This window comes from Xyrauchen texanus, chromosome 16 (assembly GCF_025860055.1).
Source record: "Xyrauchen texanus isolate HMW12.3.18 chromosome 16, RBS_HiC_50CHRs, whole genome shotgun sequence".
Taxonomy (NCBI): domain Eukaryota; kingdom Metazoa; phylum Chordata; class Actinopteri; order Cypriniformes; family Catostomidae; genus Xyrauchen; species Xyrauchen texanus.
Genome location: NC_068291.1, coordinates 21004000 through 21148178, shown reverse-complemented (window position 1 = coordinate 21148178; position 144179 = coordinate 21004000). Strand labels below are relative to the sequence as shown.

At 38.3% G+C, this 144179-nt stretch overlaps 4 protein-coding genes across 6 annotated transcripts in view; 1 reads left to right on the top strand and 3 right to left on the bottom strand.

Moving 5' to 3' along the window:
- The window catches only part of LOC127656564 (visual system homeobox 2-like), a 7408-nt gene extending 5782 nt beyond the window's left edge, over positions 1 to 1626 (bottom strand). For both annotated transcript variants that reach the window (XM_052144945.1, XM_052144947.1), the window contains exons 1-2: positions 1164 to 1626; positions 699 to 780 (exon numbers count right to left, since the gene is read on the bottom strand). In XM_052144945.1, coding sequence (XP_052000905.1) covers positions 699 to 780; positions 1164 to 1575 — 494 coding nt within the window. In that variant the 5' untranslated portion in view covers positions 1576 to 1626. The remainder of the gene's footprint in view (positions 1 to 698; positions 781 to 1163) is intronic.
- Positions 1627 to 11309: 9683 nt separating this feature from the next.
- LOC127656568 (protein lin-52 homolog) lies at positions 11310 to 32518 on the bottom strand. Its single transcript, XM_052144952.1, has 6 exons — positions 32499 to 32518; positions 31820 to 31894; positions 30146 to 30183; positions 29996 to 30062; positions 29669 to 29752; positions 11310 to 11652 (listed from the first exon to the last, which is right to left on the bottom strand). Exons 1-6 carry the CDS (start codon positions 32515 to 32517, stop codon positions 11597 to 11599), a joined length of 339 nt encoding a protein of 112 aa, XP_052000912.1. The 5' UTR covers position 32518; the 3' UTR covers positions 11310 to 11596.
- Positions 32519 to 56755: 24237 nt separating this feature from the next.
- LOC127656559 (rho GTPase-activating protein 5-like) lies at positions 56756 to 130806 on the top strand. The gene is made up of 7 exons (XM_052144940.1): positions 56756 to 56978; positions 67263 to 71140; positions 72246 to 72399; positions 121902 to 121979; positions 124389 to 124520; positions 126192 to 126297; positions 128712 to 130806. The coding sequence occupies exons 2-7, from the start codon at positions 67433 to 67435 to the stop codon at positions 129025 to 129027; spliced, it is 4494 nt and encodes a 1497-aa protein (XP_052000900.1). The 5' UTR covers positions 56756 to 56978; positions 67263 to 67432; the 3' UTR covers positions 129028 to 130806.
- A 3643-nt stretch (positions 130807 to 134449) lies between these two features.
- The window catches only part of LOC127656563 (BRISC complex subunit Abraxas 2-like), a 13497-nt gene continuing 3767 nt past the window's right edge, over positions 134450 to 144179 (bottom strand). The window contains exons 3-9 of one of the 2 annotated variants that reach the window (XM_052144943.1): positions 143533 to 143569; positions 143326 to 143392; positions 142132 to 142322; positions 141148 to 141270; positions 140525 to 140609; positions 138695 to 138812; positions 134450 to 138596 (exon numbers count right to left, since the gene is read on the bottom strand). In XM_052144943.1, the coding sequence (XP_052000903.1) occupies positions 138145 to 138596; positions 138695 to 138812; positions 140525 to 140609; positions 141148 to 141270; positions 142132 to 142322; positions 143326 to 143392; positions 143533 to 143569 (1073 nt within the window). In that variant the 3' untranslated portion in view covers positions 134450 to 138144. The remainder of the gene's footprint in view (positions 138597 to 138694; positions 138813 to 140524; positions 140610 to 141147; positions 141271 to 142131; positions 142323 to 143325; positions 143393 to 143532; positions 143570 to 144179) is intronic. The other variant, XM_052144944.1, reaches the window with a different exon arrangement.

Below are 144179 nucleotides of genomic sequence, written 5' to 3'. Positions count from 1 at the left end.
GTAATTCAATAAGTATCCCACTTAAATCACGGGGACAATCCGCAAATACAAAATAAAATGTGGCCAGCAGGGAATTATTTTCAAGTTAATATACATTTTATACACATTGCTTTTTAACGAGGACTTAATTTCATGTGTTAAGAATTAGCCATAAAAGACATTTAGCCTAATGCATTTCTCTAATCTTCCTAAATGTAATTGAACCAAAAACAAAAGGCTCCCTAATATTATAATTCTGAATTCAAAGTAAATTATTAGCCATTTATTAGTCATTTATTAGCTATTATTTTATTGGGTTATTATTATTATTAGAATAACAAATTGATCTCAATTAACACAACTTTACAAGAACTTAACTTATAGAAAAACAAACAACACGGTAACCTTCAACCTGCACCAAAAAAAGTGAGAGAGACCTTAGATATCGTGCATCATATATATAGCCGTCCTTTCCAAAAAAATATTTCTTAATAAAATATATATATTTTTCCCCCCCAGTAGTGTCCAAATTAGGCCCTACCCATAATTGCCGATCGATCGAGACAATATTTTCTAAAAGAGGAAGCATTTTACATATTGCTTTATGTCAGCTGTCAAATTTTCTGGGAACATGGGCAAAACAATCCACTATTAATATTATTATTCAGGTTATTATGATAAATCATGCGAGTCACTTCTATTATCCTAACATTGTTTACCTGTGTCGTCTCTTTTTTCGCTTCTTGCTCTGGCTCAGTGAAGACTTTGATAATTTCCTTTCACTTGAGACGTCCTCTGAATCTGTAATGGAAACACATGTTTAAAATGTGAAATCTAAAACAGTACTGCGATCATTTGCCGTTTACTTTTAAAAACACCACATTGATTTATTCATGATGATAATATAGCCTCTTTGGATTTAGCCTAATGTTTATGATAAATAATACGGGCAACAGTTTAGAGGCTTTAAACGTGTATTTCAACAAACAACAGTAATAATATGGATTATAGGCTAAGGATAATATAATATTTAAACCATTAGGCCTGTTGTCATTATTGTTATTGCTGAAATCACCAATTAACGGAATGACAGTCAACAAACCCCTATTCAACAATATGGAACTGAACCTTTGCCAGTTATAACGGCACACCTCAGGGCCTGAACGTGAATTTTGCAGGCCTACCTGAACTAGCAGACTGGGTCGCTTCGAGTGGTCCCACTGTCCTGTTGAGCGGCTGCAAGTGGACGTTTTGTGCGTCTGACAGCATCTCCAGAAACGCTGGCTGGCTGTAAAACGATGGAATACCTCCAGGACCAATTAATCCCATCCCGACCCCAACTCCAGCCGGGCCGAGCATCGACCTGGTGGCTAGTAGGTGCGCGCCGGCAGGGAACGAGCCCAGTGGGTTCCGTGGAGCAGAGGACGGCTCTTTATTTAGTCCCAAAATCTCCTGGATGCCAAAACCCGTGCATTTGGGCGGATGTGTGCTGCTCTTTGACAGATGTTGATTGTTATTTCCCCCATTCTCAGCGGCACAAACTGATTTTGATTTGTTCAAACTTTCCGACAACACGGCCCCATCCTTTCCTGTCATGGTGCCTTTGAGACTATTCCCTTCTTCAGATACAAGTCGGTCCCTTGTGCACAGGCAAGGCATCCAACGCGCAATACTCATGATCCCTCTAGAAATTCTCCTTTTATCCAACAGGTCCATCCCAACAAGGCTCAAAATTCAGCAGCCAATCAGATTCGAGTAAGCGATTTAGAATTCCAGAGGATCAAGAATGCTGCACCCCTATATTATGCACCGTATAATTTAATCATATATTCTGTTTGCAATTATTCTGTGTTATTCCAACATTTAACCAAAATTAGTTAATAAAAACGCAAATTTCTAAATGAAAATAAAACAAATAATTATAATAATTAATTTCACTCTAATGTAGGCTACTGATAGTAGCCGTATAATAATAACAACAATAATAATAAACACCCATAAATAGAGAGTATCAAACATAAAGGTGAACTGTTTATATATAGGCCTATATTTTTCTTTTTTTCGCCTATCTCTATTTCTAGACGTTATAGGCCTATTAGAAATGTCATTATTTGCGATTGGAAAGTCAACGTATTTGTAATTTAGCGGAGAGATGACAAAATAAAGAGCTTTCACAGAGAAATCAGTGAAATAGAGAATGGCACCGGCACAATTGTAATGTCAGATACCATTGAGAATAATTATACACTGGCATATAGCGCAGACACGAAAGACTTGTCGTCAACAATAACAAAATATGTAGGCTAGTGGATTGTAGGCTGCCATGGGCATTGAAAAAAAATATTTTGCGGCAATAACGCTATACCAAACTAAATAGAAAAAACAGTCAGATTTGTCTAATGTCACACAGACTGAAACGGAACGTTCCTATAATTATATTGTAGGCTTTATTATATTATGTTGGCAGAATTACAAAAACAGTAGAATTTGATATGGTCCCCGTTTTAATTCTGCTAATTTAATTATAGCCCTAATCGAATATGTCCAATTTCGACAGATTTGTAAGCTAGTTGCGTATTTAAGGGTTCAACAAAGAGCCAATGATGTTCATATCAGGCCACAAACCCTGTGAGGATTAACAGTTCATATCAATCGCCCCAAATGTCGGGTTCACTTCCCATTGCCAAAGACCTTTTAAAATCTCTTTAAAAACGAAACGCTTTAAAACGGTTGAGATTAGGCTATAGGTAGCCAGCTTGAATAAAAAGGACAAGATCAATATGACGAACGCATGCACGCACATGAAAACAATGGTTAGATTATCATTATTTAGCCATAAATGTAACAGTATTGTTATAAAGACATATAATAAATTGACAACATGATTTGACCGAATTTGAATATCTAATTGATACTGAATTAATTTGGGCCAGTTGGAAGTAGGGAGTAAGCAGGAATGAGCGTTCAAAGGAAAATTCCAGGTTCGTTACAAGTTAAGGTAAATCGACAGCATTTATGGCATACCACACAAATTAATTTTGACTTGCCCCTTCTTTTCTAAAAAATAAGCAAAAAGCTGGTTACAGTGAGGCACTTAATGGAAGTGAATGGGGCCAATCAGTAAACGTTAAAATACTCACTGTTATAAAAGTATAGCTGCAAGACATAAACAAAACGTGTGTTTACATGATTTTAGTGTGATCAAATTGCTTATGAACCTTTTTTGTGTAGTTATGGCCAATTTTACATCTTTGTTGCCATGACGATCAACAAACCCTAAAAGGACTGTAAATGCTATGCTCCCCATTGACTTCCATTGTAAGTGCCTCACTGTAACTTTAAAGAAAAGGAGGGATGAGTCGAAATTATTTTAAATGATGCCACAAATCCTGTTGATTGAGTTGAATTGGTATTGAACCCGAAATATTCCTTTAAGAATATTCAAAGAGCTTATCTTTGTTCAAATAAATGCCCCATACTATTCCAGTTAATTTAGACCTAAAATTCAATTAGTTCGTTTTGAATCATCCTTTCTGTGTCCTTTCATTTGGTCTTAATGCCTGCAAAACTGGTTATTGCGGAATAATAAAGACTTGGCAATGCGTAAAATTTTGTACATAAAGTTGTGCACATACTCGCTTAAACAGACAGCAAAATATAGCTTATTCTAATTACATACACGTTTCTTTAATACATCGAGGTCTAATCAGCTATTACTAAATTACAGTGGGATTTGATTCATTTGCAGATCATTTGTGGCACAATTTGGGCATCTGGACAGATAATTACTGAGAGATAATTTATGGAAATGAGCAGCGAGCCGATGATGGAGATCGAGATAACAGAGATAACTTATTTATGCCATGTGCTGATGCATAAATAAACGTCATGATTCATACGACACGTGCAGCAGAACGCCAGACGCGTGGCTACGACACAAACACGAGCGAGTGCTCCCACGAGACAGCACCTGAGAGGTTGCGTTTCTGGCTAATTAATAGTTAGACCTCGTGACGCTGGAGATGCCTAATAGTAACCCTGCGTAAAGCCCCACATTTTACTAATAAAGGTGTACTGTAATCCTGTTTGAATTGCGGGAGTTTATCAGCTTAAAAACACAGAAAAGCCTTGTGATTTGCAGCCTTATGGGACATTATTCAATTACCACTCCATGCTAATTCTTAGTTGGCCTGGCTCCATGGCAATTACATGAGATGATCATCATAACTGGCAGCCATACAAAACTAAAGTTTAATCACAAATTAGAACTATCACAAACAAATGATCTGCAAATGTATACATCAAAATGCACGTATTATTTAAGTGCAAGAAAATGAAACTTTGCTCATAAGGCTCCATATTCAAACACTGCATCAAACCATTAAACTCTGCATCACTGATGAAGAGGGAGCACAATATTACAGCTGCAATTATAGGGGCACCAGTTGAAACTAATTAGAAGCATTAAGTGTAAATTTCATTAAGGGTAATGAAGAAATCAATGTTATCAAGATATGCTAATGACACATCACCCAGTCTAGATAAAACCATCTCTTCACCAGGCGCGCGCTCTCTCTCTCTCTCTCTCTCTCTCTAAGCAGCCTGTCAATTACAAACTGCTTCCTGCCCTCTCTTAGACACCACTTCTGCTGTTATCTGTGCTGGGCTTTGTTGTTTATTGTGAGTGGGGAAAAAACCCACTCTCCCTCTATGGCTTTTAATAATCTATCTACATATGAAAATGACTGCATCCTGATTTACATGCATAAGAAGACAATCTAATAAGGCTCTAGATTAAGGAAAGATTTAGTTCAGTCATTCGTGTAGATTGGGTGGCCTATCAAAGACTGGAAGATCTGATGGTGGCAGATTAAAAGGCAAACAGCTGTTGCAACATTAGTTTATCCCCCTTCTCAGTTTGAATTTGCTCTCTCTCATCAGGGTGCACATGCAAGGACTATGCCTATGTTTAAGTGGAATCTGCTATCTCCCGTGCACAAACAAAAAGCATTAGTCAAATAGTCAAATAGATGGATGGCAAATTATCGGATTTCCTTGACATCTACATGGAATATGGGACCTGTGTACTTTTTCAAAGTTGATCAAATTAGAGTTTGGCCAAAGTTTTAACAATTACGGGATAGTGGGATGCACACAAATAAAAGCCTCTCTTATATTGAAATGCTTTACAGCTATTTGTCTTTGTGGGTAGGAGAAGAACTTTCACAGCTGGAAGGTCACAACAAGGTAATGAGCTTTGGGATGGGGCTAGGAACATATCATTAGCCCATCCCCTATACAGATTGCTAGTGTTTGATCTTCTCATGCCAGGCAATCTAAATGAAGAATCATTTGTCATAATTCTGTATTTCCAGTGTATTGGAAGTGATGAATGGTTTTTAGAGAACATTGCAATTTGTTTTTGTACACTCACAATGCTTAACATACAGAGTTATGATGAGAAAAATCAGCTCTAAAAAGAGTAGTAAAACCCCCTCTTTTTGTTCCTGTCTTCTGTGGAACACTTAAAAAAAAAAGATAGCTTGTAGAATGTCCAGGCTGCTTTTTTCAACACAATGAAAGTGAATGGGGATTAGGAGCGGTAAATAAATCATAAAAAAAAAGAGAGTCTATTAATTTCATGAGCTATCTACCAAGTCTTCTGAAGTCGTAAGATAGTTGTGTGCGAGGAACAGACAACAAAAGGAAAGTTATGTAACGGATAATGTACAGTTTAAAAATATTGATTTTTGATTTGAAATTGGCATTTTGCAGGAGGATATGTCCAAGTTTCCTTTTCCCCGAACACCATCTCGATTTTGCGTCAAAGTTGTGATCTGACCTTTTGACTTTTCACTATCCCACTTATTACAAAACTACTTGGCAAATTCAGTGGAAAGAAAAAGAATGTGAACCCTTTGGAATTATGTATAAATTGGTCTTAAAAACTGGTTTGATCTTCATCTAAGTTACAATAATGAACAAGCACAATCTGTTTTAAATAATAACAAATTACCGTATTGTTCTTGTACATACTGCATACATCATTCGCACATTTACATTGCAGGTTGGAAAAAGTATGTGAACCCTAATAACGTCACCTACATAGACTAATAATGTCAACAAAAGCTAATTAGAGTCAGGAGTTGGCAAACCTGGAATCCAATTAATGAAATGAGATTGGAGGTGTGGGTTAGAGCTACAGTACTGTGCAAATGTTTTAGGAACTTGTGAAAAATGTAGCATAGTGAGGATGTCTTCAAAAATAATGACATAAATAGTTTTAATTTATCACTTAAATGTCATACAAAGTCCAGTAAACATAAAAAGCTTAATCATTATTTGGTGTGACCACCTTTGCCTTTAAAACAGCACCAATTCTCCTAGGTACACCTGGACACAGTTTATCCTTGGTTGTTGGCAGGTAGGATGTTACAGGCTTCTTGGAGAATTCACCACAGTTTGTATATCTATTTAGGCTGTCTCAATTGTGTCTGTCTCTTTATGTATACCCTAGAGTGACAGCTAAAGACTTGACGGAATCATTGGAACTGGTTAACATTCCACAAAGGAAGCCGCTGCTTTCCAACAAAAACATTTCTGCATGCCTGAAGTTTGCCGAAGACCACCTTGACACTCCATAACACTACTGGAAAAATATTGTGTGGACTGATGAAACTAAGACTGAATTGTTTGGGAAGAACACACAGCACTACGTATGGGATAAAAAGGGCACAGCGTACCTACATGAAATCATCACCCCAACAGTGAAGTATGGTGGAGGAAGCATCTTGATTTAGGGCCTGGACCGCTTGCCATCAGAGGGGAAAAATTAATTCCCAAGTTTATCAACATATCATACAGGATAATATCAGGGTGGCTGTGCACCAACTGAAGCTCAGTAGAAGTTGGGTGATGCAGCAAAACACTGACACTAAACATCAAGGTAAATCTATTACAGAATTGCTTAAAAAAGAAATAATACGAAAATTCACCTTTTGGAGTGACTCAGTCAGAGCCCAGACCTTAACACAATAGAGATGCTGTGGAATGACATAAAGAGAGCCATTCACACCAGACACCCTAAGAATATGGCTGAGCTGAAACAGTTCTGTAAGGAACAATGGTCCAAAAATCGAATCGTTGTAAAGGTCTAAACTGCAGCTACTAGAACTGCTTGGTTGAGGTTATTGCTACCAAAGCAGGATTGACCCAACCCAGTCTCATGAAAATGTTTACATATTTTACGAGTTGGCTATTTTGTATATTTTCATACGAGTTCGTTCATATGAATTTGTACCATTTCATCACATGCAAATGCCTGGATGTCTAATGCGGAAGTAAGCATGAGTTTTGTGTTAAAGACAGGTTTATTAATATAATGCCCTTTTCCAAACCCTAACCAATCAGTAGTGTGTCATCATGATAGGAAACTGTTGTGTGTGACACAAGCAAGTAATTGATGTGTATTAGATGGAAGCTATGTCCAGTGACGCCGTTGGCTGCAGTGAAATTTGTATGAATATATATGAGTGCAGTCGTTCGATATCACACGAATTAGCCAAATTTAGAAAAGTCGTATGAATTCTTATGATTTCATTGTGTAGCATTGACCAGTTATTTAATCCAAGGGTTTACTTACTTTTCCACAGCACTGTGAATGTTTAATGGGATGTGTTCAGTAGAGACATGGTAGATTATAATTATTTGTGTTGTAAACTGCGACGAAACAGGGGTTCTTGCCAATGATTCGCCACGTAAAAGTCAGTTTGCAAATATTTTGTTATAGTAACATTCATTCTATGAGACAAGATTGGTTTGAAACTATGCAATCGCAAATGAGATCTGTGAGCTACAGCAGGGGGGAAGATTTTCTTGTTGTATGGCTCACACCAAAGACTTGGAATTTTTGGGACTCAACAGCCCCAGAAGCCATTAACTTTCTTTATATGGACTAGAACAGTGTCAACATACTGCTAAAGTTCTCCTTCCATGGAAGAAAGAAAATCAAACAGGTTGGTTAACAACATGAGGCTGGAGTAAATGATGACAGAATTTTTCATTTTTGGGTGAACTGTTCCATTAAGGAGTTTTTTCTCTGCAAGTACAACACATTCTGAAAAGTTAAGAATACTTTGTTGAATTACACATTGAATTAGGCAATTTTAAATAAAAATCCTGTATAAGGATTTACAATAAGGACTTTCAGTGTAGATACAGAGGACAGCAGTCTGATACAGCAAAAACCTCACAAAAAAAATTAAACCGTAGAGAGTTCTTTATCCTCATGAAATGCCAAGGGTGTGATGACCCACTGATGCAGAGCGAGTTTGCTAGCTCCAGTTTTCTCATGGAGCTCCCACAATAGTGTGTTTGGAAGCTGCCTGCCGGCATTGCTTAATTAGGCGAGGAGTTGATTCATTTGTACTAATTGACAGCTAATTAAAGGCCCTAGGGCACATTGGATTGACGTTTGTTAGGGAGCAAGGCCTGTCGAGGTCAGGCCAATGGGTTGTTTATAGCTGTGCTGGTGTTTCTCTTTTCTTCCCCCAACCTTGGAGACAGCCCCACTGTGGGGAATGACCCTCATCTTAAGGAGGATGTCTGGACAAGACCTACTTGTCAGGCAAAGACTACTGGCGGGAGCCATTATGTGAACCGCAACTTCCGTGATGTCACAGAAGTGACTGGTCCATTCTCAACACTCATTGCACATCACTACTGTCACAATGAACAGAACCAACAAGTCAACATTTTTTCAAACTTTATGAATGCTAGACTTGTTAAGAAAACAAACAATAGTAAAAAAAAATATTTACTAGTCTCCATCCTGAGCATTGTGTACTCTAAGTGCAAGCACCTGTTAAAAAACAACAAGAGGACTGAGAAACATATAACTTCATTTAAACATTCAGCCAGGGTATTAGGTTATTTTCAGTTGAAGTCAGAAGTTTACATATACTTAGGTTGAAGTCATTAAAACAAATTTAACCACTTCAGATTTAATATTAGCAAACTATAGTTTTGGCAAGTCGTTTCGGGCATCTAGTTTGCACATGGCACAAGTAATTTTTCCAAAAATTGTTTACAGACAGATAGTTTCACTTTTAATTGACTATATCACAATTACAGTGGGTCATAAGTTTACATACACTAAGTTAACTGTGCCTTTAAGCAGCTTGGAAAATTCCAGAAAATTAGGTCAAGCCTTTACATAATTAGCTAATTGGTTCTTATAGGAGGTGTACCTGTGGATGTATTTTTAGGCCTACCTTCAAACCTCTTTGCTTGACATCATGGGAAAATCGAATGAAATCAGCCAAGACATAAGAAAAAAAATTCCTCCAGAAATCTGGGAGCAATTTCAAAATGCCTGAAGGTACCACGATCATCTGTACAAAAGATAGTATGCAAGTTTAAACACCATGGGACCACGGAGCCATAATACTGCTCAAGAAGATGCTCTCTCCTAGAGATGAACGTAGTTTGGTGCAAAAAGTGCAAATCAATCCCAGAACAAAAGCAAAGGACCTTGTGAAGATGCTGGAGGTAACAGGTAGACAAGTATCTATATCCACAGTCAAACAAGTCCTATATGGACATAACCTGAAAGGTTGCTCAGCAAGGAAGAAGCCACTGCTCTAAAACTGCCATAAACTACAGTTTGCAAGTGCACATGGGGACAAATATCTTACTTTTTGGAGAAATGTCCTCTGGTCTAATGAGACAAATTAACTTTTTGGCCATAATGACCATTGTTATATTTGGAGGAAAAAGGGTGAGCTTGAAGCTAAAAAACATCACAAGGAAAGAAAATAATGTGGATATATTGAAGCAACATCTCAAGACATCAGCCAGGAAGTTAAAACTTGGTCGCTAATGGGTCTTCCAAATGGACAATGACCACAAGCATACCTCCAAAGTTGTGGCAAAATGGCTTAAGGACAACAAAGTCAAGGTATTGGAGTAGCCACCACAAAGCCTGACCTCAATCAGATTTGTGGGCTGAACTGAAAAAGCATGAGCAAGCAAGGAGGCCTACAAACCATGACTTGGTTACACCAGTTCTGTCAAAAGAAAAGGGTCAAAATTCCAGCAACTTACTGTGTGAAGTTTGTAGAAGGCTTCCCAAAATATTTGACCAAAGTTAAACAATTTAAAGGCAATGCTACCAAATACTAACAAAGTGTATGTAAACGGCGGACCCACTGGGAATGTGATGAAAGAAATAAAAGCTGAAATAAGTAATTATCTACAATTATTCTGACATTTCAGATTCAAAAAAAATAAAGTAGTGATCCTAACTGATCTAAGACATGGAATGTTTTCTATGATTAAATATCAGGAATTGTGAAAAACTGAGTTTAAATGTATTGGCTAAGGTATAAGTAAACTTCAGACTTCAATTGTACACATAGAAAGGTGGTTTGCAAAATGTTTGCATCTCCTAGCAAGTTTGTGTGCTCTTAACTCACTTCCCTTTAAACTTTAAAACTCTTTAAAACTTCTTTATTAAAAATAATAATTAAAAACTTCTGGGTCCTCCAGTGTGGGATCTGACTTGAGCAACAGATTTGCAGGGTTAGAACCTGCAGCCTACTTGGCCCTTGTGAACCAGAAAGACAATTAGGGGCTTATTAGGCACCAGGGCAAGAGGCGTACCTCTAAGAATTGGAGGGAGTAGGAGTGAACACTCGCCAACCGCAGCCGAAACCTCTATGACATCTCAAGCCGAGAACAGTCCTGGCCACTGTCTCACCTAATTATGCTCGCCAGAGCATTCTTTGTTTGCCATTCAGCATGCCTGTCTGATTCCCTTTTCTCCTGGACCATTTGGGCCAATGTCCCTGGAAGTGTGCTAATTAGAAAAGAAATGGCCCTAGTAAGAATGTCAACTCTTGTTAAAAGGGATGACAATGAGCAATATTATTTTTACGCAATGTTTTGTGCTAGGGGCCTTCAAAACTTCCAATACGCATTAAACAGAAAAAATGGCCAAGCACTGGTGTGGAGCCACTCTCATGTGAAAGCCTCTTACATGTTCAGACCAAAAGAGGGATGTTAACGGAGCCAATCTATGGAGAGGCACAGGCATGAAGTTATTGCCCTAATTAAAAGTTTTTATGCTATTTCATAAACTCTTTCATTGTTTGCTGGATGTAACTTTAGAGAGGCTTCATTGGATGGACAATGGGAACCCAAGCCTTAATAGCTGGTACCTTTTAAGAGCGACTGACTGTAATATAACAAACATATGTACAAAAATAAAAGAAGCTAAATTAGCATCCTTTTGGGGGCATGTAAACAACAAAATATCCAATTGTACTTCATTCAAACAACACTGAAAATTTATTTAACAACTTACATTGTATTAAACTGCATTAAACACTTGAGAAAAATAAATACATTATGAACATGTATTGAAAAGCACACCACTAGGCTAACCAATAATTTCTACTCAACTTCTGTTAGAACACAAAAAAAGTGTTGGAAATGTATATACAAAAATTATGTTTTTTTTTTTATGTTTTGATGTTTGTCTCGTCTTAGTTAATTCATGCTACTCTTATACTGCCTTTCTAACACCACAATCAGCTGGTAGCTGACGCCTGGGTCTTCACTTTTTGGGTCTCTCCAAGATGTTCAGGAATTTCCCTCTTGTCATTTCTCTGGCTGAAAAACAAAACAAAACACCAACAATAAAATAAATGACAATATGTTGTTTACGTATTAACGCTGCCTTCATATGCTATGGGAATCATCCTACTTCCAACTTCTAAAGTCGTAATTACAAGTACGTCAAATTAGGAATAGGAAACATGGTGGACACGAGATTCATTCTTGCATTGTTTTTGGGAACTCCTATTTCGACACCGTTATACATGACAGTCAGTAAGCTTGCTGATGATAATGGATTCTGGGTCAAATTCAAGCAATTTTCTCTGTGTAAAATATACATCAAATTGTTAGTGATTTATGTAGATGACCAGAATGGCAAATACTAACAAGGTTGCTGCATTTACTAAAGAAACCTAGATAAAGTAGTTGTTAAACATACAAATGCCCAATAGAAGAAAACTTTTCACAAGATGTATAACCAGTAGATGTTTACACACTGTTGGTTTTTATTCTCAAAACGCCATCTATATAATCTAAAGTACACTCTTGGCCTAATAAAAATGAAGGTGCATCAGCTATGACTCCTCCTTTGGTCAGACTGACACATGTACTGATGAGGTGTGTTTTTTAGGCAGCAGGGTGTGAGGGACAGGGCAAGCCACAGTGTTGGGCAGCAGCAACTGAAATAATGTGGTAGTTTGTAATTTAGATGAGCTGACCTGTGTGGAATATTAATGACATGATGGACTAAACATGATGATACCTGGATTCAGATTCAATTTAGCTTGATGCAGTCTCTGAATATTACATTTTCAAATATTCAGAGTCAAGGCTGTCCATACCTGGATTCAGATTCAATTTAGCTTGATACGGTCTCTGAATATTACATTTTCAAATATTCAGAGTCAAGGCTGTCCACACAGGGCTTTAAGAAGCTAAGAAATTATCAAATGAGTCTGGTTGAGAGTTAAAGGCGAAATATGTACCATTGACATAAAACATTTAAAATGGGCACTGCAGTCCAAATTAAAAATATTGGAGAGTTGTCTCCCACGAGCCCTCAAAGCTCATGCAGGTTGAGAACACGCAACAGGAACGAGCAAACTGACAATGGCAAGCGACAAGCCTTACACTGCAAGTTTATCAGCTAATGTATACCTTTGCAATGTTTTTATTTTTTACAAATTATAAACCAGCTTGTGTGGATTTTTATAACTCTGTCAATGTTAGCTAGATGTTTTGCTGGCTTCCATGGCTGCAGCACGCAGTGTTTGCCCGCTAACTTGTTTCAAGTATGGCAACCCGGGGTGTCGAAATACTGTTGGGAAATGGGCATTGGGTGGAATCACACAGGCCATAACACAAACAGAAATTCCGGCCTGGAACAGACATTTCAAAGTAGAATAAACTGGCTGTAGCATTGTTTTCAGAGAAGCCAGTATTTCAAATTAGCATGTTTCATAAATATCTGATACCATATTATGATAATTTTATGCTTTAGTACAGTAAATATATTACATATAGCTCCTTTAAGATGCAAAAATGTGCTAAAACTGGGTATTTTTAAGAACTTAAAACACATAGAAACAAACGTTAATGTATTGCCATCAATTGTCATCAAAATATCATGATATACAATATCAAAATCCATAGACTATAATCTACAACATAGCTGCAGTGTGCTCTGCTACCTCCAAAAATGCACAATACCTTAATACTTTTTCGCAGACTCCGGTTGCTAGGGTGGGTAGGGTCACGTTGGGTTAACCTCTCTGTGGCGAGCTGTGTGTGGATGCCGCAGAGAATAGTGTGAAGCCTCTACATTTGCCTCAATGTCTCTGCGGTAACGCGCTCAACAAGCCATGTGATAAGATGTGCGTATTGACTGTCTCAGAGACGGAGGCAACTGAGATTCTTCCTCCGCCACCAGGATTGAGTTGAGTCACTACACCATGAGGACTTGGAGCACACTGGGAATTGGGCATTCCAAATTGGGGAGAAAAGGGTAGGATTTGTGGCATAATGCTGATTACCGCAAATATTAAGACTTCTCTTTAAAAAAGGTAAGGTACTTACAATGTAAGTGTATGGGGCTAATCTGTAAAAATTAAAAAACTCAGTTTCAAAAGTATAGCCACAAGACAAAAAAAATATGCGTGTTCATAGGTGTAAAATTTAGGTAGAATGATAGGGACATGTCCCAATCAACTTTCAGAAAATCTGAAATGTCCCAACCAACATTTGGGCAATTTTAACACAGAAAATACTTCAACTTTCAGTTCAATTCAATAATTCAGTACAATTATTTATGTATAAATTAATGTCCTACCTCTTCTGAAGTGGCGCCTAAACAGTGTTGTCATGTGGCACCTGTTACTTTTCTCAGTGATGACCAGGATGCATCAAAGTAGTTTTTAAAATGTAAAAAAAAAATATTTTCTGGAGATTATGCAGCCAGATTTCCATTGGAATTTTACATCCAATCCTTGAAATTAGCAGATTTAAACAAGCACACTTTTTGTGTACAAAATATTTCCTGTCAAAAACATCCTGAGTTTTGCATGCAGATTCTGCTTTTTTGCCTCATAAGCGCCTTCTTGAGGAAGACACCTTAAAATTTGAATGATTGTGTCAGAGGTGCAGGATTTTAAGATGCTGGTATAACTCCCAATAAATGTTTTATTTTGCACACTGGAGAATCATCATAATTAGAAAATAAAATTGTCAATAAAATAAGGCATTTGTGTTAAAATAAGTAATTAATTGTAGGTTAAGCCTTCAGGAGGCCTACTTTATCCAGTTAAAAATTAAAGTACAAATACATAAGCAATATGAGCAAAGATTATGAGGGAGTGAGGGAGTTGGAAAGCAGCAAGTGGGGGGGGGGGATTCTCCTCATTATTTGTTTATTTTGTGATTATATTATTAACAATTTGTAAATTGTTCATTTACGCTTTGCTTAGATATCCATTTGTTTAATGGTGGATAATACATTTTTACAGAATGTCACTTCATGTCCCTTGGATATCATTTTCTCAGGGTAAATCTTCATGAAAAAGATAACATTTTATCTTGACCCATTAATCTTAAGTTTATTACATATCACATTTTTCCTCCTAACTATGCAGCCCTAGTGGTCAGTTCTTAATTTGTTTATTCGTTGAAAAAAGGCAAATATTTAATATGGAGTTATGTATAGTTATATAGTTGTTGCCGTAACACCGTAATGATGTAAACCCTAAAACAACCGTGAAAATGACCATTTAAACAACTGCACAGCTTAAATAATACACAACTTTTAACAAAATTTAAATGTAAGTGCATTTATAAAGTTACAAGCATCACATTTCTGCCTTTAAACCCTTTAAATTGGCCCCATTCACTTCCATTTTAAGCGCCTCACTGTTACCTCGATTTTTGCTTTTTTTTTAAAGGGGGATGAGTCGAATAATCTTAATTTGTATTGAACCCAGAATATTCCTTCAGGTAAAAAAGTGACACACACACAACTTAATCTTAAGCATCTTAATATAATGACCATAATAGGTGAAAATACAATGAACATAAGATCGAAGTATTTAAACATTACTCTGTCATCTCACCGCTAGAGATTAGTGACTTAAGCACTTTCCAGAATTATATGCGTGTCTTAATCCCAGGTTTCATGTCAATGATACAGCAGCTAACGATTTGTTAAATGGGCCACTGGTTTCTGAAGGGGTCCACAAACAGGGGGAAGAGCTTCGTCATGGCTGAACTAACAACCCCTGTATAACTCTTAGTACCCCTCTCCCAATTTCCCTCACATTTTCTGTCCAACACAATACAGGAGTCTGCCTGGCCAAGTATTCTCCCATGAGACCCCTTCACCAGAGTGCACCCCTCTGATCCACTCATTAATTAGATTTCCATTTATCCTCAATTCCCGTCAGAGCAGAAGGGAAATGATTTGCATGGAGTGAGTTAGATTAAAAAGGGGAGTGTAGAGGCTCCTGCCAGCTAGCCTCGCTCAAACAAACACACGCGTTGGTGCGGCTATCCTTATGAGGATTCTCCATAGACACAATCATTTTTATACTGTACAAACTATATATTCTATCCCCTAACCCTACACCTAAACTTAACCCTCACAAAAACCTTTCTGCATTTTTACATAAAAAGACAAATTCCTTGTATGTGTAAGCATACTTGGCAATAAAGCTGATTCTGATTCTGATAAAAACAAAAAAACAAAAAAACAAAAACAAAAATACATTGTTTAATATGCTTAAGCGATTTGAATTATGGGGACAATAGAAATGTCCACATATACCACATTTATAGCATAATACCCTTTTAATTACCAGTTTGTAACCTACAAACTGGTAATTAAACCCCCCCCCCCCCAACACACACACACACAATGTGCATGTATACGCACATAGCTAGTGCTGTCAGAGGACAGGGCAGATCAATACTGATTAGCAGGAGATAGAGATTTGTTTAGTTGATTAGAAAGGTCAATTACTAATTCTGTACTTAGTTAATCAGCAACTTGTTGCCGTTGACATCCACAATAAATGGCATATTATGGATTCCAGAACCCATATTATCTTCTTGATTTTGCATGTACACTCATTAAGATTTGATGATGATGGGATAATAGGCAAAATAACTAGACATAAACAAGCCAAAATATAAGAAAAACTGAAGTGCTATAAGAAACAGTCATTTTGGCTTATAAAAAAAAAAAAAAAGAAAAAAAAAGAGGGACAGTCAAAATGAATATTTGCGGTAATGAACATTATGCCAAATGCTTTCAATTGAGCTTAACTTGTATTGAACCTGGAATATTCTTTTAAAATATTATGCCAAGCAAATAATTTACTAACCTTACCTGCATAGTTATGTATAGTCGTTGCCGTAACACCGTAATGATGTAAACCCTAAAACAACCGTGAAAACGACCATTTCATGGTTGAGTGAGTCACATGGGCCACAATCAACTTATTCTGTTTATGATGATGATATTGTCATAATCTTAATCAGCGTAATGGTCAATTTATCATAAAAGGTAATATGATTGATCTTTCTTATTTTAAATTTATATCCCCTTTTCTCCCCAATTTGCAATGCCCAATTCCCATTACTTAGTAGGTCCTCGTGGTGGAGTGGTTACTCACCTCAATCCGGGTGTTTTAAGACAAGTCTCAGTTGCCTCCGCGTCCGAGTCAGTCAATCCACGCATTTTATCACATGACTCGTTGTGCACGACACCGCAGAGACTCCCAGCATGTGGAGGCTCATGCTACTCTCCGCGATCCACGCACAACTTACCAAGCACCCTATTGAGTGAGAGAACCACTAATCGCGACCACAAGGTTACGAGGTTACTCCATGTGACTCTACCCTCCCTAGCAACCGGGCCAATTTGGTTGCTTAGGAGACCTGGCTGGAGTCACTCAGTACACCCTGGAATCTAACTTGCGACTCCGGTTGTGGTAGTCAGTGTGAATACTCACTGAGCTACGCAGGCCCCCGCTATGAGCGATCTTGAAAAGACAGAGGCCCTTTCATTGGATAAATATGAGAAATTGTTAACCTAAATTAAGGCATGCGTTTAACGCATAAAATGTAAAATGTTCTGTTCACATTACATTTTTTCTGGTTTAATAATCCATTACTCCAGCTGTTAAACAGTCATGGATACTCTTTAAGAGGCCATTACAGCACATCTTGAGACAAGAGGGTTTATTTTAAACCCTTATAAAATAAAGAATCCCTGGACCCTAGTTTAAGCAGAATTTTCTCCTAAACCTGACTGCCCCAATTCACTTTCATTAAAAGTCAAACACACTAATCGTGTCCCTGTTGTGCATCTGAAACTGCCACTTGGCTATTACGGGGAGTAATCTTTATTTAATAGATTTAACATCCATTCTCGCTGCATAAACCTCAGGGGAGAAGAAGGACAGCCACGCGCTCGCACACAAACCCACCCTCTCGTCCCAGCGTTGGAACATACACCTGACGCTCATGTTTGTGTTCAAAATTCAATTACCTACTTATTGATACTTCACAGAGATATTTAAGATGCAGACATGGTGAGTGATTTCCCAGGGGAGCCACAGCTTCCTCTTAATGTCCCAGCCGAGAGATCTCTTCTTCTCACCCCTCCCTTCACCCACTTGACACCATGAATCATTACACACACTCACACACACACACCGCCACCTCTGCCACAGCACATCCCTGTTCAAATGGTGTCCTTATTAATAGGCAATCAGTCAAAATTCATTCATTAGAAACCCTAAAAGGTTTTACACAGGCAGTATGATTAGCTGGGAAAGAAAATCCAATGAATTTCTAATGTATTTATGGAAATAAGGTGTCATTTCCAATCTGTTGACAGAGGTGCTGGGTAGGAAAGAGAAGAGAGAGTGAGCCGGATGAATTCCCTCCACTTTTCCACTGTGCCAGGCCAAATTTAAGCCAAACTCAGGCGTATCTGTTCAGTTTTTTGCATCTTACTGAATGCCAAAGATGCCTCACCAAGCCTCACATGCCAAATGTTGAGATAAGGGTGGGAGGAGCCATGATTGGACACCCTTGCTTTTAGTACGTATGACTGTTCACTTTTGACACTTTAAAATGAGCTTAATAACATTAAGAAGGGGAGAAGAGGGGGAAAAAAGGCAAAGGAAATACAGGTAAATTGGTCATTTAAGTTGGAGGGTCACTGAAAAACATTCCAAATCCTTTCCGGACTTTCTTCCGTGGAACATAAAATGATGTTAGGCAGAATGTTAGGGGCTGACAGCCTCAGTAACCATTCAATTTAATTTCATGGAAAACTTTGTTTTGCATTGTTTAGTACAACGTACTTTAGTACATTGATAAAGTGAATCACTATCATCTGTCATAGACTTTAAAAAGACAGACTGCGATATTCATTAAAACATTTTTGTGTTCCGCAGATGAACAAATCAAAAGGGTTGACCAATATGTGGGTGATTAAATTATGACAGAATTAAAAATTTTGGGGAACTATTCCTTTAAAACAAGGATTATAGTTAGGTTCTGTTTAAGGCAATACCGCAAACATTCCCTGCTCATATCTGGAACTATATTGGCCATAAAGAAGCAGAGCAGATAGAGAGGATGGTGTGAGGGAAGGTGAAGATGAGAGGACAGGAAGACAGAGGAGAGTAAGTTAGAGGACAGCTTTCCCCTAGCTCAGCCTGTCATCTAGCAGCACTTCATAACTGCTTGCCCCTACGGTCGGGTGTCTCTGATAGATTGATGGAAGCACATTACTACAGTAGGGTAGCATCACTGCAATCATATTCAGCAACACACTCCGCTTAATAGAGAAGAGATTGATCTAGGGGTGGGGGAAGCGAACATTGGGACCATTAGCTTTGGACAGGTGTGACCTTCATACTGGATGTAAGACCAGATTGAATAGCAGAGGATTCTTGAATGTTGTCAGCCTTTCTATTCCCTATTCCAATAGATACTCAAATTTTTTACATAAGCATATTTACCCATTTTCCTCCATACACCTACACCATTTACTGTACATACTTTCTCCAAGGAGGAAGTTCCTATTTCAGTTTGTGGACAGACAACTATAAGTAAGCCATTCGTATTTCGATTTTCCTGTAAAATGTAGTCACTGTAGCGTTATCAAAACACTGGTCTGATTGTTTGAGCATCCTGATCAACCCGACATAGCAACAATGGCTCATCCAATAGCATTTTAAACTGGCTCTACACTAGCTGATTTTTCCAATGATTTTCAGGTGTTAGCTTCATTAACATAACCACTGGCCAGGTAGAGGACGACAGAGCACCCATTGGCCCCTCTCAGCGGGAGTCCCTGCTGAGTTAATGGCTTCAAGCACTAAAAAAAAACATCTGTTTAGTTTGAAAAAATCATTCTGTCACTGTGAAAAACTGACAAGATAACAAGATGATCTGAACTTTTTTTTTTTTAATCAAACTAGGCTGTATATCACAAATGCTGATTAAAAACCATAGTGATTCTGTTATTCTGCAGAAATAATGCAAAAGCAACTAATGACGGATACAAATAAAATTGACGGACATTTGACATTTTTGGTGCATCTTAAAATATAACCTTATGAAAGCCATCCGAACCATGAAGAAAATGCAACTTTGGAACAATTTTAGCCAACGCTACAAATTAAACAAGATACAGGTCTGAAACCACCCAAAATCGGTCAATTGAAATTGCAATTTTACTCATGTCCTTATTTTGTGAGCTCCACCTAACAGGGATTAGAGAGAGATAGTTATGGTAAGTAATTGTGTGTGTAACCCCTCCAAAATCGGCAAATGTGTCATACCTCTGACTGAAAAGAGCAAGATCTCAGCAAAACAGTCTGCATGTGTGACACCCTTGGCCAAAACGAGTTGTTTTGAGTCTGCCAGTGTAGAGCCAGCTTTAGGCAGGACTTTCAATTTTAGATAGGAGGAGAGTTTGGAAAACATTAACTATTTTGGCAATTCCATTTCTTGACACTAGTTGCGGAGAAATTACATAATTCAGCATTAATTTCTGTAATATGAAGTTATCACAACATCTGTCCAGAGAAACAACTAGGGGCAAGCATTTAAGTAATTTTGTAATAGAGTACTCGTAAATAAAAATAGTTACTAAAAAAGTTACAAATATTAAGTATGACCTGGGAAATATGTATTTCGTTTTATTCACAAACATTACCAAGAATGGTTTCAAAAATAATGTAACTTCACCAAACTAGGCTTTTCTTTTGAAAATAAATGAACAATATGCATTACTTAAAATGAAAAAAAAAAAAAAAGATTTAAAAGTAAAAAACATTCACACTCACTCGGAGCTTAGAAACTAATGATGACAGCCTTAGGGCAATGCATATATATCATTTCTGAGTCTACCTAAAGGCTATCACATTTATCTAATTTCATATGTTATTATTCAGAAAAACAGGTGGTGAAGTTGACTTTTTTCATAAAATGTGCTCTGCCCTGAGATTTAACGAACAATGTTCCTCATACCGCTTCACAGTTTCTTTCCACCATTAAAAGCAGATCCTCATCCATTGGTTTGCATGACTCCAACAAATTGATTTGTTGTCAGTGTAGATTAGAATTCAAAAAGAATAAAAAATATTACAGGTACTGCTAGTGCTACATTCAAACATCCATACTTCCCTGCTATACAGTATAGCGTGCCAAAAACAGAATGCCAATGGTGTAGTATGTCTGAATACTCAGTATTCAGCAAGACTATTTCCGGCGAGATTCTGAAGGTTAGATCGACTGGACAATTTACTATCCCATAATGCCTCGAAACTGAGGAGACATCACGATCAAAATGCTGGATTTATAAGAATGGCGGTTAACTGCGAGTCGGATCACTATATTCAACTTGAAGTGATATATTTACCAAGAAATTTGTTCCTTGTGTTAAATGGTCCTTGTTTAACAAAACCATTGTAGATTATTTACATGGTTGTTGTTACATCATATATTCAGGTCATGGGTCAATAGCGACGTCCCTGGATGATGTCCGTAATCTAGTCATACTCCTTGCATGGATATCTAAAGAACATGCAGTTTTACTGGCTGGGATGTGTATCCTTGATCACATACAGTACACACTGTGACACTATGTAATTTGAGAAAGGGTAGGCTTTGCTTTCAAAAGCACAGACGCCATCATATTGCCTTCTCTCAACCAACATTTCGACAACACACATCCACAGTGCCCCCCAGTGGACTCAATTGTAACTGCGAGATTTGATGAGACTCAGATGGAAAGTACAGTTTTCAGTGCTGCTCACTGTAGGCAAATGCGCAAAAAACTTTTTAGTTAGGTTTTTAATATTCGACTAGCTGTGCAGAACAAGTACTCGATTAGTACTAAATTACTTGTGCACATCCCTAGAAACCACAAAAGCCTAAAGGTTAAGGTATACTTTGTTTTTCCACACACAGTTACATCTTGCACATGGTCAAGCACTCAGTCTTTCAACATAAACTCCTTTGACCACAAGCCCATATGGACACATATGTCACAAACTTTTACTGCTTTGTGATATTTTTTTAGTATACTCAAAGGCAGGCACGAGCATACAATACACGCAGACAGTCCGTGAGTCTAAAAAACTGGGCTATATACAGAGAGTCTGTATAATGTGCTGATGACTAAATTTGCGTTACATGCACTGTGTGCAATTCGTAGCGACATGTTGAAAGAAAGTATATTTTGGCTTCAATACAAGTTAAGCTCAATCGACAGGATGTATGGAATAATGTTGATTACTACAATATATATATATATATATATATATATATATATATATATATATATATATATATATATATATATATATATATTTCACCACTGTTCAAATGCACTTTGGATCACATCATTTATATGGATATGTGTTTTCCATCTGAAAGCACTAAATATTAAATGAAACAAATGACAATAAAATGCAAAGTAATCTTTTCAGTAAACAAAAAACTTTTAGAATGTAACTGTATTCTAATTACAATTACTTAAATTGTAACTGTAGTGGATACTTATATTCAGTATTTTAAATACGTAAATCAGGTTAAATATATTCCGTTACTCCCCAACCCTGTCCGTGTGTGTTTATATATATATATATAGTATATATATATATATATATATATATATATATATATATATATATATATATAAAATAAATGTATTGACCCAATCGCTTGTTTTTGGGAAAAAAATAAGAAAAAAAAAAAAATCACGGTTACAGTCCCTACAATGAGTAATAAATAAAATACACAATGTTTAAAAAATACAGTAACAAAATGTAAACATTGTGTGTTTTAGTGTGATAAAAACGCTTCTCTTTTCTGTGTAAAGCTATATCCAATATTACAACTTTATTGTCATGATGACGTAACACTGGCAAATCCCTGATTTTATCAAACTAAAATCATAAAATAATGTTTACATTTTGTGGATATACTTCTGAATTCCAATTTTAATGTATTTGTTTATAAATGTGCGATGAGTTCAAATAAATTGTGCTAATCAATATTATTTCCGCGAATGCTGTAGATTAAGTTTAACGTTAAACTTTCCTTTCATGTTAAGGGTTAGGTGTTTCAAAATCTACTTAATTTGCTACCAATCACACAAAATACAGTTGTAATCTTGTTGGACCTACACAATATTTCCAAAATGAGCAAATTATTTGACACCCCCACAATTACTCAAGAAGAAACAAGTGTGTTACATCATCTGTAGAAGCAGCTGCAGTGGAATCATTGGTATCATCAGCCTGAGGCCTAGCTGTCCCAGAAGAGCACTCTCCTTTCAATTACCTTCAATAACAGCACTTATCAGTGTAGTGACTGGTCCTGTGGGAGTGGAGGGGCCTGATGACCATACTCAGCAGCCCACGACAGCAGAATTCATCAAAGCATGGAGCAGATGGTTACTGGTGAGGGGCTGGAGGGTTAGGCACACGTCAGGCCCTCCCACAACGACCCTGATCAGCGTCACTCAGCTAAGAGAGGAGGGGCAAATGTCCCCAAGGAGACTGGTCTGGCACATGTCACACACACAAATAAATGCACACATGCACATGATCTCACACATATTCACACATGGTGAGCCTTATTGCTTGCTGCTGCAATGCCCCCAAAAGGTTTATACACACTTATCTTCACTGCACTGCTCTGCAAAGGCAAATTGCAGTACTGTAACTATATTTCAAAATGTAAATATACGTTTCCACTTGAAAACGTATTGATTTAGCAACACTTACACCTTTCATATGCACTTATTTACATCTCTACATGTTAAGCTTAACAGAAGACCACGATTAATCAAAGCTTCATTTATCAAAACTTAACATATTTTTCAGCGAAACATATGCAGCTAATGCATCTAAAATCTCAGGCATCTATATGCTCAATTGCCAACAAAATAAATAAATAAATAAAACATAACTGTGGCTGATAACCTTGCCTTCGGGGTGAGTTTTCACTCCCTGATTGCATTATCTCCATTAACAAGAAGACTTTAATGGCCATCATGCCAAAGGTGCAGTAAATCTTTCTCCTCCGCACCCTCCCTTCTCCTAACACTACCACTCGTCAGCTCGTTTAAAGGCGCTGAAGAGAGAAAGAAACATGATGAAAAAGTAGCTGAGATTTACAAGCCTTCCCCTGACAGCTGCGAAAAGGAAGAAAATTAAACCTCACCACATTAAATGGCGCAGCGTTAACTGCTGCTCAGAGTTGCGATGATAATCATTTCTACAAAGCAATACTTCCTTTCTCCTCTGTGTAGGAGACATTACATACTAGAATGCTTATTTTAAAATGCCCTCGTAGTATTACAATGCACAATATTAAAATGACGCAAAACATCATTTTGATTTGTTAAGCTAGCTAAGTTCCCTGACACCCAAGTCAATGGATCTTACAGTGTAAATCTGCCAATATTTGTGTGTACATACAAGGATATCTCATTTAATGCTTAAAAACACCAAAACATGTTGGTGCTTCAATACTATGCAAACATTTGCTTAAAAATTGACAATACAGCTCTTTATATATTTAGGATGACTTACGAAACTCTCAATATTGATATATTCTCAATAATATTTAACAACAGGAATGCTCTGTCCTAAAACACTACCATTTAAAAGTCTGAATCGACTTGTAAAAAATGCTTGATATACATTTTATTACAAATAATGTTATCAGCATTAAGAAAAAGTTTCATTGAAAAACTAAAACCAATTTCAGAATTTCTTAATATTTGGTCTTTCCCCTTTTTCTTTAATGACAGCATGCAGTCGAGCTGGCATGAACTCCGCAGTTTTGTGCAAAACCTGATGATTCATGCCATCCCCCACATGATTGGAAAACATTCCAAAGTGCATCTTGAGTACTTCATACAAATTTAATATGCTCTTTGTTATAAGTTTGCTTATTTGATTATTCACCTAGAAATAGTGCAGAATATTTAACATTTCCCAAAACTTTATTTTAGATTTGACAAAATCTCCCATTTTCAAATGTCAAATCAAGAACTTCGAATGCGTACCCCTCAAATATTTAAACGAAATTTGACACTAAAGCCTGACACTCAGGTCCATAGTTCAACACAGTAACACAATTGTATATACAGTATATCCATTACAAGTAATAGTTCCGCTTGAAAACGCAGTGATTTTGCTACACTTTTGCATATTCAGTTACTATAGGTGAACTATAATTTCCTTATTATTATTTTCCCCAATGGTTTACAGCCATGACAAATTCTGTTTAGCATAATCCTGGATGAATGAGGCTACTTCAATCATGCTCTCCTGATGGAATTTTACAATTCAGCAGTGAACTCACACGGTGGCCTTCCTCACTCTCCTGTCTCATCACTTCATCAATTAACTTTCCACACTACAGGTTTGATCAGGGACTAAACTAACTACAACATGTGAGTGGCTATACCCAATTATATAAAAACGTATGTCAAAATGTGATACGTTAATCACACTGTTATGGTACAGGAATATGAACAGGTAAGAAAGGACATGTCCACATTAGAAAGAATATATTTAAAGGGATAGTTCGCTCAAAAATAAACATTGTCTCACCATTTACACAAGCCATCACAGATGTGTATACTTTCTTCTGCTGAACACAAGTGAAGATTATCTCAGTTCTATAGGTCCATATAATGCAAGTGAAGGTGACCATAACTTTAAAGATCCAAAAGCACATAAAGGCAGCATAAAAGTAATCCAAACATCTGGTTAAATCCATATCTTCAGAATCTTCAAAATATGACAGATGTAGGTGAGAAACAGGTCAATATTTATATACTTTTTTTAATATCAATCTCCATTTTCACATTCTTCTTTTGTTTTGGTGATTCTCTTTATTCATGCATATTACCAGCTACTGGGCAGGAAGGAGAATTTATAGTAAAATAAGGACATACGTTTTGATCTATTTCAGACCATGTGAATTACTTCTGTGCTATCTTTATGTGCTTTTTGGACTTTCAATGTTCTGGCCACCATTCACTTGCATTGTTTGGACAGACAGAACAGAGATATTCTTCTAAAAGAAACATTCAGCAGAAGAAAGAATGTCATATACATCTAGGATGGCATGAGGGTGAGTTGATTAGAGAATTTTCATTTTTGAGTGAACTATCCCTTTAATGAGAACACTTATTTTTCTAGGCACTTATAGGGCATACACAGGCAGTTTAGTCTGAATCAGAGTTTGGTTCGCATGAAAAATGTGTGATATTTTTCAAAATGGGGAGTGGACCGTGGTACAGAGCCCAAGACTACCTGTACAAGGTGGTCCGAGTTCGGTTGTAATGGAACTGTCTTGAGTGAGAATGTGACCTGAACTAGAATCCGCACTTGTTCAGGAAATAAAATAACTTGTGCCAATTTAAGCATTACAATATCATCAGTTGCACAAAAACACAAACACACAGAATGAGTGGCAGGGGAATATTGTGGGACAAAGAAGAGGCGAGGTGCCTTTTAGATACGTGCGTAAGGGAGTGTGCAATTTGAGTAGGGCTGCAAATGCATTGTTCGCAACCAGCTATCTCCTCAAAAAGGCAGTTTGCCAGTAGCACATATAGCCAGTAACTGCACATCTGCTGAATTATGGCATAGAGGCACAAGTGTCATTCACTCTGGTGCCCATAACTGCACCAAATTAATTAAAAACACAAATACAGTGACCTGTGTTGTGTTCCTCATCATGTGCTGTGTGCGTGTTTGTGATGAAGTTGTACAGAATAGCACAGAGGTTCACTTCCATTGCATAATCGCCCCCACCCCCATACAATAAAAGTGAATGTGACTAAAAGGCTGTCATTCAGCCTAACATCATCTGTGCTGCAAGCAAGTCAGAAGGTTTTGAAACAACATGAAGGTGAGTAAATTATGACAGAATTTGTATTAAAATGTCCAGAAAATAAAATAAGACAGAAAATCAATATTAATATTCCTACAGCTTTTATACTACTGAATAAAATAAATATGAGTACACTGCAGTCCTATTAAGTCACCATGAACCAGCGGAGGACAAAATGACTAGGGGCAGAGACATCCAAGGTGAATTATTACACTGCTAGAAGCCCAATTGAGAGCAAAGTCACTCATCAGCAAAGCCTCCAGTTTATGCATTTCTATTTGTAACAATGTTTAGCTAATTATGTTACACTGGTAACTCTTACAAATAATAAAATGGTGGTTAGTATTTAAATGTACACTGGTGGCCAAAAGTTTGGAATAATGTACAGATTTTGCTCTTATGGAAAGATATTGGTACTTTCATTCACCAAAGTGGCATTCAACTGATCACAAAGTATAGTCAAGACATTATTGAAGTAAAAAAAACAGCACCATCACTATTTGAAAAAAGTAATTTTTGATCAAATCTAGACAGGCCCCATTTCCAGTAGCCTTCACTCCAACACCTTATTCTTGAGTTTTTGAGTTGCCACAGTATGCAATAGACTGGCATGTCTTAAGATCAATATTAGATCAAAAAGAGCTTTCTCTAGAAACTCGTCAGTCAATAATTGTTTTGAGGAATGAAGGTTATACAATGCTGGAAACTGACAAAAAAATACCAAGGTGTACACTACAGTCTTCAAAGACAAAGGACAACTGGCTCTAACAAGGACAGAAAGAGATGTGAAAGACCAGATGTACAACTAAACAAGAGGATAAGTACATCAGAGTCTCTAGTTTGAGAAATAGACGCCTCACATGTGCTCAGCTGAAAGCTTCATTGAATTCTACTCACTCAACACCAGTTTCATGTACAGCAGTAAAGAGAAGACTCAGGGGTGCAGCCCTTATTGTAATTTTTTCATGTAATTTTTAATGTCCTATCTATACATTTTCATCAGACGAATGCCACTTTGGCGAATAAAAGTAACAATTTCTTTCCATAAGAGCAATAAAAAACTTTTGGCCGCCAGTGTATGTTGTTTTGTTATTTTAACGCAATATGTAAAAACAAAGACTTTATCAAATCAGTCAAACGTAGTTTCATCCCACAAAAATGCAGTAGATTAAAGGTGCTATAAGCGATTTATTCATAGAAAGGTATGCAAAACATTTTCCTACTCTCTTAAAGATATTAATTAAATAAGTGTCCTGAGATATCTTACCGGTCTCTGTGATAGCTCTAGACTATGTAAACAGCAAACAAAAATGTGTCCATGGACAATGACGCTTTTTACCTGTTAATAATTTTGAGAATTCTCATTGTGTTTTTGTTGCAGCGAATGATTGAGGCATTCTGCCATTTTTAAGCCATGTTGTTCATTACAGTTGTCAGTTGAGGGTGCTATTTTGCAACTGTTGTTTTAAACAATCATTTCTGGATGATGTCAGTCTCAATAAAGCTCATTTGTTATCTTTGGAATGCAGGGTTTTGGAAAGAGGGGGCGTGGCTAATTCAACGGCTCAGTCTCACCATCTGAAATAGCTTACAGCACCTTTTAGGTATGATCAACCATTGCATTTTCAGGTTACAAACTAGGAACATCTAGTTTCATTTTTGTGTTTAAACTATATTTTACCTGCTCCATAATTTGAGTCACTTTGACCCAGAAACACATTTTGAGCCTTATGCAAAGGAATAGCTTTCTAATGATATTTACATTTATTCATTAAGTAGATGTGTTTATCCAAAACAACTTACAAATGAAGCGACTTACCAAAAATACTTTTGTATCTAAAATAAAAGATGTCTCATGTGTCACATATAAATCTTAATTTTCTTATATCATTGTTTCTAATACATTAAAAAAAAAAAAAAAAAAGGACCAAAAAGCAGTCTTATGACAAATACAGTTAGGGGATGTCGCTGAACATGTCTGAGGCTGATGACATTAGGCATGCAATGAATATGAAACAAATCTTCATTGAGATGGTTGTCTTACTTTTAAATTGTGCGATATTTGTATATTTAGTTCCCATTTTCATCTTGTAAAACATTGAAACACTTGACTTTCATATAATTCCGGCAGTGGGAATAAACACTAAATGTAGGTGGCAATGGGCAACTAATCAGTTTGATTAAACTTAGAGTACATGTTCATTCGAGACATTTATTACAGGAATATTCCGGGTTTAATACAAGTGAAGCTCAGTGAACAGCATTTGTGGCATTATGTTGATTACCACGAAAATAGTTCTGACTCATCAGTCCTTTTCTTTAAAAAATAAAACAATTGAAGTTACAGTGAGGCACTTACAATAAAAGTGAATGGGGCCTATTTCTGGAGGTTTTAAAGGCAGAAATTTGAAGCTTATAATTTTATAAAAGCACTTTCATTAATTCTTCTATTAAAAATCATGTATTATTTGAGCTATAAAGTTGTTTAAATCGTTTGTTGACATTACAAAATTATGGCAACGAAGTTGGCTATAACTTTACACCGAAAAGTGTAGTAAGTGATTTTCTCACACCTAAATCATGTTAACACATGGTGTGTCTTGTGGCTATACTTTTGAAACAGTATTTTAACTTTAACGGATTGGAACCATTCACTTCCATTATAAGTGCCTCACTGTAACTAGCTTTTTTTTTTTACAGAAAAGGAGGCGCGAGACAAAATGTATTTCTGTTGTAATCAACGTTATGTCACAAAAGCTTAACTTGTATGTGTGTGTGTGTGTGTGTGTATATATATATATATATATATATATATATAAAAAATTCATTCAGTATTATGATGATAAAATGTATTTTCTTCTGAAAAGTTGAAAATTGCTATAAATTATAGATTTTTTTTTTAATAAAGTATCATGAATTTAACTGTGAAAACAGCTCGAAGAACGCTAATTTTCCAGACTAAATGTAAAATATCTTAATGTGCTAGTTAAATTTTTCCTTAGTGTAATATCGCCATCTAGTGGGGGAAAGGACAGGCGTCACAAAGTCCATATAAACAATAATCAAAATAAATGGTGCACTGATGCAACACTTGTTTCCCTAACAAGTTTCTAAGAAATCTAAAATTACTCACACTCATCCAAGCCCAACTGATACGCCAGATTCTGCAGACCCTTCACCTTCTCCATCAGATTTGCTGTGGTCAAACTCCCCAATTCTAATACAAAAACAGAGGCTTTATTGCAGGATGTCATCACAAATAATCAAAACACCTAACTTTTAGAAAAATCCACATTGCACTGTTGAGATGTATCTAATCAAATTTAAGCCCTTAAATACAAGCAAGCATTAGTAAGAATAACGTGGATCCATAACAGGGATTTCAAAACAATAAAATTAAAAATTTTACCTCAAGAGAGTCAATATGTATTTGTTTGAATACATCAAAAATGCACCAGACCTTTCAACATCTCAATATCTTCTGACTCAAGCTCAGCCATCCATTTGGGTGGAGAATATGTGATGGGCTGGAAAAAACACAAAAAGGTATACATGATGTCTTCATTCATTCTTTGAGAAATACATTGCTTTAACTTTGTATTTTACTCACATTTTTGAAGGATGCAGCAAATTCTGAGACACCCGGTACTGTTAAAATATCATAAGGGGCATGGTTTCAGGAGAGTATTGCATAGAATTTTACAAATGATATGCCTAAGTACTGCTAAAGCTATTTGACAAATAAAAATATATAATAAATCTCTTCAGCTTTTGTAACATACTAATCTATCTTATGAGTTTAGTATATCTACAGTTGAAGTCAGAAGTTTACATAAACCTCAGCCAAATGCATTTAGTTAGGATCACTACTTTTTTCAAGAATGTAAAACATCAGAATAATAGTAGAGAGAATTATTTATTTCAGCTTACCGGTATATTTAATTCATCACATTCCCAGTGGATCAGAAGTTTACACACACTTTGTTAGTATTTGGTAGCATTGCCTTTAAGTTGTTTAACTTGGTTCAAACATTTTGGGTAGCCTTCCACAACTTGCTGAAATAAGGGGCCCATTCCTCCAGACAGAACTGGTGTAACAGAGTCAGGTTTGTAGGCCTCCTTGCTCAGACATGCCTTTTCAGTTCTGCCCACAGATTTTCTATCAGATTGAGGTCAGGGCTTTGCGACTCAAATACTTTGACCTTGTTGTCTTTAAACCATTTAGCACCCCACAACATGATGCTGCCACCCCATTCTTCACGGTTGGGATGGTGTTCTTCAGCTTGCGAGCCTCATCCTTTTTCCTCCAGACATAACGATGGACATTATGGCCAAAAAGTTAAAAAAAAAAAATGAATCAGACCAGAGGAAATGTCTCCAAAAAGTAAGATTTTTGTCCCAATGCGCATGTGCAAACTGTAGTCTGGCTTTTTTTATGGTGGTTTTGGATCAGTAGCATATTCCTTGCTGAGCAGCTGGTTATGATGATATAGGACTTGTTTTATTGTGGATATAGATATCTGCATCTTCACAAGGTCCTTTGCTGTTGTTCTGGGATTGATTTGCACTTTTTCGCACCAAACTACGTTCATCTCTAGGAGACAGAATGTGTCTCCTTCTCAAGCGGTATGATGGCTGCGTGATCCCATGTCGTTTATAGTTTAGTGCTATTGTTTGTACAGATGCACGTGGTACCTTCAGGCATTTTTTAAATTGCACCCAAGTATGAACCAGACTTGTGGAGGTCCACAATTTTCTTTTCTGAGGATTTCTTTAGATTTTCCCATGATTCCAAGCAGAGGCACTGGGTTTCAAGGTAAAATACATCCACAGGTACACCTCCAATTGACTCCAATTAGCCAATCAGAAGCTAATTTCCTAAAGGATTGACATCATTTTCTGGAATTTTCCAGGCTGCTTAAAGGCACAGTTCACTTGGTGTATGTAAACTTTTGACCCACTGTAATTGTGATATAGTCAATTATAAGTGAAACAATCTGTCTGGAAACAATTGTTGGAAAAATTGTTATTGGTGTTAGGCACTAAGTAGATGTCCTAAATGACTTGCCAAAACTATAGCTTGCTAATGCGAAATCTGTTGATTGGTAAAACATTTTTTTTAATTTAATGAGTTAAATGAATAAACAACCTAAGTGTATGTAATCTTCTGATTTCAACTGTATATAACCTCACATGCAAACATCTCTGAATGTGAAACCTTATAAAATATTGCTTTGGTCCAAATAAATAACATTACATACTCTAACAGCAACAGAAAACTTACACTGCTCTGGCCACAGGTCAGGTGAAGCCCGGTCAAGTTTTTCAAAACTAAGCAAAGAGGATTCAAAGTCCTCACCTAAAGAAAAGAAGGGAAAATCTCTTTAGTACAACACTGATTCTGATAAACCAAACCAGCTCATAGAAAAAAATAAACAAATCAGGCTACACTAAGCCCATAGACATTATAAAACATAATTTAATCTGAATATCAATATTAAATATAATCTTAATTAAATGCTGTTAAAAATCAAAAGAAAAGTTGAGACACGTCTTATTTGACGAGGAGTTCGTGTTATGTTTGCTCAGTTGTGTGATTTGTTGTTCTGGTCCAGCTATCTGGAAAGCAATGCTTGTCAAAGGTGAACAAAAATATATATTCCAAACACAGAAAGCACGTTATAACATAAAATATAATCTTTGTGTGCATTATTGTGGGCACCATAACATTTGTTATAATATTTATTGCAATAATTGTAGTAGCTTGACACAGCTTGCTAATGACCGACTCCAAATATTTTTAAACGCGATTGCGCCAAAAAAAAAAAAACTTTTTATATGAAATACCTCAAAGCTTTATGACGATATATTGACCAACATAACGGTTTATAAGATTTAACCCGTCAGTTCTACTATTACTATAACAACTAATGTTACCAGGGCAAAGAGGAATTAAAATTTACCTCCATTCGGAGACGCCATCTTGACAATCACACACGTGATTTATGACAGCCAATGGTTGAAGGTTCTTTTACATCTGTAGTCCCGCCTTCCTGTTGTGAGGTGCCGCGACCATTGAGAAATATTCATCACTTCTAAACAATGACAATTTTTTTTTATTGCAACATCTAAAAAAAACAAAACCAACAAGGCACCAAAATATTTCGACAAACAGTATAATTATGCAATTTATTGTTACACCGTGATTCCAAACAGAATGTGTTTACATTTTAGTACAGGCATCTCATATAAGTGTTAATCCACTCCTAAACATTCTTCATAAAAAGCAGAAAATGTGGACATAATAATAATAATAATATATATATATATATATATATATATATATATATATATATATATATATATATATATATATATATATATATATATATATATATATATATCAATGTTATTAGCACATAAAGAGCACATTTTTTTCTCAAAAATTAAAACATAAAATTAGCAGACGGTAAATAACATTCATAATCTTAAAATACATATTTATTTATTTTTTTGCTTTTCTTGTAATTGGATATTTTAGATAATTTGTTCTAAAAAAAAAAAAAAATTCCCCTCTTCTCAAATTTATATATCTCTCTTCTGTGAATTTGCAGGGGATAAAATTATAGAGTTAGAGGGTTTCTTACAATTTCATCTAGAAATGTTTTATCATTCACAATGAACAAGGGGTTTTTAATCAAACCACTCTCCTTTTAAGATTTGTTACGGTCCAAAAGGACATAAAGGCAGTCTAAAAGTAATCCATATGACTCCAGTAGTTAAATTAATATCTTCAAATGCGGTATAATAAGTGCGGGTGAGAAACGGATCAATATTTACTATCAATCTCCACTTTCACATTATTATTCTTTTATTTTTGGCGATTTGCATCCTCCTACTGGGCAGGACGGAGAATGTTAATCTGTTTCTCACCCGTCAATATACCATTATATCTTCGCATACTACTACATAATAGATAATATCTAAAATGCAAGATCTGCCATCTAATTTGGTTGAGTCTGCGCAAAAGTATTGAATAGTGAGGGTGAAAAACGTTAAAATAAGAAACATTTTGGAGAAGTCGTGTTCTTCAATGAACTGTAATCCATTAATTTGGAAAAAAAATCCATGTGTAACAAGGATACAATATACAAACACCTATGACAGTACTACACTGTATGTGCGTGTGTGTATATATATATATATATATATATATATATATATATATATATATATATATATATATATATATATATATATAGCCCATTAATACAAACAATTTTGCATCTTAAAATCTGAAAGGCACTTTATCAATTCTATCCATTTATTTCAATACCCCTCAGCTTTTAAACACTATGCAAAATACTGTAACCTTAAAATACTATTTAAAAAAGTTACAGCGATCAACATAATTTTCCCCTCAGTCATAGGGAGTGCTGGCCTGACACAGAAATTATAAAATGTGCATTCATTATCACAGTTTTGTGAAACAGGATCATCACTTATTGTTTTAAAAATAAAATTTGTACAGTTGACTCTAAAAATAAAAAAATACAATTGTCTGCATCTGCAAGTTTTTTTTTTTAGCAGCAGCAGTCCACAAATTATCCAGTATAGTCCCAAGCACTTTAAATTATGGTCTAAAACTCCCAGGATTCCATCCACGTGAGCCCAGCCATAGAGGAGGCAGGGTCGTGTGCCAATGGCCCCCTCATACCATAGGAGAGAGGGTGGAAGAGGTAAAAGCTGAAATAAGATATAGAGTGAAAATCAAGATATAACTATTTTGTAGGAAGAGTTTAAACAGAACATTACAATTTGTGACATAAATAAATATATATATATATAATTAAAAATGTAAATTAAAATAAAACAAAATCAACAATATTAAGAACATGGAGCCAGCATCCATCAGAGAAAAAATTACATTTTACATTTATTCATTAAGCAGACACTATTATCCAAAGCAATATGTAATCCATTGATACAAAGATGGAGATTTATTATAAAGATCAAAAGTAAGCATTAACAATAAAACAGCTAATTACAATAGTTAAAGCCTTTTAAGGCTTAAAGGCTCACCTGTAAAGAAACCCTAACAGGAGCATAGATTGACCTCCCCTCAAAAGATACTCCGATATGGATGGAATAAAGATCTAAATTCTGTAGTAAGATGTCCAGAGTAACACCTTAAATGAAGAAGGCAGCAAGTCATGGTCTTTACTGGGAAAACTTGTGTAGGTATATTTTACATATGCTGCACAGTGAATGGTTAATATAAAGTGTGTGTGGTCATATACAAAAAAAGCAGGATATGTATCACTTGTAACATTTTAATAAAAAATACCTACATAAAAAGTGTGCTCATCCGTTAAACGATAAAGAAAAGGTTCACTTGGTAATTAATAAAATAAATACTATTTTCTTAAGTTGCATGTATAAATGCAAAAAAGCCCAAATATTAATTTTGGCGAACTGTGGCAAAAGGGTTAATCATGTATGCCATATAAAGATAAGTGCTCATACACACTAATATATTTGTTTGAGGCTTGCTGACATATCAATTATCAACCAAAGTCTATGATAAAGGTCTAAATTGACAAGTTAGTTATAAATTGAAGGGAAAATCTAAGAAGGTGACCTTAGTTATCTGGTTTGCCTTGATACCTGTGAGCATACTGCTGAACAGCATGGCAGGAAAGTAATGGTGGTAGTAGAGTATACGACCCATGATGTAGAAAGGCAGGTAGTGTAGCAGCCAGCCAAGAAGCAAAATTCCTCCACCCGCCATTAAAGTGTGACAGTGCACTAAAAGACAAGATCAGCAGATTTAGAATATGCATGAAATATATGCTTATGAGAACTACAGTATTATTACTACCTATCACATTATTCCTTACCTAACCGTATTCCCTCCAGCTTTAACCCTCTCTGCACAGCAAAAGAGGCCACAATCACCATGACAACAAATAGACCCAGACTTAAAATGTTTAGCCACCAGATTACCTGATAGAAAAACATGATCTTTGGCATTAATAAGACAGGAGATCTAAGGGAACTGAAGGCATTTGAAAGGGAAGAAACACTTACAGGGTTGCCCAGAAGATAAACACGGTATTCAGTCTCATTTACTCCAGAGAACCTCAAACCCTAATTAGTAATGAGATGATGAGATTCAAATGTGTTTTTCTGCCAGTATCTTTATTTTGTGTAACAGATTTGATAGAACATACCTTTTTTCATAGATCAGAGGTGGATATCGGCGCTCAAGAGAGACCCCTAGTGTCGCTTCTCTGACACAACGTGGAGAGCGCGACAGAAGGGGAACATCAAATATTCGAGTTTGGGGGGCTCTTATTTTGGAATTCAACATCAGAATGTCCTGAAACATTGTAGTTCACACCTTGAGAAGGTGTCCTCTCCATATGAGGTGAAATTGGTCTGTGGAAACTAGGACTTTTATTTTTATGATTTTCTGAATGTGTAAACAAAACATCTAATATTCGAGTTTGGGGGGCTCTTATTTTGGAATTCAACATCAGAATGTCCTGAAACATTGTAGTTCACACCTTGAGAAGGTGTCCTCCCCACCTGAGGTGAAATTGGTCTGTGGAAACTAGGACTTTTATTTTTATGATTTTCTGAATGTGTAAACAAAACATCTAATATTCGAGTTTGGGGGCTCTTATTTTGGAATTCAACATCAGAATGTCCTGAAACATTGTAGTTCACACCTTGAGAAGGTGTCCTCCCCATCTGAGGTGAAATTGGTCTGTGGAAACTAGGACTTTTATTTTTATGATTTTCTGAATCTATGGACAAAAAAGGTAATATATGAGTTTTGGGGGGGTTCTTATTTTGGACTTCAATATATCATGCAGTGACAGGTTGTGAGGTGTGCTAAAATCTTTCTTTCTTTCGTTGTCTTCCTTTCTTTCTGACAGACAGACAGAATAAATGAATGCATGTGAAATTGCCTTAGCAGGAATTAACTTGTTTTAGTTCTGACGGTCATACCGCAATAACTAGTGTATACGCGCACCACGAAATATAGGTGCGGCTAGTTTGACCGCTCATTTCGAAGTGGCGGCTGGCTTGACCGCAGTAAACATGGGGAGGCTCAGTGATCTTGTAAAAGCGTGTACACACAGAGAGCAAAACCACCAAGATCAAAGTGTAAACTTGCACATGGTCATCTCTGGAGGGAGGATTAAGGTGTCCTCCTCGCTTGAGAAGCTTTTTATTTGCTCCACTAGAAGTCAGTCTATTAATATTATCATATGTGAAGGGTTTATCAGATACTCCAGAGGGGGGTTGCACAGCTTTGACTTGGAGGACGCTTTCACCCCCTTCGTTAACCATGCATGGTTTTCGATGTCTTACAGCTGATGTGTCATGTCTTTGTGTGTAATGCTCCTTCTGGCTGTCTTCCATTTATAAAAACAATGACTCCAGTCGCTGAATAACAGTCATAAAACGTTCATCCTTATAGGACATAAAGTCTTGCGGTCTATTTGCGTTGACATGACGCTCAATGCCAATTTAAGTGGCTCCTATGAAATACATTTTTGGAGGGTTCCTAGCGTTCCTCCGTCCATGATTGTTTGTGTCTCCATAACTGTTCTGGATTGTTGGTTTGCAGTATCGCCGCACTTCACTGCCATCTACTGATCAGGAGAGGGACACGCACCGTCAATCTCTCAACAACGTTTATGAAAAATAATAAAAAATAATTAACAATGTAAAAAAAAGACTAAAAATGTAAATAAAATAAATAACGTTCTGTATAAATTCTTATTAGGTTGTCATTAACCCTCCCTGCAATATTCTGGGAAGGTTAGTTTATGGTTATACAAATAAAATCTAAAAATAACCATTAAAAAACGTTATGTTCAAGTTATTTTAAGGTTATCCCGCAAAAACCTCCCTGTAAAAATAGCCATTAGAGGCTTGTCTGTATATGTTTTTTTAGGTTGTCACACAAAATCCACCCTGCAACACTTTGCGAATATTTGGTAAGCTTCCAAACATTTAAAAATGTTTTTAAAAACTATTCAAAATTAGTCCTAAATAATGTAATTCTCCAGCATTATAAGGGAAGTCAATTATGTCATTAACGCATTTAATATGCAGGTCAAACTACAAGAATCACAACACAGGAAACTCATCAAGTATAAAAACATAGACATACTTGCAAGCGTATTCCTTACATTTATTGTAATCAGTAATGGAACTATAAATGTGCACTAATAGTTTATCATGTAAAGTCCATACCTCCATATATTGTACTATTGATCAATGCTGTGAAGAAGATTCTATCAAAAATGATTGCACATAATTTTTAATACTCCATCAGATGGGTATAGGGTCCACACTCAAAAAAATATTTTAGCCTATTTTTAAGATGTATCCATTTAAATTTAATAACAAATTTCCATCTAATTGAATTGAATAGTCTTGAAGAAAATGTAATTAATAAAACTTGATAAAGATTAGGCAATTCAAATAGATGGAAATTTGTTATTAAATTGAAATGGATACATCTTAAAAATAGGCTAAAATAGTTTTTTGAGTGCATTTGTTTCCAGCTTCGGGACTTTTCTGTTCCCATAAGTTCCATGCTTGACATCTGTAGCAGTTTCACTGTTCTTGCAGGCTGAGAGTTTCTTTCGACACTGAGACACAAAGCTGGCATAGAGCTTCAGCCCTAAAGTTGGCATGGTACTGCATCCCCTTTCCATTTGGTTTTCCTCCAAGTGTGGCTTGAGGTACAATAAGAACACTTCCAGGTAATTCAAGGTCTGAAGTATATTTTCTTAAAGCTGTTTCACAATGCTTCATATTTAATGGTGTGTTTACTGAAAGAGAGAGCAAACCGGTATCAGTTACGCTTTATGCAACATGCTATGTGCAGTATTGCAAATATATTCCCTTAGCAATACTGCAAATGGGGTAGGGGAATGAGGAAGGGGGGCGATCATCAAAAAAAGGTCGAGAACCACTGATGTAGACACTGCTGGAGAATCACTCGAGCTCTCATGCTTTTATCTGTTCTCTCGGCTATAATGTGATAATGGAATTTTTGTCAAATACAAGCTATTTTCACAGTGTAAAAATGTACAACATGCATAGAATGGTTGCTGATATATATAAATGAATATGACCAAAACGGCAAGCACTAACAATTAGCTGTATATAGAACATTTTACAAAACCTGTCATTCACTACAGAAACTGTACTCTCCTCCGCCATGTTGAAAGTTTAGGACTCTTCCCATCTCGGCAACTCTGATATCATCTAGAATTCAGAGTTTCCCACTCGAACTTCCGACTTCACTGTGTCATTCATGTGCACAGAAATCGTAATTAAGATTTTTCTGAGTCTACTTGAAAGAGCAAAGGACACATTAGGAACTACAGGTGAATTCCATTTCCGAGTGTGAATCCAAACATTGTTCGTCATCAGCAGGTGATAGGGCGACGCTGCTGTCACGCATAAATGTAAACAAAATTCTGCGTTTCTGGCTGCTCCTTTGGTGGACGGCAGCGGTGAGGACTCCGCGACAGCAACACATAAAGGATGGGCAAGGAGGAGACGGGAACCAGCTGAACAGTAAACAAAGTTTAATAAGAAACTCAACGTAAAACAAACAAACAAAGACACACATGCAACGCGGCCATATGCGTCTCTCTCTCTCTCTCGAACTGGCGCCCCTGGCTCTCCTTTATTTTGCTCTCCCACTGATCAGCTGATTCAGCGCTGGCCGTGCATCATCAAGGCCCGACCACACCCTTCTCCTTATCATAAGGTCAATGTTGTTGCATCAGGGAAAGGAGGGTTGGAAAAGTCCACAAGTGCAGGTCTATTGTCTTTTTCATGTCACAATAATCTCCATTGTATTTGTTTTCTGCTTTAGTCAACTGCCGGTATTTCTGTTACACTCATTTATTGTCTTCAAGGTGAACCTTACTCTTGGATTTATGGCTAAGGATCAGCACACAGTTAACCTCGTTTTACCACTGTATCAAAGCTAAGAAAGTCATGCATCAATTAAATCTCTGATTTCTTTCTTGATATTCTTACCGCTGTTGAAATAGAGCAAATCAGTTGGTCTTCTAGATGCATATGTATATGGCCCCTCAATTCTAATGTTAATGAACCTTAAAGGCAACCCTGAACTAACAGACAGTGAGTCTTTGAGTTTTTTGGCTACATTTGCTTAGTAAACAATTATATACCGTCTCTTGCGTCATAAGAAATCTGGTCTGCTATTAATGTCTGATCCCATTTTTTCAGACAACCAAATAAAACCTCTTGTGAATTTTGGAATTCCTTGGTAAGTACATGGTTGAGTAATAGTTATATAGTGAAGGGAATTTCAGATTGGGGTCTGGGACCCCCTAGGGTTTTCGGGAAGGAAAAAGGTGTTCATAAATTTAAAAGAGTAAACAACTACACTCGAATTCAACTTGGAGTTGAATGGTTTACTTTTATGCTGTCTTTATGTGATTTTTGGGGCTTAAAAGGTCTGGTCACCATTCACATGTGTTGTATGGACCCACAGAGCTGAGATATTCTAAAAATCTTTGTTTGTGAGAAGAAAGAAAGTCACACATCTGGGATGGCATCAGGGTAAGTAAATTATGAGAGAATTTTCATATTTTGGGTGAACTATCCCTTTAAACAAAATGCAAGTAAATGATACTTTTCTGATTATAATGCAAGTAATTCTAACGGCCTAATCAGCCTTACATGCTTCAGCCTAATGAAAATTTTGAATTTATTACAAACTGATGGCAATTTTTCTTTTAAGGTGCTGTAATAGTGTCCACTTCTCAAGACATTGCTTTGCTAGATGCACACAGAGGTGCTGAGATGTTCTGAAATGTTAATGTTTGTAACAGAGTGGAGGGCAGGGCCGGGTCATGATGCTACACACCTGGCCCTAATCAGGCTAATCAAGCCTCAGAGAGGGATAAAGGCCAACTGGAGACTGCAGTGGGACAGAGGGAGAGATTTACGGTCGGCTGTCCAAGACCTTTGTGTGCTTGTCTTTTTGTTTAAGTTCCTCATTAAAATATTATTTATATTGTCTCACCTCCTCTTTTCCATTAATACCTTTACAATGTTCCTGTAAGTATTTTTTCAGTGTTGATTTGGTGACTTACATTTACTTTTATGCATTTGGCAGATGCTTTTATCCAAAACGACTTACAGTGCACTTATTACAGGGACAATCCCCCCAGAGCAACCTGGAGTTAAGCGCCTTGCTCAAGGACACAATGGTGTCCCATTGTGATAGCTCTCAATATCTGATCTATTTCAGTGATTTTACTTGCCTTTCTCAGTGAAGATTCAGTGGAGGGTTGACACCATGCTCAAGTGAAAGAAAATGTTTTGTTCTTGTAGGTGCTGGGCCTGGTTCAAAACATGACTATTTTCCAGTGCCCCAAGTGCAATCACCAAACACAGATTTTTAGCTCAGAAGGGGCTAAAAAAGCTGGCTCATACCCTTGGTGTTGAGATGCTTGGTAACTTAACACTATTCTAAAACATTTATTCACAGAGGAGTTACTTTGTTACTGATTGTTGTAGTATTTAAGTGCATTTAACTTGAAACTAAAGTCTGAAATGTAAAATGGCACAACTAAGTTGAAATGTATCTATTTATATTCGACTCAAGTGAATTTGCCACCCTGTAAGATCACTATGTTTCTCTGTTCACTCCAGGAGACATTCCTCACCATCTCAATATTAAAGAGCCATCAGACAAGGGACAACCTGTGGTTGTGTTTACCCCAGATAGTCCAGAAGTCATTTATGCCATACCCTTCTGTCTTGCTTTAATTTTCATATGATAGGTATAGTTTAAATGATAAAAGCTTACACTCAGAATATTAATAACAATCCACGATTGTGTAATTTTCTTAATTTACATGTTGATAAATTTCTAATTTGTTAATTTGTGGTAATTTCTTAATAGACGTGTAAACATTTATCTATGAATTACTGTGATGTGCTCCCTACTATGTCTTAATTGTAAAATTTCAAAGGAATATTCTGGTTCAATACAAGTTAAGCTTAATCGACATCATTTGTGGTATAATGTGGATTATCACAACAAAAATTTTAAAAAGATAAAGTCGAGGTTACAGTGAGGCACTTACATTAAAAGTGAATGGGTCAAAAATGAAATGGGTTTAAAGGCAGAAATCTGAATATAATTTTGTAAAAGCACTTACATTAATTCTTCTGTTGAAACTTGTTCATTTCATTGAGCTATAAAGTTGTTTAAATCGTAATTTTTACAGTCTTTTTAGGATAGATTGTTATTACATCATTATGGCAATGAAGATGTAAAATTGGCTATAACTTTACACAGAAAAGGTTAGTAAGTGATTTTATCACACATGAGCATTCATGTTTACACCTTGTGGCTATACTTTTGAAACAGTATTTTAACTTTAATGGATTGGCCCCATTTATTTCCATTATAAGTGGTTCAATGTAACCAGCTTTTTTCTTTTTTGGTTTTTAAAGAAAAGGAGGGACCAGTCAAAATAAATGTTTGTGGTAATCAATAATTTGTCATAAACGCTGTCGATTGAGCTTAACTTGTATTGAATCTGAACTATTTCTTCAAACTAACAAAATGTACACTTCTCTTCTTTGAAGGCTGAGGCTTACAGATGTGAGGCAGCAGCAGTGATGAGACGACTGGCAGAGCTTTCAAGTTGAATGACCTCCAGATTAAATATGTAGATTTAGTGGCCAGAGGATAGAATTAGCTAAATTCTAAATCAGCCAAGCCAACCAAGATGGTATCATCTATCTCTTAGAATATAGTAATGTATGATCTTTATTTATGTACTAATGTACTGTTTGTGCTATTTATTAGGTACATATAACAAAGTTTAATAAAATCATTTTGAATTTGAACAATTCTGAAGGGTGTGTGCTGTTACAAAAGTTACAAAAGAATAAAAATAAAAATTTACAGCTGATATGCAATGATTTTGAGACAAACCTAAGGTACTTTAATGTGGTGTGTCAGTGTATTATACTAAGCTAAGCTGTGGAAAGCAACAAATGCTGGCTCACCAGAACAGACAAAAATGTTTAGGTCAGATTCCCTGTTGCTTAAGCCTGAGCAATATCACCAGATTCATTTTAGTAGTGTGTTTACATTCTACATACACTTTCCTAAAGATAATATCTGAAGATCTGTTTTACAAATTATTTGTAGTAGTTACAGGTTTTCACCACTTGATGGCACTGCAAATGTATTCATATCACCTCCTTAGCTTTAGTTGTGTTTGATGTATTGTTAAATGAGCCAAGTTTGGTCTAACCTAACTTTTTCTCTTATGATAGTCAACACGACTGGCTTCATTTGATAAGTAGCACAATTTAATAAGGAAAAATTGGTCCCAGTGCAAAAGGCGGGACCCGGGATGAGAAAAACAGAGTCACTTCCTGCATATTTTCACAGCTCCCTTGACTCAGCTGAAACAGCCTTATTGAGTTCAGCCCCTGTGTAACACAGGCCAGACAGACCAGTCTGTGATTCATCACCGCAATGAAGCTATTTTGCTTTCTTATGGTCTCAATTGCCTGACTGTTCCCAGAAGACCAAACCCAGGGTTTCAGCTGTACATTGACCTCAGTTGAGTTTGGACAGTTACTTTTAGTGTTATTTATTTTCTCTTTGTTTTTATGATTAAGAAAGCATTATTCTGATAACGTGCCTTGTCTGATGTAATTGAGCACTGTGGTGTGACTCATTTTGGTGTAAACAGCAAATAAAAGTAATCATACAGATAAGTGAAATTCAACAAACTTTGAGAGTACTGATTCTGTATTCTCAAATAATGTCCAGAAAGATTGACTAGATTGATTTGGGCTGGGTGGTTCTGCTCATTAAAAGGATAGATCACCCAAAAGGGAAAATTATGTCATCATTTACTCATGCTGATGTCGTCACAAACCTGTATGACTTTCTTTCTTCCCCAGAACACAACAGGAGAATATTTGAAGAATGTGAAGTGGATTAAGATCAGGAGCTGTCAAGCTCCAAAAAGGACAAAAAAATCACCCTAAAAGGATGACAGAAATACAACAAATATAAATATATTACCGAAATATACACACTGATGGCCAAAATTTTGGAATAATGTTTGCTCTTATGGAAATAAATATTTACTTTTATTCACCAAAGTGGCATTCAACTTATCACAATGTATAGTCAGGACATTAATAACATGAAAAATTACTATTACAATTTGAAAATATTTTTCAAAACTTCTTAAACAACTTCAAAGATTTCTCATCAAAAAAATCCTCCACATGCATTAATGACAGCTTTGCAGATCCTTGACATTCTAGCTGTCAGTTTGTCCAGATACTCAGGTGACATTTCACCCCACACTTCCTGTAGCACTTTAGATGTGGCTGTCTTTTTGGACACTTCTCATGCACCTTACAGTCTCTTTTTCTTTGCAATTCTTCCCAACAAAAAAAAAAGGGAAGAACCCCTGAGTCTTTTCTTTACTGTTGTACATGAAACTGGTGTTGAGTGAGTAGAATTCAATGAAGCTGTCAGCTGAAGACATGTGAGGCGTCTATTTCTCAAACTAGAGACTCTGATGTACTTATCCTCTTGTTTAGTTGTACATCTGGCCTTCCACATCTCTTTCTGTCCTTGTTAGAGCCAGTTGTTCTTTGTCTTTGAAGACTGTAGTGTACACCTTGGTATTTGTTTTGTCAGTTTCCAGCATCGTATAGCCTTCATTCCTCAAAACAATGATTGACTGACGAGTTTCTAGAGAAAGCTCATTTTGACCTAATATTGATCTTAAGACATGCCAATCTATTGCATACTGTGGCAACTCAAAAACAAACACTAAGACAATGTTAAATTTCATTTAACAAACCAAATAGCTTTCAACTGGTTTGATATGATGGCAAGTGATTTTCTAGTACCAAATAAGCAATTTAGAATGATTACTCAAGGATAAGGTGTTGGAGAGATGGGTGATGGAAATGGGGCCTGTCTAGATTTGATCAAAAATAATCACTATGGTTATCACTATAATGATACTAATAAAGTGCCCTATGTGGTCTTCTGCTGTTGTAGCCCATCCTCCTTAAGGTTTGACATGTTGTGCATTCTGAGATGATATTCTGCTCACTACAATTATACAGAGTGGTCATCTGAATTACCGTAGCCTTTCTGTCAACTCAAACCAGTCTGGCCATTCTCCATTGACCTCTTTCATCAAAAAGCGTTTCCATCTGCAGAATTGCAGCTCACTGGACGTTTTTTGTTTTTGGCACCATTCTGAGTAAATTATAGAGATTGTTTTGAGTGAAAATCCCAGGAGATCAGCAGTTGCAGAAATACTCAAACCAGTACTTCTGGCACCAACAATCATGCAATGGTTGAAATCACTGAGATCCCATTTTTCCCCATTCTAATGGTTGATGTGAACATTGACTGAAGCTACTGACCTGTATCTCCATGATTTTATGAAATGTATACACGATTGGCTGATTAGATCATCGCATGCATATGTAGGTGTACTGGTGTTCCTAATTAAGTGCTCAGTGAGTGAATATTCACATAACTCATGATCTCATGAAACATGATTTTGAGTATTTTTCAGGTAATTCCCAGTTCCAAGCACAGGATTTCTACACATCCCAATGTCTTTTTAGTGCTGTCAGTGACATTATAAATGCAGACTTCACCCCATGTGTTAATACGGCATAGAGTACTCATAGCTCCTACTTCCTAAGGCTATGGAAATAAATCAATAATTAAGCTGTGCAGCCCAAGAGGACAGAGGGCAGTCTTATTTATATGTCTTCCTTGATTCATGCAGCAAAGACTGTTAATAAAGGAAGCTGGTGTACAATAAAAAAGTGATTTGAAATTAAAGTATGTAATACTAGCATATTTCATCATCTAAGAATGTCTTAAAAGGAATAGGCTCAGGAGTGGTCAGATCTGATTCATTAGATTACTATCTATTGGACCATTATAATGCCAATGACATAAATAATAATTTAATTATGGTAAACTCTTTCCTCTCATTCTTTAATATTTAGCATGTGATGAAGTCTTCATTGCGTTTTATATAGTTATTCTTTTCTGATAGACTCCTTACACGGAATGTGCTGGCCTTATGCCAGTGAATTGGCTGAAATGGTGATCTGTACATGCATAATAAAGGACATACATAATTGATTAAATTTATGTAAGGTACATGCCTTTTGGGGCCAAGGTTTTTCAAAGCGCTAGGTTATAATGTTGGCATCATGTATTATATATACATTTATATATCTTCATTAATGCTATATGTTGAGAACTGATTCCAAGAAGCATCAGATTATGTAACTTTAAGAGTAGAGTTTACATACTGTATATACAGTTTGTATATATATATATATATATATATATATATATATATATATATATATATATATATATATATATATATATTCTGATGTCTTTCTTTTATATTGTTATGTATACCTTGTCTTGTCTCACTATTGCCCTTTGTTTGTCATTTTTGTCACTTTTGTAGTTCCTTAGTTTTCACTTTTGTCACCCTTGTAGCTCCATAGTCTCCTTGTTAGCTTTCGTGTTCTCTGTTCATTGTTTTCACCTGCCCTCGTTAGTTTGCCATTGGTTTCTGTTTATTGCCCTGTCATCTTGTTTGAGTTCTGTTTGTTCATTGGTTCCCGTTTTCCCATGTCCATGTATTTTAACCCGGTTGTTTTCACTCCCCTCCGTCAATCGTTGAATGTTGTTAAGCCTGGTATGTGTTCCCTGCCCGAGTTCTCAGTTTTGTTTCATCGTGTTTAAGTTTCCTGTTTTCCCATTGTGGGTATTTCCTTTGTGTTTATTTGTTTGTTTGTTTGTTTAAATAAAGTTTAGCTGCATTTAGATCCACTCTCCTCGTCTGCCTTCGCTGCCTCCATTCGTTACATATATTTAATATTTCCACGAATTCTGCTCTTCTTCAGTATGCTCTGTCAGTTTAGCAAAAGAAACAAAATAACTGCCCATTGAAGCCTTTTCTATATTCTCATAAACATGTAATCACAAACAGAGATTTTGCAAGATCCAATAGCTTCTCCCCATTCAGTGCTTATTTATTTTTTCAGCCTACATTAAAAACAGCATTTTTGTTAAGTTTCAATGCAAAATCACTCCTAGTTTTTACTTTTGTATAAGAAATTATGACAAAAAGCACTAACGCTGCAGTTATAGGCTATGTAGGATTTCTCTGTGCTATTTACTGAGTACTTCACATGCACTGTATGTAGCCTACTGTTTTTAAAAAATAGTAAGCAAAGAGGTCCGAATTATTCCATAGTAAATGTTTGAAACAGTTGGTCACATGATTGAATGTTCATGCTCATGGTTTATGTTTAATACAGAGAATGTTGTACATTTGGCATCTTGTAAATAAGAATTTTAATTTAGCTATGTTTGGAATAACATACTACCATACTACTCCAACTATTTCTGCAGAATCTATGTAGAGTAGTATGCTAGTATACTATGCAGTATGCAAATGTATTAGGTCATCTGGTTGTACAGAAAACAACACTATATACTACCCACAGTATGATATTTTGAACATACTGTATGTTTGAAATTATCTACCACACAACTCTTACTATTTCAGCATGTATATACAGCAGAATTAGTAAAAACTGCGCTGGGTAGATTACTTCAGAGTTGCAGTCCGGCACTGATAACAAATTACATGACTAAAATTGCAATCAGTAGCGTAATATTTTAGATTCGATTATTTATAGGCAATCTAATCTGATTATTTTTGAATTATTACCTAACTCTAATTTATTTAATGTCACATACATTTGAATAGGATAATCTATACTTGTCACGATCCCCTGTTGTCTGCCCTGTGTTTATACCTTGTCATCTGTCCTGGACTACACTTCCCATAATTCCCTGGCCTCATCACTGCCAATGCACTTCATTGTTCTCACCTGTGTATCATTATACCTGTGTATTTAAGCTCTGTTGTTTGTTCAGTCTTTGTCGGTTGTTAAATGTTAATGTCTGTTCCTGAATGTGGTCTTGCCTGTGCCCTTCGTGGATGATTCTCTTGTTAATATTTTGGTTTTCCCCTCATGGATGTCTTATTTTTGTTCCCTATGTTTTTGTATATTCTGAGTTACCTTTTGTTTTCCCATTAAACGGCATGTAGATCCTCACTCCTCATCTGATTCGTAACCATACTATTTTGATTTGATGTTTCTTCCATCCATCCATCCATCTTCAACCGCTTATCCGAAGTCGGGTCGCGGGGGCAGCTGCTCCAGCAGGGGGCCCCAAACTTCCCTATCCCGAGCCACATTAACCAACTCTGACTGGGGGACCCCGAGGTGTTCCCAGGCCAGTGTGGAGATGTAATCTCTCCACCTAGTCCTGGGTCTTCCCCGAGGCCTCCTCCCAGCTGGACGTGCCTGAAACACCTCCCTAGGGAGGCGGCCAGGGGGCATCCTTACCAGATGCCCAAACCACCTCAACTGACTCCTTTCAACGCAAAGGAGCAGCGGCTCTACTCCGAGCTCCTCACGGATGACTGAGCTCCTCACCCTATCTCTAAGGGAGAAGCCCGCCACCCTTCTGAGGAAGCCCATTTCGGCCGCTTGTACTCGTGACCTAGTTCTTTCGGTCATGACCCAACCTTCATGACCATAGGTGAGGGTAGGAACAAAAATTGAAAAGCTTTGCGTTTCGGCTCAGCTCTCTTTTCGTGACAATGGTGCAATAGAGCGAGTGCAATACCGCCCCCGCTGCCCCGATTCTCCGGCCAACCTCCCGCTCCATTGTCCCCTCACTCGTGAACAAGACCCCCAGGTACTTGAACTCCTTCACTTGGGGCAAAACCTCATTCCCTACCTGGAGTACGCACTCCATCGGTTTCCTGCTGAGAACCATGGCCTCAGATTTAGAGGTGCTAATCCTCATCCCAGCTGCTTCACACTCGACTGCCAAGCGATCCAGTGAGAGCTGAAGGTCACGGACCGATGATGACATGAAGACAACATCATCTGCAAAAAGCAGCGATGAGATCCCCAGCCCACCGAACTGCACACCTTCCCCACCCCGACTACGCTCGATATCCTGTCCATGAATATCACAAACAGGATTGGTGACAAAGCGCAGCCTTGGCGGAGACCAACCCCACATGGAATGAACTCAACTTCGTGCGAGGACCCGGACACAGCTCGCTTTTGGACGTACAGGGATTGGATCAGCCCTAAGAAGGATCCCCCACCCCGTACTCCAGCAGCACCTCCCACAGTCTCTCCCGGGGACCCGGTCATACGCCTTCTCCAGATCCACAAAACACATGTAGACCGGATGGGCATACTCCCAGGCCCCTCCAGGATCCTTGCGAGAGTAAAGATCTGGTCCGTCGTTCCACGGCCAGGACGAAAACCGCATTGTTCCTCTTCAATCCGAGGTTCGACAATCGGCCAAACCCTCCTGTCCAGCACCTTGGAGTAAACTTTACCAGGGAGGCAGACAAGTGTGATACCCCTGTAGTTGGCACACACTCTCTGATCCCCCTTTTTGAAGAGGGGAACCACCACCCCGTTCTGCCACTCCTTAGGCACTGTCCCAGATTTCCACGCAATGTTGAAGAGGCGTGTCATCCATGTACTCGTGGTACTGACACCCCCTCCACATCCAAAGCTTTCAGTATTTCTGGTCGGATCTCATCAATCCCCGGGGCTTTGCCACTGCGGAGTTGTTTGACTACCTCAGTGACCTCCCCCAGGGAAATAGAATCTGATCCCCCATCATCCTCCAGCTCCGCCTCTACCATAGAGGGCGTGTTGGGATTTAGGAGTTCTTCAAAGTGTTCCTTCCACCGTCCAATAACCTCCTCGGTTGAGGTCAACAGCGTCCCATCTTTGCTGTATACAGCTTGAATGGTTCCCCGCTTCCCTCCTAAGGTGGCGGACGGTTTTCCAGAAGCACTTTGGTGCGGACCAAAAGTCCTTCTCCATGGCTTCTCCGAACTTTTCCCAGACCCACTGCTTTGCCTCCCTCACGGCCGAGGCCGCAGCCCTTCGGGCCTGTCGGTACCTTGCAACTGCCTCCGGAGACCTCCGGGACAACAAATCCCAGAAGGCCTCTTTCTTCAGTCGGACGGCTTCCCTGACCACCAGTGTCCACCACGGTGTTCGAGGGTTACCACCCCTTGCGGCACCTAAAACCTTGAGGCCGCAGCTTTCCACCGCGGCTTCGGCAATGGAAGCTTTGAACATTGCTCACTCCGGTTCAATGTCCCCAACCTCCGCAGGGATGCCTGAAAAGCTCCGCCGGAGGTGTGAGTTGAAGATCTCGCGGACAGGGACCTCCTCCAAACGTTCCCAGTTCACCCAAGACTACTCGCTTGGGCTTCCCAGGTCTGTCCAGAGTCTTTCCCCACCCCTGACCCAACTCACCACCAGATGGTGATCGGTTGACAGCTCTGCCCCTCTCTTTACCCGAGTGTCCAAAACATATGGCCTCAGATCCGACGACACGATTACAAAATCGATCATCGACCTTCGGCCTAGGGTGCTCTGGTACCACGTACACTTATGAGCATCCTTATGTTTGAACATGGTGTTTGTTATAGATAATCCATGACTAGCACAGAAGTCTAATAACAAACATCCACTTGAGTTCAGATCAGGGAGGCCGTTCCTCCCAATCACGCCTTTCCAGGTGTCCCTGTCATTTCCCACGTGTGCGTTGAAGTCACCCAGAATCACTATGGAGTCCCCAACTGGGGCCCTATTCAGGACTCCATTCAGGGTCTCCAAGAAGGCCGAATACTCTGAACTGCTGTTCGGTGCATATGCACAGACAACAGTCAGAGTTCTCCCCCCACAACCCTCTCGTCCACCGGGGTAAACTCCAACGTAGTGGCCCTCAGCCGGGGACTCGTGAGGGCCTGGCTCCAGACGGGGGCCCCGGGCTTCCTCCGGGCAGGGTAACTCCTCCTCTTGCCGTTTTATCCATGAGTCATTGTGAACCATTCTTAGTCTGGCCCCTCACCTGAGACCACTTTGCCTTGGGAGACCCTACCAGGAGCACATGGCTCCAGACTACACAACCCTCAGGATCATAAGGGCGCACAAACCTCTCCACCACGATAAGGTGCTGGTTTTTTACTCGCTATTTTCTGCCAAGATGGGAGAAAATACTGGTGTAAATTATTCTTATTTTGAAGATAAAAAAAAAAAAAGAGTCTTTCTTCCAGGGTTTAATTTTTACTTTTAAGATTCCATACTTCCAAAATTCCATACTTCCAGAATAAAAAAAATAGTAAAAGTCACTGGATATGATGTAGACATACAGTAAAGTAGTATTTCACAGCTATACATCAGTAGGGTTAAGTAACTCGCATATTATTCTTCATTTGTCTACATCATTATCAACATCATTGTCTAACTAACGTTTATCAGTGGTAGGCTGATAAAGAATTAGGGGGATTGATAAATTTAGAACAATGCACCACCATTGCATGATTAATATAAAAGTCTTTTAGCAAGTTAGTCCACTGGCGACTATCTTTGGAACGCTCTCAGGAAGATATTTCCAGTCATGAAATTGCAGCTCCTATCTACTAGAATGGGAGAACACCTAAATCTTGCTCTAAACGGTTGGCCAAGAAGATTACGATCAAAGAACATATTTCAAATCAACAGTAAAATCTGCCAACACTGGAATCATAAATTGTGCCTCTTTACCTCCGATTACAATGAAAAACACAATTTTCCCAGCTTGTATAGCTAATGCGCATGCGCATTCTTGAGTTGACCGACAAGCGAAGTCTGTATATAAAAGGTGATTGGCTCTTTTACCTGTAAGGTTGGACTCCCTATATACATCCATTGACTGTTGGGTGTCCCAATTTCTCCTATTAATTTTAATAGAAGTTGTCTGTCTCTGCAAAATAGTCTTTGTTCATATTTAATCATGTAATTCAACCAAAAATTAACTGTTATCTGATTATGAGTGTTTTAAAATGTAGTAATCGATTTTTGTAATATGATTACGTAATCCAGACTACATGAAATCCATTACTACCCAGCACTGCTAATATGATGTAGAATGCATATGTAGAAAGTAATCTGGGTGTTATGCATACAGAAAATAAAACACTATATATTACCATTTATAACAGTATGAGTGGTAGTATGTTATTCCAAATATAGCCTATATTTGGAACAGCACATTTCAATATTACTCTAAATAAGGCAGAAATAGTAAGAGTAGTATGCAAATGACAATTGCAGGTCATCCGGATATATGCATACAGAAAATAACATAGTATGCAATAGTATGAGTAGTATGCATTACGCTATTATGAACATAGCCCTTGTCTTTAGTGACCTGGAAACCCAGCCCTTCCCAGAATCACAAGCATGGATCCATAGCCATGGCATTATGTAGCTGTTTCCAGTTGCACTGCAGCATGGAGGGGAATAAGAGGAGGGAATGTATAAGGAGGCGTCGATTTGAAAGTGGTTTTGATACCCAAATCTAGCACTGGTCTGTCTCTTTTGCAATACAACTTTGAGAACAGGTCTCCATTAGCTGTATCAAAAAGGAGTAAAAGCTGTATTTCATGCTGAACCAGCAGAGTTTGAGTAGATGAGCAGGTATTTATAAAGAAATTGAGGGATACCCTTCCTGTATTGAATGTATACATAAGATCTCAGCTATTTTACACAACAGACTAGCCTTATCTTGCACAATCAGAATCTACACAAAGGGTGTGGACACCAGCGCTTCTCAGCAAGGCTTGCAGGCACAACATCTGAGGGATGTTTGAAGGAGATTTGGGGGTGGGGGGAAGGTAAATAATTCATGATGAATAAAAAAAGAGGAGTCTGGAAATGTAAAAGAGGCATAGCCTGAAAGAAAGTCACATAAGTATGTTTCATGTCCACACATTTGCACAATGATTTGTGAGCAGATTTTATAACTCCAATACTCATTAATTAATATCATTAGTTACTGCTACTCTGCATATAGACTGCATTAAAAGGTGTGGATGGAAGTTGTCAGTCATTACAGAAATGAATCCTGTTCCTGTTTTCAGAATGATCTTAAAAGCACCCTTCAAAAATTATAACAGTAATAAAAACATCCTACTTAAAACTTTGGGATCCAGAATCTACTGATGCCATCTCTTGCAGGTTTAACATGAAACAAAAATATTTGATAAACTGATTTATGAATTCATATTAAGCGGTGCTTAAAGTGGATAGTTCACCCAGAAATGTTCTGTCATCATTTACTCACCCTCCAAAGGTTTGTTGGGGGTTGTGCTGCCCGCTTCAGCCTGTCAGCGGGGGTTTGTGCTGTAGCGCGTGCTCTTAAAAGCACCTCCGCTTAAATCTCCCTTCGACCAAAAGGGCATCTTTAGATTTGTAAACGAAAGGGGCATGGGCTTGCGCTCCTGTAGCTCCCGTTTTGTGCGGGTCAGTGGATGTTAGGCTAAATGTAAAGGACTGAGTCGCCATCTTTTTTCCATTCGATTAAAGTGAATGTGACTGAGGCTCTCATTCTTCCTTACATGTCCTTTTGTATTCAGCCGATGATAGAAAGTCAAATGATGACAGAATTGTCATGTTTGGGTGAACTATCCCTTATTGAAGAGCAAATGGCAGTAAATCAGCAGATTTCAAATATACTCACTCCTTAATGTACCGCATGTCTAGTTAAAGAAGTGAACATGATTGAAACATGCTGTTAAAAGCCTACAGGGAATGTTCAATGACATCAGGGTGAGCTAGGAATTAGCATTTAGCATTTGTCTTTGGGGCTAAGATAAGAGATGCTATTTAGATAATTCTGAACTGCCGGATTATCATAAATTGAATGGCAAAATTTATTTCAGAATTCCAATTGAATCATTACTTTGGCACTCCCAAAGAGAGTTATGGTCCAGTTTGCAAGAATATATGAATGGAAATTGATGTCTTTAGAGAAAATGATGGGTGCACATGGCTAATGGCAATAACATTTGAATGTCAAATACACAATCTTGACATTGTGATGAAATTCACTCTGCAGCCTTTCAGACCATTGCACAGAAAAACAATGGAGCTCTGGATAAAAGACTTTCAATTATCAAATTTATGGTCACGGTTTCCAAAAGGCCACTCCAAAATGATGGCGTGGCACTGAAAGACTTATCAAATGCACACTTCACTTGCAAATGACTAAAGTAAGTAAAATGACCTATTTCTTTATTAAAACAGAATTTTACAGTGATTTGTGAGTATTCTTGATCTGTTATGCAGACTTCTGCTGTTAAATGCCAATTACAACAGGCCTGTAAATTATAAGCAGTACTTTTAAACAGTAGGCCTGTGAAAATGCCCGTTTCCTGTCTTGAACAATCATAACAATAATTTGAAGCAGATGTTCAGCAAAACAATGATTTCAAAATCATAGTGGTCAGTAGTGTTTGATTGACGATTTGCATTTACAAACCAAGAAAAGTGAAATTTGTGCTGTGATTCGGCCAAGGGAGGGACTTGCCGCTGACCACAGACAAACTGGCGTTGTCTTGGGAACTGATTCTCTCAAGACAATAACTTTGGTGAACAGTGTATTATTTTATAAAATACACAGAGAGTCAAAAATAAAGCTCACTCAAACACAGTTATTTCAGTCACAAGAGAGGCTGCACTGGCTGGAGCACACCTCGATGTGGGCTAACACATAAGGTGTCCCACCTTAAAGGTGTAGTTCACCCAAAAAATACTTCATTATTCACTCACCCTTGCCATCACAGATGTGTATGACTTTCTTTCTTCTACTGAATACAAATGAAGATTTTAGAAGAATATCTTAGATCTGTAGGCCCACTCAATGCAAGTGAATGGTGGCCAGAAATTTGAAGCTCCAAAAAGCACATAAAGGCAGCATAAAATGAATCCATAAGACTCCAGTGGTTAAATCCATGTCTTCAGAAGTGATATGATAAGTGTGGTGAGAAACAGGTCAATATTTAAGTCATTTTGTACTCTAAAATCTCCACCTTTACTATCACTTTCTCATTCTTCTTTTGTTTTTGGTGATTCACATTATTTGTGCATATCAACACCCACTGGGCAGGGAGGAGAATTTATGGAATGGAGTCATATTTCTTTTATGTTGCCTTTATGTGCTTTTTTGACCTTCAAAGTTCTGGCCACCATTCACTTGCATTGTATGGATGTACAGAACTGAGATATTCTTCTAAAAATCTTCATTTGTGTTCAGCAGAAGAAAGTCATACACCTCTGGGATGGCATGCAGGTGAGTAAATTATGAGATTTTTTTTTTAAGGGTGAACTATCCCTTTAATTCCTCAAAGGAATATTCCATGTTCAATACAAGTTAAGCTCAATCGACAGCATTTGTAGAATAATGTTGATTGCCACAAGAATGTATTTTGACTTGTATTTCAAAACTCTTGGTTACAGTGAGGCATTAACACTGGAAGTGAATGGGGAAAATTCGTAAACTTTAAAATACTCACTGTTGTAAGTAGTCACAAGATGTAAAATATAAGCGTGTTAACATGATTTTAGTGCGATAAAATCACTTACTAAGCTTTTGTGTGTAAAGTTATTTTAAACAACTTATTTGCCATGATGACATAAAGCTGTAAACCTTAAATTATGATTTAAATAACTCCACACCTCTAATAATAAACACAGTAGAATTGATGTGTGCTTTTATAAAATAATAAACTTCACATTTCTGCCTTTAAACCCTCCACAAATTGCCCCCATTCACTTCCATTGCCTCACTTTGACCTCGATTTTTGCTTTTTTTAAGAAAAACATTATGCCACAAATGCTGTCGATTGAGCTTAACTTGTATTAAATACAAAAAGGAATATTCCTTTAATCAGACCCCTCAAATAGTCCTGCTGGTTAGTGGCAACACAGAACATTTTACTTATAGCACAATAGCATAATTTTAAAAGCTTTTTTAATGTGGAGATATGGGATAAGACACTGGAAGAGTGTGCGGTTATTACATTTTTAGCTTATTTTGATGAATGACTGATTCAAATGTTTGGAAGGTAGAAATTAATAATCATAAATAAGGACATTATCAGTAAATATATATATATATATATATATATATATATATATATATATATATATATATATATATATATATATATATATAAAACTTACTTATATAAAAAGTAAGCAAACAAAGTTAGCATTAGTCAGAATTGTGCCTGTCAACAATAAAATCTTTAATCAATTAAACTACATGCCCAGTGAGGTCACTCAAATGGCAAACAACATACTGTAAACCTTGCCCCCATGAAAAGCTCTGGGGTCAGAATAAGTTTGTAATTTTACTTTAGACTTTGTAACAAATCGGAATAGATAACAATTGTGTAAACAGGATACGTTTCCTAATCTTTCCAGGGTATTTTCTGTTTTTACTGAAATTGCATTGAGACAGCTGAGACTACAACCAAAAAGACCAGGACAACAGAGCTTTTAATTTAGAAATAATTGTTTGAAAGAATGCAAATAAGAGATGCACAATACAATTATTTCACAACTAAAGATATACAAAATAAACAATTATAATAGGCTACCATTACTTTTAAAATCCACTGAATCTTTAAACGGTCCTATCTGGGAATAGGGATAAAAACTTAATTATTTGTAACAGCCAATTAATGAACAGAATAGGTCCAAATAAATAAGACAGCGTAAAACTGTATCAGTGGAAGAGGAAACGTTAATGCAAATAACTGCGTAAACTTCTGTTTAATATTATTGTACACATTTGACCACTCGTGCTGGTCTAGATAATTGCATATCCATGGAAGAAAAATCGTATTATCTGAAACCAATGCCTTATTACCTTATTCATCATATTCAGCAATACCACAAATAAATGTGTAATTACATTGTTAATATACACACTAGTGCATTTATAACCGTGTATTTCTTAGCATTATTTTGTGCTATAATATAAATCGCAAAGAAAGTATTGGAGTGCCCTACGTGATCCTGAAAGCCATTCGTGAGCGCGCAGCGTGCCCCCGCGGTGAGCGGAATGGAAAAGTTATTGGAGAGAGAGAGAGAGAGAGAGAGAGAGTGAGTGAGAGCCGGATCTATCCGTCGCCATTACTGACTGGAATGAGAGGGGAGGGGATGACTCTCCGATTACACGCATACCACTCTTACTGCTAGAAAATACGGAAAACAAGCACTTTCGGAGATTTCACCGATTATTCCATTCACTCACGGGTTAAAAGACAACTGGAATTTGTTGAGGGAGTTAATCAGTGTAAATTACATGGAATAGTTGGAATGCCACCTCCTGTCTGTGGTGTCGGGAGCGACCATGTTAGGTAGGGGAATGCTTACGGAGGAGTATGTGACTTTCTATCATGCTTTTTTTGTCTTTTACTTTACCTAATTTGCTCTGGTCGGTTAGTCATGTAATGCATTTCAGTGTGTAATCGATAGCTGTGTTGCTTTGTACAATTGCACTTTGTGTCACTTTCGGCTACAATGCGGTGTATCGGTGTCACACTAAACTAGCCCTGGCTAACTGGGAAGCTAGCGAGCAAAGGAAGCGTCTAATGCCTTGTATAGGGGCAAGGCCCGTGTCGATGCACACAATATAGGCTAACCCAAACTTATCTGCATCGGCGTATTATTTAACACGATATGTCTGCACGTGTGATGTGCAGTTATCAAATTATTACCATGTGAAATGCAATTCCTGAAATTGAATGCAGGCAGACCTATTGGGTTCAAGAAACCTGTCTAGGAAATTTCCTGATCAAATTTCACCCCAAATCCGCCCCTCCACCCCCACACATACTCACAAAAAAAAGAAATTATTTAGGAGACTCAACTAAGACTTTTTGCATTGTGACGCTGAAGCACGTTACTCCCAATTCTCAATTCTATAACGCATTCTGACGTTTTACTTTTACTTTCCCCGTTGTTTTCAATGATGATTCTCATTACCATAATACAGTCATTTTTTTCACTGTATTACAGTAAAACCGCTGGTGTGCTACAGTTAAATTATTTGAAAATGAAAGCCAGTACCAAGGAAGTAGTACTATGATGTATAAATACATTACAGTGTAAATCATTTATTGAAAATTAGGGGTTAACATGTGCGTCATTATGATAATGTCTGAATGGCCCAAAATAAGCTCTTAATTGTTTATTTTGATTTTGGTGTAAATTTGGACCGGGGCAAAATTCTCTCATTATTTACTCATCCTCATGCCATGCCAGGTGAATATTTTATTAGAGTATCTGTAGGTCCTTACAATGCAAGTGAATGGTGGCCAGAACTTTGAGTGTCTAAAAGCACATAAAGGCAGCATAAACGTAATCCATAAGACTCCAGTGACTAAATTCACTTCTTCAGAAGCAATTTGATAGGTGTAAGTGAGAAACAGATAAATATTTCAGTCTTTTTTGTTACTATAAATTCTCCCTGTCCAGTAGGTTGCGATTTGCACAAACAATGTGAATTGCTATAACAAAAGAAGAATGTGAAAGTGAAAATGGAGATTTGTTTTAGTAAAATTGGACTTAAATATTGATCTGTTTCTCACCTACACTTATCAAATTGTTTCTGAAGATATGGATTTAACCACTGGAGTCATACGTATTTATTTTATGTTCTTTTGGAGCTTCAAAATTTTGGTGCCCATTCACTTGCATTGTTTGGACCTTCAGAGCTGAAATCTTCTACAAATCTTCCTTTGTGTTCAGCAGTAGAAAGAAAGTCATACACATCTGGGATGAGTAAATTATGAAATAATTTTAATTATTGGGTGAACTATTCCTTTAAATAATAAATGAAAATTGTTGTAGATCTACGAGTGGTCTGGAGGAATTGAAGGGCACTTAAAGGAAAGGTTCACCCAAAAATGATAATTCTTTCATCATTTACTCACCCTTATGTCTCTCAAACTTGTGTTATGCTCTTACTTCCCCAGAACAATGGTATTTTAATCGAGATGTGATATCTGTTTGCCCATACAATGAAAGTGAATGTTGACCAAATTTTCAAACTCCAAAAAGGACAAAAATGTAGCATAAAATTAATCCATTAGACAACAGTGTTTTAATCCATGCCTTCTGCAGTTTTCCAAATGATTTGTGTGAAAACGTACCAGAATATAACAAAATAATTTTCACTGTAAATCTTCGTCAGACAACTGCGGTCTTCTTAACTATCATGATTTCAAGCTCGATTACACTTCCTGGTGCCATTTAGCACTCTGTGCATGTGTCAAGGACACAGAAGTGTAATCAAGCTTGAAATCATGATCGTGTCTAAAGACTTCATTGGCAAGATGTACAGTAAATATTGGTTACATTTTGATCTGTTCTCACCCAAAACCGATTAAATCGCTTCAAAAGACATGGAGTCTTATGGATTGCATTTATGCTGTCCTTATGTCCTTTTTAGAAGTTGCAAGTTTGGTCACCATTCACTTGCATTGTATGGACAAACAAACATCAGATCTTTATTAAAAATATCTTTGTTTATGTTCCGCAGTCTTGTCTTCGTACATTGTCTATCTTAGCTTGTCTTCCCACATTCCTCCTGCCTCCTTCATTGATCTCACCTGTATATCGTTTTGGGAGCATATCTCCACTTAATCAGTGAATGTTTGTACATGCAACCTAGGTAAGTGCTTCCATCATCTTAATGTGCACTTGCAATAGGCCTACTATCAACTGGGTAAACCTCATTATATTTTTTCAAAGTGTTTTATATTTTTTACCCTGCAGCTTGCATAAAGCATTTCTGAAAACGAAACATTGAAAACGCACTAATGATAAACAAGTGAGTGATTTTGTAAAAATAATAGACTGTACTGCATATGCAATAATTGCAAAACAAAATATTTAATTATGTGGTTAATTAGTTGAATTATTGAAAATAATATATTCAAACATTTCCCAGCGAGGTAAATTACAAGTTGTTATGCTCAAAGCTATGTATAATAAAATTACAATGACGAGCAACACTATACGTTCACATTTAACAATACACGCATTGCTAACAACTCTTAAGAAGCACTTAAAATGCATCGTTGCACGTTCGTGTGTAGTGCAGTTTTGGAAAACGTGTGTGAAAATGAAAGCACGTTCATAACTTGCCATGTAGAGAATGCTCTTAATGGGATAGTTCATCCAAAAATTTAAATTCTCATCTTTTACTCACCCTCCTGCCATCTCAAATGTGTATAACTTTCTTCAGCAGAACACAAATAAAGATTTTTAAAAGAATATCTCTGCTCTGTAGGTCCTTACAATGCAGGTGAATGGTGATAAGATCTTTGAAGCTCCAAACATCACATAAAGGAAACATTAAAGTAATCTATATGACTCCAGTGGTTAAACCTATGTCTTCAGAAATTATTTGATAAGTGTGGGTGAGAATCAGATACAAATTTAAATGTATTTTTTTTTACTCTAAATCTCCACTTTCACTTTTAACATCTGAAAGCCACATTTATATATATATATATATATATATATATATATATATATATATATATATATATATATATATACAGTGAGGAAAATAAGTATTTGAACACCCTGCTATTTTGCAAGTTCTCCCACTTAGAAATCATGGAGGGGTCTGAAATTGTCATCGTAGGTGCATGTCCACTGTGAGAGACATAATCTAAAAAAAAATCCAGAAATCACAATGTATGATTTTTTAACTATTTATTTGTATGATACAGCTGCAAATAAGTATTTGAACACCTGAGAAAATCAATGTTAATATTTGGTACAGTAGCCTTTGTTTGCAATTACAGAGGTCAAACGTTTCCTGTAGTTTTTCACCAGGTTTGCACACACTGCAGGAGGGATTTTGGCCCACTCCTCCACACAGATCTTCTCTAGATCAGTCAGGTTTCTGGGCTGTCGCTGAGAAACCCGGAGTTTGAGCTACCTCCAAAGATTCTCTATTGGGTTTAGGTCTGGAGACTGGCTAGGCCACGCCAGAACCTTGATATGCTTCTTATAGAGCCACTCCTTGGTTATCCTGGCTGTGTGCTTCGGGTCATTGTCATGTTGGAAGACCCAGCCTCGACCCATCTTCAATGCTCTAACTGAGGGAAGGAGGTTGTTCCCCAAAATCTCGCAATACATGGCCCCGGTCATCCTCTCCTTAATACAGTGCAGTCGCCCTGTCCCATGTGCAGAAAAACACCCCCAAAGCATAATGCTACCACCCCCATGCTTCACAGTAGGGATGGTGTTCTTGGGATGGTACTCATCATTCTTCTTCCTCCAAACACGGTTAGTGGAATTATGACCAAAAAGTTCTATTTTGGTCTCATCTGACCACATGACTTTCTCCCATGACTCCTCTGGATCATCCAAATGGTCATTGGCTAACTTAAGACGGGCCTTGACATGTGCTGGTTTAAGCAGGGGAACCTTCCGTGCCATGCATGATTTCAAACCATGACGTCTTAGTGTATTACCAACAGTAACCTTGGAAACGGTGGTCCCAGCTCTTTTCAGGTCATTGACCAGCTCCTCCCGTGTAGTTCTGGGCTGATTTCTCACCTTTCTTAGGATCATTGAGACCCCACGAGGTGAGATCTTGCATGGAGCCCCAGTCCGAGGGAGATTGACAGTCATGTTTAGCTTCTTCCATTTTCTAATGATTGCTCCAACAGTGGACCTTTTTTCACCAAGCTGCTTGGCAATTTCCCGTAGCCCTTTCCAGCCTTGTGGAGGTGTACAATTTTGTCTCTAGTGTCTTTGGACAGCTCTTTGGTCTTGGCCATGTTAGTAGTTGGATTCTTACTGATTGTATGGGGTGGACAGGTGTCTTTATGCAGCTAACAACCTCAAACAGGTGCATCTAATTTAGGATAATAAATGGAGTGGAGGTGGACATTTTAAAGGCAGACTAACAGGTCTTTGAGGGTCAGAATTCTAGCTGATAGACAGGTGTTCAAATACTTATTTGCAGCTGTATCATACAAATAAATAGTTAAAAAATCATATATTGTGATTTCTGGATTTTTTTTTTTTTAGATTATGTCTCTCACAGTGGACATGCACCTACGATGACAATTTCAGACCCCTCCATGATTTCCAAGTGGGAGAACTTGCAAAATAGCAGGGTGTTCAAATACTTATTTTCCTCACTGTATATATATATATATATATATATATTAATCTGTTTCATCTATGATGTCATGAGGGTGAGTAAATAGAGAATTTTTATTTTTGAGTGAACTATCCCTCCGAGAGCATAATTATCTACAAATGAGCCCAGGACATTTTCTTGACAGGTTTCACCAAGAATACGTTTCCCAATTCTTAACCAAATTCTTGCCAGGGCATGCTAGTTTGGAAAACCCCATACAGTTTGTTGACATGGTGATGACTGCATAATCGACTGGACTAGTTCTGGAAACTAGTATCTCATCATGGAGGTCCTATGAGGTCTAGTCTTTGGTGTCCAAAAACACAATCGTAATTTATATGACATAGTCAATGCCATTTAAAAGGTTGAAACTTATGTAAAGTATGAGATTCGTCAAGCTTTTACATTGTCAAAAAGCTTATAATACTCTCTCATGTAGTTATAAGTCCTTGGGCCAACTCTGATGATTAATAAAATATTTTGTTTACATTAGGCTATTTGTTAATTAGTCATTTGCCTCCTATTTTGAAACTGGCAGGAGCCGCTTAATTAACAGTACAAAGCTCATGTCAGTGATGACAAGCAGATCATGCATATTTTTATTTATATTTTACATACAAGAGCATATTCATTAATGATAGAGTGTATATGCATATATTGAATTAGCTTGTGTCACAGGATCAAGCGTCTTTACCACTTATGATGAAACTAATGCATGAGCTAGTTGAACATGTCCAATAAATCAGGTTATTGTTGTTCTTGTACGTTGAGTCATGGTATGTATTTCACTGAAACACATCACTTATACATGGATCATAGGGCTGCACAATTAATCGAAAACGAATCACGATTACGGCTTCCACGATTGTGTAATTGTGAAAACTGATGATTACAGCGTTCAATTTAAGTCTGCTCCTGTTGCGCCAATGGTTTCTATTTACAACGTGTTTTTGCAGCGGTTTAGTGTTGTAACCAATCACTAAGATGCCTGTTCAGCAATGAAACAACAATGGCCAATCAGATCCACATAGATTAATACTCCGTCCTAATGACAACTGATCCTAAACTGTTTTTAATTTCCAAAGTGCAACCACTGAGGCCACAAATGATCTAACGATGATCTTACATGAACAAGATCACCATTGAAGATCTGACAGGATTAATGGTCCCCTGTCCAGCCACTAAAGGGTTTACTGAATGCAGTAACTTGGTCGAATTAAATCAGCTGTTAATAAGTTTGAATATTGAATATGCCATATTATTTACTGTACATGGACTAATAATTTAAGGTGTAATTTAGCAATAATTCAATTTATTTCATACCATAGATATCAATTTACAATAACTTTCATTATCCTTAACTTAAACATTATTACAATATAAAATATAGTACAAAATAATGCTTAAAATATGCTTAAAAGAAACTGGAGCGCAGCTCATATCCACCATTGAAATCTGCTACTCTGAAGAACCACACGGTTGCTTACTTTATGACGTCAAGGTAATTAAACATTTGAATTGACAATAATCGCGATTCTAATATCAAGAGCAATAATCGACAATTATGATTTTTGCTGTAATCGTGCATCCCTAATGGATCACCATGAAATTGTAGTGAATGAAGGTGAATGAAATGCAGCCATGATAATGTTTCCATACTTTGTAATTTGTAGTGTTGTCACGGTACCAAAATGTCAGTAGTCGGTACCGATACCAGTGAAATTGAATGGTTCTCGATACCAATTTCGGTACCACAGCATAAATATGCTAATAATACAATTTGCTGTTGAACACACCCTAAACCTAAGCCTATTTAAAAAATTACATTTCAATGTAAATAATAAATTAAAATAAATGCATGTTTCCTTCAAGTGTTTCACAATCAAAGATGCATTACTTAAGTGTTTTTAAGTAGCACCCTACTGAAATTGCTTTTATTCTTTACCAAATCATGTTTTCTTTTTTGTTATTATTATTATTTTTCAGAACTCCATGTTTTAGTGTTTAATTTAATTTAATTAAAATCATCAGAATGGTGTCTTTTTGCCAAACGTTTATTCAACAGCAGTCTTGCTTGTGATATATTGCCTAATTATTATTATTATTATTATTAATAACTATTGTTATAATTACCATAAATATTATATTTAACTATACAGTTTTAATATATTTCTGTCACAATTTCTTCAGTTGCAGGGCTATAGCTTATATTTTGAAATGTGCTTTTAATATGACGTGTATTTTTTGCCGGAATCTTCACTTTACGTATAAACAGTTGGCGACACAGAGACTTTTAAGTCACGTCTGAAATCTCATCTTTCGTATACTGGCCTTTGAGTCTGACAAATGAATTGTAGGACACAGTTTTGTTTTTTGTGTATGTGGTCATTTATAAATGTTATGTTTTAAATTTGATTACTGTGAAGCACTTTGGTGAATTCTGTTGTTTTAAATTATATATAAATAAAGTTGAGTTGAGATTACTGCTCAAATGCTGTGATTGAATTATATAAATATATATATTACATGTGCTGCATGGTTCGCAGTAGATTAGTGCACTGCTCTGTCATCTCATACAACGTGATTGCTTCTCAATGTCTGTGAAGTTTCTAGTGGATGAGCGATCAGATTTATACATTCATTCAAATCATGTAACAATTCAAAAGTATCGTTACATCTTTTTAATATTTTAGTATCGACAGAAGTACTGGTACTTTTGACAACACTAGTATTTTGAGTAGGGTATTCAAATGCAAGTTTAAGGGCTGTCAACAGGGCTGAGGAACTACATTTTTATTTTTCACAGAAATATTATCAAAATTCGATTTTAATTTTTAATTTTAAAGACATTCAGGTTTGTAAATCAATGTCTCCTATGTCCACAAGAGGTAGCAACAAATCAATATAAACCAATTAGCAACATGTTATAGCGATTGTTTACTGCAAAGAACATATCTTGATGTTAACAAATATGCATAAAATGATAAATCTGAAAGATTTAGCCAGGTCATATGATAGAAATGCTTCAGTATACAGTTCTATGTTAAAGGTGCTTTAATGGAATGGTATACAGAAAATGTTCCTAGTCTATGAAAGAAATCACTGTAATAAGTGTCCTGAGATATCTCACTGGTCTCTGTGACAGCACTAGCCGCAGACACATTCTTTGATCAACCGCACCAGAAGAATTTGATGTGCTTTCTGCCTGTCAATCGTTTGCACTTTCTCTTGGTGTAGTAGTTAAAGCAGATCATTCAGGTTTAATGTTCATCTTTAGTGAAATATCTTTGGAGAGTTGTGTTTTGGAAAGAGAGGGCATAATTTAACAGCACAGTCTCGTAGAAGTTCCAGAATGGCAAAAATCACTTACAGCATCTTTAAACTAGTGTTGCTCAGTAGCCTATATTGGTGCTATAGTACTACCAAGGACTCAAACTTCATAAAACCAGCGGCACCACAGTGTTTTTCATTAAATACTGTTATGTATGTAGACACAACCACCAAAGACCTAAACACCTGAGGGCCGTTCACTCCGAACATGTAGGTCTTTTTTTCTAAGCATGCACTAGAAGGATGTCTTTGACCGTTGCGTCATGTCTCGCTGGTTTTTCAGGGTCTCATGAATTTATAAAAGTAAATTTAACCTTTAAAACGTGTTTTGAGAATCCCACGTTCTGTTTTATTTGTTGTACTGTCAAATTTTAGTTTCACATCCTTAGCATGTTTACTGCATTATTGAGCCTTTGTAGTAGAATTTGAGTTGTAAACATTTACTTCTGTTCTCTAAAATTTTCAGTTTTAAAAGTGCAACAAATAAGTGATGGATACATTCAGGGCTTGACATTAACTTTTTGGCTCATTGGCCACTGTGAGTAGTGATGTTGCAACAATTTTTATTTCTATTTATTTTTCTCCCCTTTTCTCCCAAATTTGGAATACCCAATTCCCAATGCGTTCTTAAGTCCTTGTGGTGGCGTAGTGACTTGCCTCAATCCGGGTGTCAGAGGATGAATCTCAGTTGCCTTCGCATCTGAGACCTTCAATTCACGCATCTTATCACGTGGCTTGTTGAACGTGTTACAGAGATGTAGCGATTATGGAGGCTTCACACTATTCTCTGCGGTATCCACGCACAACTTACCACACGCCCCACCGAGAGTGAGAACCACACATTATAGTGACCACGAGGAGGTTACCCCATGTGACTCCACCCTCCCTGGCAACCGGGCCAATTTGGTATCTTAGGAGACCTGGCTGGAGTTACTCAGCATGACCTGGATTCGAACTCGTGACTCCAGGGGTGGTAGTCAGCGTAAATAGTCACTGAGCTAACCAGGCCCCTGGCCTGTTGCGATTATTAAATAATCGTCTGATCACGGTTATTTGATCTAACCACAGTTAAATTATTGTGCACTTAAAATTCCAATCACATTTTAATCCAGAAATAAGGGAATTTTAAGCGAATATATAAATGCCATCGACCGCATTTTTGTGTCATTCAACTGAACTCCTAGCGTTACTGATTAAATTAAAATAACACTTGAAAGTGAAGCAATTAGGACAGAAATCTTTCTACAAAATATATAATATAAAATAAATGAGTTCCAAAAGCAACAGTGTAAATGTAAAATTGACCAAAACTAAAACTGACCAAAAAGAGAGACATATTTTAAGTATTTAGAAATATTAAGATATTTAAAACATAATTTTTCATGTCATTCATTAGTTTTAAAAGCCTTAAAATAAAAAGTGATAAAGATAACTGGAGACTTAACTGCATGCATTTGTTTGGCCATTTGATTTGAATGAGAATGATATGAGTTAAGCAGGACACAGGCCTAATGATTTACAGAATCTCTTGGAATATCTGAAAGCACACATGACCAGTCAGAACAGGAGTAGGACAGAACTGGAGGAAAACTTTGTCAATAAGTTGTCCATAATTCATGAAAGTCCAGACCTATACCCATTCATTAAAAATGGCACAGGACCTGCCCTTATGAAAGTTTACTTTTGTTCTCGCATGTTTAACAGTGGCTTTTGTAAGAATAATGCAGATAGTATTTCTAAAAAATGAACTATATTATTTGTTATGAGGGAAAAAAAATGCTTAGACACATTTAAAAACTTTAATTATGTCACACGATGTATATAATTTTATTTGCTTCGGCAGCCCGACATTCACAGAATTTTCAATGCTGGAAGATATCTGAAAATGTCACCCGCTAAAGTGGCTAGTTAGAGTGACAGAGCTACCCACCACTGCCTATTTCTACCTGCATTTGGTGGGTGGGCGGGTATTAATGGATACACTTCTGTCGCTTATTATTTTAGTCGACATAATGTTTGAATGTTTGTTTGTTGTGAGTGCCATTTTTCAACACATTTATCCAATGCTGTTTGCCAGAATATTAATTTTGCTGGCTTTTGGAAGCTTTATCTGATTTATTATTTCCTTTTTTTGTTGCAGGAAGGTGATAGGAGAGGAACGAGTAGTCATCAGGACAAATGATTCATATTAAAGATACAGCATCTCATTCAAAGTGAGATGGAAATGCGCCTGCACTAGCCAATGGAAGTGCATGTTTGCCTTGCTGGCATTCTTCACTTAACGTAACAAGCAATGAGAGGGGCAATATAATGGCCAAGAATAAGGAGCCCCGTCCGACATATGCTGTCAGTGTTGTTGGGCTCTCAGGCACTGAGAAAGACAAGGGGAACTGCGGCGTAGGTAAATCCTGCCTATGCAACAGATATGTACACCCTAGTGCAGACTGCTACTACTTGGAGCACACTTCTGTGTTAAGCACAATTGACTTTGGAGGGCGTGTGGTGAATAATGATCACTTCTTATACTGGGGTGAAGTGTTACATCGAGGGGACGATGGCCTCGAATGTAGAATTCAGATCATTGAACAGACTGAGTTCATTGATGACCAGACCTTCTTGCCTCATCGGAGCACAAACTTGCAGCCTTACACAAAACGGGCTGCAAATACGAAGCTTCAGTCAGCTGAAAAACTGATGTACATTTGCACAGACCAGCTTGGTTTAGAACAGGATTTTGATCAGAAACAGATGCCTGATGGCAAGCTCAATATTGATGGCTTTGTGTTGTGTATAGATGTAAGCAAAGGATGCAATAGAAAATTTGAGGACCAGATGAAATTTGTCCACAACCTTTATTCGCAAATTTCCAAGACAAAGAAAGCCATTATAATTGCTGCAACGAAATGCGACGAGTGTGTCGAGCAATACCTAAGGGAGGTCCAGACATTTGTTGCAGGTAAAAAGAATCTTATGCTTGTCGAGACATCAGCTCGAGCATCTGTTAATGTGGACCTCTGTTTCAATGCTCTGACACAGCAGATGGACAAAACTCGAGGTAAACCCAAAAACATCTCTTACTTGGAAGCTTACAAAGCCCAGAGACAATTAGTAGTTTCAGTCTCTGACAAGTTTGAAAAACTCATCATTCAAACTGTCCGAGATTATCACACAAACTGGAAAACTGTGAGCAATAAATTTAAAAACCACCCAGATTATGAAGAGTACATCAATTTAGAAGGCACCAAAAAAGCTAGAAACGCCTTATCGAAGCACACAGAACAGCTGAGACAAGAGCATATCAAAAGGCGGAGGGAGGATTATCTTACCAGTCTGCCAAAAATTCTTAATAAGTTGCTTAACAACCTGGGGGAAATAGAGACGCTGAGTTGGACAGAGGCACAGGACATTATGAAGAGGAGGCCTGAGTTTCAGTACTGTTTCATTGAGTTAGAACAAACACCGTGGTATGAGACAGACCACCTTGATAAAACCGATGACAGAAGAGTGCCCTTTGATGTCCTCAAAACTATGGAAGGAGAAAGGATTTATCAAAACCACATCCAGCATTTGAAATCTGAGAAGAGGCGGTTGGAGATGAAGGAGAAATTCAAGAAGACTCTGGAGCGAGTGCATTTCATAAGCCCTGGACAACCATGGGAAGAGGTCATGTGTTTTGTCATGGCGGATGAGGCATACAAATACATCATGGAATCAGATCGCAAAGATGTTTATAGCCGGCATCAGCAGGAAATTGTTGAAAGGGCCAAAGAGGAGTTTCAGGAAATGCTATTTGAGCATGCAGAGCTTTTCTATGACCTGGATTTGAATGCAACCCCAAGCTGTAACAAAATGAGTGAGATTCACGCTGTACTTAATGAGGAGCCTAGATACAGAGCTCTCCAGAAACTCGCAACCGACAGGGAGTCTCTTTTACTGAAACACATTGGGTTTGTTTATCACCCCACAAAAGAAACATGCCTCAGTGGCATGGCCTGTGTTGATCTGAAAGTTGAGCAAGTCCTTGCAAACAGGCTTGTTCAGCTGGATCACGGTCGCACAAATATCTACTACAATAGTGCCAACATTGATAAAGTAAACCTGTGTCTCGTAGGTAGAGAAGGTCTTGCACAGGAACTTGCGAATGAAATCAGAGCTCAGTCAACTGATGATGAATACACCCTGGATGGAAAAATCTATGAATTAGACCTTTTGCCTGTAGATGTCAATTCTGGCATGCTTCAGAACCATTCCTGGCTATCGACTTTCAAGGCCCATGGATTCTTTTGTGTCTTCAGCTCTATAGAGTCACTTAATTACATTGGTGACCGTGTAAGCCGGATCCGAGCCGAGATTGCCCAGAGCAGAAGGGATAGGTATAGCCAGCCAGTGCCATTCATTCTCATTCTAGCAAATCAGCGAGACAGTGTTTGCAAAAACATGCCTATTTTAAGGCATCAGGGCCAACAGCTTGCAAATAAGCTACAGTGTACTTTTATAGATATTCCCTCAGGCACCTTTCCACGAAAGTTTAATGAGTCTCAGATAAAACAGGCCCTCAGAGCAGTGTTAGAAGGATTGAAGCACAATTTTGATGTGATGTGCCCGATGCCCTCCATTAAGGATTTGTCCGAGACTGATTTGCGGATAGTCATGTGTGCCATGTGTGGAGATCCCTTCAGTGTGGATCTCATTCTTTCTCCTTTTCTGGATTCACATTCCTGCAGTGCCGGACAGCCAGGCAACACTTTGATCCTCGACAAAATCATTGGCGACAGCCGAAGACGTATACATGTCACAGTGCTTTCGTACCACTCCTCCATTGTAATCAGAAAGGATGAATTAGTGCATGGGTACATACTAGTTTACTCAGCAAAACGAAAGTCTTCCATGGCTATGCTTAGGGCATTCTTGGCTGAGGTCCAGGATGTCATTCCAGTTCAACTGGTGGCCATTACGGACAGCCAAGCAGACTTCTTTGAGAATGAGGCGATAAAAGAGCTCATGACTGAAGGGGAGCACATTGCTACCGAAATTACTGCTAAATTTACTGCACTCTACAGCTTGTCCCAGTATCATAGGCAGACAGAGGTTTTTACACCATTTTTCAACGAGGTTCTTGAGAAGAAGAGCAACATCGAAAGCTTCTTCATGTTTGATAACAGTAGGGACGGAACAGGCACCAGTGAAGATGTCTTTCCTCAATCTCCTCACAGTCATTCACCTGCCTACCAGTACTACCCGGACTCTGAGGAAGATGGGGAGGGACCACCACCTTACAGCCCAATAGGGGATGATGTTCAGCTGCTGCCAAACCCTAGTGAACGAAAGTACAAAACTGACCTTGAAGGAAACGAGTACCCCGTTCATAGCACACATGTTGGCGATCATGATCGTAACCACAAAGTGCCCCCCCCAGTAAAACCTAAACCCAATGTGCTGCCAAAGCCCAATGTGAAGAAGCTGGATCCTAACCTTCTGAGGACCATTGAGGCTGGAATGAAGAGCTCCAGATGGGTACGTGGTCCAATGATGGTTCACGGTGACGACCTTGAAGCATCTGACAACTATGCAGAGCCGGTGGACACTCTCAAATCAAAAGGTTTCAGTGATGATATATATGCCATACCTGAAGATGCACACAGTAGATCTGGAAAGATCCGCAACTCATTTGGTGGACTTGCTCTGCATGGCGATGAGGAGAATGGCTTTGACTCCATGTTTAAATCTCAGGGTGGTAGACGGCCTTCTAAGTACAAACATCGCTCCAAGATCCTCTTTAGCAAGACAAAAGCTTATCATAGACGTGTACATTCAGATGTTAGTGATGATGAGTCGGGGCCTGCAATGCAGAAGAAGAAGAAAGGACGGGGCAACCGAGGAAGTGAAGAGGACCCTCTTCTCTCACCAGTGGATCCTTGGAAAGGAGGAATAGACAATCCAGCCATCACATCGGACCCAGAGCAGGATGATAAGAAAATGAAGAAAAAGAAAGCACCAAAGAACAAGGAACCCAAAAAGGTTAACTACTTATTTAAAGTACTTATATACTTTGCTGATTTAGTACTTATCTAGCATTACTTGAAACTAAAATGTTAAAGTCTTGTGTATTGATTATAAAGAAGAATTTTTTAGGTTAGAGCACCTATTTTGCCCTATGTCATGCACAATGTCTGACATTCTCCAATATATTAGGGCTGCAACTAACGATTATTTTGATAATCGACTAATCTTACGATTATTTAGTTATTTTTAGTTACATTTAAATATTATGTTCAACACTCAGATCATTTATTTTCTTCTGCAGTATAGCTTCTAAAGAAAATGTATGTTGTTTTAAAGGAGTTGTAGGTATTTATATAAGTCAAAACTAAAACAAACCAAAAATGTATTTTTTTGCAGTGTATAATGGGGCAAAGACTACCCTCTCTCACCTTTCTGTTCACGTCAATCCATCTTTAACTTACAAAAAACTAACAAACTCTTTCTTATTCATAAAGCTGCGTATTGCCAGTTTTCTTCACAATAACAAACACACAGTGACTCATATATTATGATTCAATAAATCGTGAACCATCATGTTATAATCTAGCTGCAGTAAGCATGTGTGCTCGAGGGATGAGCGTCCCCCATGACAGTGTGCATTAGCCTGTTACAATTTCAGTCTCCCTCTTAGATCGGGACATTCTCATATAGGAGGCGCTGACTGCACAGAAAAATGCCATTTTTGGAGTTTATAGTTATTTACGTGACCAGCTTCCTTATTATTTGAACTTTAATAAAGATATAATGCATTAAATATAACTGCATTAAACATGTACCGCTGTTGTGTTTCCTTTAAAGACGGTCGACGCGCAAGTTTTGCTTCAGTGGAGCGGTAGCTCCGGCTCAACTTATTCAGTACTTCTGTATTTACTTATTTTGTATTTTTGTATTATTCCCTCATACTTTGCGATCTACATCACCTGGAAAGTTTGGAGTGCGTCTTGTCAAAATGTTTTTATTGTCGACGTTGTTGATTTCAGCCCTACTATATGTTACATCAGGCACAAAGAAATGTTATTGTTGATATGTCAGTATACATTGTATTTATTCTAGTGAGTAATGTGTCATCATTTCTTAACAGTCAAAATCAACAAAGACTACAAAGCCACTGTACCCACCAACACGAAGAAATTGGGAGAGCAACTATTTTGGGCAACCTCTTCAGAGCTTGGTGTCTCCTGATAGGCCTATTCCTTTGTTTATTGAAAAGTGTGTCGACTACATTGAACGTACAGGTAGGTTTCCTGGTTTCTAAACTAGAATGACTCATTTCAAGAGCAGTAACTAAAATTGCACCTGCAAATGAGTTAACACATCTTGTCAGTTTTTAAATTATTGGTTACTATGAATCTGTCTTTAGCTCAAAATCAGTTATATTTAATCTAACATTTTACAAGTTCGCCACTGACACAATTTGACTGTTAAACTAGTTTTTCATTCTTGTTGAGTGCTGATGCAGCTTATATTCTAAAGGGCAGGCAATTCTGCATGCCGTTCAAATACCATCAATAAGTAAATTAATTAAATCCATTACTCTAAGGTAAATTCTGACACAACAGGAAGTTGACAGGTAGGAAAGTAGGGTTCTCAGTCAGGTAAATTATTAAATAGATTTTTATGGCGCTGTTTATGATTTTCCCAGAATACTTTGTGTTGATAGATTGTGGTTTTTACAGTCTATAAGTGACATTTAAACATTGAGGCCTAACATATATTGTAGACACTGGATTTTAGGATATTTTAGGCCATATTTAGACTTGAACAAAGTCTGTGTAGTAGGCTTAAAGCAGGCCTTGCAACAGTGGCAATTTGTTTGATTACAACATGCCCTTCAGTAGCTTGTTTTGTAACTGATTCAGTGTTCAATGGAAACTCTGACTAACCCAGCAGTCAATAAAGCCCAGCTGACCCGTAATATAGCTTGAGGTTTTATTAGTAAGTAGGTGAAACCCACATACTGCCGTTCAGGTTGGCAACAGCAGTAGATTAGGGAAACTCATGCATGGATGACATGCAGTGATGTGGTTTCTTAGGGAAATTATAAAGCTACTGTTTGTGGTTTTTTTGGCTGTGTACTGAAAGTGGGCATAGTGTCTGTGGTGAGAGTAATAGTAGGCCAATTTACTGGTGAACTGGTTTTGCTTTCTGTTTGGGTGGGCATGTACATACTATATGAAGCCAATGTAAATCCAGTGAAATCAGTTTAATATTTAGATTTCATTCTGTTGTAGGGCTGTCACGATTATGAAATTTGGCTGATGATTAATTGTTAAACAAATAATTGCGATTATGGCGATTAATGGTCTGTTTTAGGGCTGTGACGATTAATTGTCTCGTTAAGGGCTTTCAGGATTGTCATATTTTTTAAGGTGTGTTTTTTCTGCACGTGTGCTTCATACAACTTCGTACAGTATTTTTTACATATTTACATATTTAACTAATAAATAAAAAAAATTAATTGGAATAAACTTTGATTTCCTTTTAAGGCTTTAAAAACGTATGAATGACATGAAAAATAATGTTTTAAATATCAAAATATTTCTAAAAACTTAAAAATATGTCTCTCTTTTTGGTCAACTTTAGGTTTGATACATTTTAAATTTACACTTTTTTTTTAACTTGAAAAATAAAGTACAATTTTATATATATTTTTACATATTTTTATTATATTATGCAATAGGAAAATATTTCTGTCCTAATTTCTTCACTTTCACACATTGTTTAATGCTCTGATTAAACCCACATGCCCTTGTTTGTCATAAAGCAAAACCTTTGAGGTTCTTCTTTGACACTGCGTGTCATAAACACATCGTGTATGAACCAGGAACATTCGCCATTTCACGATCATTTAAAGTGAAACCGGAGTGCTTTGCATTCACTATCAAAGTTTATACTTGTTCTTTTATATTTTTGTGGGAGTTTGGTGCAAGCCTCTGCTGAAAGCGTGCAACAGGACAGTAGCTTGTTGACCTCCCCGGTGAGGTTCAGTGACACTCAGACTCGACTAAAAGTCATACAAATGCACCGTTCAAGGCATTTATACAGTATCTTTGCTTAAAAATTTCCTTATTTGGGCATTAAAATGTTATTGGAATTTGAACGCCCAATAACCACGATCGAATAGCCGCGATCAGACTAGGGCTGGGACGACGCGTCGACGTAATCGATGACGTCGACGCAAAAAATACGTCGACGCAAAATATGCGCGTCGATTCGTCAGACCAAAACAAAGATGGCGGCGCCGGAGAGTAGAAGCAAAACGAGTGGCTCCTCAGACTACCAGAAGTGCAAGGCGGCACGCACTCGTTCATCTAAAGTGTGGGAATTCTTTAATTTAAAAGGAAAAAATTATGTGATATGTCGTCTTTGCAAAATGGAGATGGCTTTCCATTCTAGCACCACGGCAATGCACCAGCACTAGGGCTGGGATGGCGTCAACGCAAAAAATACGTCGACGCAAAAATATGCTGCGTCGAATTGTCAGACCCAAAACAAAGATGACGGCGCCGCGCCAACACGCAGTGGCTCCTCAGACTATCAGAAGTGCAAGGCGGCATGCACTCGTTCCTCTAAAGTATGGGAATTATTTAATTTAAAAGGAAAAAATTCCGTGATATGTCATCTTTGCAAAATGGAGATGGCCTTCCATTCTAGCGCCACCCGGAGCAGCCGCGAGATGACAGAGCACCGTAAGTTTTTTTCAACTCCCCACTTTGCACTCGATGTTGAGTAAGCTATAATACGTTGTCGACACCTAAAGTTTTCAGCTATAGCTATTAATAATGCGCTTATAGCTATGAATGTCGTGAAAAATACATAGAGGACACTGACAACGCTGACAGACAGGACCAAGCAGGTAACATTTAATAAAGTCTCAACTTTCAAATTTGGTCATTCAAAGAAAATTAAACCATAAATAGGCCTACTATTTTGTGGCTCTTTAATGTGTCGTGACAGATTGCCTCAGTTAAAGCTGCTCGTGAACCGATCATCTTTTCCTTGGTTAATTTATAGCATCAAATAGGCTAAACATGAATGTAGCCTACATCAGAAGGACTGTTGTTTTAACCGCGGAAAGACGTCAGTACAGTAGCCTACAATCCATTATTCAAATTCAAATCCACCGACGTTAATCTTCTCTCTCCTGACTACTTTGTCGGACAAAAATGGCGTATTATGATTGATTGATCAGATCGCCAGTCAATCAAACTCCCGGCAAATGTTTTTTTTTTTTTTACATTTTATACACCCCTACCCCCGATGAAACAGGTATTTCCGATGTTGTCACAAGTCGATTAATCGAATCGAAAGCGAATCGGACTGAAAAAATTAACCGTTAGATTAATCGATGCATCGAAAAAATAATCGCTAGATTAATCGTTTAAAAAATAATCGTTTATCCCAGCCCTAGATCAGACGGTTATTTAATAATCACGACAGGCTTATTCTGTTGTTAAGTGCACAGTTAATGTGTGGCATGTTTGATTCTGTTTGTGACACTGTTTTGTGAGTTGTACAAAGAAGCATTATCAAAAGATTTGTTTAGCTTTATCATAAGATGTTATTTGTTCTTTTTGGGTATTGTCTTATTTAATATATTATTTTTCCCATTACAATTTTTGGTATATTATCAGCATAACAAATTGAGTGAAAAGTTGAATTGAAAAACTAATGTGAATTTCAAATTTGTTTTAGAATTTCGTATGTCCATGTCTTGACAGCATTCACTCGAGCTGGAATGGACTCCACAAGTTGATGATCCATGTTATTCTAGCATGATTTGAAAATGTACATGGTCAAAAGTTAACATGGTCAGTGTTATAGATTTGCTCATTTGATTAGTAACCTAGAAGTTGTAAATATTTTGTGTTCATTTTATGTCATAATGTTTATATTTTCAAAATCCTAAAACTTTGATTTCCAGGTTTAAATAGAATTCTAGATTTTGAATATGCACTTTTGCACTTTATAGTTGCTAATTTAAGTTTTTTTGAGATCTGTGGTCTACATCATATTTTGTCTAGGGATGCACTGGTACCACTTTTTCTCTTCTGATATCGTAAATCTCAGTATTGACCGATCCTGATCCGTTACTCTGTAATATATAAAGAAACACAAACCTCTAACTACACATTATTTCAATATAAAGGTATAGCTTATTAAGAAACACTTTATTATTAACTAGTAATACTGCATAGTGTAGCAGAAAAATTAACAGTAACTCCAATCATCAAGTCTGTAGTAGAAAAGAAACCTGTTTTATTTTAGCCTTTTTTTTAACCATTCACTAACACGCTGCACATACTATTTACTTACACAGCCTTTTGTGATTCACAGAGCTATCGCACATCTTCAAGTGACTTTGAATAAAATGCATGAGTCATATGAACTGCTTTAATGGTTTTTTATGGTTCTTCTATTTTTTAAACTTGACATTAACGAACATGACTATCACACAGTATCGGATTTGGATCGTGTTGTAAACTTTTATCCTTCTAGAGAGTGGGAAACTCAGAAGGTAAGACCAGGAGACTCGGATGTATCTTCAAGCAGGATTCTTTATTGAGAAATTCGTGCTGTCAGCAGCTGCAGGGACCAACATCTAACTAAGGGAACTTTACATTGTAATTTATACATGCATTTAGAGGGCAGTGCTTAGAGATAGACACAAAGCACCCAGGTGATAACTTTAAAGCATGCAAATGATGTATACAGGCATAGGAAACCCACCCTAGACTCTAGATTGTTACCAGTCCTAATCCAATCAGCATAACTATTCAGATACAGAGATGCTAATCCAATCAGCCTAACTATTTAGACAACTGGGGCTGGGGCTCCAATAGCCATTAAAAGACAGAGGATGAGATTGTCAGTAGTCTGACTAATTTAATTTACAATAGAGAGAACAGAACTGGAAGGAAATCTCTTGCTGGAATACTCTTTCTAACAGCTGATATATTTATCATTTATACCTTAAATGCTAAATGCAGTCTACTCTACTTTCCCAGTTTATATATATGATTGTGTTTAACATTTTATAAATTTGTAATACAACAATTCCCCTTTGAGAGTTCTAATAACTCTCACAAAATAAAAATTTAGACACTTAAAAGTTCATTCTTGTAACTTGTGATCATTACAGGCACATAGCACTTGCTCTGTGTTGTTTTTTCTGTGATTGCATGCTGACACAGAACAAACATGCAATTAGGGTCCGTGAATTTCTTATGGGTAATAATCTTTTCTGGTTGGAACTGTTATTTTCTCGTGAGGTGCTTGAGTCATTTGTTGAATGAAACACTTGATACTGTGGACGCATAAATAGTACACCAGTAGGAAAAAGAACAGCAGAATTGCTATTTCCTTTATCCACAGCCAGGGTTTACCTAGCAAGTTTCCAAACCATGAAGAATAATTTTCAGTCATCTGATGTAAATTTGCTGCAAGATCAAGAATGTCTTGTTGGATTTTGTTCAAGTTCTCTGTTGGATCCATTAAACCGGTGCAGCACTCGGGGCCGATAATGGTGCAGGCTCCCCTTGCGTTGCTAGAATGTAATCCAAGGCCACTCTGTTCTGTAAGATCATTATCTTGTGCTAGGCGAGAGTGTCCTTGATGTTACCAAGGGCCAAAGCCAGTATCATTGGCCAATTTCTGTACAGAATTTGATAAGCTTCTGACTTGATCAAGGGCCTGCATGACACCATAAGACGGGATTATTGCTCCAAGAGTTCTCGACCACCATGTTTGTGCACAAGTGAGTCCTGGAATGCAGCCATCTTCTTTGTTTGTGGAAGGTGGTGAATTTTGTAAATGTGTAGAGCTTGGGGTGGAGTGTGTATTTTCTCTGATAGCCGGTAAAACATAAACCAGGGTGCACCTGCCATTGAATCGACTGGGTAGAATATTGTAGACAGAAGTTCCACATAACCAAAAAATGCCAGTCGGTGGAGGAATCATACACCACTGATTTATTGCCAAGAGTTTTGGAAGGGATGGTGTCCTGTGGAGACACTCTTCTAAGTCTTTGTCCTCTTTTCCTGCTGATGGAGTAATGTCTACATGGGATTTTGTTCTCACTTCGACCACAAAGCTGCAAAGTTCACGAGGAATTTCACCCAAGGGAGTCGAGGCTGGAGCATAATTTTCCATACACCAAGGAAAAGTCATTGGCAAAAGTAGATCTGTCATAATGGGAGGAGCTGAAGTTAGGTTGCAGGATGGTAATCCAGGAATGCAACATGGAGAGGGTGGAGGAATTGTTACATTGTGACATGTATCCTTGTTGTATAATCCACTGGTATGATGATCAAAGAAGGTACACGTGTCACATTTGGAGATAGGGTGTGCCACCCATGGGATTCCTGCTCCTACTGAGGGTGCGTGTGGCATGCAAACGTCCTTTCCTGCAAACAAGGCACTTCTTGACATATTCATCAGCTCTAAGAATATGTTGTTTCTGGAGTCCACACTTTGTGCGATGTCCATGATGGTTAGAAATGTGACAATCTTGATCATGTTGATGGATGACTGAAGATTCCGTATGTGAGTCTCTGTGTTGTGTATTTTTTTTTTTTTTCGTTCTTCTTGTGATACTGGGCTTGGCAGTGGGTCTAGTTGTTTTCTGGAAGTTGTGGCCTCATACACAGGTGAGGAGGTCGATGCCCATGGGTCTCGGGTCAGCCATCAAGTGGTATCTGCAAAGAGGGTAGAAAGAAAAACAAAAGACAGTAGAGCAGTATTTGTTCAAACACCAGGGTTGTGTCCTAAAACAAAAGACAGTAGAGCAGTATTTGTTCAAACACCTGGGTTGTGTCCTTTTCTGAGTCTGCTAATGTTGTTCCTTCTTTCCCTATTTCATAATTCCTTTGACACCTAAAGAACAGTGAGGTAAGGATGGACTAGTGGATGGGGAAGGCCTATGAGGGAGTCTTCACCACAGGGTTTGTCCCCGATGCATATTGCATTCGGTTCTTCCCTGGGCTCCTCACTGGTCTGTGTCCTATCCTATCCCTGTAGGTGGGGGAACAACTTTGCAGTGTGACACATGAGTCCAGGTTTTCTTTCCCTGACACAATACTGCAGCTGCTGTAATCAACATCACTTGATGTGGTCCGTGCCACTTAACACAATCGTGTGTCATTTCTCCTTCATCCTCTAACAAAACTTCAGTCATTGCAGACATCATACATGAGGATGGGTTCATGACTGGTGCACGCTGTAAAACAATGTTCGGGGCTGTGAGAGTTGCTAACCAATTTCCCCAACGAGAGGAAGTGACAGAAGTGACTTTTGCTTGACTCATTAATGCGGACACTGCGTGAGGGCAACTTACGTTTACAGTCTGTCCTAACACCATTCCTTTAGCCAATTTTGTAGGAATTACTGTAATTTCTGCACCTGTATCAAGCAAAAAATCAATCTCTTTCTCTTGTATGCTACCCTTCACAACAATTATTTTGTCATTATGGTGGATCACAGGGGAAAGGTAGCTACTCACAGCCCCAACAATTAGTTTTTTTCCTGGTCTTTTTGTGCTCTTAGAAGAGCCTGAACGACCTGTCCTAAAGTTTCAGTGGACACTTGCGGAACTGCTTCAGGGTTGTAAACAGGCTGAGGAGGAGCAGAATTATGCATAGCATTTCTTTTTGTATCTTGCAACTTCTTCCTACACTCTTTCTCCCAATGTCCTAATTTTCCACAGTAGTGGCATTTGCCTTCTTTTTTAGACCACCTGTTTTCTTGTTTTGCTGTGCTAAATGTAGCTGCTGCTGCTACTCTCACTTTGGCTTTAACATCAGCATCTCTTTCCCATGCAGCCAACCTGTCTAAATTACTTCTGATAGTTCTGTTAGACCAAGTTAGATCTAGGAATGGCAAAGCTCTTTTGTATTCGGCTACAAGGCTATCTGACCAGATACGAATTAGTGGTCCTTTGTCATCGAGCACACTTTCAGAATCATCCACTATTCCACTGTAAGTTACGGCTGACTGACAAAACCTCTCAGTATATTCACTCACAGTTTCTTCTTTCTTTTGTACACAGCTAGTAATTCTAGACCAATCTATTTTGGGTCCTAGGTTATTCTTTAGGATTTTCAAAACACCGTCTCTCATATCGCTTCTACTGGCATGTTGTAGTTCAGAAATCACTGCAGATTCAAAACTGTTGAATTCAGATTCAGTCAAAATTTGTGACATTAACTGTGTGACTTCTGTAAACGACATGTCATATAGACGCATTTTGCTGATCAATGCTCTTCTAAATTCAGAGAACTGTGATAGCTCTGGGATAGTCTCTCTATATCTTTAGGTCCAAGCGCTTTTGCGACAGTTTGTATTTGGACAACAGAAGAGTTGGTAGAAACACTTTCAGTTCCCTCAATTCCCTGTGATCTTTTCCTAGCACCACACACATTGACTGAATTTACAGGCACATCAGTTGCTGATAGGAGAGCTACATCTGTTTCAAAGAATGCTTGTAAGTCAGGGTAAACGTTATCCGGCTGACTAACTTCTACTTCACGTTTTTCTATGGCTTTATTGCAGTGCAATTTCTTGGTCAAAGTGGAAACTCTAGCACGTAGCTCTTTGTTCTCTTTCTCTAGCTCAGAGTTACGCTGAGACTGTTGTGTAGCTAGCGCTAAACCAAATTCTCTGTGGCAGCAGATAATGGCTTTCACATTGTTCTTGCAAATACTTGCTCCTAGTACCTTTTTACACTCATCTACCGACCAAGTCTTGTCTGGATGAATCTCATATTTCTGAGTTAGTTCTTGTCTAATTTTCTCAGTGACTATTAGGTTCATTTGTACTCCTAACAGTGATTTGAATTCGCTATCTGACCACAAAGGAGTCGCAAGACCACCTTTTTCAGTTGTGGGGAACAGTCGAGCATTTTTTCTAAACATTTTGTGAGTTTCTTTGTTACCACACAATCAAAAACACTAAAACTTCTCTGATCAACAGAGGGTACACTTGTTAACACAGATCAACTATTGTTAACCTTCCTTGGCAGAGCAAAGGATAACACAAATTACCAGCACTTTACGCTAATCTTCCCTGCCTGAACAGAGGATAAACAATATTAGCACGTAATGCTAATCTTCCCTGCCTGAACAGAGGATAAACCAAAATATTAGCATGTAATGCTAACCTTCTCTGTGAACAGAGGATAAACAAAATAACTAGCACGTAATGCTACTCCTCTGTGAACAGAGGATTAACCATAACACGTAATGCTAATCTTCCCTGCCTGGGCAGAGGATAACTTTCATCTCTAACAGAAAACTTTAGAGGATTAACTTAGTTAACCAAACCCTACAGCTGTCTGTTAACTCTTCTCTGACGGCGCAGAGGATAACACATTGTACTGGTCTTAAAGGTTCTTTTGGATAGAGTGGCACTCACCAAATCGTTGGTTTTACGGAAAGATTCCGTCTGGAACTCAGTCAGAAAAGTTAATTCTTTGTTGAGATCTTTATTGAGCTTGAAGTTTCAAGATTCCGTCTGGAACTCAGTCAGAAAAGTTAATTCTTTGTTGAGATCTTTGTTGAGCTTAAATCAATCTGGATTCAGGTGAGTAGCTCTATCCGGGTCACGGCACCAAAACTGTTGTAAACTTTTTATCCTTCTAGAGAGTGGGAAACTCAGAAGGTAAGACCAGGAGACTCGGTTGTATCTTCAAGCAGGATTCTTTATTGAGAAATTCGTGCTGTCAGCAGCTTCAGGGACCAACATCTAACTAAGGGAACTTTACATTGTAATTTATACATGCATTTAGAGGGCAGTGCTTAGAGATAGACACAAAGCACCCAGGTGATAACTTTAAAGCATGCAAATGATGTATACAGGCATAGGAAACCCACCCTAGACTCTAGATTGTTACCAGTCCTAATCCAATCAGCATAACTATTCAGATACAGAGATGCTAATCCAATCAGCCTAACTATTTAGACAACTGGGGCTGGGGCTCCAATAGCCATTAAAAGACAGAGGATGAGATTGTCAGTAGTCTGACTAATTTAATTTACAATAGAGAGAACAGAACTGGAAGGAAATCTCTTGCTGGAATACTCTTTCTAACAGCTGATATATTTATCATTTATACCTTAAATGCTAAATGCAGTCTACTCTACTTTCCCAGTTTATATATATGATTGTGTTTAACATTTTATAAATTTGTAATACAACAATCGGAATCGTCGGACCAATACCCGATCTGTCTAAAAGCTTCAGTATCAGAGCCAATACTGATCCAGGTATTGGATCGGTGCATCCCTAGTTTTGTCATTTGTGTACTTGTAGTACTTGTGATGATCCAAGATGGCGGCGCGGTAGCACGCAGCGGCCACTCCGGATCCACAATGGTGCTATTTTTGTTAAAAAAGCCCGACTTTTGCAACACATGGACATCGGAGCAACCAGTGTTCTTGTCTACCATCGCCAGACACTACTCAAATATAAGACTCATGCAAAAACCAAGCTGCATGATGACCTGCAGGAGGCGCTACGCATACTCGGCTTGCTGCGGAGACCAGGCCTCCAGCCCTCGGCGTCGCCTGATGCCGGTGGCCGGGGGAGAGGACGTCGTAAGCGGTGTCGCGAAAGCGGAAGCGAAAGAGGGCGGGGTCCATGCTAGGCTAAAACAAACCCTAGCCGGCCGGCTCTCCCGTCTATCCTGCTCTCAAATGTTTGCTCCCTGGACAATAAACTGGACTATATCCGACTCCAGCAGGCTACGCAGCGTGAGTTTAGAGACTGCTGCGTCTTTGTTTTCACGGAGACGTGGCTCAGCGACAGAGTTCCGGATGCCGCCATTCAGCTAGACGGGCTCGCCTCGTTTCGTGCCGACAGAAATACAGCTCTCTGCGGTAAGACTCGCGGTAGTGGCTTGTGTGTTTACATCAACACGGAATGGTGCAAGAACTCTATGCTAGTCTCTAGTTACTGTTCATCGCTGTTGGAGCTTGTGACTGTTAGATGCAGACCTGTTTATCTACCACGGGAATTCACCACTGTTTGCATAACCGAGTTTACATTCCCCAGCTTAACGCTAAGGAAGCGCTCTGTGAACTGTATGGGGCTATGAGCTGAACTGCAGAACGCTCACCCCGACGGACTGTTTATTGTCGCCGGAGATTTCAACCATGCAAATCTCAAGACAGTGCTCCCTAAATTCCATCAGTATGTGGACTTTGCAACGAGAGGGCGAACGGCTTGATCTTGTTTACACAAACATCCCAGGCGTGCACGGGCGGAGCCCCGCCCCCACCTCGCTACTCAGACCACATCTCTGTTATGTTAATTCCAGCATACAGACCGCTCGTCAGACGCACAAAACCGCTTCAGAAGCAGGTGAAAACCTGGCCAGCAGGAGCCATCTCTGCTCTTCAGGACTGTTTTGAGTGTACTGACTGGAACATGTTCAGGGAGGCTGCAACATATGGCGATTCTACCAACTTGGAGGAATACACAGCATCAGTGACCAGCTACATCAGCAAGTGCATTGATGATGTCACTTTCTCCAAGACCATCACCACACGCTCCAACCAGAAGCCGTGGATGACTCGCGGAGGTGCGACGCTGCTGAGGTCCCGAGACTCGCCTTCAGAGCAGGCGATAAGGCGGCCCTAAGAACAGCTAGGGCCAAACTGTCACGGGCAATCAGAGAGGCAAAGCGCCAGCACGCCCAGAGAATCCACAGTCACTTCCAGGACAGCGGTGACACGCGGCGCATGTGGCAGGGCATCCAGGCCATCACCAACTACAGGACAACATCAGTTGCCTGTGACAAAGATGCCTCCCTTCCAGATGCGCTGAACGACTTCTACGCTCGGATTGAAGTGCAGAACGACGTGATGGCGAGGAAGTCCACCCTCCTCCCAACGACCAGGTGCTCTGTCTTACCACGGCAGATGTGAGGAAAACTCTACGTAGAGTCAACCCACGGAAGGCTGCTGGACCAGACAACATTCCTGGCAGAGTGCTCAGAGGATGTGCAGACCAGCTAGCAGATGTTCTTACCGACATCTTCAACATCTCTCTGAGCAGCGCCGTTGTTCCAACGTGCTTCAAGGCCACCACCATCATCCCCATGCCAAAGAAGTCTTCAGTGTCCTGCCTCAACGACTACCGTCCCGTCGCGACTTACACCCATCATCATGAAGTGCTTCGAGAGGCTCGTCATGAGGCAGATTAAGACCCAGCTGCCCCCTCACTAGACCCACTGCAGTTTGCGTGATCGTTCAAACCGCTCAACGGACGATGCCATCACCACAACCCTCCATCTGGCCCTCACCCACCTAGACAATAAGGACTCATACGTTCGAATGCTGTTCATAGATTTCAGCTCAGCATTCAACACAATCATTCCCCAGCACCTGATTGGAAAGCTGAACCTGCTGGGCCTGGACACCTCCCTCTGCAACTGGATCCTGGACTTCCTGACTGGGAGACCTCAGTCAGTCCGGATCGGGAACAGCATCTCCACCACCACCACACTGAGCACTGGGGCCCCCAGGGCTGTGTGCTCAGTCCACTGCTGTTCATTCTGCTGACTCACGACTGTGCAGCAATGCACAGCTCGAATCACATCATCAAGTTCGCCGATGACACGACCGTGGTGGGTCTCATCAGCAAGAACAACGAGTCAGCATACAGAGAGGAAGTGCAGCGGCTGACGAACTGGTGTAGAGCCAACAACCTGTCCCTGAATGTCGACAAAACAAAAGAGATGGTTGTTGACTTTAGGAGAGCACAAGGTGAACACACTCCGCTGAACATCGACGGCTCCTCTGTGGAGATCGTCAAGAGCACCAAATTTCTTGGTGTTCACCTGGCGGAGAACCTCACCTGGTCCCTCAACACCAGCTCTATCACCAAGAAAGCCCAGCAGCGTCTCTACTTTCTTCGAAGGCTGAGGAAAGCACATCTCCCAACCCCCATCCTCACTACATTCTATAGAGGGACTATTGAGAGCATCCTGAGCAGCTGCATCACTGCCTGGTTTGGGACTTGCACCGCTTCGGACCGCAAAGCCCTGCAGAGGATAGTGAGGACAGCTGAGAAGATCATTGGGGTCTCTCTTCCCTCCATCAAAGACATTTACAAAAACGCTGTATCCGCGAGGGCAGCCAGCATTGTGGACGACCCCACACACCCCTCGCGACAAACTCTTTGCCCTCCTCCCGTCTGGCAAGAGGTACCGAAGCATTCGGGCCCTCACGGCCAGACTGTGTAACAGCTTCTTCCCCAAGCCATCAGACTTCTCAATACTCAGAGACTGGTTTGACACACACACGTGTCCTGAGTTGCACTTTAATAACTGTCACTTTATAACTGTCTGCTACCTCAATAACTGCTATGTGCATAGAACATTATCTCATAGTATGTTATGTTTACATTTTTAGAAACTGTCATCTTTTGCACTACTGAGTACTGGTCGGCGCTGCACTGTCTATTGTCCTGTTCATTGTCAGTAATTTGTTGTACTGTCCTGTACTTTTTGCAGATGTTTGCACGTGCACTTTATATAGGTATATATAGGTAGTTTATATAGGTATTTTATTTCGTTGTGTAGTCTCATGTGGTCCTATGTTGTTTTTATGTAGCACCATGGTCCTGGAGGAACGTTGTCTCGTTTTGCTGTGTACTGTACTAACTGTATATGGTTGAAACGACAATAAAAACCACTTGACTAGTTACTAATAAATGACCTTTTACTCACTATAAAATGCTATGTTATTTATGATTGTGTGGTCAACACTGAGCAGTTATATTGAATGTGTATGGCTTGTCATTACCTTAGATGTATCTTGGCCTTGTTAAGTTTTCCTTTCACTTCCTCTGGAATAAGAGGAGATGGTAAAGTTTGCCCGTGGCTGTGTCTGAGCATCGCGGGCCTCTGTTTAAGAGCTTTTTGAAAGCTTCTTGGCTCAAAGAGCTTTGCAGATGAAAAGGTTCATCAAACACCCTGCCCCCCTCAAGCCAGCCGCTCACTCCCTCCCATTTATTCCCCTCTATCTCGCGTGTTCCTGTATTTTGAAACCCAGAGGAAATGATAATACTTAACTGTATTTTTTTAGTCAAGAACAACTAACCCAAGAACCCACTTCCACAAACATGCTGTATGTACATACACAGTACTTTATCTTTGTGCCTCATCCATTCTGAAAATCTGAGCCTGTGGCATTAGAAACTGTATAGAGAAAATGGTCTTTATGGATGTTTCCTAATTGACTTTCATGGCTCATTTAGTCTTGGATGCTCCATTTATCCAACAGAAGAGTGCCACCATTGTAATTTCCTCCTTGCAGAGTTTGCAGTAAAAATCTCATCTGTGTGAATTCTTTTAATGAAATGTTATGGATATGCGCATATTTATATCAGACCCTAACTATTAAAGGAGGCCAGAAAACAGGAACAGAACAGACAATGAGTCGGTATATACTCAGAAGAAGCCACTGAATAGGCCTGTTACAATTATTACATGATCGTCTATGAGCTGACCTGAATCTCAAGCTGTTGATGCTTATGTTGCACAATCTGTAGATTTCACAATTACATTTCCATTAAAATAAGGACATTTTGTGCCAATAATAAACATTTCGCAACAGATGTGGTTTGCAAGTTAAGTGCATTTTGTTGGTTGGATGTGTTTCCTATTGTTGCATTTAAAATCCTGTTTAGTTTCCAACATGATCACACCAGAAATGGACATGTTGCTTCCGAAAGTTAATTTACCCTGAAAATAACCACTTTCTGCCAAATTACCGCAAGCGCTATCCCCACCCTGCTAAAAAGTCCAATTTAACCAGCATGTAATTCCCATGCTTGCCTAGGCTGGTTTTGCTGGTCTAGCTGGTGGACCAGCATAGACATGCTTTTCACCAGCAAAAACCAAGCTTGCGAAGCTGGTTGACCAGCATGGTCTTTCTGTTGAAGCTGGTTAAGCCAGTTTAAAAGCCTGGTGGGGACACCAGTACACCAGCATCCCATGCGGGGGGACAGCACCCAAATACAATATAAGCTTGTGACCAATTAGACATTTTTGCAAATCAACTGTGAACACATTTCCCTCTAGCAATACTGATCCAAAACATGAATTCTGCTCCCATGGGAACCATGAAGTAATTGTGTTAAAAATAAACAACGGTGAGTGTGATTTGGATGTTGCATTTTCGCTCTAAATAATTTTTTTTACAACACTGACAGTTAGATTTATGGTTTGTGTTTGGGAGTTGCATTCCTTTTGACTTCATTTACAACTAAAAATACAACTCTCTTTTGGTGGTTCTCTGTGGAAATTTCACCTGTAAACTGGGAGCTCACATATGCCAACAGGTTAGGTTCAACAACACTTACAGTGTCGACCACTAGGGGGAAGCGATATGCATTTCGGTCAGCACAAAACGATTTCAACAGCAGAACTTTCAACGCACTTCGTTGCTGAATTCAGTCCAGTCACAATCAGTCTGAAAGTTCAGAATGTTTAAATGCAATTTAAAATTGTTGTGCAATTCATTTGGACCCAAAAGCTGTTCTGAACAAATAATTATTTGATAAATTATTTATTTCAAAGCAGAACTGTGAAACTTTCTGAAAATGATCATCATTTTTGTAATTTAGTTTGATGACGCACGCTAGTGGCGCAGAAATGATTTTGTTTTAGATTTAACTGTATGGAATTTTTATTGTTAAATCTCGTAGCCCTGCACATAAGCTCAGGTATTTTGTATATTGCCAACATCTTTGATGAGCTGTTGTTGAAGTCAGAAGAACATCATGAACTCGGGGAAAGTTGCAAAGCCAAACACGAAGCTCTCCCTGAGGGCACAATTAGGTCTTTACATAAGAGGAAATCCCAATAGCTCGGCTGGGCAGGTGGTGCAGCAAAAGTCACCAATACCATAAAAATGCAGTTGCATTACCTTTTTTAGCAATAGGCTATCGGAGAATCTTCTGGCCGAGTGCCTAAATATGTGATATGAATGCAGTGAAAAGCTTTACAAAGTCTCCAATCTCTGCTGTTCCCAACTTATACAGCCACATCGCACATCTGATCAAGCACAGATGTTATCCAATACGTGAGCTTAACAAGACATTACCTCATTACCTCAATGACTGTACCCTACCACATGTGAAATAAGATATGTACCAGAGAAGCACATAGCTGAATGCCTTCGGTTTGCTTTGGCACACTGGATACACTGGTAAATGTCGTGCTCAAGCATGGATAGCTAACATCAGGCAAACTCAGTTGCACGTAACTGAATTGCTTTGACAAATGAGCAAAAAGGCATATTGTTAAGCACAATTATTTGTACAGCAATTAATAAGCAACTAATTTTGCACAATCGTGGCAGCCGTTAGCTGGAAAGGTCAGAAGTGTGTTTACAGACAGTCTACGAACTGTCATTCTACTACATTGGACTGTTTTCATTGAAAACCTTGATGAATTGTGACAGGATAGAGACATTATTGTTTATGCTTCATTTTGTTTATTTACACATTGGGATACCATAAACCGCATTACTGTATAACAAATCATTTCAGAGAGAGAATTTCTAGGTAGGCAGCCTTCAGTGTTTAAACAGCCTGTATCTCTGAATGGATCCCATTCAGCTTCACCTTTTGAGGGCACCTCTACTAGCCACGGCCACTGGGTCACAAAAGCAAGATGCTGTGCTTTTCCAAAGATGTTGTTGCAATGATGCACTTTTTATAGTGACTCTTTAAGAGTGAACATGCAAAGAGTCAGCCTTTTAGCTTGCTTTTCAATACATCAAGGCTTCCTCTCAGCCACAGGGATTACTGAACTCAGTGGGGAATAATTGTCATGCCCCATTTCTGCTGTTTGAGGCCTGGGGCTACAGAGTATCACAACTCGACATGATGTATTGAATTTTAAATGAAGAAAATAACTCAATCTTTATAGAAAAGAAATTCTTTATTTTAATTATTTTGCTGTCTTTTGTAGCCTTACAAAACAATTAACATGGTACTGTAGTATAGTTACTAGTAGGGCTGGGAGGTATGGTGATATATATCCAGGTAACTGGTAGAGATTTATCTATACAGTCTATATAGTGTAAATATCTGTGTGCTTGATGCTCCACCTGGCTGCACGTTAGACTGATGAACACATGCTGGACGATTCCAAAACAAGTCAAACGCAGTAGGATTAATTTATTTGTAAATTTAAAGATGGTGAGCTTTTTTCACATTCTTAAATGAGAGGGCTCTTTCTGTGCGCATGGGGAAACAAAGAGAACCTCAGGTTCTAATCACTTTATATTCAGAAAGAAAATGAGGAAGAGCTTGTTAACAAGAAGCTGCATTCTCTGTGGTGTCTAAGCCCCCACTGCCATTAGTTACAGTTGATGATAGTAACCAACATCTGTAGTTCCGCAAACACAGAGAGAGAAGCAAACAAGTAAATCACCTAAGGAATGATTACATAACACCTTTGTCTACAGCACATTTATATCTAGTAGGCAATACACAGTAGTTGCCAAAAAGGTTTTTAGTATCCAATGGAAGGCTAAATGCAAAAAAAAAGCGTGGTGGCGGGGTTTGTGATTCATTATCAAACCAAACGCTTCTATTCAATTAGAGAGAAACCAAAATGTTTGCTTGGATTGAAAAACTATATATAAAAAAAAAACGATAAAACAGATAAAATATTATTTTTCATAATTATTTATTTCTTACGTTTTTTCATTGCAATGGACATACCATTTGGCTACTTTGGACATTGTATTTAATTAAAAGGATTTTTTCCCCCCAGAAGTTTTAAATCACTTTCCATCAAAATGTGTAGGCTATATCATCATGTATATCGATAGCGACCCAAAATTTCAACACTATCGCTATATAATTTTTGCTTGTATTGCCCAGCCCTATCACATGGTTATTTAATAAATAAATCCTTTTTTATATATTGTATATGTATTGTTCATTTCCATTTTATTGTACATAAGCCAATCATAGACCTTCAGTGCACAGCAATGCATTTTGCTATTTAATTTATCAATCAGTCTGAGATTTATAAGGGCTTTTCTAAGGATGTGCCAGTGTACACCTGCATCAGACGGACAATTTTGGAGCATCTCATTTTGGTTACGTTGCTTCATAAACATAGCAACTTTAGGTGTCGAGTTGAACGTGGCTTGAAATTTAGAAAAAATCTTGAGGTCCCTGCGTTCAGATTTGCACCCCATCAAGTGTTTGAACGCAAGAATGTGTTCTCATCTTGTGCTATCTGCTGTCGCTGAGTGTAGTTTGTCTTTCTCTGTGTATAATCTGTGCGTTCCCTGGACTACTGGTGTTTCGTTTACTGCCCCCTGGAGAAAACAGGTGGTACTTAATACTTGAATGGCCCAGATGGAATATTCCTTATTACGGTCAGGGGACATGATTTTAACGCATCGTTTTTTATATAATTAATCGCACTGAATTAATGCGTTAAATCGACAGCCCTATAAATGACTCATACAGTTAAATATAATTTTGGTCATATCACCCACCCCTAGTTACTACAGTTATTCTTATTGTTAGTTACTCTAAACTATAGGTAACATGTAAAGCATAAATGTACTGTTGTAATGTCTGTACTGTAGATTTACTGTAAAATCTAAATATATACCGGATCAACTTCACGCAGTGCAAGAAGTTTTCAGATTCATTCTATCATTTTGTTTTTCTTTTTCTTTGACAGTTAAGTGACCACATTTTTGTTGAAGCAACAAAAACCATAGTAACTATTAGGGATAGGCATTTTACTGTACTCTGACTAATTATTTGCCGAGTACTCGAGTGGCAATAACTATGGAGGACTAAACATGCATAAATAATAAATGAATAAATGTAATAATACAAAAATAAATAAAGGAATAAATGCCTTGATAAAACAAATATAATTAGTTTTTAATTAAATTTATTCCTGAATTTATTATTGTATGACTTTATTCCTTTATTATTTTCTATATTTATTTTTAACTATATTTTTATTCTTTTTAGATTTGAATTATTTATTCATTTATTTTGCATATTTATTTATTCCCACTTATATTTATTTCCATATTTATATGTTCCCATATATATTTATTTATTTAAACATGTATTTATTTTTACTTTTCTGTGTGCAACATGGAAATGAGGGAGGCGGTCCTTACGTAGCTCCAGTGCATCATTGGTCGAGAGCTCAATAGTATTATCGGAAGCAGATGGACGTCCCACCTTAGCACCCTTTGACTCGTTTTGCAGAGAGTTTAACAATCCAGGATGTGCTTCTACATTCATACCGGCCTACAGCTCTCCTAAAACATCAATAAGCACCTCTACTCTATATGAAACAGTTATTTGATGCGTGATTATCCACTTCATTAGCATGTCACGCAACTCTCTAGATATATGTGAAGCGTCAGCTATAGATTTATATACATGCATAAACGATCAGGGAAATCAAGCATGGTTGTATCTTTTACAATGATCATAACAACAGTAAACAATATTATGGATTTGCAAACATCAAAATATGAAGTTATATACACAGAAAAAAAAAGAAAAGGACAAGGTTAAATCATATCATTTATGAAACTTGCTCATTTTGTGGTTTTGTTGAAGAAACAGCTCCCCATTTATTTTGTGATTGTAGTATAACCAATACATCTTGGCTTGACTGACGCTCTTATGTTTATAGCCCCACAAATAGCTGTTTACACGCGATATGGCTATGACCTAACGTCACATCAAAACAAGTCAAGAGTAATCGAGCACACGCTTCAATCTACAATAAACCAATGGTAAGCAGGACACGCCCACATCATTATCATACAAGAGACAGAAATGTAAGAGTAAATACAAAAATAAATACATGTGGGAATAAATAAATATAAAAATAAATGAATGCATAAATAAATAATAAAAACCAAAAAAAACAAATCAAAGAATAAAAATAAAAAGAGAAAATAATAAATAAAGGAAAAAAAAGTCATACAAAAATAAATTCAGGAATAACTTTCATTAAAAACGAATTATATTTGTTTTATCAAGACATTTATCCTTTATTTATTTTCTTATTATTACATTTATTTATTTATATATTTATTTATTATTTTTGCATGTTTAGTCCTCCATAAATAACATGTACATAACTGTATATATTACAACATGACAAATGTCTTTGGCTGCTGAATTGCGTCTTGTTGTTCCAATGTATCATCTATTCATTATTGTAGGCTATTATAAAATAATCTGTTACAAAATGTACTAAAGGTTGCATAATCAAAATATAATGCAGCACATTTTGTCATTATGTGAAGATTTGCTGCCCAACTCAATGAAAGAATGTGCACTACACTCGCCTGTCTGTTCTTCCTTCAGGTTACCGTAGTAATCTTAGTAAGAGCACACCAGTTTTTTTCATGACTGTCTGAAATGTCTATTTTCAAATCAGTTTTGAAGACACTGCATTCTGTTCCATTAGCTCCGCTCTGTGTAGCTGTGTGAAACACTCGTCTGCTGTATATGCGTTGAGTCCACTGCCACACAAGCCTGGTGTGTGTGTGTGTGTGTGTGTCCAAGTGTTCGCTCCTGTGGGAAAGCCGCAATGTTCTGTATTGTTGCTGTGATAATTCACGAAGCGTTCCATTCAACTCGGAGAGTCTGAATTTCCACCTTTCAACTGGGGAAAGTGCAACGGAATCACACTTTATGTCGGACTTCTAACTTGGAAACTGGTGCAGAAATCTTCAACTCCCATTTCGACAAGGTGCAAGTGTGTTATGTCACTTAGTTCAGGGAGGTTTACAGTCAGTAACAAACATTCACTTTTATTGAATAATATCCATTAACGAGTCAAAGTTCCTACATTTAAATGATAATAAGACGTGTTTAGCAAACGTTTTGCTGAGACGGGGGTTCAAAACACAGTTAATTACACTCTCATTGTTTTGATTATAACAATAGTATTGCAGCATTGGTTAGCAATTTGGTTGCTATGAGATGCACTGATACTACTTTTTCTCTTCCGATACCGGAAATCTCAGTATTGTCTGATCAGTATTGTTTTTTTGCATAATTAGTTTAGAATATCTTTACATTATTGTGTGGAACTAATTGGAAGTACTCTGTAATATGTAAAGAAACACAAACCTCTAACTACACATTATTTCAATATAAAGGTATAGCTTATTAAGAAACACTTTATTATTAACTAGTAATACTGCATAGTGTAGCAGAAAAATTAACAGTAACTCCAGTCATCAAGTCTTTTTTTAAATGTTTCAACTTGCATCTGGACTATAAAGGATTCAGATCTCTTTTTTGTTAAATTTAGTTGTAAGACATCAGGGGTGCGTTTCCCAAAAGCATCGTTAGCCAACTATGGTCGCAAGTTCCGTCGTTATCATCATAGTTCAACGAGTCGGTGTTTCCCGAAACCATCGTTCCAACGAACATTCGCAAACAGCATCGCAGAGTTGTGTGGTTGGAACGACAGCTCTCGACCTGTGGTTAGAAGCAGAGTTTCTTGTTATTATAACATGTGGGCTTAATAAATTATTATCTTGAGCCAAATAAGCAAGATGACATTCAGTACAATCAGTATCTTTTATTTAGAAGACATACAAATGTCCTTTATGTCTTTTAGTTTGTCAATAGATTTAAAGCACCGTTTTTGAAGAGTGCGCATGTGTGAACGTGCTCTAGTGCGTAAGAACGAGCCTATGATTGAATCTGGAAATAAAGCAAATAACTGAGAAAAATATGAGATAGTCCTCAGATGACATGTCCGTAATTTATAGCAAAACATCTAGCATTAATTCGATCATAAACAGATTCATTAAAAGTAGTTTTTACTCCACCACATGTGTGATATCATTAACCAACGTGGTTGAACAACCAATTTGCGACAATACGGTTTCGGGAAACAGTCGTGACTAGCAAGTTGATTTCTTCAACAGTGCATCGTACTACGGTAGTGGAGCAGCAAGTTACGTCGTTGTACGGGAAACGCACCCCAGTCCGCTTTTCATTCACACAGTTATTTTTTGGAACCCATTCAACTTAAATATTGTTATAAATGGTAAACAAATACTAATTATGACAATAATAATAATAATAATAATAATAATAATAATAATAATAATAATAATAAATTGTTATTAATATTATTATTGACTTACATTTTTTATTTTAAATACAACATTAATATATTTAAATCGTGCAGTTTTTAAACACACACTTTTATTTTGACATTCTTAACTCTCCATGTATGTGTCTGTTTGTAGGCAAGTTCATAGTAATTTAATTAGTTTCTTATTCAAATTCTGGTAAAATATACCTCTGGTGCCGTTCTATATGCATATAAGTGAACCAAACTATTGATGATGTACGTCTGAGATGTTGTTCGTTCAAATGTTGCGCAACATGTGAAGGCTAAATCATCATAATAGCCGCGAGTGTGAGTGTGTGTGTGTGTGTGTGTTTGTGTGTGTGTAAACAGAGCAGTGCCATTCACAAACTCGCTGGAGCTGCGCGTCCTATATATTTACTTATTAAACGCAACCTTTTGTGATTCACAGCACTATCACACGTCTTCAAGTGGCTTTGAATAAAATGCACGAGTCAAATTAACTGCTTTTTTTAATAAAACTGGTGTTTTAATGGTTCTTTTATGTCATTTTTGGAGCTTGACATTAACAAACATGACTAACACAGTATCGGATTTGGATTGGGCTCGTCGGACCAATAACCGATCCGTCTAAAAGCTTCAGTATCGGAGCCGATACAACACAACACAATGCACAACATAATCAATCTCAAAAATAAGCTCCCTCTTTGACATGTTTTTGTTTAGTTGTCAGGTAATTGTCACTGAATTTCAAATGAAGTGAAAAGTCACATCATGCGTGATTACCATTGCTCATCGTTTTCATGATCGATCATTGCTGCCATGTCCGAGTACTCGAGTACTCATGCCCATCCATAGTAACTATAATTATTAATTTTAACAGATACTATGGTTACTGTGGTGAAGAGTATTGTTATAATTATGCTTATGCCATGCTTTTTGTATGCTTTAACCTGAAACTAAGGTGTCATAAAACTGCACCAACAACATTGTGGAGTGCAGTTGAAGGAAGTGTAAGCCTATTTTTTGGTGATCTGTGGCTCATTTCAAAGTCTGTTGGGCTGATTGTCTGATCCATGGTGTTTGGGATAATCTTAAAACTATAGACATTCATGTTAATGTAAGGCGTTGCGTTGTTTTGGTTGCTACACTGCTGAAAAGACCTCCCACTGAGTGTCCCGTAGCTGTTGTGAAACGTTACTAAGCATTTAGTTGGTGTGTTTTGAATTGGGCTGTCAATTGTTTAAAATTGTAATCAATTAATTACATGCTGTGTCAATTTATTAATCAAATTAATCACAATTAATTGCATTTATCAATATTTGCTGTGAAAAGCTCCCATAAAGAGAAATCAAAGTCATTAGCCTATATTATTGTGACTGATGAGAAAATAATTGAATAGATACTACAAAAGTGGCTGTAGACGTGTAATAGTTTGTTTTATTTTCATATCATAGAACATAAGCCTATTACTGGCATACAATCCACATCTATCCATTTTGCACATTGAGTTTGTCATTGGAGCTATACTTAAGGGCTGTTTATACAGAACACATTCATGTATTTTGTCTGCAACATTTTTTATTGTTGGTCTTGCACACATGCAAACTGACATATTTGGCTGTTTTGTTATGATTTTAAGATGCTGTGTCCACTTTAAAAGTAGTTCTTAAGAAAATTGAGTCTCGAGACCCCTGCATTCTTTTTCACTCTGTTGCACTGCATCTAACTTGTTTTCAATGCAAGAACGCTTCCTGTTGGTTTGGCTGCACTGATGCATGTTCGCAAAAGCATGAAGGTGGTACTCCAAGCTTGAAAAGTATCCCTTATTACAGAAGTTACATATGGATCAGAAGATAATTAATGTGTTAAATTGACAGCTCTAATGTTCAACATTTTTATGTTAAACTTTTCAGGAAGTAACTAGGTAATTGTAAATGGCCGAGCCCTGATTGGAGTATCTCCTTATTATTCAAAATAACGAACATGTTTTTGGAACGTCTGTCAGAAAGCCGCTCCACAGCACTCATCCGAGTACTTCATGTTTATCAGCAAAAAAACGCCAAAGCAAAAAATTAACAAAATATTTAAAGCAGCATATCAAACGAAACTAGAGACGCTACTCTTTTCAGCCAAACAGGTTTCCAAAATCCAGAATAGCAAGTCCTCGCATGAGGCCGCAGGGTCTCACAAGGTAATAATATCACTTCCCACACTTTTCCAATAGGCTCTTTTTGATCTGTTAGTGGAACTTCTCTCCTGTTGCTCACTGTAGACAAGCACCTTGCTGGAGGGTTACAGAAAGTTTAGATGTCTCTGGCTTTTTCCTCCTTTGACACATCAAGGTCTCTGGCGAATGCTTAGCAATAAATGTCCGACAACACAAAGTCCTGTTATTCCCTTTGGCCTGCTACTGCTTGCCGTGCTGGAGGGAGGGGATGTCAAAAGCACTTGGATTTGACAGGCTGATGCCACACATCAGCCATTGGAACTAGACCGAGAATGTGGCTTAGAAAATGTAATGAAGGAAAGGACGATGATGCCATAAGCTTTGTGGTTTTTGTGTGGGCAAATCAAGCATGCAGCATATAAACTTTAAAAATTAAAGCAGAAGTTTGCAAACTTTTTATGCTCCAAACATGCCTAATGGTATTTGTTCAAGGCTGATGATGACAGAATTAAAATATTTGGGTGGATGGTTGTAATTCAATAACTGACAAAAGCCATTGCTATGTTCGGAATTGCATTCTGCCATGCTACTCTTAATATTTCTGCAGTAGCCTATGTAATACTACATTTGTCACAACGTGCAGTATACAACAGTAATATCCCACATTACAATACGCTTCACTTGACCTTACTTTAAGTTTTGATCAGACTGCCAAAGATTTTTAAAAATTCACAAAATGGAACGACAAATGCAGAATTATTTATCCAAGATAACTTGACACCACTCACAAACAATGTAGCAGAGTACTGTATTAAATGTTAATCTTTGCAATAGATAATGCATACTGTTTCATATACTATTTAAAAAAAGTGACCAGTACGCAGTGTATACTGTGCAGTAAGCAATAAGCAGTAGACTAATACTGTGCTTAACATTGAATAACATTCAGCACAGTAAAACCCTCTGCAAGAAGTTTTGTCTCTTTAGTGGTTTAGGTATAGCCTTTTTATGCGCTGTTGTTACAGCAAAGTGCCGAATCAACAATACATTTCAAGACGATCACTGTCGGACGTTAAATCCTCTGCTGTGAGTAATATCCCTGTATTGGTGAGGTAATGTGAAGAGATTTAAGTCTTTTGCTGATTATGTCTTACTCTGCAGCAAAAAAGGTTTAAACAGCTTGTCGTAAACTAGATGTGTACCTGCAATAATATCGTTCTACACTTTTGAATGCGCAGCTAGGATCACCCTTAGGCAGTCCGGTTACATTGAAGTGCATATTTCTGCATTCAAGAAGTTCATAAATTGTATTGGATCTTATTTCTTACTTTGATAGATTTGTGCTGTAAGATGTTGAAGTGCTACTCTTAGCATCTGTATATCCTTCTAAAAGGCGTCTATTTGGGGTCACGTGAACATAGCGAGCCTATTTAAGGATTATTATCCTTAACACCAACAAGTCGACAAGTCGTTCAAACAACTTAAGGACTAGTCGATTATGAAAATTGGTAGTCATGCACATCCCTAAACAGTAATATTAACTTGTGGACAACACACTAAAAAGAACGTACACTTTCATTTTCTAATAGCTAAACTCACCTCATTATGCAAATGCAGAAGTTTGCGGATTAAAAATAACTATTTTTAACCATATCCCATCTGTTCATGATGAATTAGCGATGAGCAAGAGCGAATGATGTGGTCACTGTTTGCTGAAGGACAGATGTCCGGGGTATGCCGGTCAGGGACCACAACTCATCTGACCAACCAGATGAAACAGTACACATGCATCACTGCTTAAAGTATAGACCCTGAACTCGTATCACTGCAACAGCCTCAAACTCTGCCCTTGATGATAATTCATGCTGAATAATTAAACATGTGGTTTTTGTTTGTCTTTTTGAGGGGATTGTTTTTCATTTTGTTTTGTCTGGCCTCTTGCACATGTTCCACAAACAGCTAGCTTATTTTCGTTATATCAGAATTTGCCTCTGTCAACCATATGCGCACCTGTGCTATTGCACACTTGCTGTGAATTTTTTAGTTAAATCAATTCAACATAGTTCTGAGGACCGTGCGAGGGGATGCTGTTTAACTGCAGGCAGTAGATAAGGCCGCTCAGCTCGACTAAATCCTCTTGACTTCCATGAATTTCTCATGGGGCTAAACGCACACAAACCCACCCTCTTTGATAAGGGCCAACTTGCTGCACTCACAACTTTGATTTTATTTTATTTTATTTTGAAAGCACTTACGCTAGTCATGCAGCTGTCAACTCAGCATGACTAAATATGTCAAGGCTTAATTTTTAACTACTTTCAGAGACATTTAATCCCCAGAATCTAGGCATCTAAGAGTTTATGTAAAAAGCATAGGCTTAGGACCTTACATGGCGCTGCTTGACCTAACAGTATCCTAGCATTTTTAGGGATTGCTTTTGACATCAGTTCCCAACCCTATTTGGCATTTTCTGCTGGATGTAGGTGCTTTTACTTTAAAAGAATAGTTCACCCAAAAGAAAATTCAGTGATTATTTAATTACCCTCATTTTGTTCCAAACCTTTTTTCTATGAAACACAAAAGATGATTTTTGGAAGACTATCCTGACACCCCTTCCATATAATGAAATGCAAATGAAGACATTGGCTGTAAAGCTCCAAAATGACTAAAAAGTACCATAAAGATATCATACAAGTTTTCCTTGTAATTTGCATACTATATTCCAAGTCTTGATAAGATAAATAAAGGTGATTGTGTGTGAAACCTACTGAGATTTAAGTCATTATTCACTCATAATCTTCTGTAAGCTGTTAGCCGCTGATCATTGAGTCAGTGAGTTACATTTACATGCGCAGTTATAATCTTGATACAGTGGGATTTTGCATAGTCCAGCTACAGTCTTTATCTGTCTGCCCAAATATAGATGACAAAATGCATAATCATATGTTTAAAGGACAGACGTCAAATACTTGTGCACAATGCACAATGTGGTCTGGTTAACTTGTATACGGTATATGCTGGACGAAGCCAAGTTACAATAACATTATCTACATCTGTAAATCCGACTAAAATAAAATTGGTTTCTGTCAGATTAAAGTGTTTACATGACATTTTAAAAAGATAATTTATTGTTTAGTCCAACTGAAAAAACACTTTTAAAGTGCATGTAAATGTTTTTAAACTCAAGAACCGAATTAGTCCAATCCAGGAATTAATCATTCAGACCGGTTTTATGAACTGGATATACTGATACCTTGAAAAGATCAGATTCAATCTAACGATTTCTTCACACACAGTGTGTTGTCAGAACATTTTGAAAATAGGGTTTGAATCATATGGACCATGTTTATGATACTTGAACGGTATTTTTGTCATTTTGGAGCTGAAAAGCCCCAGTCTGCATTCATTTCCATTATTTGGAAAAGAGCAGCCAGAAAATTCCAGTATTAAAATATTTGCCTTTTGTATTCCAGGGAAGAAATAAAGTCATTCAAGTTTGGAACAAATTGAGGGTAAATAATTTTTTGGGGTGAACTATTCCTTTAATAAAGGGACAGTGCAGACATGATTTGTTCTTGAATGGATTTTGAATCAATAAAGGAGAGCTAATATGCTTTGATATTCTCCTTCACATCTGCAGCTTTGATTTATAGGCGATGAGCGCTGCAGAGAAAGCAGGGCTCCAGTCTAAGAAAATGATTTAGGAGCCATTGGCTTCTTAACTGAAACATTAAGGAGCCAAATCGCAAGTTCGAATCAAGGGCATGCTGACTAACTCCAGTCAGGCTTCCTAACAACCAGTTGGCCCAGTTGCTAGGGTGGGTAGAGTTAGGTTAACCTACTCGTGATCGCTATAATGTGGTCCTCGCTCTTGGTGGGGCACGTGGTGAGTTGTGTGTGGATGCCGCGGAGAATAGCGTGAAGTTTCCACGCATGCTAGGTCTCTGCGGTAACACTCTCAACAAGCCACGTGATAAGATGGTAAATTGATGGTCTCAGACGTGGAGGCAACTGAGATTCATCCTCTGCCACCTGGATTGAGGATTGAGGAGTCACTACACCACCTCAAGGACTTTGAGCACATTGGGAATTGGGCATTCCAAATTGGGGAGAAAAGGGGAGAAATTCACAAAAACAAAAAGGAGCCAAATGGCTGTTTTAAGTCGCCAAATCATATAATTGCTCAATTTCGATTGTTGTTCAGAAAAAAGATAGAAAGCAGAAGAAAATAAAGATGGCTTATAACCCATTAATCGGAAGTTTAATAAATAGTATATATAGTCGAGAATATATGTAAATTTGCATTAACATTTGTCTCAATGTTCACACCCCTTTCACAATTTATACAAATGTAATAGATATTTTTTATTTAATACTGCCATTCAGAATCTACATAAGCAGATATTTACATAAAGCATAGCATGCTTATAGTAGTGTGTTGCCATCTTTAGCATCAATAAATGTTTGCACATTGTGTAGTTATTGTATGTAGTATGAGTCCTTAATTGTCATAAGCTGGATCTCATATATATGTGGTGCCCGACTTTTAATTATAAAGAAGCCCGAAATACACATGGGACTCCTATTTTGAAATGTCTGCTCTCCCAGTTGTGAACATACTGACTGATGATTCACTAAGAAAGTGACTGATTCACTTCATTTAAACTGCTAACCTGAGCTCCTGAGTTCACACCCTAAGTTCTTTTCAGGTGATTCATGAAAAAGTAATTTGGTCACAAGAGTTTATGTACTAAACCTTGTTAACTATATTGAAGCCCTGTGAGGAATAATATTATGGTTGGTAAATTTGTAAACCGATTTCCCATGGAATGAGCAGTTGATTTATTATTGTGTGTTAGTGGAATGCTGAGGCAGTAGCCTTGAAACTCACATTTGCCCCCTGTTAACACAATCATACTGTATTGCATGGAACATTTCTTTACCATGTGTCTGAGCTGACGGATGGAGGTTGGTTAGAAAAGCACTTTCTCCATCTCTATTTTGGACCCTGATATTTGGTCTTGAACTCAACTGTGGGGGTGGGAATCATGTGCAGAATAATTAAGCAGATGGTGTCAAGTGATTGTGTATAATGGTTCAGCATTAACACCAGATGCACAAGATTTTCCATTAAACAAATTTGCATCATTTGAATGGTTATGTTTATGGGTTGTACTGGAAATATTGCTCTGAAATAACTCTTAATTTATGTCAAGATATTTACAATTAATTTTTTAATACAACCTACATAGGCAGCTTCCTTCTAAATGCACATTCAAACAACCGTTCTTAAGACTTAAGACCCCTTATATCTCTCATCTTTCTAGAGCTCCATCTAATGTAAAGTCAGAAGTTTACATACACGTAGGCTGAAGTCATTAAAAAAATCTTTTTAACCACTCCACAGATTTCATATTTGCAAACTATAGTTCCCCGTCTGTCGCTCTCTTCGACATTGTGTGAATATGCCTTTGATCTATGAAAAAAGACCAATGAGAAGTAGGCAGACAGTATTTGCATACCCCGCCCCCGGACATACGGGTATAAAAGTGGGGAAATACGTTGAGTTCATTCAGAAATTTTCTTCTGAGCCGATGGTCGTGTATGCAGTCAGCTGCGAGTCACACACCTGTTCCTGTTCCTCTGAGCTTGCCTGCTGTTGCTGAGCGCACTTCAGCAGCTTTTCTCCTTCTCTGCATGGCAGTGCAGTTTGCCCCTGGGCAAAAACTTAAAAGAGTTTATTTAAAAGAGTGATTTTCTCTATAAAAGAGTATTTTCCTCTAAAAGAGCTTTACACATCGGCGTTGAATGTCCTTTTCAGGACGCGTATTTTTAAAGATGCCTTTCCGCCCCTGTGTAGTTCCTGGATGCGGTAGAGTGCCTCTCTCTAAAGACTGCCCTGCTGATCGTGCTCGCCTCCATCAAGAGGGTCGGGGACCTGCAAGCGTTCTCTGTCAGCGACACTTGCCTGGAGTTCGGTCCTTAGGCACATGTGAGCCTAAGACCGCGACCGGGCTACATGCCCAAGGTTCCTACCACGGCCCTCAGAGACCAGGTAGTGAACCTGCAAGCGCTGCCCCGGGAGGAGGCAGACCCAGCTCCTTTGTTGCTGTGTCCGGTACGTGCTTTGCATACCTACTTGGACCGCACACAGAGCTTTAGACGTTCTGAGCAGCTGTTTGTCTGCTTTGGTGGACAGCGGAAAGGGAACGCTTTCTCCAAACAGAGGCTTTCCCACTGGGTGGTGGACACCATTTCATTAGCCTATCACACCCAGGCCGACTCCTCCTGTGTGTATTTTCCGTGGTATGGTCCCCTAGAGTGGACCCGCGTCTCTCTTAGACAGTTCCAGCTGCCCTCCAGTCGCCGTGTTATAGCAACTCCCCCCTCCTCGAGGCTGGATCTACCACCGTGCCATTTTCCCACATGCGACTTGAGTGGCCCATGTGATGTATTTTGCCACTTTACCTCCCCTTTCCTGGGCAGGTGTGGTCTCTGCAGGGTCTTTTCCCCCTGAAAGAATAGGAAACTGGGTAGGACCCCCTTCCCACGATGCGTGTAAGGGCCCCAGCCATTTTTTGGCTCTATGCGAGAAACAGAGAGGAAAGAGGCCCGGCGAGGCTCAGCCCGTTGCCAGGTTGGCAAGAGTCACCTTGTTCCCCTTTTAGGGTAACCAGAAGGATTCTGCCGACTTTTATGGGGCATTGGGGAAGGGTACATTCAGTCTGACACAGCTGGTCACCTTTACACGTGAAATACCTGCCCGCTCCTGTGTCAGCAGTACACGTACACGGCTCAGCGCATGGCGTCATTTAAATTGGAGCCCTAGTGTCACTTCTTCGACACAACGTCGAAGTGAGCGACAGACGGGGAATGTCTAGGTAACGTATGTAACGTCCGTTCCCTGATGGTCCTCCCGGCCACGTCGCTGAGCCGAGCCACTGTGGTGGCCGGACCATTTCCGCCTCCTCAGAAAAATCCTCAATGAACTTGACGTATTTCCCTGCTTTTATACCCATATATCCGGGGGCGGGGTATGCAAATACTGTCTGCCTACTTCTCATTGGCCTTTTTTCATAGATCAGAGGCATATTTGGCGCTCAAGATAGACCCCTAGTGTTGCTTCTTCGACACAATGTTGGCAGCTGACTTGCTGCCTAATCAGTTAATGGCTTAACTGACATCTGTTTTGAATGAATGGAACTCTTGAGGAAACTGGTCACCGAATAGTTTGAAAAGCACCTTATTTTCATCCTACCTTTGGATACAGCCTCCAGAAGCAGCATTTTCCTGGTTTCGGACGCAGCCTTGAAGTCGCACGAGCCAGCAAGAGCCTCAATCTACTGACAGTTTAAACAGCCTGGATTGTCTGCTTAGATTGTCATGGCTGATAGAATACACGCTACATAGGAAGATATTAGATGAGCGCTCGACTTGAGGTTCATGAATTAAATCTTTTTAAACAAGATATCTGCATATTTACAGACAGTATATTCAAGTATTATTGATATTTGCCTTTAAATCATTAGAAAAGTTACAGGGAACTGTTGAGGAGAGAATGTTAGAATACGTGCTTCAGAGGAAGATTTATGAGCGCTCCACAGGACGCTGGATCTGATCAAGTTGTGTGAGGTTGGTTTAAATGAGATATGCACATATTTGCAGATGGTATATAATATTAGTTTTATTGATATTTGCCTTTTTATCATTAGACAAGACAGTTAAATGTTACAGGGAACTGTTGAGGAGAGAGAGGAAGAATGAAACAGGTGAGCAATTTAAAATTATGAGCTCAAACAAATCTGTTGCGGCTCTGATATGTGGACCATTTGAATGAGACTGTGTTGCACACCGGTCTATTGTTGTAGTAACACAGTGACACATAACGAAACGACTGTGACTGGTCGTTTACATGTCTCAGACACTTCATGTGCAAGCAGGTGATTTTTGGCGCCCTCAAGAAAACAATCGGGAAACAAACGGGACATTTTATTGGCTGATGCGATAAATAAAACAGTCAGAATATCGTAAAATATCTAAAAATACAAATTCATTACTACGGCTTTTTCTTTTGCCCACACAAATTTTGAATTTCAGGGGCATTTCTGTCACTTTTGGGGGAAATTTTGCACTGAGCCTCCCTTAATTTGTGATCCTGCTAAGTACAGTAGGCAGTTCACTAGGTTTTGGAACACAGCTAATGTGTTTCAACACAGATTTACAGTTCAATATTAATTAGTTCTGTCAGTCGATTAAAAGTTTAATCACATATTTTTTCCTAGTTAATCACGATTATTTGCATAACATTCCATAGTTATGCGCAATTAATCGCAGATTTTGAAAGTACTGAAATTTGATGCTATATATACGTTTCCTGTCAAAATTCATGAATTATTTTTTTAGGAAAGAAAAAAAAAGCAACAATAATGCTTTTCTTAACATTTTCCAAACAAACCCTTCCACAGTTTAAAGAAAGAAATGCACTAAAATAACACCAATGCAAATAACATTAAATGTTTCCTAAAGTCTAAGTGGGTGGTTGACTAATTGAAAGAACTAGGCATCAGGTTACATATTTATTGCAATGTGGATTTAATCTCTTAAACCCTCATCCTCTACAGTATTAATTGGCCAGCAGGCTGTGGCTATCAACTTGGCTTGTAGGTGATAGTTAAGATTTGACATGCTTACAAATGACTTGGAAAGGACGCAATGTACTTTATTTTTGTCCCTGATGGACAAAGATATTTTATTTGTACTTTATTCCGGGTTTGTTTTGTAAGAGGTTCTTTCTCCATCACTTGATCATTGGCACGGAATCGCTGACACATCGCAAAGGTTCCGCCCTTTTCCAATCTGTGTTTAAAACTCACATGGAGCTGAAGAAAATGTTAGAATCTAATGCATTAATCACGATTAAGAATTAATTACCATTAAGAACAATCATTTTGAACGAATCGCATGTTAACGTGTTCATTTTGACAGCTCTAATATTAATTTAAAAAATTGTTGATGGCGCTTTATTAGTCTGAGCTTTTGTACAATCAAACATGCTGAGCATCTTAAAACCTGTAGGGAAAAACATGAATCATTTGAATGTAAAGCAAATGTTCCTTTTAAAGCTACTCAAACATTTCAAAATGTGTAACATTCAAAATAGATCAAAGCAGTGTACTACTGGGAATACTCTGTTGATTGTTTATACAGGCCTCTGTAGAGGTATGAATCTTTTGATAGCAGCCCATCCCTGCTGCGTTCCTGTGCTGGCACGCCCTTTTCAGAAAAGATTTGATGACAAGTAATATAAAGGAAGCTCAGTGAAAAGGTTACAGTCCCGAGTGACGTGACGTTCGTCCCAGCACTGAAGCAAGAACATTGATTCTGCAAAAACATGTGCTGTAGCATTTACAGAAGCTGTGACCCTGATCTCTGCCCTTTTACTGCATGTTCAACCCCTTCCAGACATCACTAGATGTTCCCTTCCCACTACATGGGAATACAACGCATGACATTTGCCATTATGCTCTAGAGCAGTGTTTCTTTTTGTCTTATGTACACAGGAGGTCTACCTGGGGGGTTTTCTCATCACGAAAACAAGTGATAATAAAAAACCTGACATTAATGTATGTATCCTATAATGAAACATCAGACATTTGGAGTCTGGTACGTTGTACTTTTCTTGGGATATTGTCCACTTTCCAGCTGTGTAAACACTTGATCAGGTGTTCTAGTGATAAAACAGCAGGACTCATAATAGCAGGTGTTTATTTCCTAACCTTTTGTGTATGTCATCTCAGATAATTTCAAGCCCGAATGGTAATTATGCTCTATTGAAGGAGTACTACTAATATGTCAGACTGATAAATGTAAGTTAGATTTAGATTTTCTGCCTTTTTATATGAGTGTCTGATTTGATTTATGGTCTGTTTTTGCATTTGTGGTCTATTTTGACATTTCCTGTGTTACGGTAATGCGTGTGATTTCCTGTATCATGGTTGCCTTTTGTTGCCTGTGAGGCCTTCCATGATATTTATCTGCTCATGAATAGGTGCAGATAAAGTTAAGTGGTGGATGGGAAGGGTTTCGAAGGGACAATAGACACGCATCCAAATTAAGATCACTTCCCTTGGTACTGCTTCCTGTTACTGTTTTGACGACACCTGTGACATTGACCTAGCTCTTGGTATTTGACTAAATAAGATCATCACATCTGAATTAACAAATATGAAACACTGAATCTGTGAGCTTCTGATTTATGAATTTCCATATGATGAATATGGACAATATATCGGATATTCATAATAAATTTGCGATAGCCTTGCTGATGATATGAAATTAGGTAATATCATAAATATCGCAATGATTTTAAAGCACTTTTTATTTGCCCATTAATTTCCTAAAGAAAACATGTTATTGGACTAGTTTCACGATCCTTCGTCTTGTGATTCATGAGCACGAGAGCATTGAATTGAGATCTGATTTAACCTTAGTTGCAAAAGGGCATTAGAGTTCCCCATAAATTTCTGGGAAGTTCAAACCATTTCATAACTCTGATACAAATATTTGTTTGCGTCATCACTCAATGTTCATGGTGGTTTTCCTGTGGTATTTAAAAAATAAATACAAAATAATATATATAATGCAATTATCTAATCAACCAATCACATAGCAGTTGCTTCAATGCATTTAGGGGTGTGGTCCTGGTCAAGACAATCTCCTGAACTCCAAACTGAATGTCAGAATGGGAAAGAGAGGTGACTTAAGCAATTTTGAGCGTGGCATGGTTGTTGGTGCCAGACGGGCCGGTCTGAGTATTTCACAATCTGCTCAGTTACTGGGATTTTCACGCACAACCATTTCTAGGGTTTACAAAGAATGGTGTGAAAAGGGAAAAACATCCAGTATGCGGCAGTCCTGTGGGCGAAAATGCCTTGTTGATGCTAGAGGTCAGAGGAGAATGGGCCGACTGATTCAAGCTGATAGAAGAGCAACTTTGCCTGAAATAACCACTCGTTACAACCGAGGTATGCAGCAAAGCATTTGTGAAGCCACAACACGCACAACCTTGAGGCGGATGGGCTACAACAGCAGAAGACCCCACCGGGTACCACTCATCTCCACTACAAATAGGAAAAGAGGCTACAATTTGCAAGAGCTCACCAAAATTGGACAGTTGAAGACTGGAAAAATGTTGCCTGGTCTGATGAGTCTCGATTTCTGTTGAAACATTCAGATGGTAGAGTCAGAATTTGGCGTAAACAGAATGAGAACATGGATCCATCATGCCTGGTTACCACTGTGCAGGCTGGTGGTGGTGGTGTAATGGTGTGTAGGATGTTTTCTTGGCACACTTTAGGCCCCTTAGTGCCAATTGGGCTTTAAATGCCACGGCCTACCTGAGCATTGTTTCTGACCATGTCCATCCCTTTATGGCCACCATGTACCCATCCTCTGATGGCTACTTCCAGCAGGATAATGCACCATGTCACAAAGCTTGAATCATTTCAAATTGGTTTCTTGAACATGACAATGAGTTCACTGTATTAAAATGGCCCCCACAGTCACCAGACCTCAACCCAATAGAGCATCTTTGGGATGTGGTGGAACGGGAGCTTAGTGCCCTGGATGTGCATCCCACAAATCTCCATCAACTGCAAGATGCTATCCTATCAATATGGGCCAACATTTCTAAAGAATGCTTTCAGCACCTTGTTGAATCAATGCCACGTAGAATTAAGGCAGTTCTGAAGGCTGAAAGGGGTCAAACACAGTATTAGTATGTGTTCCTAATAATCCTTTAGGTGAGTGTATATATATGTATATATTTATATATATATATATATATATATATATATATATATATATATATATATATATATATATATATATATATATATATATAGGCTATATGTACTGTAGGTAAATGTTGTTCATTACTATGTATTGTTATTTTACCATGTATGCATTTTCATTACTATGTGTTGGTGTATATAAATGTTCTAATGCCCTATTTTATTTAAAAATCATTTTTCTTTTATATAACTTATTTTTTGTATTTTAAACGTATATAATTTTATTTTTATGCAAACTGTTGGACAGCGGTATTACATTTGCAATCTGTCTAAACTGGTGCCGTGAACACATGAGTAACATTTTAGGTAATTTAGACCGGAAGTGTCATGGTCCTTTCACTTTGTCAGTCTGCGTTTTTGTCTGACAGGACCGTGGCATAATCATCCCATGTCTTGTGTTTCATTGTTCGTCTTGATGTGAGTGAGCGATTTTCGGTTGTATTCCCTGCCGCGTGGCATTTGACTCGCAACGTACACTCAGGTTATTTTTAGCGTGAGAATGTTTGGCATCGTTTTGCTTAGCGCATTCTGTTGTCTTGTTTGTCGCTTGCATTGCTGTATATTGCCTTATTGTCTCGGCGATGTGCGCTCATGCCATTCGGGTGTTTTGTTGTCTTGTGAGAGCATGTGGCTTTGTTTTGTTTGTGTATCGCTGCGTGTCTCTCTGTCTTACGTTACACCCGTCTTCTTGTTTGCCCATTATTAGTTTATTAGTCACAACTGACCTGTCTTGTTAACCTGTTGATTTCTCTCACTATTTTAGTCTCCTCGTGTTTGCTGTCCAGTGCCAGTTCGTCTTGGTTCCAGTCATGTTTTCCAGTTGGTTCTGTGTATTTGTTTGTTTATACCAGTCAGTCTGTCGGTCGATCTAGTTTCCTGTTCTATTCATCCCTACCTGGTGGGGTAAGGCAGGAGGACAACTCAGTGTGGGGGATATGCCCTAGAATTTTTGTTCCTGTCCTCGGTTCTGGGTTACAATCAGACCTGCCTAATTTATATTTTTTGGGCAGGTTTGAATGAGCCTATTACATTCTGTGTCCCAGAATGGGGTAAGGATGAGTACTTTCTCAAGGCAGTCAGGCAAGCCCTTAAATGGAAAGAATTGATTGCAGCCTGTGCCTCGGGAGACTTCTCACCCTCATCCCAACCCGAGGATGAGGGCACTGCTGCTGACTACCAGGAGGTGGAGGCTGCTACAGCAGCAGTACTTCCCTGCGCCCAGAAGGTCCTGTGTATTTGTTTGCTTATACCAGTCAGTCAGACGGTCGGTTTAGTTTCCTGTTCTGTTCATCCCTACCTGGTCCGGTCGGTCCTGTTCCTGCTGCCTTCTGCCACATACCTGGATTAACTTTTTCCCCTACGGGGTAGTTTGTGTTTATTTTTCCCCCTTGTGGGAGTTTTGGTTGTTTTAGCCCTTTTTGTGTTAATAAATCTTATTTTTTAAAACTTAGTGCTTGGGTCCTGAGCCTCATTCTCAATGCTTGACAGGTAGAAGCCTGTTTACATATAGCATAACAAGTAATTATTAGTAAGTGGGTCACCTGATTGGCTAATGCTCAGTGAATTATAAATGTTTGTGCTTACCGTATCTTTGTGTCTACTGCGCTTTATCCAGTATCAGAGAAAAAGTAAATGGCTGCACCTGACACATTCCTGAGCAGGTTGACAGTTTTGCGTGAATTCCTTCAAGGCTTTGACTTTGATGTCATACAGTGTCGGTAATCTCGCCGTACTCCTGCACTTGCAAGTGAGCTCACATTCCGGGGTTCCAACGGATCCTTAAAAAGTCTTAAAATGTCTTAAATTAGTTTTCCAAAATGTTATGTCATTAGAATCTTAGATGATACAACAAAAGTATTAATTATAATTTAAACAGGTCTTAAATTTGGGGGCAGAAAGACCGAAATTGTAATATGACCTAATGTGATTATCAAACTTCAAAAGAATGTGATTTAATTAAATTAATGCATGCACTGCGTCCTTCAACGTGACACTGTTGTATTTTCTCCAAGCACACGGGGGCTTCTGGAATTTAATTCAGTTTGAACTCTTGTAACCTCTGTCTGGCCCTCCCCATCACAGGAAGGAAAGACTAGGAACATTTAATATAGGCTACAGATTTTTAAAACTATTGGCAGATTAATTTTTAAAGAATACCAGAAAAAGAAATAAAGAATTTGAATTAAAAGTACATGGAACATTAACTAAAGATAAAGATCAAATTTTCTTCTATGTTTAATAGCTACTTTATAGATTCAGTTCAGGATTTGGCACAAGGATTTGGTATAAGAGAGAGGGTCATTACACCAGCAAATGATGATCTTCCACTGTTTAGCATCTCTAAAGTGCCAGAATCTTCAATAATTAAAATCTTAGGCAAGCTTAAGAACTCAAAGGCTAAAGATGCTTTTGCATGTGACTGTGTATTTTTGAAGAAGTATAAAAGTATCCTTTGTACTCCAATTGTTCATCTGGTAAATCTATCTATTAAACAACGTGTTTTTTCCCAATGCCTGGAAATCAGCTGTAATAACCCCCATTTTTAAGGCTGGAGATGCAACTAATATAATTAACTATAGACCTATTAGTATCCTTCCTGTGGTCTCTAAAGTAATGGAAAGGATTGTCTGTGACCAGTTGCTAGCCTATTTAAATCAAGGCCATTTTCCACTGCACCCTATGCAGTTTGGATTCAGGAAACATCATGCCACAGAAACAGCTACTTGTTATTTTGTTGAGCAAATAAAATCCAGCCTTGACAATGGAGGGGTTGTTGGGGCTGTTTTCCTTGATTTTAAAAAGGCGTTTGATAGTGTAAATCATAATGTACTGTTATCCAAACTGTCAAAGTTTAATTTCTCTCATAATGCTCTGACATGGATGGAGTCTTATTTAGATTCAAGAAAGCAGTGCACTAGGATTAATGATAGATGTTCCTCCTTTGTTAACTGCACTATTGGAGTCCCTCAGGGATCTATTTTAGGACCAATTTTATTTAGTTTATATATTAATGATTTGCCATTGACTTGCCCGGAAGTTCACATCCAAATGTAACATTCTTCTCTATCAAGAAGAATGTTATACGACATCAGCCTGATATCTGTATTATGGGAGAGACAATACATATTGTTGATCATTTTAAGTATTTAGGATTAATTATTGACTCTAACTTAAGTTTTAAAAAACACATAGAAAAAATATCCAATTGTGTCAGAACTAATTTGGCTAATTTTAGACATATAAGTGTCACGAACCCCTTTCCTCTGCCCCATCTCAGCTTCCTCACACACGCACACTATCTCCCGTCTCGCACACAGGCACTCCGCGAGCGTGCTCGCTTCCCGCTCCCTCGCTCCGCCCCCCTGAGCGCGAACGCTCTTTTTCCTCCATCGGGCTTCCACGCCCGGTTTTGCTTTTACGAGCTCTCGCTCGTAAACGATCTCCCCCCTCTGGCGCACTCGGCTCTTCAGCCTGAACATTATGACCACTTGCACTCACACGCTTCCTATCTTCACACATTGTTTACACCTGCACTCACGCGCTTCTTGTCCCCACACATTTGGTACACCTGCACTCGTCTCGTCACCTGTCATTGTCTACACCTGCACTCGCCCCTATAAATACACTATCCCTCCGTTTGAATCCCGTTGGTTATTGTATTTAGATTCCCGTGTTTTGACCCTCGCTAGTCGCGTCTAGTTTTGACTTTCCCACTCTTGATTACCCTCGTAGCTTGCCAACTCCCTATTCCTCTCGTTTCCCTGTCTTTCGCTCCCGCTTATCCCGTCTTGTCTTGTCCATAGTTGTTAACTGTTTTCCCCACTTCGACCCCCGCTATCGTTCACCTCCCTCACTAGATCTGCCCCTTGTTCATCTCTTTGATTCCCCGGCTCTTGACCCTACGCTTCCCACGACTACTCTTCATTGGATTTGCCCCTTGTATGTACTTTTGCCTGCCTGCAAATAAACGCAGTTTTTGACTTACATTGTGACTGTCTCAACTTGTGTGCGTTACAAAATAACCAACCTCACCGTTGACAGTCACAATGCCCCAGCTAAGGAGTCGCGCAGCTCACTAGAGCGGAAGTGCACGTCACATTCGGCGCGCGGAGCTACAGTGTGGAGAGATGACCCGCGCTCACGGCCCAGGGGCAGCAGGTATGCGCTATTTCTGATTTTTTTTACCCGGTTTCACCTGTGTCTGCCCCTGAGCCCGTTTATGCATGTCTGAGCGCCGTGAACTCTCCACCCCCGGAGAGGTTTTATGGCTCTTCCGACGCAGACCAAGGGGTTTCTATGCAAGGCAGCGACATTATGGACCCAGCGGCCCAACTCGTGGGTTTGCGTCAGGGGAGCCAAACCGTGGAGGCTTATATTATGGATTTTTGTGTCCTGGCGTACCAGGTGAAATTTAATGAGGTGGCTCTGAAGACCATTTTTCAATGTGGTCTGAATGAGCCAACCTCATCATTAATGCCTGGTGGTCGCTGTCCCCTTAACCTGGCTCAGTTTATTGACCTCGCCCTACTGTACTCTGGTTCCTCGTTCACTGTGGGGGAGGCAGACACTGAACCAGCGCTCCACACCAAGACCCCCGTCTCGAAGCCTGACACGGCCCCCGTCTCGAAGCCTGACACGGCCCCCGTCTCGAAGCCTGACACGGCCCCAGTCCCTAAGCCTGACACGGCCCCAGTCCCTAAGCCTGACACGGCCCCAGTCACGAGGCCTGTCACGGCCCCAGCCTCGAAGCCTGGCACGGCCAGCGAGTCAACGCCCATGCCCACCACGGCCAACGAGCCAGCGCCCATGCCCGCCACGGCCAACGAGCCAGCGCCCATGCCCGCCACGGCCAACGAGCCAGCGCCCATGCCCGCCACGGCCAACGAGCCAGCGCCCGTGCCCGCCACGGCCAACGAGCCAGCCCATGCCGCCACGCCAACGAGCCAGCGCCCATGCCCGCCACGGCCAACAAGCCAGCGCCCATGTCTGCCACGGTCAGCGAGCCAGGGCCTGTAGCCTCGACCGTCCTCATGGCCACGTCCCCTGTTGGCCGAAGATGTAAGAGAAGGAAGAGGGCCCCTTCTCCCCAGTCTCGTCTGGTGCTCAAGACCTCTGCTCCGCCCTCAGAGTCTTCCACGGCTCTGCAGACCTCTGCTCCGCCCTCAGAGTCTCCCACGGCTCTGCAGACCTCTGCTCCGCCCTCAGAGTCTCCCACGGCTCTGCAGACCTCTGCTCCGCCCTCAGAGTCTCCCACGGCTCTGCAGACCTCTGCTCCGCCCTCAGAGTCTCCCACGGCTCTGCAGACCTCTGCTCCGCCCTCAGAGTCTCCCACGGCTCTGCAGACCTCTGCTCCGCCCTCAGAGTCTCCCACGGCTCTGCAGACCTCTGCTCCGCCCTCAGAGTCTCCCACGGCTCTGCCGGGTTCTGCTCCGCCCTCAGAGTCTCCCACGGCTCTGCCGGGTTCTGCTCCGCCCTCAGAGTCTCCCACGGCTCTGCCGGGTTCTGCTCGCCCCTCTGAGCCCTCCCGGGCTCCGCCTCACGAGTCTCCAAGGGCCCCTCACGAGCCTCCTAGGGCTCCTCCTCACGAGCCTCCCAGAGCTCTACCTCTCAAGTCCCTCAGGGCTCCACCCCTCAAGCCTCTCACGGCTCTGCCTCTCGAGTCTCTCAGGGCTCCTCCGCCTCTCAGGGCGTCCCCTCTCGAGTCTCTCAGGGCTCCTCCACCTCTCAGGGCTCCGCCCCTCGAGCCTCCCAGGACTCCCCCTCCAGAGCCTCCTACGGCTCCACCTCCCGAGCCTCCCAGGGCTCGGCCACTAGAGGCTCCTATGGCTCTGCCTCCCGAGCCTCCTACGGCTCCCCCTCCAGAGCCTCCTACGGCTCCACCTCCCGAGCCTCCCAGGGCTCGGCCACTAGAGGCTCCTATGGCTCTGCCTCCCGAGCCTCCTACGGCTCCCCCTCCAGAGCCTCCTACGGCTCCACCTCCTGAGCCTCTCATGGCTCTGCTCCCAAAGACTCCAGAGCTTCCTAAGGCTCCGCCTCTTGAGCCTTCCACGGCTCCACCACCCGAGCCTCCTACAGCTCTGCTCCCTAAGACTCCAGAGCCTTCTAGAGATTCGCCTCTCGAGCCTCCTACGGCTCCGCCTCTCGAGCCTCCTACGGCTCCGCCTCTCGAGCCTCCTACGGCTCCACCTCCCGAGCCTCTCATGGCTCTGCTCCCAAAGACTCCAGAGCTTCCTAAGGCTCCGCCTCTTGAGCCTTCCACGGCTCCACCACCCGAGCCTCCTACAGCTCTGCTCCCTAAGACTCCAGAGCCTTCTAGAGATTCGCCTCTGGAGCCTCCTGCGACTCCACCTCCCTCGGCTCCATCTCCTGAGCCTTCCTCGGCCCCGTCTCCTGAGCCTCCCTCGGCGCCACCTCTTCGGTCTCTCAATTCCCCGCCTGCCGAGTCTCTCACGGCTCCGCCTTCCAAGGCTCAGTCTCCCAAGTCCTCCACGACTCCGCCTTTCACGGCTCCGCCCCCTGAAACCTTTCCTCACTGGGTCTTGCCTGCTCCCCTTGTTACCGTTCCTCTACCTGTCCTGTGGCCTCTTCCCTGGCCTCCGGACACTATTCCTGTCCGGTGGTCACCTTCCAGACCCCGGACCCAGTCCCTGTCCTCCAGTCTCCTTCCAGACCTCCTGACCCAGTCTCTGCCCTAAGGCTGCCCCCAGATCTCCCGACCACCCGCCTGTCCACTATGTTTCCCTTGACCTTGCATTGAACTGCCCATTTGACCCCCATGGACTGTTTCATTTTTCCTTTATGCCTTCTGTCCCCATATGGTTTGTGTGTTTTGTGTGTTTCTGTTCCCCATGAGCTCACACGCTCGTTCTGTTCCCCATGAGCTCACACGCTCGTTCTGTTCCCCGAGCTCACACGCTCGTTCTGTTCTATCGCGCTCCACGCAACCCAGCGTGGCCGTCAGGAGCCGTCCTTTTCAGAGGGGAGTACTGTCACGAACCCCTTTCCTCTGCCCCATCTCAGCTTCCTCACACACGCACACTATCTCCCGTCTCGCACACAGGCACTCCGCGGCGTGCTCGCTTCCGCTCCTCGCTCCGCCTCCTGAGCGTGAACGCTCTTTTCCTCCATCGGGCTTCCACGCCCGGTTTTGCTTTTACGAGCTCTCGCCAGTAACGATCTCCCCCTCTGGCGCACTCGGCTCTTCAGCCTGAACATTATGACCACTTGCACTCACGCGCTTCCTATCTTCACACATTGTTTACACCTGCACTCACGCGCTTCTTGTCCCCACACATTAGGTACACCTGCACTCGTCTCGTCACCTGTCATTGTCTACACCTGCACTCGCCCCTATAAATACACTATCCCTCCGTTTGAATCCCGTTGGTTATTGTATTTAGATTCCCGTGTTTTGACCCTCGCTAGTCGCGTCTAGTTTTGACTTCCCCACTCTTGATTACCCTCGTAGCTTGCCAACTCCCTATTCCTCTCGTTTCCCTGTCTTTCGCTCCCGCTTATCCCGTCTTGTCTTGTCCATAGTTGTTAACTGTTTTCCCCACTTCGACCCCCGCTATCGTTCACCTCCCTCACTAGATCTGTCCCCTTGTTCATCTCTTTGATTCCCCGGCTCTTGACCCTACGCTTCCCACGACTACTCTTCATTGGATTTGCCCCTTGTATGTACTTTTGCCTGCCTGCAAATAAACGCAGTTTTTGACTTACATTGTGACTGTCTCAACTTGTGTGCGTTACAATAAGACATCAGTTACCAGTAGCTGCAGCTAAATTGTTTTTACATACGATGATCTTTTCACATTTGTCTTATTGTTCTACAAGCTGGTCACAGGCGGGTGGGATTACGATACAACCCTTATGTACCCTTTACAAACAAGCGGTGAAAGTGTTGGATAAAAAAACGAGAAACTCCCACCATTGTATCATTATAAAAAAATACAACTTATTAACCTTTGACAGTTTTTAAGCTTTGCTGACATGTGCCTGATGTATAAATTGATACATGATCTTGCACCACCCCCACTCAAGCAATGTGTGTCATTTTGCAGAGATAATGTAAGGGTCACCAGGGCTTCTGTGAGAGGTGACTGTTACACTCAATTTAGGAAAACTACATTTGGACAATCAGCTTTTTCATTTGCAGTGGTTGAAAAGTGGAACTTAATCCCGCATTATATTAGAGATTGTGCAAGCCTTAGCAGTTTTAAAATGTCCGTAAAGACTTGGCTGAAGACGAATCAGATATGTGATCATTGACTTTTTTTATATATTGTATATTTGTATTCTGGTTTTTATGTAAGTACTGTGTGTTTATGTTGTCTTTTTACTTTTCCTTGCCCAGGGACCACAGATGTAAATTAGCCGTATAGCTAACTCTGGTACAGGGCTTGAACTGTGCATGGTCCCTGACAAATAAACTAATAAATAAAATAAATAAATAAAATAAAATACATTTTCTTTCTTTTAACACATTATCTTATCAGCTAAATCCAATATCGGTTGACCTCTAATTTGTATTTACTTACACATAAACCAATTTTAAACTGATATATACGGATTGCGGGAAACACATATTGAGTATTTTAAACTTGCTTATAGCCTATGCTGTTTTACTGATAAACAATGTTAAGGCAATGTTGAATGTGTACCACTGCCTGTTTAAGTATGAGCCTGTGATACATTTTTTATTTTGAGATTGTGTGGGTTTGTTTTGTTACGGGGATACGGTATTAATTTTATTTGTTCAGGTCTTGAAAAAGGTCTTAATAAGTCTTACATTTGAGCAGCAGCAACCCTGTTTAAACCCAAGTAGCAAAAATGGTGATACGGTTGGAAAGTTTGATTTATTAATGGAAGTTAGTGCTTTCGAACTGTCAATTTCAATGAATCAGTTCAGAACAATGGTTTAATAATTTGTTTGCATCATCACTCAAAAATATTAACCGAGTTCTCTGCATGGCAAGTTGAGTATTTTAGTAAGAAATAGTAGTAGGTAGCCTAAATATCAGGGAGTAAATATAAAATGTTTTTCATTTTGTTTTGTTCTGAGAAGAATTTGCATTTTTTATTTCAGCATTCTGCTGATGCCTTTCCAATTGGTAACCCATTAGAATTAAATTAAAGAACGGTTAATAAAATGTTTATTATTTTTTTATGACATTACTCTGTAACTGGTACATCACCCACTCTTAGCACAGTGTTATCAGATCTCACGGAAAAAAAAGAATAAAATCTGGACAAACACACTCAAAATGAGAGACTTGCCTCAACCAAAATAAGTGATAAAAAGCAATTACATTTTTTTCCCCATATGATGGAATTGTCAGCATAGAAATCATTACAAGCAAAGTAAATAGTACCTTATATAAAATAATTTATTTTAAAACAAATATTGTTAATATTAAATATATCCCCAAAAATCTTTAAATATTTCAAAAATACTTCTACAATAATATCGAAAATGTAATAATAGCCAAAATCTCTCCCCTTGAATGTATGAACACACTCCTTGAACGTGTTTTGACTAAATTTAATCTTATGTGGGCAAAAATATTTTATTTTAAATGTGTAATAATTATTTAATATACATTTTTAATTACAGATCTGCTTCTAGTTCAAATCTGCTTCAAATCTGTATCAATGCAAATTATCTAACAATAATTCATTGACGACTTGGAAACAACTGAGAAATGTACTTACTACTTCAATATTTTTACTTCTGTCTGGATTAACCATGCATGTATACATAGTAATTATATATATAGCTGTGTAAAAGGCCTTCAGCATGTCACTGAAGGCTACATCCACAACGTTCATTAAGGCAAAAAAATGTGTGATGCAGCCATTTCCCTTAGGATAAAAGCACATGTTTGTCATGTTAAGCCTAATTTTTAGGCACCAGGAAGTGGTGTAATTCCGAAAATATCTTCGATTTCAGATATATAAATACATAAACATCGATATGTATTGTAAATATCTTCAAAAATAAAGTATCAAGATATTTTTATCTATAGTGCCCAGCCCTATACTCCATCAAACACGTCCAATACAATTACAAAAAGCCTAGTTTCTCAAAGGATCTTAGATCATTTCAATCCTGTAACACCTTTTGACCTGTTTGTGGGTAAAAGTTGAATCACCCAGGCAGTAAAACAGGCCACATTTGTCCCTAAACACCTGCCCTTTCATGTGAACAGCGGTGAGTTAAACAGGCACCTTACTGTAGCCTCCCACTACTTTGGAGGAGGAACCGGCTCTGACATGTGGGAACATCTGAAGAATGCACTACGGTTTTCACTTGGAGCCGTTAGCACAAGCTTAAAAAGTGACTGTGGGGGCCCTGTGTTTTGCATCAGCACTTCAGAGAGCTGTGGAACAGCACAGGGTCACGACTTCACAGAGCTATCTTTAGCTTGATAAATGGGCTTCAGTAGATTAGGCGAAATGAAAATAAGAGATGCAACCAGTGTTATCTGTCAGAGAACGAGGAAGTGTGGGTTGAGTTTTGCAGCGTTATCTGCATTTCTGGCCTACTTTTTCTGTTCGTGATATCAGGCGAATGGATGAGAATGTCCACTCATCCATCTGGAGTGGCCCAATTTCTGGCTTGAGCACATGATTTTAAATATTTGAGCAATGGTTGAAAGAAGGGAATGAAATACTGTGATTAGAGGTAGACTGATTAATTGGTGCTGATAATTGCTTTTAGTACACTTGGTTATTGGCAAAAATAGTTTCCGATAGTTAATTGTTTTATTCCTCATTTCTTTATTCCTCAACAATAAACCTCATCTGGTGAAATTTTAAATATATATATATATATATATATATATATATATATATATATATATATATACATACACAAAACACTTTCATCTGGTGAAAATTAAAGCTGTTAAAAGCTTAATTTGATAAATACCTGCATGTGGATCTTTGTAGTGGAACAAGTCTCTATCATTTTTTTTCTTCTCTTTTTCTCCCAATTCCCAATGTGCTATTTAAGTCCTCGTGGTCGCTTAGTGATTTGCCTCAATCCGGGAGGTAGAGGACAAATCCCAGTTGCCTCCGCATCTGAGACCATCAACCTGCACATCTTATCACATGGCATGTTGAGCGCGTTACCACAAAGACATAGTGTGTGTGGAGGCTTCACGCCATCCACCGCATTATCCACGCTCAACTAACCACAGGCCCCACCAAGAATGAACCACATTATAGCGACCACAAGGTTACCCCATGTGACCCTCCCTAGCAACCGGGCCAATTTGGTTGCTTAGGAGACCTGGCTGGAGTCACAGCATGCCCTCGGATTCAAACTAGCGTATCCCAGGTGTGGTAGCTAGCGTCTTATACCGCTGAGCAAAGCTTTTATGTTTTAAACAATACAGTGGGCCCAAAAGGGTTAAATGTGTACTACATGTATAGTATTATTTTAGAAATATGTGTAACCCAAATAATGTGATTAAAAGTAATTAACTTAAAATAATCAGTAAATGTAATCTGATTACAATCATTTTAAATGTAATATACTACAGCACTCTTGTATGAGTTTGATGTTTTTACTGATTGCACTTTTTCATTTTTGGTCATAGTGCCTGCATGTATTGGAAAGTAGAGCTTCTAAGCTTTCAAACGATACCTATCTTTCCAAGACTCTAGTTATTCATATTTTGACAATTTGTTCTTCTCACGGGCACATCCAAGCTTAAAGGGGCATTCAGTAGTTCTCTAGCTAGAGTTAGCATTGACCTTCTTTGTGTACTTTAAGTACCGATGTTACAGTGGTGTTAGACGCTATACTGCCATCTTTCGACGTGGATCAGCATGATCGTCTCTGCTGCCCCCATCAGCTTTGGAATATATTTTGCATCTGGAAAATGTCAGAGTTTGAGATAATTTCTAAAGTTATGTATTACTCCTACAATGTAATTGCTTTGCCAAAAAATAAACATCAGAAATCAAGTGAACATGCTTCTACTGTTAAGGATAGAATATTATTGTCCCTCATATCAATAATCTTTGGAGACTGTCTAAATTTCACGTTATTTCTAAAGACAGTTATTACCTTTATTAGAGAACTGCTTAGAGTGAAATAAACCCCAATTATCTAACTATACAGAATGTTATGGTAAAGGAAAGATTAGAATGGTTTTGGATTATCAAATTTATCATGTCCATGAATACTGTATTTGAAGAACTCGTTTGGTTTCCAAGCTACCAACGTCATGGTTTACACAAAATCCATAACAATCGCTATTCCAAGCTACTTTGCACTAAACGAATGAAGATGTAGATACTTTGCCATTACCGATGTTTACTCTAGGTTTTTTGGTTTTGCCAGTCTTTCTGTCTTCTTGCTTGAAGTAAGTTGCTTCAGATCTTTTTTTCTTCTTTGGCAGTACAGCTACAATATCACCCATTGTCTCTGCTGCTGAAGCATGATAAATAATTATATTCCATTGTGTTCTGTCACCATGACAAATTCCTTTTGTGTAAGCATACTTTGCAATAAAGCTCATTCTGATTCCTTTTGCTCTGCGGATCACCAAACAACAATGTTCTAAGCTTAACCAAGAGTATCTACACAGGCGAGTGCGAGGACTCTCTTCTTCAACATTTAGTGAAACACCACGGGCCATGTGATTTCAACTTAGTGAAACACATTGAAGGGGTGATCCGCACCATGTAGAATAAAACACTTTTTATAGAATAATATTATGAGTAGTCTTCATCTCATGTGAGTGTACACCATTTGGATAAAACAACACAAAAACAATTAATTTGTTAATGTGTAAAACCTTTTAAATTGGCTCCAATCTACTGAATGCACATTTAAAGGGTTAAGATATTCATCGTTTTTATTTTGTTAAAGTAAAATGATAATTTATATTTTAATTATTATTTTCTGCTTACTGTTCATTGGATACTATCAGTTAGTACAAAAAATACTTTTGGCCAATCCCATTTATAAAATCATCTATAGTGTAATGTGATTACTTTTACTTTTATGATTACTTTATTCATATTCAGATCTTTAGATGGAAGCTGACCAGTACTGTAGGCATATGTTGATCTGTGCAACTAAAAGGTTGAGCATAGCATCATACTATTTGCTAAAATAAAAATTCCAAATTCAATGCCACTAATTACACGTGTATAAAATTCATAAAATATTTTTCACAATCAAAATTTTCTAATCCATAACTTTTCAGTCCAATGCTGAATTTTTTATTTTTTTTTGTGAATACATTTTCATACCTGATTACACTTTTCAGCATCCAATCAGTTGAAACATTGTAGAGATGCAGTGTTTCATTTTAAAATCTTGTTTTGGTGGTGATCTTAACTTATTTTTTGCTGCCTTATTTATTGCTACAGTTTCTTCACTATTATGTTTAATAATTGACTGTGAATTGCTACTGTTTTTTACTATCCTTTATGTGGTTGCTTTAAGAGTTTGTGGATTTTGAGAGCTCTCTGCCACTAACAGCTTTGTTCCACTGAGGTTCTGTCACATAACATTTGCAGGATTGATTTGAATGAAGTGCCACTCTTAATTTGCAGGTCTCACCACAGAGGGCCTTTATCGAGTGAGTGGAAACAAAACGGATCAAGACAACATTCAGAAACAATTCGACCAGGGTACGTGCTGCTTAAACTTGGCTCTATGGGAAATTAGGCTTTATTTGCAAGCTTTTGAAAACATGTTGCTAGTACAAATGTAGGAACATATTTTATAAATTGGATAGAGAGGACCTTATAAACTCCAATTTGAATGCTTCATTTGTAATTTAAATTTTGCAAGGCTCTCACAACAGGTGGATATTTTGTCACCATTTAGATTCATTATGTTTCAATTTGTTTAAGGCTGTACTGATAGATACTCTGCACTGCGGTATTTACCAGAAAGCTAAACAACCTCAGGTCTTTTTATTTTATGCAGTGGTTTGCTGGTAAATCCATTTGAATTGCTTTTTATCATGTTGATTGAATTAGAGTACTTTTATCAGGGGTTTTCTCAACTGCAGAGACTTCAAGTTTAATACAAATATTATATAATATTAAAATAATATAAAATTAGAATCTAGCTTTTGACTGTATATTGAGTCAATTGGAGCATGTTGGGAATTGAAGTGTTCTTCCACCATGGTCCATTCAATGAAAGTTAAACCATTACATAATTTAATGAAATACACATAAATTAAATAAAAATTTATCATTTGCAAAACATATATTATTAGTATAATTTTATGTTTTTTCTTTTTTTTTTTTCAAATATGCCATATGTTTTATTTGAGAAATGTATACGGTACTGAAACAAATTATGTATTATTTAAAACTATACTTAGCAATTAAGTAAATACATTTTTTTTATATGTTTTGGACCAATGACATTCAACATTGGGTGGGGCTACTGAACACTTTGTGCCTGGTTATGGCACTGTGTAGTAAAACAGTAAAAATGTATACAGCCTAAACAAAGCCATCTCTCAACTTCAAAAGAACATCTGGTCATTTGCTAGCTAGCTATTGACTCAAAATGTATTGACTCAAAAAAATTTGTTTTTCTTGTTTTGTTTGTTTTTTGTTTTGTGCAAGGAAGATATAAATTGTTATTATTATTTTTTTATTTTATTTTTTATCCCCTTTTCTCCCAATTTGGAATGGGCCAAAATTTCAGCAGCTTATTGTGAGAAGCTTGTGGAAGGTTACCCAAAAAGTTTGACCCAAGTTCAACAATTTAAAGGCAATGCTACCAGATATTAACAAAGTGTATGTAAACTCCTGACTCATGGGAATGTGATGAAAGCTGAAATAAATTATTCTCTCTACTATTGTTCTGACATTTCACATTCTTAATATAAAGTAGTGATCCTAACTGATTGAAGACAGGGAATGTCAGGAATTGTGAAAACTGAGTTTAAATATAGTTGGCTAAGGTGTAAGAAAACTTCTGACTTCAACTGTATATCAAATATCATTTATTGGCTGAAAAATATTGAATATTAATTGGCTGAAATAGCTGAAATATAGAGATCTAACTTTTTAGCCATAGCGCCCAGCCCTAGCATAATGTCTCACTGCCTCTGTCAGGAGCGACACTTAAGATGCCTTGTCAGGTTTTAAAGAAGCTCAGGTTTTAAAAACACCTCAAGACGCCTGCGTTCTTTTCCATTTTTGCGTAAGAACTTAATTTTCTTTTTTCAAAATCAAGATTATCAGAATTCTAAATTATATATCATTCATTAATTTGTCAGTCATCTACATTAATGTGTAAAGTGTTTATTTCTGCTGCTGTGATTGGTTGCCATTTCTTTAAAGTTTTTTTTTTATTTTTTATATTTAATACATTTTGTGCCTTTTAGTTCATTTTAAAAGGCCCTGCTGAGTGACAAATATATTTTTCAAAGTACAAATATTCCATGTAGTCTCTCAATTAATATAGAGGTTATAAAATCTGCATAATTATGATAAAATAATTCTACTTTGTTAAAATAGTTTTAGATGCAGTATAGCATGTCATACCACAGAATGTTAATGTCAATTTCACAAAAGTCATTGTTAAGTACTCTTTGTTTTTATATATCTTTCAAATATAAGTCATCTCTAGCTAGTGAGCTGTTTAGATGAGTGGGTGGAAATATTCATTCAACTTATTTAAGCCAAGTGACCAGATTATTCACTCAGTGAGCCATCGTTTGTCCAAAAGAGCCAATTTAGGCAGCAGTCTGTCCGCTGGCCTGGAGCCGTTTGTCTTTCTCGTTTTTTCTTAGGCAACCCCACAGTTCTGTGAATTAGGTGCTTTCCCCCTTTCTCATGTTCATTCAGTGCTTTTTCAGAGAGATCTAGTCTGACAGCTGTCATTTCACTTTAAACCCAGCTCTTATAGCCTCTTTCTCTTCTGTATTTTCGTCACTTTAATTTTATTTATCTCATTCTCTTTGCTCCGCTTCTGCTAAATTAGGTTAAAGCTGTTTTATGTGCTTTACCAAACACTGACAAAGGCAGTTCAATGCTTACACAAGCTCATACCATTTGTGTTCCTCTCAGACCACAGTGTTGATCTGATGGAGATGGATGTAGCTGTGAATGCCGTTGCTGGAGCCCTGAAGGCTTTCTTTGCTGACCTCCCTGACCCCCTTATACCATACACACTCCACCCAGAGCTAGTGGAAGCAGCCAGTAAGTATCAACTTATTCCTTTATCTCAATCCCTTTTTGATAGAGAATCGTGGCAAGTGACCGTTTTGAAACAATCTCTTTTTTATTTTATTTTTTTTTACTATAAACTACAAATAGCTTCATTTAACACTTTGATTTAGACTTTGACTTTGACACAGTCTCTTTTAGTGATAGCCCAATAGATCTGCCAATATTTGGCCATTTTGAGATTATCAGTATTGGTCGATAACTGCAAAATTGAAAAAAATCTAATTTTTTTCCTCTGCCAAACTGAAGCAAATTTTGTATAGAAATATGTCAATTTGACGTAGTAAAAATGCACATTGACTACATTCATACTTCACAAACATAAGGAATATATATTTATAAATCCAGCATCAAGACAATTAAAACAACTGCTCATCGCAGCAATATTTTGGACACATTGTGAACAAATTCATAGAGAAGCATTGTTGTTTTTGTTTTCTGATAATTCGGATTTGGTGTGAAGAGGCCTTAACAGCGAATCAGTGAAATGTAATAAATTGATTTGTAAAATGTATTAAATTGTACTTTTTTTGTAATTTTATAATTTTATGTACGTATTGAAGTTATGGTAGAAAATTGGTTTAAGTTGTCTTTTCGAATCCTAGAATTTGCAGGTGAAAGCCGTCTACCTGCTGCTGTAGATTACTGTAGGCACAGTTCTGCTCCACCTGTGTTCATTATGTTGCTGAAACTGACCCAACCTCTTATTCATACTTATCTTCAAGGCAAAATGAGCCAAGTTCAGTGACGCAGCATACATCAGTTACATCAGCTCAGGGTTGTGTCAACAAGAAATACAGGAAGTGTGTCTGCTACAAATATGAAGACAAGCAGAGACCTGCTTTTGTTACCTCAGCGTCTCAACCAGTCTATTTTTTTTCCTCTTTGCAGACCCAGTTTCTTTTTTTTTTTTTATTGCTTTCAACTGCATTCAATATTAATCTCATCACCACACTGTCTAATCCCAGCCCAAGGAAGCTGGTGAAGTCACTTAAATGCATCTGCATTTCCGTTTGATGCTTCCAAGTGCTGAATCTATTCCAGGGCCCCTTTTGATGTATTCCTTATTATTTCTGATCCATTTGCTGTAGATAAATTACTGTAAAATCTGGGATTATGTTCTCTCTGAACATACAGATATTTCGTTTATTTTTCTCTCAAGTTTTTGGCCAGGCATTTGTAGCAACTCACTGCATCTTGCACTAAAAGCATTGTTTGTTGATGTTAAGGGTGCAGAAGCGGTGTAAAGCAAGTACAATGGATGCAAGTGCTAGTCAAGATGCTTTCCTATTCTTTTATCATTGTGTTTCAGCTGTAAAAGATCAAATGTGTTTATTAGTCAAGTAATTTTATTTGATATAACTTATCAATATTTCTGAGGTGGAAGAATGCTGTTCTACAAACATTGGAAATTTTATTTTTAAAGGACAGATTGGTATCAAATATAACACCCAAGTTCTTTGCTGTAGAAGACGACGTAACATTCATCGAGGGTCAAATAATATTTTAGCATCTTATTTTTAGAAGTTTTTGGTCCAATAATTGCTTTATAGTTTTATATGTTCAGTCCTTGTGAGACGTGAAACAAATTTTACCACATATTTCAAAGTCTAAATCTTTCCTCTCTTCTCTGCTTTTTTCCAGAAATTGTAGATTACTACGAGAGGCTGCAGGTACTGAAGGAAATTGTGAGAAAATGTCCTCTTGTAAATTATGAAGTTTTCAAATATGTCATCACTCACCTCAACAGGTAAAGCTCTGCCTTTTTGAGGCTTTATTTCCTGCCTTTAGTAAGAACTGTTTTGCTTTGTTAAAGACCTGAAATGGCTTGATGATCACAGTTTTCTTTATTGTTTGACATTAACTATTGAAAAATTGCATTTTTATTAAATAGCCTTTATCTTATAGCTATGCAAGACATGGACTGCCAAAATACAAAATAAAAATATAAATAAATATATCTTTAAAGAAATGTGAAAAATTTAGAAAAAAAGTGTACAAATAAATAAATGTTATAATCTGACATAAATGAGTATTTATATATTTTTATTTCTTTTATGTATTAGTGTATTTATTTATTTCCGTAGTAATGTATTTCCACATGTATTTATTTCCTCATTAATGTTTTTCTGCATTTATGTATTTGTACATGTATTTATTTCTACATGTATATACAGTGGTGGCCAAAAATATTGGCACCCTTGGTAAATATGAGCAAAGAAGGCTGTGAAAAATATTTCTTAATTGTTTATCCTTTTGATCTTGATCTTCACAAAAATATATCCTCTAATGGATATCAAACAATTGCAAACACAACACAAGTTTTTTCAAAAAACTAATATTTTTTGACAAATATATGTGTTGCACAATTATTGCCACCCTTTTATTCAATACTTTGTGCAACCTCCCTTTGCCAAGATAACAGCTCTGAGTCTTCTCCTGTAATGTATAATGAGGTTGGAGAACACATTGCAAGGGATCTGAGACTATTCCTCCATACCGAATCTCTCCAGATCCTTAAAATTCCGAGGTCCACGTGCTAGACTCTCCTCTTCAGTTCTCCACACAGGTGTTCTATGGGGTTTAGGTCAGGAGACTGGAATGGCCGTGATAGAACCTTGATTTTGTGGTCAGTGGACCATTTTTGTGTTGATTTTGATGTGTGTTTTGGATTATTGTCTTGCTGGAAGATCCAACAATTTTAAGCTTTCTGGCAAAGGCAGTCAGGCATTCATGTTTTATCTGTTGGTATTTGATAGAGAAGATGCCATGTATCCCAACAAGATGTCCAGGACCTTTGGCATAAAAACATCCCCACAACGTTAAAGATCCACCACCATATTTAACCTTGGCCATAAGATTCTTTTCTATATGGCTACATCTGTGTGTGCGCCAAACCGATCTCTGGTGTTTGCTGCCAAAAAGCTCTAGTTTTGTTTCATCTGACCACAGAACCAGGTCCCATTTGAAGTTCCAGTAGTGTCTGGCAAACTGAAGAAGCTTGAGTATGCTGTTGGATGAGAGCAGAGGCTTTTTTCTTGAAACCTTCCCAAAGAGCTTGTTGTGATGTAGGTGATGCCTGATTTTAGTTTTGGAGACTTTCTGACCCCAAGACCAAACTAATTTCTGCAGCTGTGATGCTTGGAGAATTTTTGGCCACTCAAACCACCCTCTTCACCATGCTTTGAGACAATATAGACACACATCCTCATCCAGGTCAATTCTTAACATCTGTTGATTGGAACTTCTTAATTATTGCCCTGATGGTGGAAATGAGTATTTTCAACGCTTAAGCTATTTTCTTATAGATTTAGATTATAGATTAGATTTTCATTTTAGAGAGTATTTTATTGGACTGAAATCTATATGCTCGTGCATGCAAGATGAGCCATCAGTACATATCCATTTTCCATGAAGAGAAAGACTAGATTTTAAACATGCTTAAAGTTAATTTTGCTAAGAGACTTTGTTTAAGGCCCTTTTTTCCACTTGGAATTAAGATTCGTTTTGGGCAATCCAATCACAGTTGAACTGGCAACAGAAGTCACGCAGAAGCTCTGCTCATCCCTCGCACACATACTGTAATATGTTAAACAAGTGATATTCTTTGGATACGTTGTTGGGCTTATGTTCTTTATTGGAATTGGATAATTTGTGCAATCCTCAGAATTGTAGGCTATAAGTTTGTTTACTGTGGCTGTCGACTCATCGCGTTTCTAATTGCTTTGTGCATGAAACGTGTTTGACCAATCACAGGCTGTCCCCCCAAAAGAAATATCTACCATGTAGCAGGAACTAAAATGTCCCTCTAAAGTCCCAAAATTTACACTGGGTGCACAAGCTGTGTGTGCAGTGCTCCATGCTGCACTGTATTGAGAGGAAAGATGCGTCGCCTTGCTACCACAGGTTAATCGGTAAAGCTGATATATCGGTCTACCTCTTATTTCCAGGAAACCCACAAATTAATACAATTTACAGATGAATGAATGCACTGTAATTCGCTTCGGGTAGAAGCTTCTACCAAATGTATAAATGCCAATGTATAAATTAAATTAATAAATAATTCTACTCACAGTAATCTTTTATCAAAAGGAGGTTGTTGTTTTTTTTTCAGCATTAAATAAAAATACATTGTAAATGAAAGTTGTTGTCTCCTTTCTTCAGGGTAAGTCAGCAAAGTAAGACCACACTGATGACGGCCGACAATCTTTCCATCTGTTTCTGGCCTACGCTCATGAGGCCTGATTTTGAGAACAAGGACACGCTCTCCACCACCAAACTCAATCAGTCTGTCATCGAGACCTTCATCCAGCAGTGCCAGTACTTCTTCTACGGTGGTGACATCACAGAGCCCTCCAGTGCAGAGGGCACCCCTCCTCCACATGGCCACGGCCTGGAGTCCCTGCTGGCCCTACAGCTCCCTCCTCCCCTCCAACCACAGCAGATCCAGCACCCGCTGCTCCCTGAACCCCTCATATAGACCCCAACTTGACATTTGGCTGACTGCAACACGCACGTTCATGTGCGTGCAAGCCTCTGAAAATAAAAAGTGAAAAAAGTGACATAAAAAGTGCATAAAATCCTCTTCTTTTTTGTTCCTCAGCCAGACTGAAGGAGAGACTGAATAAAAATATAGAGAAAAATGTCAATGTAATTTTGACATAGTAAACGTGCACATTGACTAGAGTCACACATTGCAAACATAAGATATATTTATAATGCCATTTATGTTTGTTTCTAAAGACAATGGAGCTGGCAATCATTCACTAAAATCAACACCACATGCACAGCTTGTTATAATGGTAAAGTGTGCCATTTGTCTGTTTGTGTTTTTCCCCCTCTTTATTTTACAATGGACTAAAGGTATATTTTTAGGGTATTTTTATTTTAAAGACGGCAGTAGATGGGGTAGTGGTGTCCCAAGGCTTTGCACCAATTGGGATGAATCTAAGATGAGTTTTTAAAATCAGGGGCACCTGCCCAGGATGCACTTTGGCCTACAGACATTGAACCAGGAGGCTCTCGTACTCCGGAAACCACAGAAGGGAAATAGTCCACTGCAACCATTTGGCACATCTCAGAGTTCCAGGCGTTAGAAGATGGCCTGGTTATCTCAGTTTTGTTTAATGTTCGTTTTTTGTTTTATTTTAGTTCCGCAGACCAGTTTCAAAATGTATATGGTTCTGTTTTATTAGTTTCCTGAACTGAATTTGCATGTCCTTCGCCACTTGTAATAACTAAACCATTAGAAGTGGAGGGAAAAATGTAAATGCTTGACTGTTTTTATGCAAGACTTGTTTTTTTATCTAACTTGTTTGAGGGAACATTAAACTTGGGTAAAATTGTTATATTTGTTTGTTTGTGTCATGCCATTGTTCGACTTTCAATATCATATTTTGGCTTTGTTTAATTGTTTCCCTAAAATAGGAAAATATAAATATCTCTATATACATGTATATATATATATATATATATATATATATATATATATATATATATATATATATATATATATATATATATATATCAGCATTATTTGACAGCTGAAAAAACAAAAAATCACGGGGTACTGGAGCACTGTATTATCTTGTAAAATTTATAATCAGATTCCTTTGTGTATTCAATTTTGGGCTTAGATTCATTGACTGTGTACTTCAATCCCTTGAATATTTTTTTAATATTTTTTTTTTAGATGGTACTAAATTTTGTTCCACTGTAACTGATGCTGTTTAGAAAGCTTACGTCTTTGTGTGGACTATGGCACAGAGATGTTCAGTTTTGTTCAAGTGATGCAAGAGTTTGTATGTAAATGGATGGGAACGGAGATGAAAAGGTTTTCTCAAAAGCTTTGCGAGAAAATATTTATATCTTAATTGAATCACTTAAACTGAGGAAAGGGCTCAATAGGGTAAGTGTGCAGCTGCTAGCATCCCATTAGTGTAGTTTAAAATAAAGAGCAACATTATGTTCATATGACTGCCTCATATGATGTACAAACTAAATATTTTAACATCATCTGCTATGTATTATAGTAAATAAATGATTTTGACAAATGATGTTTGTCTTATCTTGTTTTTCAGTTTTTGCACAAGCTGTAATACATCATCTTAAAGTAACTGTATTTATAAACAAGTAGCAGTGACAGGCTGCATTTAAAATGTCCCCTGCAATGATGTTTGTATTCAGAGCTGCACTGCATATCTGTGAATGAAGTGCACCACCATCAGGACAACATGGATAGTTCACAAATAGCATGGACATGAACAAGGATTTGGTTTAAAATGTATATGAATGATTTTTGTCTAATTGCTAAACTATAATATTAATAAAACTTAATTTAAAAAAATACACCTTTAAAGTATGTCTGCAGTGTAACATTCATTTTTAAAAGGAAAAATATTATGTCATAAAAATGAATTTCAAAACGATGCTGTAAAATAATTTTAAGTGTAGCAAATCACACTGTGGGACATTTTAAGTCCTTAAGTATCAAATACACAAACAAAACCAAGAACACCTATGAACTTATTTTAGTCTACTTTATCATATACTTAAACACAATCCCTCCCTACAGCTTCATGTTTTTGCAACAGAGATTCTTAAACCCTCATTAATAGCCCCAAGCACAGATACAGTGCATTCAGAAAGTATTCAGACCCCTTCATTTTGGTATGTTGCAGCCAAATGATAAAATGCTTTAAATTATGATTATTTTTCCTCCACATCAATCTACACTCCACACCCCATAATGACAAAGTAAAAAAACAGATTTTTGATATCTTTGCAAATTTATTAAAAAGAAAAAACTGAAATATCACATTGACATAAGTATTCAGACCCTTAACTCAGTAATTAGTTGAAGCACCTTTGGCAGCGATTACAGCCTCAAGTATTATTGGGTATGATGCAACAAGCTTTGCACACCTGGATTTGGGGCTTTTCTGCCATTCTTCTCTGCAGATCCTCTCAAGCTGTGTTAAGTTGTATGGGGACTGTTGGTGGACAGCCATTTTCAGGTCTCTCCAGAGATGCTCTATTGGGTTCAAGTTCAGGCTCTGGCTGGGCCACTCAAGGACAGTCTAAGGTCCTGAGCACTCTGGACCATGTTTTCAGCATATCTTCGTATTTTGCTGCTTTCAGCTTTCCTTCAACCCTGACCAGTCCCCTAGTCCCTGCTGCTGAAAAACACACCCACAGCACGGTGCTACCACCACCATTCTTCAACGTTGGTGATGAGTGGTGCCCAGTTTCCTCCAGTCATGACACTTGGAATTGAGGCCAAATAGATAAATCTTTGTTTCATCAGACCAAAGCATTTGTTTCTCAGAGTCTGAGAGTCCTTTAGGTGCTTTTTATTTGTCTTGCACTTATTAGAGGCTTCAGTCTGGCCACTCTGCCTAAAGCCAAGATCAGTGGAGTGTTGCAGTGATGGTTGTCCTTCTGCAAGTTTCTCCCATCTCCACACATGATCTCTGGAGCTCAACCAGAGTGACCATCAGGTTATTCGTCACCTCTCTACCAAAGCCCTTCTCCCCCGATTGCTCAGGTTGGCCGGGCGGTCAGCTCTAGGAAGAGTCCTGGTTGTTCCAAACTTCTTCCATTTAAGAATGATGGAAGCCAGTGTGCTCTTGGAAACCTTCAATACAGCGAAAAGATGTTTATAACCTTCCCCAGACCTGTGCCCTCGACACAATCTTGTCTCTGAGCTCTGCAGGCAGTTTCTTTGACCTTATGGCTTGGTTTTTGCTCTGATATGCATTTTCAGATGTGAGACCTTATTTAGACAGGTTTGTCTCTTTCCAAATGGAATTTGCAACAGGTGGACTCCAATCAGAGTGTAGAAACATCTCAAAGATGATCCAGAGGAATGTGATGCACACCTGAGCTAAATTTCAAGTGTCATAGCAAAGGGGTCTGAATACTTATGTCATTGTGATATTTCAGTTTTTTCTTTTTAATAAATTTGCAAAGTTATTAAAAATCAGGTTTTTGCTTTGTCATTATGGGGTGTGGAGTGTAGATTAATGTGAGAAAAATTATAATCTTAAGTATTTTAGCATAAGGCAACAAAATGTGAAAAAAAAAAAAAAAAAAAAACATTCATAATGCACTGTAAATTATGTGTACGCTTGAAGATGACCAAATCAAAAGACCAAAATCAGAAAATGTCAACATTTCTTTGAAAGAAAGTCATTGTTCCATCTTCATATGTGAGATTTGACATGGCCACATTCAGTGAAAAGGGGGATTGTTCTCCTCCCAGCCTCATAAATTTGATCTGTCTACTCACTTTGTCTGTGTGCAGAGTAACAAATCATGTTGTTATTCTTGGCTAGGAGTGGAACTCTTGTGAAACATTCATATGTTAAAGTTAATTGCCTTTGAGTCTCACTGTTTCATAGCTCACTTGACCTGTGACATCAAGTTAAATGGATTGTTTGTCATCTTTTATTCACCCTCAAGTTGCTCCAAACCATGTGACTTTATTTTTTCATGAAAAACATTTTAGATGTTAAGTGGAATGTTTGGGACCGACAGTCTCAGTCACTATTCACTTTTGTTGTATAGAAAAATATGCAATGAAAGTGAATGCTGACTAAAGGTCTGTGTGGGCCTTGTAATAAAAACCGACTCAAGACCGTGTGACCCAACTTTACCTGGTCCGAACGGTACAGTCAGATTTTAAGCTTGAACCCAAGATCGCTCACTATTTTCATAATTTCTTCTCCCATCAAGCATTGTTGAAATAGGCTGTATTTTAACTAAACATCGTAGGCAACATTCCTAACAGTATTCAGAACATTGAATCTGTCACACCTGTGCTAAAAACAAGCTAGGTGAAGCACAATGAACAAAACAGAACAGGTGCCTCGACATGCGTTTTTGAAACTTGAAATTCTTTTGAACTTGACACGGTGTCTAAAAAATGTGCCAGTACTGCGTGAGACGCTGAAGAAACGGCGAGACCTAGTGCAACAGTCAAAGATGTCCACCCAGCACGCTAACATAAGAGAAGAATGGAAAAACAGAGCAAATGCAGGTGCAGGTCTATTTTTCCATTATTTACAAACCCCAACCTGACCCGAAGTCATACATGAAAAACTGACTCAAACCCGCCGGTTTCTAGGGTACCGTCAGGTTGCAGACCACTAAAAGTGACTGAAGCTGTCAACATCTCTTTTTGTTTTCCATGGACAAAAGTGTCGAACAGGCTTGGAACAACATGAGGATGAGTAAACGATGACAGAAATGTCATTTTTGCATGAACGGACCCTTTAAACATAAGACTTAAAGTGAAAGTTCAAACAAAAATGTAAATTCTCTCATTATTTACTCAACCTCATGCCATCCCAGATGTGCATAACTTTCATCTGCAGAATACAAACAAAGATTTTTAGAAGAATATTTCGTCTCTGTAGTTTCAGTGAATGGTGTCCAAAACTTTAAAGCTCTAAAATGACAAAGGCGGCATAAAAGTAATCCATAAGACTTGAGCAGCAGGGGCAGGGCCAGAAGGGTGGTACAGAGTGGCAGCTGCCATCGTCAAAATGAGCTATGCCACCCCAAATCAGATCCCGCTCACGTCCTAGAGACGGCTTAACCCGTCCGTGTTGCACATGGTCCATAACAACATTCCAGCACCCAAACCACACACCCCATTCAAAGATCTTCAAAGTTTGGTCACCATTCAATGGACCTACAGAGCTGAAATATTCTTCTAAAAATCTTTGTTTGTGTTCTGCAGAAGAAAGTCATACCCATCTGGGATGGCAGGAGGGTGAATAAATTATTTTTCATTGTTGGTTGAACTATCTCTTTAAGAGAAAGCAAAATAAAAACTGGCCTAGTAATTGAACAGATAAGGAAAATATTTTGCCCTCTTTACCAAATATTTTATTATATTCCAATAATGAATTTGGCCTTAATGACACCAAAGGATATTGTAAATACAACTCGTGCTTGCTAAAGCACTGCTACCGGAATTGGAAATTTGGTTTATATTTGTAAACATGGTGGCATATTTATGACAGAAGTAGGATGGGAAGGTGGATGCTTGTAGGTGCTTGTTGCACTAGTGCACCAGCCTGCCAACCACACATTGCACTTGTAAAACATGACCTGCACTGAGGGACTTCACTCTAATTCTGATGAGAACAATGTTAATCACTCACAGCTGCTGGGAAACAGACATGTCTGACCCACAGCTGACTAAACTGAAAATAAAAAAAAACAGTCACATCATTGTAATTTCCCCATTAAAATGGCACATTGCCACATTTAGATTTATTTCAATATCAGATTTGAAAGCATCTGCAGGGAGAGGGCAAAAGGCAATATGGCAGCAATCTTAGCATCATCACTGAATTAAGTGATTAAATGAGTGGTTTTATCTGTCATTTGGATCCAATCCTAAAGCATCCTATTGGGATTATCTTAATTCCAACCTAAAACAAAACAACTAGATCTTTTAAAGAACTCAACTCCAAAAAGGACTATGAGGTAGAATTATGTCCCCATAGAACATCAGAAGGACATTAGGCCCCCTGTAATAGTTTTTGATTTTTTATATTACATAGGATCCTTTAGAATTTTTGACTACAGTCTCAAGGGGTTTTTGTGAATTGTGACAATATCATTCTGATTGCTCATAAATAGTAAATATTTGTTGGAAAAACAAAAAGGTCAACGCATGTTATTATATTTATACCGCATATTATTATTACATTTTAAAGTGGCAGTTATAGGATTATCCAAAATGTTCTCATAAGCAAAGTGTTGTGTGTATGGTAAAAATCACACTTTTAAAGCTCTGAGGGATTGGCTGCCAGCTGACCAAACATGTCAAGTTCAGATGTGGCATTTTTCCACCGCATTGTCATCGTTCAGTTTAATACTTACAGTGAAACTTTCAGATTCTTGTTGAAAGCATGGGTGGTGCTGGCTTTCGGCCTTACACGTGAAGACGCTGTATGAGGCCTAAAACTATGACTAAACGTTTAAAGCAGTCAATGCAACATGATACAGCTAAAACATTTCTGTCAGTGCACTCACATTGACACTCATGCCAGGGAACAAACTGTTTTTTTTCAGTGTTTTTTTTTCTGTTCTGTCAAACGCAGAACTGGACAAACATACTGAACAAAAAATTAGACATTCTCGGCCTCTACCAAAATAAACGTCAGTGCGTCAGATCCTGAGATTAGATTTAGAATTAAGATTTTTGGATTCTTTGGGTAAAACAAAAAAAAAAAAAACAGACAAACCGTTAATCTGATTCAAGTTTTTGCCCAAATAACATACAATGGACTACATGAATGAATCTCACAAAACTTGCAAAAAAATGTTCAAGGTCATATTTCACCCTAAAATCTAAAGATAAAATATGAAATTATATTTGAAGCCTATTTATCTTTATTCACTAAGCATATTTCCTCCCAAAATTCAAACTACTGCAATGTGATATTTTTCATTATTATAAAGTATTTATAATCAGAGCCATCAAGCATAATGTATACAAAACAAAAGTTAAACGATCAGATGCATTACTGAAATATGAATTTACAAGGGGTTCTTAAAGGAATATTCCGGGTTCAGTACAAGTTAAGCTCAGTCGACAACATTTGTTGAATAATGCTGATTACCACTAAAAATTATTTGGACATCCCTAAAAAAGCAAAAATGGAGGTTACAATGAGGGACTTACAATGGAAGTCAATGGGGCCAATATTTGGAGTGTTTAAATGCAGAAATATGAAGCTTATACCTTTATAAAAGCACTTACATGAATACTTCTGTTAAAACTCGTGTATTATTTGAGTTGTAAAGTTATTTAAATCATACTTTTCCCAGTCATTTTAGTTTTGGGTTTGTTGACATTACATCGTCATGGCAATGAAGTTGTAAAACTGGTTATAATTGTACTCAAAAAATGTTAAGCGATTTAATCACACTAAAATAATGTTGACAAGCATATTGTTTATGTCTTGTGGCTTTACTTTTAAACCAGTATTTCAACGTATATGGAATGGCCCCATTGACTTCCACTGTAAATTCTGTCGACTGAGCTTAACTTGTATTGAACCCGGAATATTCCTTTAGTGGTAAGTGTCAATGGTTCTTAAAATAGTCTTTATTTTCTTTGTGCAAAACATAATTGTTTTCTTGTGATTTGTTAGTAAAATATGACTATGACATTTTGTGAGATTCATCCACAATTAACTAAACGGGGAAACAAAGCTTCAGTTGAATTTGAATCAGATATTATGAAACACCAACAGACGGCCAAAACTGCTACTTTGTCACCTTAATCAACATTTAAAGTTCTTCATCTGCAGCATACGGCTGAAATCTTTACTTCAAATGATCACAGAGTGCTAAACTGAACCACCACTGCATTGTTTTGAAAAATAAAAACAAAAGAACATTTCTTGTGAACTAAGCAACAAATGCATGAGGATAAGATGGAGAGAAAGAAACAGTCCTGGTACTGTAAAAGAATCCAGAGATTGATGACACCATAGTTTGATCATCAACTCCTTCAGTTTTGAGTTCTGCTCGGCTGCCCACATAAACAAGGCTCAGTCAAACTGTGTGACTGGTAACTTCAGTTAAAGCTCAATGGTAAAAATATTTCTTTGAAGTGCAGCAGAAAATAATACAATTATCGGTTAATTAATTAGGACAAAAAAAGTGTTTGTTTAAATCAAAACGTAACTTATCAAAGGAGTAACTTATATAATCACTGACCGTTTGTTGGTTTTCATTATTAGGCCACTATATTACTCAACAGAAGATAACGGAACTAAAATAAAATAACTTTTCCAGAACAAGAACTGTTCTAGATCAAGTGTCCGATAGGTGCAGTCCGAACTGCAATTTATTCCTGTCTGTCATATTTGTGAAGCGAGACAATGAACAACAGTCATGGAGTGAGCTCACACAGAGATGAGTTTGAAGGCCGCAAAAACAAAATTCCCTTTGTTGTTCTATTCAAATGCAGATCAAAAGAAGGCAAAACAGTGCAAGAGGTAAATGGTGCAAGAACTGAATGATCCCAGCGGGTATGTAGCAGACACCAAGATATAACCAGTAAGTAGGATGTACCTCAACCCCAACAAAACCAGAGTATGAAACGGAGAAGGGGTCCGTTAGTTCATTTGGCTGGGGATATTGTTCCATCACTAATGCATTGCAATCTCAAAATGATGAATTCCCCTGCACAAAGCTTAGCAATTTTCCTTAAAGGAACAGTTCACCCAAAAATGAAAATCATGTCATTATTTGCTCACCCATGTTGTTCCAAACCTGCATTACTTTCTTTCCTCCATCAAACACAAAGTAGTTAGGAAAAAATATTGGCCCTTACCTTTTGTTCCATGGAAGAAAGAAGGTAATACGGGTTTGGAACAACATGAAGGGGAATAAATGATGACAGAATTTTCATCTTTGGGTGAACAATCACTTTAAATGTGTACAATAGGATAGCATTGTCATAAAGTAAGAGCTTCTTTGTTTTCTGAACATCAGCCCCAAAACCCATCTACCTCTTTCTTCTCCTCAAAATCAAACTAGGTGTGTTTATTTGTCTGTTTAATCACTATGAGCCCGGTGGGCTGTGGGCATCTCCATCAGGCCACAGGGTAGCTGGCCGTCCCAATGTAACAGCTTCTGTTACGGAAGGTGGCTGCACTTGATCGCTAACTACATTTTCATACTCGCTACTGTCCTCATCGTCCTGGTCTTCCTGGCCAGTGGCTTGACGGTTCAAAGAATCTGAGCTTGAGCCATCTCCGTTGCCCAAGCCCAGACTGGGAGACGGGTGGCCGGGCGAGCCCACGGCTTGGGGTCGAGGCAGCAGGATAGCGCTTGGTGAATCTGGAGGCAGTGTGGTGCTGTAAAGTGGTTGAGACAATGAGTTTACAGGTCTCTCTAAACTGGGCTCCACTGAAGGATCTGAATGCACAACTTGCATCAGTGGAGAGTGTAATGGGTCGGAGAGCGCAGAGTCATCTGGAAGTGTGACAGCCGTGTTGGTTGCTTCTTGAAGTCCTGTGAAGGAAACAAAAATTAGGATGGAAATGTTAAAAACATTAGTCTTCCCTTTTGTAAACGAGCAACGATAAACAGGGAAAGCCATCAGGACATACTTCTCTCTTCTTCAGCAGTGTTATGTTTCCTGAGAGTGATTTCCTCTTTGAGTTTGTTCACTTCCTCTTGGATTTTCTCCCTCACTCGTTCACTTTCATCAACTTCCCAACAGACTGCCTGGTAGACAACAGAAAATTTAAATCTATTCTAAGCATATTATAAACATTATTTTATGTTATATATAATATATATATATATATATATATATATATATATATATATATATATATATATATATATATATGTTAGAGCTGTCAAATCTAACGTGTTAATGAATGTAATTAATTAAAAAAGTTTAACTCGTTCATTTTTCTTTTTACCGTTAATACAGCATAAACACCGGTTGGAAGTCATTACACTGATGCCACACACCACAAACACACACAGCAGTGATTCGGTGTCAGTGATAAAGTGATGAGGAAAAGAACTCTTAATGCTATTTATTGTACAAAACAGGCCTAGATGGAATTTGTAACAGAAATAAAGTATTTTTCAGCCTATGTCAGGGGCATTTTAATTACCACAGAAGCATGTGATGTGTAGGGCCAGACAGAGGCAACAAGAGTCCAAATTGAATTAAATTTCAGATACATATTATGGTGCAATCAAAATACCAATAACCAGGGAAAACAAGTATTTTATTCATAGCGTGGAACTTTTAACTTTAAAGGCTGAAATACACCGGAGACTCTAATTTTGAAATGCATGTGTTTCACTTCTTCCTGCTGCGCACTCAAACAGAAAATGTATTAGAATGAAAATGGAGTGGTGGTGGTGTAGTGGTCTAAACCACATAACTGGTAATCTGGTAATCAGAAGGACGCTGGTTCGAGCCCCACAGACACCACCATTGTGTCCTTGAGCAAGGCACTTAATTCCAGGTTGCTCCGGGGAGATTGTCCCTGTAATAATGTCCTCTGTAAGTCGCTTTGGATAAAAGCGTCTGTCAAATGCATAAATGTAAATGTAAAATGATAAAAAGTAAACACTGTCATATTTCCGATATGTACTAATGATTGCGAACTGCGCTGCAACAGCTGAAAACACTCACAAGCTCTGCGTGCTTGGAGAAAATACAACAGTGCCACGTCATCACCCTGAAGGATGTAGCACATGCATTTATTTAATTAAATTTTATTCTTTTGAAGTTTGATAAACACATTAGGTCATATCATGATTCCTGTCTCTTCGCCCCCAAATTTAAGACATTGGTCATTGGTCAAAATGTGTGTGAACCCGGTTTATAATATTTAAATATATTAAAATGTTATAAACCGGGTTCACACACTTTTAGATAAGGACTTTTATAAATCATTTAATAGAAAGTTTAATTTCAATATTTTAGAGTGGACCATAACAACAACAAAAAAAGTTTATTCCATGAAGAATTTTTTTGACCTCTCTCTACAACAAGGCATTTTCATCTGCAGAACTGCCGGTCACTGGATGTTTTTTGTTTTTGGCACATTCGTATTAAATTCTAGATTACAGAAATACTCAAACCAGCCCATCTGGCACCAGTAATCATGCCACGGTCCAAATCACTTAAATCATATTCCCCATTCTGATGGTTGATGTGAACATTAACTGAAGCTCCTGACCATATCTGCATTATTTTATGCACTGCTGCCACACGATTGGCTGATTAGATAATCACATGAATAAGTAGTTGTACAAGTATACATAATAAAGTGCTCTGTAAGTATATATTATAATATTATAAAAAGTGTACTTATGGCATTTGCTGGCCTATGCAATGACTTCAACGTTTAAGACATGTATAAAACTGTGCTGTATGTTAAGATAATTAAGTATAATGTGTTACTCACCTGCACTCTTTCTTGTAGGGCACTGTACACCTGAAAAATTGTTCGAATGTCTTTCATTACGCCATCCTTATCGAAGAACTCAGCCCTAAAAATCAAAAGCAATTTAATTAGCAATCAGTTATTTAAGAACTTATTGTGCCTAAAGTTGGATAATTTAATGTTCTTTGAGATACTATATGTTGTGAAGTTTGCAATAATTATCATGACATTGCAATGCAAACACGTGGCCTAGAAGACAGATCATCTAAAACTTTTCCTAGTCATAGACCGATATATCTTCCAATATTTGGCAATCTTTTTAGATTATCTGCATAATCTGCATCCCCACTGAGTAGAAGCGGTAGTTCCCCCTAAAAACTAACATTAACCTTGTTAATGGATAATTCACATTTTCTATTGTCATGTATTTTTGAGTGAATTTTAAGTAAATATTCTGTTAAATGTTTGCAGGAAATTTGTCGAGGTGATTGCAATGCCAGCCTAATCTCTACATAATCAGTACCAGTAGCGGCCTATAAAAACCTATATATCGGTCAACCACTAGTTTTTTCAATTAAATATATTAAAGAAAATATGTGAGTGTATATCTAAATAAATTCAACACAGCTTTCAAGTTCCCTCACCCATGTTCTTTAATGACACTAGCGTAGTTCTTGGAGGTGTTGGGCACTGAAGAGACTTTATATTCCTGTTGACTGGTGTTTCCCAAGTTTGGGATGCTTAGAGATATCCTCTGATTATACCTGCTGAGGTACACAACGAAAATACTCATAACAAGTTATTAGCTACAAAATGCCATTTGTAAACATTATGTCTGATACGGTAAACAATATCACAGAAATGTATGGTCAAAGAATTTAGTTCAAGAATGAGCAATCATTAAAGGAATAGTTCACTGAAAAAATATAATCTCCTTATTTACTCACCCATCTCAAACTCGTTTGACTTTCTTTCTTCTGCGGATCACAGATGACGTTGTTTTGATGGAGATATGATGTGAATATATCCATACAATGCGAGTCAAAGGGGTCCAACATTTCCAACCTCCAACAAGGACATAAAGGCAGCATAAAGGTAATCCATATGATTTAAGTGGCTTACTCCATGTCTTCTGAAGCAATATGATCGATTTTGGGTGAGAAACAGACCAAAATATAACTCCTTTTTTATTATAAATCAACATCTGCAGTCTGCTAAGCACGTTCATAACTTGAAGCTCAAATACACAAATTGCATTTGACGTATGTGCAGTGCATGTGTACAGTGTGTAATTGAGCTTTAAATCATGATCGTGCCTAAAAGATTGCACTGTCTCCTTAAGATGATTCGCTTATGTTTTGTAAGTCTTTTGTAAGTCGCTTTGGATAAAAGCGTCTGCCAAATGAATAAATGTAAATGTCGCCTTTTCGGAGCTTGAAAGTGTTGGTCCCCATTGACTTGCATTGTATGGACACAGTATATAAACCTCATATCTCCATCAAAAAAGCGTTGCTTGTTTTTGCAGAAGAAAGAACGCCATACAAGTTTGAGATGGCAAAGTAGTGTAATGCATTAAATTCATTCTACCCTAAATTATATATTTACTTAACTATTCTTTATGTACATACCTTCTGTTGGGTCTGAAGAGTACATATTCCAGAGCATGTGTGGAACTATTGGCTGTGGAGATGAAGCTGAAGAGAAGGAAGACGAGATCGGGGATGCCGAGTATATGGGTCAACTGCTTGTGGATCACTTGCTCTCTAAATGACATCTGCTGTTGGGTGTTCCTTCGAAACCGGTACCAGCCGATAACATTCTACATGGAAAGTAAAAGGACATCTTCATGCCGTGTAGAAACCCCCCCCCCCCCAAAAACATTCTGGCTGTGATAAAAATCCTGCTAAAAGTTTTATATATATAAAAAAAAAAAAAAGATAGATGTTTTTAAATTATGATCGGATGAGCCTTGTTCGAAGCTGTTAGTGGCGTTCACAACAAAGCTTTTTGTGTCTGTCTGTGCCATTTTTAGTTTTTCTATAGAAACTACGCTAGACAAACATCTTTTTGACAAGTTTCTTGAGATACCTGCAATTGATGTCACTTGTGAATTGATGTGATGAACAGCGCCTTAAATGCCAATAAGCACACCAGTGACTGGACATTCTAAAGTTAGTGAACTATATTATGTGGCGGAAGAATATTTTATTTGGCTTATTTTTAATAGATACTTATTGAACATTGTTGTCTTTTATCATATTGCTGTTTTTTAATAAAAGCAAAAAGCCACTCAAAGTGTTGGGAGCAATCCAATTACAAAGTAATTAGTTACTGTAATCTAATTACTTTTTTTGTAATGTAGTGCAATTCATTACATTTTAAATTCAGTTAACTCAAATTACTTTTAGGTACATTACAGGGTTATGCTTATTTCGAAGATATTATTTATGTAGAATACCAAGAATATCAAGTCATTGTGATGGAGAAATCTGAGGTGCTGAGGGTATGACTTGTGCGTAATAATGATGATCTAAAGTTAAGTGGTCGACCGATATGGATTTTTCAATGGCTGATGCTGATAACGATATCTAGAGAGCAGGATGGACAGTTTAAATGCTGATAAACGTAATACAATTTAACAACAATAAATCAAATGTACACAAAATTTCTAAAGTGAATCAAACACTTATTTCGTACAATCTTTACTCAAATGGGCATATTTACTCAAAATGGTACCTGTTAATAATGTAAATTTGCTCTCTCACTTACATATTACATATAGCACCTTTAACCCTATTAAGCCAGTTAATAGCACTGCTTACTTGTCTTCTGTCCTTGAGGATACTGTTGAGATTTTCTTCATTGACATTACCTGCATAGTCATAAAAGCTGAAACATACAAAAAATGTATTCAATCAAAACTTACAGTTAATTTGGACATGTGAAAATATATTTACTTATGTTTTTTTTGTAACATATAACAAATTAATTATTTAAAAATATATCTACTAAATGCAGGAAGTTCTTACCTAAACAGTTGCGCACAAGGTTTATGATTATGGACCTCTGAAAGACAAGTAGAACATATGACTAATCATCAAATCATACTCAACTCATGACTCATCATTATATCATGCCTTTTCATTTATTTGAAAATACACCAACATCTGAAAGAAAAAGACAAAAAAGAAGTGTACTGAGACTGTACAAAACACCTAAATAATGTCTAAAATATTCACAAGCATACAGGCAGTATAGATATTTATGTAAACTGTTGAGAGGTATCGAGGTGTCTTTATTACAAAATCTGCCAAGTAACCTTAGACTTGGAATGGACCAAAAAAATGCACTGGCTTCGCTCTGATAATAATAGCCCACTGTGATACACAACCGAATCTCAACATTCATGATCCTGAGGATTGTCTACAGGATGTAGGAAGGGACAGAGATGTTGATCTTGTTGCAAATATAAGACTATTCAGACCCACTTTGTGAGGTTTGAGGCCTTAATGTTTTCTAAATTGATCAGAGATGCTCTAGGAGCACTGCCAATCACAGAAACATGATCTCATAATAATGAAGAAGAGCAAAGTTTTTTGAGGCATTTCTAAGCATAAAAATAGAATGTATTAGGTTTTATCTATCAGGCCATAGAAACAGCTATTTCTTTTTTTTC

Excerpts from the sequence above, each read along its gene's own strand:
- LOC127656568 (XM_052144952.1), bottom strand. Across the intron at positions 29,753-29,995 it reads AGATATTGAGATGTTGAAAG|AATTGGGGAGTTTGACCACA; the intron begins GTCTGGTGCATT and ends TTTTTGTATTAG. Across the intron at positions 11,653-29,668 it reads TCAGTTGGGCTTGGATGAGT|CCAGAGAAATGACAAGAGGG; the intron begins GTGAGTAATTTT and ends TTTGTTTTTCAG.
- LOC127656559 (XM_052144940.1), top strand. The coding sequence starts at position 67,433 with ATGGCCAAGAATAAGGAGCCCCGTCCGACATATGCTGTCAGTGTTGTT. Across the intron at positions 71,141-72,245 it reads AGAACAAGGAACCCAAAAAG|TCAAAATCAACAAAGACTAC; the intron begins GTTAACTACTTA and ends ATTTCTTAACAG. Across the intron at positions 126,298-128,711 it reads GTCATCACTCACCTCAACAG|GGTAAGTCAGCAAAGTAAGA; the intron begins GTAAAGCTCTGC and ends TCCTTTCTTCAG.